We start from the raw sequence: 144,179 nt of genomic DNA, 5'->3' as shown, positions 1-144,179 counted from the left end.
TTCCTTCAAGCTCCAAGTCAAGAAGTCCCTGCCGCTTTCTCTTCCAATTTGTATCAGGTCTTTAACACAAAGGAATGTCTCAAGACACTTCACCAGGTAAAAATTCGGAAAACCGAAAATGTGATTGAAGCGAAGAGGTTGAGGATGATTTGAAAAGGTCAGAGCCGAGAGCTTCATGACACTGTCAACTCTGAATCAACGAGTTGTGTGTTCAAGTCCCGCTCCAGAAATTTGAACACAAAAACTTAAACTGACACTATAGAGCAGTACTGAGGCAGTGCCGCACTATCAGTGGTGCTGTATTGCATGAAGCTTTAAAATGAAGCCCTGCAAAAGGCAATATTTCAATGAAGAACCGGGAAATTCTCCTTCTATCCTGGCCAGTATTAACCCTTCAGTTAACATTGCCAAAACAGATAATCTAGTCGTGATCACATTGAAAATCGGTTATTGTGTTTGCTACATTACAACAGTCACAGTGATGGTACTTCATTGCTACACACACTGCTTTGGGACGGTCTGAGCTCCTGGAAAGCACTATGTAAATGCAAGTCTTCCATCATGCCATCTGCTAACCTGTTGGACAAGGGTACTAAGACTGTGAAATGGGTTTGAGGTTTGGCAATGATCTAACTGAATGACAGAGGGATTGAATGGCCTCCTCCTGTTCCTTTGACTGGGTGAATAGCCCACAGTGCCAACATTCACCAGGTACCTTTCTCCTCCACAGTTTATGGAGATTGTGATCAGAATGCGCCATTTCCTGGCAAACTGCTCATGAATGTCAATTGTATGCAAATATTCCAAAGAGAGGAGATTGCATTATATTTCAGTAGTTTGCCTTGTTTTTCAAGCTCTTCAAGATCCTCGTCCCTCCCCCATCTGCTATGTTTGTGCTCCGAGTCTTTGGCTTGGAATAAAGAATGTGTCAGACATGACTATGTCTATGTCCAAAGATGTGCGTGTTAGGTGATTGGCCATGCTAAATTGACCCTAGTGTCAGGGGGAAGAGCAGGGTAAATATGTAGGGTTACAGGAATAGGGCCTGGGTGGGATTGTGGTTGGTGCAGGCTCGATGGGCTGAATGGCCTCCTTCTGCACTATAGGGATTCTATGATGATGATGGTATCCAATGGGATGAATAGTGCATCTCTCAGGAGGACAATGCCAAGTAGGTTTTTCTTCATGGGGAGAGCTATAGCAGGAGGCTTGGCAATTTTGTTTCCAGCCAACACGTCAATAACGCACTGCCACAGATACTAAAGCATCTCTTCAAAGACTTGCTATGACTGGGGTTATACTGCAGGTGCCAATGCATGTGGCATGGCCCAAGGGTTGAAGCACTAATTAAAGTAAGGTTGTCAATCCTCTAGGATTATCCTGGAATCTCGAAGAATTAAAGATTGATCTTCAGGGCCGTGAACTAAGAAAAAAATATTAAATAAATGGTGTATTTGGTTGCCTGTTTACTTTCAACACTTCAATTTATTAATTATAAAAAAGAGGTTATATAATGTGCTGTTTGACTGGGGATCAGGCAAATGAAATCAGAAGATCATATGATGAAATCTCCAGGAACATGTTTAATCAGAGTTGGCAACCCTAGTTGGTGCACCGATTCATAAAATGTTACAGCACAGGAAGCCAGCAGCTCCTTGCACCCAATAAGGAGGAAAGGTTCTAAGAGAGGGATAAACCAAACAGGGCTAACCAAGGAAGTTGAGAGAATTAATTTGAAAGAAAAAGCATGTAAGGAGGCAAAAGTCAGTGATAGCCCCAAAGACTGGGATAAATTCAAAGTCTAGCAAAGAAGAACTAAAAAGATAATAGAGAGAGAGAAAATAAACTACGAGGGCAAACTAGCAAGGAATATAAAAACTGACAATAAGAGCTTCTTTAAATATATAAAAAGGAAGGTAGACATCAAAGTGAACATAAGCCCCTTAGAAAATGAATCTGGCAAGATAGTTACAGAAAGATAGAAAATAGAAGCAGGAGTAGGCCACTCCGCCTTTCAAACCTGCTCCACCATTCATTTTGATCATGGCTGATCTGAGTTATGGGGAACAAGGAAATGGCAGAGGAGTTAAACAGATATTTTGCATCAGGTTTTATGGTGGAAGATACTTTGAACATCCCACTAATACTAAAGAATACAGGGCAGGAATTAAGTACCAATAATGTCATTAAAGTATTATTAGACAAACTAATGGGGCTAAAGGCAGATAAATCTCCTGGTTCTGATGGCTTGAATCCTAGGATCGTAAAAGAAGTAGCTAAAGAATCAAAGAATAGAATTTCATAGAGTTCCTTACAGTGCAGAAGGAGGCAATTCGGCCCATCGAATCTGCACCGACCACAATCCCACCCCGGCCCTATCTCCATAACCCATGCATTTACCCTAGCTACAATCAATGCATCCACTATTTCTATTTGGGGTGGCACGGTGGCACAGAGGTTAGCACTGCTGCCTCGGAGCGCCAGGGACACTAACAGGCAATTTTAGCATGGCCAATTCACCTAACCCGCACTTGGACTTTGGGAGGAAACCGGAGCACCCGGAGAAAACCCGCGCAGACACGGGGAGAATGTGCAGACTCCACACAGACAGTGACCCAAGCTGGGAATCGAACCCGGGTCCCTGGCGCTCTGAGGCAGCAGTGCTAACCACTGTGCCACCGTGCCACCCCAAATAGAAATAGTGGATGCATTGATTGTAATTTTCCAAAAATCCTTGAATTCTGAAGAAGTACCAGAGAATTGGAAAACTGCCAATGTCACATCCCTATTCAAAAAAGGAGGGAGACAAAAAGCAGGTAACTATAGGCTTATTAGCTGAACATCTATTGTTGGAAATTATTAAGGAAGTAATAGCAGTACATTGGAAAATCATAATCTAATCAAACAGAGTCAGCATGTCTTCATGAAAGGGAAATCGTATCTGACTAATTTGTTAGAGTTTTTCATGAAGTCTCAACCAGAGTGGATAGAGGGAAACCAGTAGATATGTTGTAGTTGGACTTCCAGAAGGCATTCAACAAGTAACCTCGCAAAAGTTTAAGTCATAAGATAAGAGCTTGTGATGTTAGAGGTAATATATTACCATGGATAGAGAATTGGCTAATGGGCAGGAAACAGCGGGTGGATATAAGGGATTCTTTTTTAAGTTGGTGACCTGTAACCAATGGGGTTCCACAGGGATCAGTGCTGGGACCGCAACTGTTTACATCACATATTAATGACTTGGAGGAAGGGAGCGAATGTACTGTAGCTAAATTTAGATGGAAAGGCAAGTTGTGAGAGAGATACAAACAGTTTACAAAGAGATACTGATAGATCAAGTGAGTGGGCAAAAAGTTGGCAAATGGAGTACAATGTGGGAAAATGTGAAGTTGTTCATTTTGGAAGGGAGAACAGAGGAACATAGTGTTATTTAAATGCAGAAAAACTGCAGAAAGCTGTAATGCAAAGGGACTTGGGGGTACTTGTGCACAAAGCACAGAAAGCTAGCACACAGGTGCAGCAGGTAATCAGAAAGGCTAATGGAACGCTGGCCCTTATTTCAAGGGAGTTGGAGTATCAGAGTAGGGAAGTCTTGCTGCAACTGTACAAGGTACTGGTGAGACCACATCTGGAGTACTGTGAGCAGTTTTAGACCCATAATTTAGGAAAGATATTATTTAATTGGAGACAGTTCAGAGAAAGTTCATGAGGATAATCCCCGGTATGGAGGAATTGTCTTATGAGAAAATATTAAACAAGTCTAAAGATGTGCGGGTTAGGTGGATTGGCCATGCTAAATTGCCCCTTGTGTCCAAAGATGTGTAGGTTAGGGGGATTAGTGGGGTAAATACGTAGGGTTACAGGGATAGAGCCTAGGTGGAATGCTCTGTCGGAGAATTGGTGCAGATTTGATGGGCTGAATGTCCTCCTCCTACACTGTAGGGATTCTATGATTCTAAGTTGGGATTCTACTGATTGGAATTTACAAGAATGAGAGGTGATCTCATTGAAATATATAGGATTTTTAAAGGGCTTAACAGGGAAATGCTGAGACAATATTTCCCCTCATGGGAGAGTCTAGGACCAGAGGACATAGTCTCAGAATAAGTGGGTGCCAATTTAAGACTGAGATGTGGAGGAATTTCTTCTCTCAGAGGGTTGTGAGTCTTTGGAATTCCTTGCCACAGAGTGTTGTGGGGGCAGAGTCCTTGTGTATATTTAAGGCTGAGATAAATAGATTTTGATCAGTAAGAGAATCAAGAGTTACGGGGAAAGGGCAGGAAAGTGGATGTGAGAAATATCGGATCAGCCATGATCCATTTGAATGGCAGGGTAGCTCAAGGGGCCATTGGTGTACTCCTATTTCTATTTCTTATGGTCCTATGGTCTAAACAATCTCCATCCCTGATCACTATCTGGCAGTTTCTGCTGGAAGGACATATCAATCACTTGGAGACCTGTGCTCCTCCCGTCCGCCAGAATCACTCTACCATCAGCAAGGCATAGGGGAGTGAAGAAAGACTTGCATTTTCGCAGCACTTTTCACATGACGCCCCAAAACACTTTGTTGCTATTGTAACCCGGGGAACAGGACAGCCAATGTCAGAGGAATCATCATAGAATCCCTACCGTGCAGAAAGAGGCCATTGGGCCCACTGAGTCTGCACCAATCACAATCTCTCCTAGGTCCTATCCCCATAACCCCACTTATTTACCCTGCTAACCCCTGACACTAAGGGGCAATTTAGCATAGCCAATCAACCTAACCCGCACATCTCTGGACTATGGGAGGAAACCGGAGCACCCAAAGGAAACTCACGCAGACATGGGGAGAATGTGCAAATTCCGCACAGACAGTGACCCAAGCCAGGAATCGAACCCAGGCCCCTGGCACTGTGAAGCAGCAGTGCTAACCACTGTGCCACCGTGGCACCCCGATATGCGCACAACAAGTTCCCACAAACAACAATGTGGTAATGACTGGATCATCTGTTTTACTGATGTTGTTTGAGGGATAAATACTGACCAGGACACAAAGTCCTCCTAAAATTAGTGTCAGCCTGGAAGGACAATATCATTTTATTGGCAAGATGGCACCTCTGACAGTGCAGCACTCTAGAGTTTTGTGTTCAAATCTCTGGAGCGGGTCTTGAACCCACAAACCTCTGACTCTAAGGTGAGAGTGCTGCCCATTGAACCACAGCTGACACTGTCATTGTACCTTCCATTTGCTCATTATTAGTGATTCTGATGGGACAGGCGTAACTGGTGATTAAGGGAAATCTGGAAAATTGGTAAAGGGAATCAGGATCTGTGTGCACACAAACATCAAAGTAAATGGAGAGGAAAGCTTCCATTAAGTAGGTAATTGCTTTATTTGTCTAAAACAAACAGCAGTGTGAATCAGATGAGTGTAACCCCCAGCCCCACCTCCACTACCATCACTCTGGCCTCTAATTAAATTACCTGTTGACCTGGTTGAATGGCTGATGGCAGCGTTTAGATTCCTTTCCGCAGAGTGTCAGTGAGAATCTTTACTTGGCATTTGAGGAGCCTTCAAAGGACGAAGAGAACTGACCCCAAACCGACAGCTTTCCTGCTTTCATTAGTCAGCCTCCAGCAGCCTCTGATTCCAAGCATCACCAGAACCCAGGCACAGGCCATTCCTTTTTATTCACACAATATGAATGGTTTCCTGAGACATTTCGCTCCCTCTCTCACTCACATTACAATAATAAATCCAGTAAGGAATTCAGGAGAAACTTCTGGTTAGAATGTGGAACTCAGTCCAACATGGAGTAGTTGTGGCAAATAACATAGACGCAGTTAAGGGAAAGCTGGATAAATACATGAGGGAGAAAGGAATAGAAGGATGTGCTGATAGATGAAGAGGTGGGGGAAGAGGTTCGTGTGCATCCTGAACACCGGCAAAGAGATGGTGGACCAAATGGCCTTTTTCCTGTGTTGTAGGCTCCACACAAAGCTTTTTCCCTGAGTTTATTTATGTTTTTACTTTCCTTGTGTTCTTGCCTTTTTTAATCCAGGATTTTCTTTCCCTTCCCCTTGGTGGGTGGTTTCTTGTTGCTTTATCCTACAGCCAGACCATAGCTTCTGCTCCAGTTCGTGAGATACTAATAGTCTCGGCCCAGAGACATAAACCCTTTAAGTTGTGGGATTTACAGCTGGTGGTCCTTTGTAAAACCAGCAAATCCCAACAATTAAACTCTCTTCTTTCACCCTTCGGTAGTGATTCCCTTTCCAAAGACTTGAGCACACAATGCAGGCTGACGTTCTGAGCGCAGTGCTGAGGGAGTGGTGTCCTGTTGGATTGCCATTTTCTACAGGTGCTGCTGAAACAATGTTCTCTCTGCCCCTGCGAATGGAAATGAAAGATCCCATGACTCAAGGCAGTGCATTGACCAATATCTTTTCTTCAATCGACATATTTGAACCAGGTCCTCTGGTCATTATCACATCACTGTTTGTCCGTGTGCAAATTGGTTGTCTCATTTCCGACATAATAACTACATTTCAAACATACTCTTAAGTGCTCTGGGGCCAGGATAGGCACTATCAAAGTGTAACTTCTTTCTTTACCTTCCTCCTCATTCTGTCCCAATTCAGCAATGAAAATGCCAAAAATTTGGATTCAATGAAAAATATCTGGAAATAAGAATCTACTGCTGACCATGAAACTATTGGCAATGGTTGGAAAAACCCATCTGGTTCACTAATGTCCTTTAGGGAAGGAAATATGCCGTTCTTACCTGGTCTGACCTTCATGTGACCCGAGATCCACAGCAATGTGGTTGACTCCTAAATGTCCTTTGAAATGGCCTAACAAGCTGTTCAGTTCAAGGGCAATTGGGGATGGATAATAAATGCTGGCCCAACCAACATCGCCCACATGCCATGAATGAATAAATTTTTTAAAATACCAAAACATGGTTCTCGGAAGAGAACTGGATCCAATTCTCTGTCTCCCCAAACTCCACTTTATTGGGTTTTGGTGAGACACTTACTCCAAAGGGGTTGGGCCTGAGAAGGAAATAATTTACGGTTTTGACTTTAACTGAAACTGAAGAGGGGACTTCGGATCCAGAGTGTGTTCACTGAGATTCTTTAACAGCTTCACAAAAAGTCCCTTCAATGTGGTGAGCACTTTAGTGTGGAGTAATTGTGGATAGTAAATTCCTATCAATTAGTTGGGCCTCGCTGTGTACAACACTTAGATCAGAATATCAGAATTTGCCAGGCTTTGCAATCTGAGATCAATGTAAAATCATGGGACTGTGGGTTTAAACTTGCTTAGTCACCACCACTCCCCCCCCCCCGCCACCAACTCCTCTCCCCCCGCCCCCCCCCCCCCCCCCCCACCACCCCCAGATTCAGTGGAATGCACTGGAGATCTGTGGGGGAAAAAAGGTTGCATTCTTGCAGCACCTTTCATGGTCACACGATGATGTGCTTTACTTTGGAGTGTAATCGTTATTGTAACGGAGGTAACCCAGCAGCCAGTTGGTACACAGCAAGCTCCCACAAGCAGCAACCTATCAGTACCAGCTAATCTGTTTTTTGGGAGGAAATTCCGGAGTTTAGGCCTTAGACAGCTGAAGATGGAGCGAAGAAAATTAAGGATACCCAAGAGGCTAGAACTGGAGGAGCGCAGAGATTGCAGAGGGTTGTGAGGCTGGAGGAGATGGGGTTGTAGGGGAGGGTGGGGGAGGGGGTGTTATGGAGCAACACAGGGATTTGAAAACAAGGTGAAAAGGTTACAGTTGAGCCTTTGCCAGAACTGGAGCCCATGTAGATCAGTGAACACAGCGTATACTGATGTCTGAAGGGGATTTATTGCCAGTTTCACTCCAGCCAGCTATGTGTGTGCAGAAGGTGTAAATCCAGGATGTTACCAACCATACTGGAGAGGGCACAAGTTCGAACTATTGAAAGCAAATTTGGAACTAATATAGGGAGTCTTTTCTTTATGCAAACAGGGATCAATTTGTGGAGGGCATGGTGGCACATAGTTAGCACTGCTGCCTCACAGCACCAGGGACCTGGGTTCGATTCCCGGTTGGATCATTGTCTGTGTGGAGTTTGCGCGTTCTCCCTGTGTCTGCATGGGTTTCCTCCCACAGTCCAAAAGATGTGCTGGTTAGGTGGATTGGCCATGCTAAATTCTCCCTCAGTGTACCCAAACAGGTGCCAGAGTGTGGCGACTAGGGGATTTTCACAGTAACTTCATTGCAGTGTTAATGTAAGACTACAAGTAAATAATAAATAAATAATGAACTCCCAGATGGAGAAGTTCAGGAAAAGCCTAGAGTCTTTGAGATAGCGGTTGGAGTTAATGGGGGACGTTTTTGGCTAGTTGATGTGTGAAATGGTGTTTAATTGTGACTCAGCTCCTGAGCTGGAATTGGTTTGCTGCTACAATCTGTATAGAAATGTCGGATGTGAACAGATCATTCCATGGTTTAATAAGTGAAAGAAGAGGCTGCTATTTGCTGAGTTGATCATTTTCAGTGCACTGTGCTGCACTGTGCCACTTCACCGCTCTTCATGGTCACACAATACCCACTTTGTCTTTCAAAGCTATTAGATGATCTTTCGCGTTTAGAAAACCCCCAGGTGTTAAACAGAGAGTTACACTTTCAAACTGAACACACCGCGTTGTTTAAAAACACGGCAGCAATATGAAATCTCCTGTTGCGGTAGCTCGGAGATCAACTTCCAAAGTTGCAGAGTTTGACAACAGCTGCAACAAAATAAACGGGAACTGTTCTATTTAATTTAACCCTCAATTAACTTGATAACATCTCGCTGTTTGTTTACTCGCCAGAGAGATAGACAGATCGACCCTGCAGTCAGTGGGCAAAGCCCGGCTGAGATCCAGCCCCAGTCTGAATGGACACAAAAATAATCACAAACCGCACACACAAATAAAGAGCGATGTTGTCTACACTGACAGGACAGGTAAGCAGAAGGTGGCAGAAAAGATATGGGTGCGGGTAAACTTCACTCGGAAAAATCTTGCTGCGAACAGTTTATGTTATCCGAACTTTTCATAATATTTGTACCTCCAGCCGCGATCTGTTTCCCAGTATGTTATTAGATGTGATTCAAATGTGTAAGTCTATTCGGCGACTTTGCAAAATAATGGTTTAAAACATTTCATTCATCCGGTAAGAACATTTAGATGGAGAGCAGTTTAAGGTGGGATTGGATTTGAGTTAGATTCAGACAAGTCCAGCCAACACTGGACAGTCTCCCTACCGTGAACTCGCCTCTATGTTTATTCACGGGCCGCTTTCTCAAGTTGTCTGATTTTGGAATTGAAACGACAAATTTTAAATGGTTGAGGCATTGATAAAGAGAAACGGCTGACGGCATGGGATTTAAACATCGATTTCATTACAAATCGGATACGTTATAAATGGGATTCCGAATGTAAAATCGCAAATATTTGATACATTTCAGCCCGATACTTCAAAAACTGATATCACAAAGTTGATACTTAAGTAACCTAACATATTACAATCTGATACATTACAAACCGATACATTGCAATCATCTGATCAATTACAGTCTGATACATTGCAAGTTGATACATAATAGATTTGATTAATTACAATCTGATACATTACAATCTGATACACTGCAAGCTGATACATAATAGATTTGATTAATTACAATCTGATACATTACAATCTGATACATTGCAAGCTGATACATTATAGATCTGATTTATTACAATCTGATACGTCGCAAGCTGAGACATTACAAACTGATTCATTGTAGATCTGGTCCATTACAATCTGATACATTATAGATCTGATTAATTACAGTCTGGCACATTACAATTTGATACTTTATAAATCTGATCCATTACAATATGATTTATTACAACCTGATATTACAAATAACATGTTGCAGTCCGAGGGCACAGCCTTAGAGTAAAGGGACGACTCTTTAGAATCAAGATGAGGAGGAATTTCTTCAGCCAGAGGGTGAATTCATTGCCACAGAAGGCTGTGGAAGCCAAGTCATTGAGTGTATTTAAGACAGAAATAGGTTCTTGGTAAGGGGAAAAGGTGGGAGAATGGCGTTGAGAAACTTACCAGCCAAGATTGAATGCTGGAGCAGACTCGATGGGCTGAATGGCATAATTCTGCTCCTATACCTTATGGTCTTATAATTTGATATATCATCAATCTGGTGTATAATTATTCTGTTATTGAAAGTGCTCAGATAGCTGAGGTCAGGTGAGTAGTATTGTTGACTATAATTGTAGTCTATATCATGGGAAGATATGAAACCAGCCTCCTAAGCTCACAATACTCGGTCGTGCACTATAATTGCAGTCCAGTGTGACTCCACCTGGGAATCTCTTCCACTTAATTTGTAATCTTAAAATGTGCGGGTCAGGTGGATTGGCCATGCTAAATTGCCCCTAAGTGTCAGGGGGACTAGCTAGGGTAAATGCATTGGGTTATGGGGATAGGGCCTGGGTGGAATTGTGGTCGGTGCAGACTCGATGGGCCAAATGGCCTCCGCCTGCACTGTAGGATTCTATGGATTGTATAATCTTGTTTGGAGTTATCAGAATGAAGGTTTAAAATTGTTGAAACACTTGTTTCCTAGCATTAGAAAACTAACAATTATTCATCAGAGTGAATGCAGACACAGTTAAAATAAAAGCAAACTACTGCGGATGCTGGAATCTGAAACAAGAACAGAAAATGCTGGAAAATGTCAGCAGGTCTGACAGCATCTGTGGAGAGAGAATAGAGCCAACGTTTCGAGTCTAGATAACCTTTCATCGGGATAAAATAAAGCTACAAAGAAAGATTTGCATTTATATAGCACCTATCATAGAATCATAGAATCCCTTCAGTGCAGGCCATTAGACCCATCGACCACAATCCAACCCAGGCCCTATTTTTTCATGACTTTAGAAGGTTGCAAAGCACTTTCGAGCCAAATAGATATTTTGGAAGTGTAGTCATTCTTGTTTAATTCCTTCATGGGAAATCTAATTGCCCTTGCGAGGCCATGTCAGAGGGCAGTGTGTCTGGAGTCACATGTAGATCAGGCTGATTTCCTTCCCTAAAGGACATGAGATCGATGAGCTATCGCCAGAACCAGTTATGTTACACTTGGGAGAGGTTACAAACTATCTACCACAGGTACAGCAAATGAATTCAGCAGTAGGTCAATTCTGACGAAGGGTCATCCAGACTCCAAACATTGGCTCTGTTCTCTCTCCACAGATGCTGTCAGAGCTGCTGAGATTTTGCAGCATTTTGTGTTGTTGTTGTGGCCAATTCAGTTTATAGCATGGGAGGAATAGTGTGCAGTGCAGCATTTAGATTGACTCCGACAGCACGGACTGGGAGCTGGAAAGTGTGCTTACCTGCGGCAATCTCAGAGATAAAGCAGCTAATTCTTTGGGGATGATCTCAATGTTGTGGATTTGCTCAGGCGGGAGAAGCGGGTGTAACAAAGAGATGATGCTGACAGTGCTTCCACTGGAGAGCAACACTCCCTCTTCCCACCGTCAGGGAGAAAGAAGCAGTCACTGGGTCCAGGGACAGGGCCAGCTGTGTGGGTCAGTGCAAAGGCTCTGCAGATGAAGGCTTGAGATGTTGACAGAGAAACTGAACCCTTCCAACCTGCTCTGAGCTGATTGAAGAGTTTGCTTTGAAGTCTGCCAGAGGTGTTGAGTCTCAGGATGACGTGTTTCAGAGGGAGTTTTTTTTCTGAGTGAGTTTCAGGTGAGTTTCAATCCTGTTACCTCTCTCACGCACACACATACCTGTCCCAAGGTGAGATCCCCACTCCCTCCAGCATGTTCCGTCCTGGCCACCTAGTGCCTTCTATTCCCACAGGGATATTCTCCCAGCACACAGCACACCTTTGCCCCGCTTTCTCTGCACGGATCGGCTCGGCTCCGCTCTCTAATGTGCTCTTGCCTCCCACTCCTATCTTCAGCTACGAACTACTTCAGAACTACGTGCCGCCGGATCCCTGCAAACAGGCACTGATGCTGGCCACACAGGCGGCCGGGCTGAGCGGACTGTCCGAATACTCCGGTAAGAGAAAGAGAGAAGTGTGTGTGTGAGAGAATGTGTGAGAGTGTGAGTGAATGTGTGTGTGTGTGAGAGAGAGGATATGAGAGAATGTGTGAGAGTGAATGTGTCAGTGTATATGTGAGTGTGTGTGTGAGAGAATGTGCATGTGTGTGAGACAGGGTATGAGAGAATGTGTATGTGAGTGAATGAGTGTTTATGTGTGTGTGAGTGAATGAGTGTTTATGTGTGTGTGCGCATGTGTGTGTGCGAGTGAATGTGTGTGAGTGAATGAGTGTGTGTGTGAATGAATGACTGTGAGTGAGTGAATGAGTGTTTATGTGTGTGTGAGTGAATGTGTGAGTGAATGTGTGTGTGTGAGTGAGTGAATGAGTGTTTATGTGCGTGTGAGTGAATGTGTGTGTGTGAGTGAGTGAATGAGTGTTTATGTGTGTGTGAGAGAGAGAGGGTATGAGAGAACGTGTGTGTATGTGAATGAATAAATGTGTGTGTGTGTGAATGAGTGTGTGTGAGAGAGAGAGATGAGTGCATGGGTGTGTGTATGAGAGGGTATGAAAGAATGTTTGTGTGAGTGAATGAGTGTGTATGAGAGTGTGTATGTGTGTGTGGGAGTGTGTATGTGTGTGTGTGAGAGAGACAGAGGATATGAGAGAATGTGTGTGAGTGAATGTGTGTGTGACAGAGAGTGTGCATGTGTGAGTGGGAGAAGGAACATAGGGAGCACAGGAACAAGAACGTGCCATTCAGCCCCTCAAACCAGTCCCACCATGCAATGAGATCATGGCCGATTCTAACTGTATTCTAACTCCATTTACCTGTCTTGAGTCCATATACAATAATATCCTTGACTTCTGTCTGAGAGTGAGATAGAATATGAGAACATGTGAGGGTTTGAGAGAGAGCTGGAGAGAAAGGCAAACAGAGAGAATGTGTGTGGGAAAGAAGGTGATGAAATGTGAGAGAGGGACTATGAAAGAAGCAGATGGATAAAGAGATGACAAGTGGAAAAGGCAATGAGGAAAAAAAAAGGAGAGAGAATGCGAAAGGAGTTATAGCAATGTATCTGAAGCAAGTAAAAAGACATGAAGATTTCTCCACCATAACCCAGTTAACTGAGTGATTCAGTCGCAGTTTAGTGAATTTGGGAGACTATTTATGAAAGTTGGGACAAATGTTTAATGCTCCTCTGTATCACAATGTGAGCTCCTTACCGACACCGATTAGTTTGGCCTGTGTACAAATCCATTGGCAGAAAGTCTTTAATAAAGAAACTACAATGTAACAAGCGCTCAGTTAAATGCACTATCTTTCATTCAAATACAATCACAGGGGGAGATTGATCCCATTGCTTCCGATAAGCTTGCCTACGCATTTAAATCTTCAACAGTTACCTCGATACAATCACTTCATGGCATTCCTCTTTGACCTGGGTTAATTCATATTTACTTCTCTATCACCTGTTTTCTATTTTCTTCCTTGCTCCATATTTGTTTTACATTTTAATTCTTATTCCTCTGTGATAATATTTCAACTTAATTTACTCCAGTGCAGGTTGGATCTATTTTTTTATTAATCTGCATGTTTTATCTTTTTATATTTTGCTCTGTATGTTTTAAATTTGATTTCTTATCTGTGTGCTTTATTTAGTTTAGAATTGATTGCTCTGTGTGTTTTATCTATTTTAGATTTTATTTCTTATCTCTGTTCCATGTTTGGGAATGCGGTAATGTCTGTCTCACTAGTTTTAGAATCCATTTGTTGTTCTGCATATTACTTGTTCTGCATGTTTACTATCTTATTGCTGGAATGTATTTTTTGAGTTTATTGCTTGCGTCATGTGCTTTATAAGTTTGTGAATTTGTTTATTGCTCAGCGTGGTTTATCGTTTTTTATTTATTGTGGTGATTTTTATATTTCTTTGCTAATTCTGCATGATTTATTTGTTGATTTGATTTTGTGTTATATTTCATCATTTTACCCTTTACTTTACTTGATGCTGTTTCTTTTTTCCACATTATTATTTACACTGTGCATTTTATCACTTTTACATTTCCTTGGTTATTGTGTTTATCTGCGTATATTGTATCTTACACTGTACAATTTATCCATTTCATACTCTACTTCTTACCCATGCGTTATTATTGTCCTCAAATTCCTTGAATGCTCTCCAGCTGTTATCCTGTCTATGTTTTATTGTTATACCAGTTCAATGAAGATAAAATTCACATTGGAAGGCAGTGTAGTTGGTAGGGTGTTAAGGAATTGGAAGCCTGTTTGATATCCTGCCTCATTTTCTTTCCCATTGACTTCAATGGGAAGTAAAATTAGAACGGTTTTAGCCAGGCTATCTGTTCAATATTACATGTTCCGTGCTACCGCTCATATGGGTTTCCCCACCAACATGTTTTATATTGTATTACTTATTCTGTGTGAGTAAAGCACTTGTAAGAGTAATTTCTTGTTGTGTGTTTTATATATTTTTTTCATTCTGTTTTATATTCCATTTGTTTCCCCTTGTTTTTATTACACGTTCACAGAATACTTTGTGTTAAGTTATGCTTTGTCTGTTTACTATTTAATGATTTGCTCTATATATTTTCTTGATTTTATATATTCCCTATTTGCTCAGTTTGGTTTCTCTATTGTTTTATGGTATGCTCTGTATTTTATCTGTACTGCAGTTTATTTCTTTGCTCTGCTCATTTTATCTGCTGCATATTTTATTACCAACTCTATCCTTCACCCATTGTATATTGCATTTACTGCTCTATTATTTATTTGTTGTAAATTTTGTTTCTTGCTCTTTATATTTTGGTTGCTGTATTTTACATTATAAATAATTTTATATTCAATCTTCTGTGCAGAGTATTTTATCTGTGATATCTTTCATTTCTGACAGGGAGCATGTTATAAGTTTATCTTATTTCGGTAATGTGTTGATATCTGTTTAAATTTTGTCACACACAATGTTAATTTGTATTGCATTTTTTTCTCACTCTATTCATTTTGACTGCACATTTTATCTGTTGATAATATATTTTTTCCTCTACGTGCTTTACCTGTTGTGCTTTTCATTTCTTGCTTGGAATGCTTTATCTGTTGCCTATTTTATTAGTACTATCACCTTAATTCTATTTGTTTCCTGTAATCTCTGGTTTAAGGTATTTCCTACACTTATGTTTCTTCATCTGTTCTATCATCTATGTCATGCTTTGCAGGTTTTATCTGTTTTATAATTGACTTTATGCTCTGTTTTATCATTTTTGTAAGTTACACCTTGAACATTGTGTTTTATTGACTTTATTCTTCACTTCCTGATTTCTATATTGTATCTGTCATAGATTTTATTCCTCGTCCTGTTTGATTTATATTTTGTTGCATTCTATTTAGCTGTTTGGTATGCTGCATTGTTGTTGTATGCCTGTGTTTTATCAATTAAATTTTCCTTCTGAATCATAGAACCATAGAAAATTACAGCTCAGAAACAGGCCTTTTGGCCCTTCTTGTCTGTGCCTAGTCCCACTGACCTGCACTTGGACCATATCCCTCCACACCCCTCTCATCCATGAACCCGTCCAAGTTTTTCTTAAATGTTAAAAGTGACCCCGCATTTACCACTTTATCCGGCAGCTCATTCCACACTCCCACCACTCTCTGCGTGAAGAAGCCCCCCCTAATATTCCCTTTAAACTTTTCTCCTTTCACCCTTAACCCATGCCCTCTGGTTTTTTTCTCCCCTAGCCTCAGCGGAAAAAGCCTGCTTGCATTCACTCTATCTACACCCATCAAAATCTTATACACCTCTATCAAATCTCCCCTCAATCTTCTACGCTCCAGGGAATAAAGTCCCAACCTATTCAATCTCTCTCTGTAACTCAGCTTCTCAAGTCCCGGCAACATCCTTGTGAACCTTCTCTGCACTCTTTCAATCTTATTTACATCCTTCCTGTAACTAGGTGACCAAAACTGTACACAATACCCCAAATTCGGCCTCACCAATGCCTTATATAACCTTACCATAACACTCCAACTTTTATACTCGATACTCCGATTTATAAAGGCCAATGTACCAAAGGCACTCTTTACGACCCTATCCACCTGTGACGTCACTTTTAGGGAATTCTGTACCTGTATTCCCAGATCCCTCTGTTCAACTGCACTCTTCAGAGTCCTACCATTTATCCTGTAATCATTATGCTTTATAGCTTCTATACTGTTGTGACCTCTGCCGCTGTGGGCAGGTAATGTTTTTGTCCCCTGTTCATCTGATATATCTTAAAAACTAATGGACGGATTTCAGTGAAACTTGGCAGACAGTTAGGGTATGGACCAAGAAATAAGTCATTAGGTTTTGGCGAAGATGTGGATCAGGAGCTGGATCGAGATCCTAGATTTTTTTAAAGGATTCATTCACACTGGGAGATAGGGTTAAGTGACTTAAAAAAATAATATTGTGGGTTATTTTATATTGATTGTTGTGGATTTTCTCAGCTGCTGTGTCACAGCTGTCAAAATATGAGCAGAATTTTCAGAGCAGATTATTGAATGTGAATTGGTCTGAAGCCTCCTCGGTGAGGTGAAAGTTTGTAATAAAAAGGTTTCTTTTTTCAGTTTTATAGTTACAGAGCATCAACCAGACAGGGGGAAATCTAAAGAAGACTGATATTGTTGTAATAATGTTGAGTTAACACACTGTGATGGAGGTATGCGTTTTCTTGAGTGCTCTCATTTGTGGTTAATCCTTTTGCCTTGATCTGTGCGTTTCACTAGCGGTTTGCGCACTTTATTTGTTTTACATTTTATTTTTCTGTTTTAATACTCCAATTCGTGTCTGTGTGTTTCATTGTTTTACATTTTATTTGTGATATATGTTTTATTTGTTTATATCTCATGTGTGTTTTCTCTATTTTAAATGTTATTTCTCATAAGTGACTTGGTGCAGAATTTATCAACTTAGTCACTGCTTGAACAGGCGGAAGCACTTCTCGGCTGGGAACCCATCTGGTCGATGAGCGGGCTTTGCTGATGTTCTTTCACTGAAGCACACCTTTATCATCTGGGTTTCCCAATTAATCGGTCAGGCTGGGATAAGGGTGCCTAAATAATCCAATTAAACAAACTGGATTTAAGGAGATCCTGGCAGGGTTCACAATACCATCATTGAGTGAAACATGCGGAAAAAAGGAAACTGGTGGAGAATTGAGGCAAGACATGGGAAAGCTCAGCCCCAGTTCCCAGACTGGTCTCTGGAGGTTGAAATCAGTGATGACACAAAGGGATGGCCTCTTTCCTAAGGATGGGATGAGGAGGCTAGGTCTTCGCACCAAGCAACCTTGGCTGCAAGTATTAGAGGAGATGAACAGGAGAAATGTGGTGTGCAGGACTGGAAATGATTCATGACTAGATTACGTCTAGAAAAGTGAGTGCCCTACAAGTCTCAGTGGGAGCAGTCACTTTGCAAGTATTCTTCTGTACAGCACCCCTCTGACCAATACCTCTTGCTGTCACACACGTGACTTTCTCTCCAGCCGTCTCCCCCAGTCTCCCTCTCAACAGACAACACAATCTCACTCTTGACTTAATACCACCTCATAGTCACCCTCCTCAAGTGTTTCACCTCCATCCTCAGCAGAGTGTTCACTTCTTACACTCCTAACTCTCCGCTGTTTGTATTTGCAGAAGGAGAGATCCCACAATGCCATGGTGAGGCAGAGAGGCAGGGATGGATCTGCAGCCATCACCACTCTGACTGCAATGGAGGAGAAAGACCGAGGGCAGAACTTCACTGTGCCACTGGTGGGATCTTCTGTTCCCACCAAATGGTTCACCACGCGGTCCGGCACTGGCACTGCTACGGGCTGTTGCTGATGGAGAGATAGGGTGACCCAGAGACCTGGTGGCAGCATTAGACTTTTATGCGGGATTCTGACTTAGAGGTGTTTAGTCATAATCCCACAGATGGTAGCTTCGTACCATTGGCTCCTCAGCCAAGATGTGGAGATGCCAGCGTTGGACTGGGGTAAACACAGTAAGAAGTTTAACAACAGGTTTAAGTCCAACAGGTTTATTTGGTAGCAAAAGCCACACAAGCTTTCGGAGCTGCAAGCCCCTTCTTCAGGTGAGTGGGAATTCTGTTCACGAACAGAGCATATAAAGACACAAACTCAATTTACATGAATAATGGTTGGAATGTGAATACTTACAACTAATCAAGTCTTTAAGAAACAAAACAACATGAGTGGAGAGAGCATCAAGACAGGCTAAAAAGATGTGTATTGTCTCCAGACAAGACAGCCAGTGAAACTCTGTGGGGGTTACAAATAGTGGGACATGAACCCAATATCCCGGTTGAGGCCGTCCTCGTGTGTGCGGAACTTGGCTATCAGTTTCTGTTCAGCGACTCTGCGCCGTCGTGTGTCGCGAAGGCCGCCTTGGAGAACGCTTACCCGAATATCAGAGGCCGAATGCCCGTGACCGCTGAAGTGCTCCCCAACAGGAAGAGAACAGTCTTGCCTGGTGATTGTCGAGCGGTGTTCATTCATCCGTTGTCGCAGCGTCTGCATAGTTTCCCCAATGTACCATGCCCCGGGACATCCTTTCTTGCAGCGTATCAGGTAGACAACGTTGGCCGAGTTGCAAGAGTATGTACCGTGTACCTGGTGGATGGTGTTCTCACGTGAGATGATGGCATCTGTGTCGATGATCCGGCACGTCTTGCAGAGGTTGCTGTGGCAGGGTTGTGTGGTGTCATGGTCACTGTTCTCCTGAAGGCTGGGTAGTTTGCTGCGGACAATGGTCTGTTTGAGGTTGTGCGGTTGTTTGAAGGCAAGAAGTGGGGGCGTGGGGATAGCCTTGGCGAGATGTTCGTCTTCATCAATGACATGTTGAAGGCTCCGGAGGAGATGCCGTAGCTTCTCCGCTCCGGGAAAGTACTGGACAACGAAGGGTACTCTGTCCACTGTGTCCCGTGTTTGTCTTCTGAGGAGGTCGGTGCGGTTTTTCGCTGTGGCGCATTGGAACTGTTGATCAATGAGTCGAGCGCCATATCCTGTTCTTATGAGGGCATCTTTCAGCGTCTGGAGGTGTCTGTTGCGATCCTCCTCATCCGAGCAGATCCTGTGTATACGGAGGGCTTGTCCGTAGGGGATGGCTTCTTTAACGTGTTTAGGGTGGAAGCTGGAGAAGTGGAGCATCGTGAGGTTATCCGTGGGCTTGCGGTACAGTGAGGTGCTGAGGTGACCGTCCTTAATGGAGATGCGTGTGTCCAAGAATGCAACCGATTCCGGAGAGTAGTCTATGGTGAGTCTGATGGTGGGATGGAACTTGTTGATGTCATCATAGAGTTGTTTCAGTGATTGTTCACCATGAGTCCAAAGGAAGAAAATGTCATCGATATATCTAGTGTATAGCATCGGTTGAAGGTCCCGTGTTGTGAAGAAGTCTTGTTCGAACCTGTGCATGAAGATGTTGGCATATTGAGGTGCGAATTTGGTCCCCATGGCTGTTCCGTGTGTCTGGATGAAGAACTGGTTGTTGAAGATGAAGATATTGTGGTCCAGGATGAAGCGGATGAGATGTAAAATTGCATCTGGAAACTGGCAGTTGTTGGTGCTGAGCACTGAGGCCGTTGCAGCAATGCCATCGTCATGGGGGATGCTGGTGTAGAGTGCCGAGACATCCATTGTGATGAGGAGCGCTCCTGGTTCAACTGCTCCATGTGTGCCGAGTTTCTGTAGGAAGTCCGTCGTGTCGCGACAAAAGCTGGGGGTTCTTTGTACAATGGGTTTCAGGATGCCCTCGACATAGCCGGAGAGGTTCTCGCACAGGGTCCCATTGCCCGATACGATGGGACGGCCGGGTGTGTTTGCCTTGTGTATCTTCGGGAGGCAGTAGAGATCTCCAAGGCGGGGAGTACGTGGGATGAGAGCACGGAGGGTGTTCTGAAGGTCCGGATCAAAGGTCTTGATCAGAGTGTTGAGTTGACGGGTGTGTTCTTTGGTCGGATCTGCAGGTAACTGTCTGTAGTGTTCCTCGTTGTTTAGTTGTCGGTACACTTCTTTGCAGTAATCTGTTCTGTTCAGTATGACGATGGCCCCTCCTTTGTCTGCTGGTTTGATGACAATGTTGCGGTTGGTCTTGAGAGCGTGGATGGCGTTACGTTGTGCTTGGGTGATGTTCGGGGCTGTCTTGTGAGTGCGGCTGATGAATTTGGTGTTGACGCACCTCCTGACGGCTTGGGCATACATGTCAAGTCGAGGGCAGCGGCCTTCCGGAGGAGTCTTCTTTTCTTCCTTTGGACTCATGGTGAACAATCACTGAAACAACTCTATATGACATCAACAAGTTCCATCCCACCATCAGACTCACCATAGACTACTCTCCGGAATCGGTTGCATTCTTGGACACACGCATCTCCATTAAGGACGGTCACCTCAGCACCTCACTGTACCGCAAGCCCACGGATAACCTCACGATGCTCCACTTCTCCAGCTTCCACCCTAAACACGTTAAAGAAGCCATCCCCTACGGACAAGCCCTCCGTATACACAGGATCTGCTCGGATGAGGAGGATCGCAACAAACACCTCCAGACGCTGAAAGATGCTCTCATAAGAACAGGATATGGCGCTCGACTCATTAATCAACAGTTCCAACGCGCCACAGCGAAAAACCGCACCGACCTCCTCAGAAGACAAACACGGGACACAGTGGACAGAGTACCCTTCGTTGTCCAGTACTTCCCCGGAGCGGAGAAGCTACGGCATCTCCTCCGGAGCCTTCAACATGTCATTGATGAAGACGAACATCTCGCTAAGGCCATCCCCACACCCCCACTTCTTGCCTACAAACAACCGCACAACCTCAAACAGACCATTGTCCGCAGCAAACTACCCAGCCTTCAGGAGAACAGTGACCATGACACCACACAACCCTGCCACAGCAACCTCTGCAAGACGTGCCGGATCATCGACACAGATGCCATCATCTCACGTGAGAACACTATCCACCAGGTACACGGTACATACTCTTGCAACTCGGCCAACGTTGTTTACCTGATACGCTGCAAGAAAGGATGTCCCGAGGCATGGTACATTGGGGAAACTTGCGACAACGGATGAATGAACACCGCTCGACAATCACCAGGCAAGACTGTTCTCTTTCTGTTGGGGAGCACTTCAGCGGTCACGGGCATTCGGCCTCTGATATTCGGGTAAGCGTTCTCCAAGGCGGCCTTCGCGACACACGACGGCGCAGAGTCGCTGAGCAGAAACTGATAGCCAAGTTCCGCACACACGAGGACGGCCTCAACCGGGATATTGGGTTCATGTCCCACTATTTGTAACCCCCACAGAGTTTCACTGGCTGTCTTGTCTGGAGACAATACACATCTTTTTAGCCTGTCTTGATGCTCTCTCCACTCATGTTGTTTTGTTTCTTAAAGACTTGATTAGTTGTAAGTATTCGCATCCCAACCATTATTCATGTAAATTGAGTTTGTGTCTTTATATGCTCTATTTGTGAACAGAATTCCCACTCACCTGAAGAAGGGGCTTGCAGCTCCGAAAGCTTGTGTGGCTTTTGCTACCAAATAAACCTGTTGGACTTTAACCTGGTGTTGTTAAACTTCTTACTGTCCTCAGCCAAGCACATACACAGAGTGCCTGAACCTGCGGTTCCTCTCGTACTGAGCAGGATTATTATTGCAACAACACTAATGCAACTATAACATCACACTGCCCCTTGGCACTTAACTGTTACTCAAGTGGAATCATTTGCACCTCTGTGCCTTGGAAACCAATCTCCTCTATGTTCAGTACTATCACCTGCGGTTTAGCTGATGGTACCAATGAATATGAGTGAGAAGCACATGGGGTACTCAGTGAGGGATGGTACTCTGAGGATGCACTGAGTCCCACGCACCCTCCAATGGTGCAGATATCACAGCTCAGTGGCTTCAGCCTCTCAGGTAGATAGGTCAGCACAGTGTGAAGAGTGTATCACATGTGAGCTGGAACAGGTAGTGGAGACAGGATAGCAGCAGAGAATCCCCTTCAGGAGGTGCAGACTTCAAACACCGCTCAGTTAGACACAGATGCTGAGCCTTGGGAGTCATCCACTGAAAGGGTACTTGTGGAGCAGGAATGTGTGGGCTCTGTCAGCATTCCTGGAGATAATGTGCACCCTTGCACAAACAAACCAGCACCATCCATTTCTAACTTAGTGTCCTGATCTTTCCTGTACTTTTGCTGCTGACCATCTTCACTGAGAGAGTGAACAGCAGCATGAGGAACCAGGTGTGCAGATCATCCTATACGTCCTGTCTCACCCCACAGGCTCGCACACTCAGGCAGCCAGTTTACAGGACATGGCCTCGATGGCTGACGTGCTGCAAAATGCTCTTCTACCAGTGGTTAGCGGGGAAGAACCTGTGAGTCATGCTGGTTGGATGCAGAAGGGGGCCTGAAATGAGGTCCTTCTCCAGGTTCCCCCACTTCTCAGCCCTTACCCTCTCCCCTTCAGACAGAGTTGCACATGCTGCCTGATGCCTCGGTGACTCCGTTTGCCCCCCACACAGGGGCAGGTCGGGTAGCCTTGAGCAGGACTGTCACAGGACGGCACGGTAGCGCAGTGGTTAGCACTGCTGCTTCACAGCTCCAGGGTCCTGGGTTCAATTCCCGGCTCGGGTCACTGTCTGTGTGGAGTTTGCACATTCTCCTCGTGTCTGCGTGGGTTTCCTCCGGGTGCTCCGGTTTCCTCCCACAGTCCAAAGATGTGCAGGTTAGGTTGATTGGCCAGGTTAAAAATTGTCCCCGAGATGTGTAGTTAGAGGGATTAGCGGGTAAATATGTGGGGGTAGGGCCTGGGTGGGATTGTGGTCGGTGCAGACTCGATGGGCCGAATGGCCTCCTTCTGCACTGTCGGGTTTAAAAAAAAAGTTTCCAAAACTCACAGGATGTCTGCCATGGGCATCTCCGGGCAGGACAAGGGACCAGTGGGAATGTTTAGTGCTGGGGGTGGGGTCTCAGAATGTTCAGGGTTGCAGTTCCAAATCGTTTGTTTGTCATCTGAACTGTGTCTCTATGAAGCTGGTAGTTTTCTCTGGCAGCCACCTGATCCACATCATGCTGCTCTTCCTTCAGCTCCTCTATCTCTCTCTCTCTCTTCTTGTCAGTAGTTAATGAGGCTTCCTCCTTCTGTAGCTCCATTTCTCTCTGCTGTTTCATGGTGTGCAAGGTACAGCAGTTCACCATTATTCTCCACACCCTTGCTGATGCAATCTGTCCAGACACCTGAATCTCATTTCAGTGAGCCATTGGGTTACTCATTGATCATTCTTGTGGACCTGTCCTCAGCATCACTGATAGGTCTCCGAAAAGGGAAAGTAGAGTTGAAGCCATGATTGTTCTGAATGCGGAGCAGATTCAATGGGCCGAATGGTCTACTCCTGCTTCTAGTCTTTGTGTTCTCGTGTCACTAGCCAGGTCCTCAGAGGGTCACCCTTGACTCCAAGGAATCACCTGCTCTGTCTGTTTGGAGGTGCAAATACCTCTACTAGACTGGACTAACACAGGATGTAGGAGTGACTGCAGCTTACAATGGGCAGGAATGACCTGCATACTGAGGGAATGGAATCTGTTCTGGCTGATGAACATTCCAGGATGATCCGATGGTGCCTCCTTACTTGCCACATGCAATTCCCTGAACCTGTGGAAATCCAACCACTGCAGCAAAGGCAAGAGCACTCTGGGTAGGATTTTCCATCCCGCCCGCTCTGGGAATCATCGTGGGGGGGACGGAAAATTTGACGGACCAGCAAAAGGTCCATTACCTTCAGGTGGGAATTTCTGGCGGGCAGGTGGGAGCGGAAAGTCCCGCTGTCCGTGTCTGACAGGCCTCACCCGTGCCAGAATGCACATGTTGGGCAGCCCTGGCAAACATACCGTCTGTGAATTGGGAGATACACCTAAGCTCAGAACAGGCCTGAAAGTGGCCGGAAGCGACGAAATGTGATTTCCACTGGCACTACATGCCCACCTGGCCCTTCGAAAGGAGATCTTGCTCCAAGACAAAAAAAAGGACTTGCATTTATATAGTGCCTTTCACGACTACTGGATGCCCTGAAGTGCCTTACAACCATTGAAGGACTTTTTGAAATATAGTCACTGTTTTCAATGTCGGAAAGGCAACAGCCAGTTTGTGCACAGCATGATCCCACAAACATGACTGTGACAATGGCCACATAATCAGTTTTGGGGATGTTGATTGAGGGCTAAACATTGACCAGAACACCAGGGATAACTCTCTCTTGCTCTTCCTCAAAATAACAGCTTAGGAACTTTTACATCTGCCTGAGAGGGCAGACAGGACCTTAGTTAAACATGAAAGGCGGCACCTTTGACAGTGCAGCATTCCCTCAGCACTGGAGCGCCTTCCTTCATTTTCATGCTCAGGTTCTGGACTAGGACCTGAACCCACTTGAACCTAGTGACCCTGAGGCGAGACTGCTACCAAATAGGCCATGTCTTTTCTTAATGAGTTGCAGCCAGAGCCTCGGCCTCCTGACGCCGTTACTCAATCCTGTCGAGCAAGCTGTTCCTTCATCCAGACAATCCCTGTTTTGGGGGAATTCTCTTCTTTGAGCTGTAGTTCCAGGATCTGTGGAGTGGCAGTGTCTCTGGAGGATAGCCATTGCTGTCCCTGCCTCTGTTCCTGCTACAGCTGATATTGGCTTTGCCAATCCATCTGGTCAAAATAATGTCTGCATAAGTGCCTCCCAAACTCCTAGGAAGGCCAGGAGAGATGTGTTTACTCCAGGGTAAGTAAGGCCCAAGGTAAATCAAAGGACTTTCACAAAGTTATTCCTTTCCTGTAAACCAGGGAATTCAGGTTTTCAACACAAGTCCTGCCTTTTCTATAGGTGTGGCAGCATCTGTTGTGTTTCTCTGTGCTCGTTTTATAAATCATGTACATTGGTCATGTCCACCCTGGTGAGATTTACACAGTTCGGAATACCTACCCACTGGTTGCTAAAGCCATAACAGAAGGTCAAGTCGCCACTTAATTGTTATTTAAGATATTTAAATATCTGAGCTGACACCTTCATGAGAGATTCCCGTTAGCTCCTGCATGTGCCCCTGTTAAATGTGGAAGTGGGCAAGAACATGCCTACATGCCACCCATCACCCATACAGATCGAAGCCTGCACCCTCACCACCACATCCACCCCCACATCCACCCCCATCTCGCCCTGCACGCTCCTTGCCCCTACCCCTTTCTTTAGCAAATAAACTTCCAGCCTCGGTTTCTATTTTACTTTTTTTCCTGACTCTGTAAGTTTTGTAAAGTACAGGATGTTCTGAGTAGTTTGTGTGCTTTATTTATTTATCTCAATTTTTCATCTATTTAGAGATACTTTATGGCTTGTTCTATATGATGTGTTTTGTATTTATTTAGTCTGTTGAGTTTACTTTCTCCCTGTCCTTTTATTTTATTGGTTGTTTTGCATGATTTAGCTGTTCTTTTTGTTCTATCTGGTGTATTTTATATGCAATTCCTTTTTTTAAGCGTTCAAGATTATTTTCCTGTGTGCATTATCTCTTTTATATTTAATTTCTTGGTGTGAATGTTTGATCAGTTTTATAATTTATTGATGGCTGTGTGTTTAGCTGCTTTTTATTTTAATAGTTGTTTTTTTGTGTTTAATATTTTATTTCTCGCACTATGTTTGATCTGTTTTATATTTCATTACTGAGTGTGTATTTTTTAAATCTGTTCTACATTTTGTTTCTAGCTCTGTGTGTTTCCATTATTTTATGATTTATTTTTGGCATTGAGTTGCTCATGGCTTGTTGCGTTATTGTAATAAGCAAAATACTGCGGATGCTGGAATCTGAAGCAAGAACTGAGGCTGCCGGAAAAGCTCAGCAGGTCTGTCAGCATCTGTAAGGAGAGAAAGCAAAGTTGATGTTCCGAGTTCATCTGGCTCTTTGACAGAACTGAAGAGAGGGAGGATGTGTTAGATTTTAAAGTGCGGCTGTGAGAGATTATAACAAAATGTAGCAACTTCAAGAACAAAAGACAGATGGGCCTGGTGTGCTGGGAGGGTGCATCGAGGCAAAACATGTATGGGATATTTTTAACAAGGGCAGTTAGGAAGGCAAATGCAATGTTAGCATTCATGGCGAGAGGGCTAGAATAGAAGAGCAGGGATGTACTTCTGTGGTTGTACAAGGCTCTAGTCAGACCCCATTTGGAGTATTGTGAGCAGTTTTGGGCCCCATATCTAAGGAAGGGTGTGCTGGCCTTGGAAAGGGTCCAGAGGAGGTTCACAAGATTGATCCCTGGAATGAAGAGCTTGTGGTATGAGGAACGGCTGAGGACTCTGGGTCTGTACTTGTTGGAGTTTGGAAGGATGAGGGGAGATCTTATTGAAACTTACGGGATACTGCAAGGCCTGGATAGAGTGGACATGGAGAGGATGTTTCCACTAGTAGGAAAAGCTAGAACCACAGGGCACAACCTCAGACTAAAGGGACGATCCTTTAAAACAGAGATGGGGAGGAATTTCTTCAGCCAGAGAGTGGCGAATCTGTGGAACTCTTTGCCACAGAAGGCTGTGAAGGCCGGGTCATTGAGTGTCTTTAAGACAGAGATAGATAGGTTCCTGATTAATAAGGGGATCATGGGGAAAAGGCAGGAGAATGGGGATGAGAAAAATATCAGCTATAATTGAATGGCGGAGCAGACTCGATGGGCCAAGTGGCCTAATTCTGTCCTATGTCTTATGGTCTTATGGTTTAAGATGAAGGAGAAAGGTCACAGTGTAAAGTTGATGAACTCAATGTTGAGTCCTAAGGGCTGTAATGTTGTCCATTTGGAAGTTGAGATGCTGCTCCTCCAGCTTGCATTGGGCTTTACTGGAGCATTGCGGCAGGCCAAGGACAAACATGTGGGCATGAGAGCAAGGTGCTGAGTTGAAATGACAAGCTACAGGAAGGTTGGGGTCATGCTTGGGGGTTGAGCATAGATGTTCCTCAAAGCGGTCACCTAGTCTGTATTTAATCTTCCAATGTAGAGGAGATGCACTGGGAGCAGCAAAACAAGAGACCACATTGGAGGAAGTGCAAGTGAAATGCTGCTTACCCTGAGAGGACTGTTTGAGGTTTTGAATGGCGAGGAGGGCAGGAGGTAAAGGGGAAGGGGAAAGGTGCCATGGGAAGGGGATGGGGAGTTGGGTGTATTGGAGGACTGGACCAGGGTGTCATGGAGGGAGCGGACCCTGACAGAATGCTGGCAGGGTGGGAGGGGGTGAGGGAAAGATGTGATTCATGGTGGCATCATGCTGGAGTTAGCGGAAATGGCGGAGGATGATCCTTTGAATGCAGAGGCTGCTGGGGTGGAAAGTGAGGACAAGGGGGTCCCTATCCTGGTTTTGGGAGGTAGGGGAAGGGGTGACGGCAGAGGTGAGGAAATGGTTTGAACCTGGCTGAGTTAATCTCGGTTTAGGAAAGGCAGCCATGTGGGAAGTACCGCTCTGAAGTCTGTTTTACATTTCTTCCAATTTACTGTTTGGATGTATGATTAATTTCTCACTGGGGGAGTAATATGGGTTTGATGTCCTCGCTGTGTGTTACATATGTTTTTTAGTCTGGTTTATATTTTTCTTGCTGTCAGAGACCTTGTTTTCTTTTGCATGAATGTTTATTAGTCTCTAATTCCTGCTATTTCACTTACCTAATCCTAATTTACATCTAATCTAGGCTGACACTTTGGTACAGTAATGAAGGAGTGCTACATTGTCAAGCGTGCTATATTTAGCAGGACACGGTAAACTGTCCACCAGCCCAGGGAGATAAAGATCCCCCCGATACTATCTGAATAAATGTTGGTGTCTGGGTCACCCCCCCCCCCCCCCCCGCATCAACAGCACAGGGAATAAATTCACTTTGTTTTTCAGGCACCTTGTTGTATTTAAAGATTCTGCCATTGTTGATAGTGACTGTACTTCATAGGGGATTAATCGGTTGTAAAAGTGCTTTGGGTCAGCTGGAGGGTTTGGGCAGAAACATTTTTCCTTTTGTGATTTTTGCCATGAAGATGAGTCAAAGCCAGTGAAGCAGAGACGGGCACGGGCGAACTACAGCAGCTGGCAACTGGAGGAGCTGGAGAAAGCATTCGAGACAACTCAGTACCCAGACATCTTCATGAGAGAGGCCCTGGCACTTAGACTGGATCTGATTGAGGCCAGAGTACAGGTACAGCGTGTAACAACCTTCAAACCGAGTTTCAGGGAAAGTGCACGAGTGAATGTAGAACAGAGAAATGAACGGAAGTGCAGGAGCAAGAGCATTTAGTGAGGAGCCAGGAGACTGGCTTCAAACGAATGGAGAATATCATAAAGTGAGAGAGTGTAGGGGAGGGGTGGTGCCAGGGTGGGGCCGGGGGTGGGGGGGGGGCGGTGCCAGGGGGGTAGGGAGAGGGGGTGGTGGTGAGGGGGAGAGGAGACTGGGCGAAGGGAGAGTGGGTGAAGCGAGGGCGGGTGAAGGGGAATGAGGGAGCAGGCAGATGGGGAGGAGAATGTGGCTGAGGGACAGTGTGTTGGAGGAATAGGGAGAGTGCGGGGGAGGGAAGTGAGGGCAAGATAGAGGGAGCGAGCAGGTGGGTGGGAAGGAGAGTATGGGAGAGGGGAAGGGGAGAATGTGGGAGAGGAGAGGGGAGAGTGTGGGAGAGGGGAAGGGAGAGTGTGGGGGAGGGGAAGGGAGAGTGTGGGAGAGGGGAAGGGAGAGTGTGGGGGAGGGGAGAGTGTGGGGGAGGGGAAGGGAGAGTGTGGGGAGGGGAGTGGAGAGCGTGGGGGAGGGGAGGGGAGAGTGTGGGGGAGGGGAAGGGAGAGTGTGGGAGAGCGGAAGGGAGAGTGTGGGGGAGGGGAGGGGAGAGCGTGGGGGAGGGGAGTGGAGAGCGTGGGGGAGGGGAGTGGAGAGCGTGGGGGAGGGGAGTGGAGAGCGTGGGGGAGGGGAGTGGAGAGCGTGGGGGAGGGGAGTGGAGAGCGTGGGGGAGGGGAGGGGAGAGCGTGGGGGAGGGGAGGGTGTGGGGGAGGGGAGGGTGTGGGGGAGGGGAGGGTGTGGGGGAGGGGAGGGTGTGGGGGAGGGGAAGGGAGAATGTGGGAGAGGGGAAGGGAGAGTGTGGGGGAGGGGAAGGGAGAGTGTGGGGGAGGGGAGGGGAGAGTGTGGGGGAGGGGAAGGGAGAGTGTGGGGGAGGGGAGAGTGTGGGGGAGGGGAGGGGAGAGTGTGGGAGAGGGGAAGGGAGAGTGTGGGAGAGGGGAAGGGAGAGTGTGGGAGAGGGGAAGGGAGAGTGTGGGAGAGGGGAAGGGAGAGTGTGGGAGAAGGGAAGGGAGAGTGTGGGGGAGGGGAGAGCGTGGGGGAGGGGAAGGGAGAGTGTGGGGGACGGGGAGGGGAAAGTACAGAGGAGGAGACAGTGTGGGCGAGAGAAAGTTGGAGGGGGGAGAGTTGAGGCGAAGCGAGCTTTTAATGGAGAATCGGAAATATCTGAGGCTGGGCCGAGAGAAAGAATTACTTTTTGTGAAGAGATTGAAGTGTTTGATTTGTCTGTTTGTACTGTTAAATGTTTTGGAGGCTGTGGAGTTAATTAATATTACACCTTTCAGTTTACAATCCATACCTGGTGGAGTCTAACAGTCTTTAAATTATATTCTTATTCAATGTTATGACAATTTTTGAAAACATTTTTTCTGTCTTATTAAATTGGAATTTTTATAATCCACATTATCATTGAAATGAAGCTGTGATTTGAGAGGTTCCAATACAGCCCAGCACCCTGTCCCCCCCGAGCTCCACCCCACTCCAATCTGATTCTTCCCCCATTAAGCCCGCTCCCCCTTACACAACCCCCTCACACACACCCTCACACACCCCTACACACACTCTCCCCCCACACCCCTGCATCCCCACACACCCCTGCCCCCCCACACCCTACCCCCCCACCCTCACACACCCTCCCCCTCACACACCCACCCCACCACACTCTCCCCCACTCACACCGTCGCCCCCACAAACCCTTCCCCTCACACACCCTCCCCCCCACACCCTCCCCCTCACACACCATCCCCCACATACCCTCCCACCCTCACAAACCCCCTCCCCCCAACACCCTCCCACCCCATACCCTCCCCCTCACACACCCTCTCCTCACACACCCTCCCCCACACACACCCTCCAACTCCCACACATGCTCTCCCCACACCCACCCACTCATACCCTTCCTCCCCAGACCCACCCACTCACACCCTTCCCCCCCACACCCTCCCCCCCCACACCCTACCCCCACACACTCTCACCTCACACACCCTCCCCCTCGCACACCCTCCAACCCCCACACATGCTCCCCCCACACCCACCCACTCACACCCTTCCCCCCCCACATCCTCCCCCCACACAACCCTCTCCCCCCACACACTCTCTCCCGCATACACCCTCCCCCTCACACACCCTCTCCGTCACACGCCCTCCCCCTCACACACCCTCTCTCTCACACACCGTTCCCCTCACACACCCTCCACCTCACACACCAACCTCCTCACACACTCTCCCCCTCACACACTCTCCCCCTCACACACTCTCCCCCTCACACACTCTCCCCCTCATGCACCCTCTCCCTCACGCATTCTCCCCCTCACACACCCTCTCCCTCACGCATCCTCCCCCTCACACACCCTCTCCCTCACACACCAACCCCCTCATGCACCCTCTCCCTCACACACCAACCCCCTCACAACCCCTCCCCCACACCCTCCTCCTCACACACGCTCCCCCCTCACACACCCTCCCCTCACACACCCCCCCATAGCCCCTCCCCCCACACCCTTCTCTCGCACCCCCTCCTTCCCACACCCTCCCCCTCACACACCCTCCCCCTCACACACCCTCCCCCTCACACCCCCTCCCCGCCACACCCTCCCACACACCCTCTCTCATTCAGTCTGCCCCAATCTACCCCTCACACATTCGTCCCCCATTCACCCTGGTATTCCCCCCTCCTGAGCTCCAACCTAGTACTGTGTGACCTCCACCCCCAGCACACTCCCCCCTGCCCCCCAGGCCGGTCTCCTGTGATGTTGTAGCTTCAGTGGTTTAGGAATGAAATGGGCAGCTGTGACTGATCAGTATTGAATACCCGCTGATGTAACGGTAAACCGTGCGAATTCTGCTGTGACACAGTGATGCCCCTCAACCCTGTCCCTGCCCCGGACACACACCCATGGTTTAGTCTGGCATGTAGACACTGGGAAGAGCCAATAGCCAACAGGAGAGGCTTCTGAGACCAGAATTCCAGCAGCAACCAATCCTTCCAGAGAGAAGTAGAGAAGGGGGAGAAGCCTGTTCAAGGACAGTCATGTTTTAAATATGGGAGTGTCCCAAAGTAACAGAATAAGGAGAAACTTTCCTACTTAGCCTTTGATTACCAATGAAATATTTTTGAAGTATGTATGGTTGGGAAATGTGATTGCCAATTTGTGCACAGCAAGCTCCCACAATTAGCAGTGGGATAATGATTAGATCATGTGCTGGTTCGGGAATAAATATTTGAACAACTCCCCTGGTCTTCTTTGAAATAGTGTGGGATCTTTTGTGGGGAGCGACAGGGCCTTGGTCTCCGGTGACTGTGCAGCATTCCCTTGGCACTGCACTGAAGTACAAAATAGAAAGGGTGCTTTACCTCTCTGCCCGGCTTAACAATAAAGCAATTGACTGAGGGATTTATTCCACAGGTTTGGTTCCAGAATCGCAGAGCTAAGATGAGGAGACAATTGAAAACCCAGGGCAGACCCGTGGAGAAGAGCAGGGAGGTCAGCAGCTCTCCCGAGGAAGAGAAATGTGACCATTCGGCGCTCCAACCCCACAGCCACAAGACAGAGAAAGGCAGCTACCCCTGGTCAGGATCGCAAGTTGACCAGGGGGAGGTGCTGCTCGCTGCTCCTTTTCGGACAGTGGTTCGCAGGATCAAAGACAATTCCAACCTCAGTCCGAGCCCAGAGGAGATTCGCAGCTGCAGCATTGCCACACTCCGAGCGAAGGCCAGGGAACACGAGGCTGAGATACACAGTGGGGCTGTGAAACCACTCCCTGATTCTCGCTGCTCTTCCCCAGAGCAACTGGGAGCTACTGACAAGGCCATTTAATATAGTCTGTATAGCAGAGTGAGCACACTGTACGATACTGAGCTCCTTTATCACACACAGCTAGGTTACAAATGGAGCGATTCACGACCCACAGTAACAGGGGGAGAGAGAGATTGTGTAACTGAGGGACCAATTGAAACAGAGGCACAGAGAATGTTTAACACACAGGGACTGTATAACACAAATGGTAACACACACAGACTGTATAACACACAGAGAGACTGTAACACACAGAGACTGTATAACACACAGAGAGACTGTAACACACAGAGATTGTAACATACAGAGACTGTATAACACAGAGATTGTAACACACAGACTGTATAACACAGATGGCAACACACCGAGAGACTGTATAACACAGAGAGACTGTGACACACAGAGATTGTAACATACAAAGACTGTATAACACAGAGAGATTGTAACACACAGAGACTGTATAACACAGAGAGATTGTAACATACAGAGACTGAAACACACAGAGACTGTAACACACAGAGATTGTAACACATAGATTGTAACACACAGAGATTGTAATGCACAGAGATTGTAATGCACAAAGACTGTATAACATAGAGAGATTTTAACACACAGAGACTGTATAACACAGAGAGATTGTAACACATTGTAATTGTTTAATACACAGAAAGACTGTGCATCAGAGAGACTGTAACACACAACACACAGTGTCAGAGACAGACTATAATACGGAGACTAATATACACACGGTCACACAGAGACAGACTAAATAGACTGCCACAGAGAGACTATAATACATAGACTGTAATACACACATTGACACATGTAGACAGACTAATGCAGACTGTCACATGCAGACAAAATATAATTGACTGTAATATACACATTGTCACAGAGAGACAGACTAACACAGACTGTTACAGACAGACTATAATACAGAGACTGTAATATACACACTGTCACACAGACAGACTAACACAGACTGTCACAGACAGACTAATACAAAGACTGTAATATGCACACTGTCACACAGAGAGACTAACACAGAACTGTCACATACAGGTAGACTATAATACAAAGACTATAAGACACAGGTAAACTGAATAACAGGGATGGTAACAGACAATGTAACAGTTGAAGTGTTAAATGTTACATGGAAAGGTTTGTAACAGTATAAGTAATTTTACTGAAAGGAGGATTATTATATCCATGGAGCATAGAGACAGCAGGGGTATCTGATCCTGAGCAGCTCACAGGCCTTAGTAAATCAGGATGTTTGCAGCAAAACTTCACGAATAAACAACTAAAAATGTCCACTGAGCAGAAGCTGGGGAGAGAGCAAAGTGTTAAAGAGCTGTAGCAGTTTACAGCCCGGGGCTGAGCTGATGAGCTGTGGCTAAGGGTGCGATTTGCTTTAAAGGACTGCACACATCAGGAACTCAGGGGAAAAGCATGCTTCATGATCCAGTCTAAGGGTGGATGACTGGACTCGTACAGAATAAGTGGAATTAGATATTGAGTAACAGGGTGAAAACACTGCAAAATAGTCCGTATTCCACAAGGATTAAAGTTTAGTGACTTATTAAAGTCCTCACAGAACTCCCCATTCAGTCAGTCAGTACATGGGGTGATTCTCAGCCACCCAGCACAGGACACTGATTGCTGGTTTGAGCTTGGATACCTTCTCGCTCTGCGTCAGAACGTTCTTGGGTTCAAGTTTCACCCCAGAGATTCTGGCTGGCACTCCCAATGTAGTACTGAGAGAGTGCTACATTGTCAGAGCTGCCATCTTTCAAATGAGTTGTTCAGCCAAGGCTCCCTCAAGTTGATGTGTAAGATCCCACAGCGCTATTTTGAAGAAGAATTGAGGAGTTTTTCCTGAGGCAACACCTACCCCTCAGCCAGTGCTGCTGGAACTGATTATCTACTCATTATCACATCACTTTTTGTGGGATCTTGCTGTATGCAAAATGGCTGCGGCAGTTTCCTGCTTTACAACAGTGACTACCCTTCCAACTAGTCTGTCATTGACTGTGAAGCGCTTGAGGCCGTCCTGAGGGCTTTAAAGGTGCTATATAAATGCAGGTATTTTTTCTTCTTTAAACTAATTAACCTCAACTGGACAAGCAGCAGGCTGCACCTTAACCAGTGACCCTACTCACCACCCCCTCACTCTCCTTGAGCAGATGAATGATTGGTAAGTGTAGGTTTAGGTTTGACTGCGATGCCTCCCATGGACAAATAGCCAGCTAATGGGCTGGGGTGCATAGGCAAAGAATATGTACTTGAGTGAGGTGCAGGAGGGCTAAAAGCCCTCTGGAAGTGGATCTGGGAAAGGATTAGGAGAGATTGGGGGAAGACCTGTCACTTTTCACAATGAGTTGCAAGCCAAGTTATTCTGTACAATGTATAATAAATTGTAATGTATTTTCCATTTAATCTTTTTGTTTTTGTGCTCCAATGGATTAGTAGGAGTTGCCAACCTTCAGGATTGGCCTGGAATCTCCAGGGGTCGACTCAAACACAGGAGAGAAATCATAGGAGCATGAAGCAAAATTGCGTGTGGTTTATTATTTTCTTTGATGATTTTTATGTATTAATTACAATGCCGGAGTTGAAGGGTTTTGACTGCGATCAATAATCATCCAATTGAGTCATGAGGAAGCTACTTGCTTTCCAATTGCCTGTGAGGAGGTGCCCAATGGCGGGTGTTTGGGGGATGAGGCAGTGGGAGTGATGGAGAGAGGGGCTCAGTTATTACTGGTGTTCGTGAGATTTAAATCATTCACTGGCACAGGGCAATGTCAAATACATGAAAGATCGCATGTCACCACCCAGTGAAAAGCTTCGTATGTTTTATGACATTAAATGATGTAGGACATACAGCACAGAAACAGGCCATTCAGCCCGACCATACCATGCTGGTAATTATGCTGCACTCGAACCTCCGCCCATCCTTTCTCATCTATATTCTCACCACTCCCTGGGTGAAAAAGTTCCTTCTGAATTCCCCATTGGATTTCTAGGGGACTATCTTTTATTGATAGTTATGCTCTTCCCCACAAGCGGAAACATTCTTGCCGTTTAAACCTGAAGATGAAAGGATTAATCTGAAGATGACAATGATGGAGAGATGCTGAAGGTGTAGACCGGGGAACTGTACGACGCGGTGATAAAGGTTCTGTTACATCTCTGACAGTGTGGGTGTGGGTTAGTCTGTGGAAAGCCCAGCCCGGTAGGCTGCTTCTGGTGTCACCATGGGAGCCAAGTTTCACTCAAAGTCAGGAGGTCATTGCACTGCCTTGATTCAGAAAGATTTCTACATGAAAAAGAAAATAAGATCAGTGGCAGCTAACAGTAAATGCTACCAAGAGGTAATGACAATGCTAAACTAGCTCTGCCAGTCTTTTCTCTGAGTGTGTCAAAGTGATTGGGTGCCAGTCTAAACACTGCAAATGTACAGAGTTCGGGCACATCCACCACCTATCACATGCTTGTCTGACATTGATTCTGGGGCAAAAACAGAAAATGCTGGAAAATCTCAGCAGGTCTGGCAGCATCTGTGGAGAGAGAATAGAGCCAACGCTTCGAGCAGGATGACCCTTCGTCAGAGCCAATGGGGATCTGGACATTTATTGCCCATTCCCAGTTGTCCTGAATGTGGTGCTGGGTCTTCCTGAGCAGTTAGTCTGGCAGTGTGGCTCGCTTGACAACTCTGAAGGGAAGTTGGTGCTGGAGTCACAGATCAGCCCAGAGTGGGTAAGGTAGGCAGAATGTCTGTCTAAACAGTGACTATGCAACAGCTATGGGGGCTAAAATTGTGACATGATTAATATTCATTTGTAGAGAGGATTTAATCATCCAGCACTGAAAGTATGTAGATGTGAAACTTGTTTACCCGGGTATAAATGGAGATGACAGAGTTGTGTTAACAGCTGTGTGAAATTTATGCTTCAACATATCTCAGTGCCTGCCTTGAGTTTCATTCAATTTGAGGGAACAGCACCACCTGGTGGACCAAGGTCTCCAGCAGTCCCTTTAATATAATCATTTCATCAAACTCAAATTACATAGGAACAGGAAGGGGCCATTCACATTTTGTGACTCTTCTATCATTCAATCAGCCCAGGGTTAATCTGTACCTCAACTCCATTTACAAACACTTACCTAATAAAAACTATTACTTCAAAGGTATTTCGCTGGGACGTTCCAAGGTTGTGAAAGGCGTTAGATAAATGTAAGTTCTATCTTCTTTCTTCAAGAGGGTTGCTATTGTTTAAAAGGGGTGGCACGGTGGCACAGTGGTTAGCATTGCTGCCTCACAGCGCCAGGGACCCAGGTTCAATTCCAGCCTTGGGTCACTGTCTGTGTGGGGTCTGCATGTTCTTGTGTCTGTGTGGGTTTCCTCCAGGTGCTTGGTTTCCTCCCACAGTCCAAAGATGTGTAGGTTAGGTGGATTGGCCATGCTAAATTGCCCCTTAGTGTCAGGGGGATTTGCTAGGGTAAATACATGGGGTGATGGGGATAGGGCCTGGGTGGGATTGCTGTCCGTACAGACTCAATGGGCTGAATGGCCTCTTCCTGCACTGTAGGGATTCTATGATGCTTCTATGATTAATCTTGGTCTTGTTGCCTTCAAGTGGCACCCAGTATCCTTTTGGGGGCAGGGATTCCTTTGTGTGGAAAAGTGGTTCTTGATTTCACGCCTTAACAACGAGGCTCTAATTTTGAAGTTGTGACTCCTTGTTTTAAATTCTATCAGAGGAAGTAGCTTCTCTGTACGAACTCCATCAAATCCTTTTGTCATTTAAACTTTTTTCATCAGATTAAACTTCAATCTTCCAAAATGCAGTGAGCATAAACCAATATTATGCAACCTGTCCTCATAGAATCAAAAAATCATGAAAGTTTACGGCACAGAAAGAGGCCATTCTGCCCATCATGTCTGGGCCGGCTGAAAAACGAGCCACCCACAGTTTAATCCCACTTTCCAGCATTTGGTCTCCCGGTTACGGCACATGAGGTACAGATCCAGACACCTTTTAAAATGAGTTGAGGGTTTGTGTCTCTGCTCCCCATTCAGGCAGTGAGTTCCAGACCCTCACAACCTTCTGGATGAGAAATATTTCCTCACCTCCCCTCTAATCCTTCTGCCAATCACTTTAAATCTATGTCCTTGAGTCACTAACCTCTCTGCTGAAGTAAATAGGCCCTTCCTATCCAATCTATCCAACCCCCTCACAATTTTGAAGATCTCAATTAAATCTCCCGGTTCGGTGCATTGACCCGAATAGGTGCCGGACTGTGGCGACTAGGGGAATTTCACAGTAACTTCATTGCAGTGTTAATGTAAGCCTTACTTGTGACTAATAAATAAACTTTAACTTTAATTTAAATTTCCCCTTAGCCTCCTCTGTTCCAAGGAGAACAACCTCAGCCTATCCAATCTTTCAATTTTCCAGTCCTGGTATCATCCTCGTAAACCTCCTCTGCACCCTTCTCTAATGCAATTCCATCCTTTCTTTAATGAGGGGACCAGAACCTCACGCAGTTATGGCCTAACTGATATTTTATACAGTTCCAGCATAACCTCCCTGCTCTTATATGCTATTCCTTACCGAATAAATAAAATAATTCATCTGTCTTAGACACCTTTTCGACCTGTCCTGCTACCTTCAGGGATCTGTGGACATTTACTCCAAGGTCCCTCACTCCCTCTACACCCCACAAAATTAAATAAATTATAGTCCTATATTCAGTTATTGATTTGACTACAAAACACAAATTAGTATTTATATAATTCAAGCAAGGTTGCAAGGCAGCATTTTGCTATTAAATGCCATATTTATAGATCACCTCAATTTACTGAAACATCATAAACACGTCGGAGAATCCATTCTTTTAGAGCTATGCAGCCGAATTGATTAATTTTCTGTGCCAGCCACGTCAGCTGTAACACAATTGTTAGAACTGTCACCACCTAATCCGATAGGTTGATGCCAATGGGAACAATTTCTCTATTATGTCCACACCCCTCATGATTTTGAACACCTCTATCAAATCTCTTCTCAACTTTCTCTTCTCTAAGGAGAACAGCCCCAGGTTCTCTGATCTATCCTTGTATCTGAAGGCCCTCATCCCGAGAATCATTCCTGTAAATCTTTTCTGCACCGGTGCCCAGAATTGGACACAGCTGCTCAGGCTGAACCAATGTTTTGCAAAGGTTCATACTATCCTCTTTGCTTTTGTACTCTCTGCCTCTCTTTATAAAGCTCAGGATTCACTGTGCTTTTTGATCCCTTCCTGAACCTGATCTGCTACCTTTATCGATTTGTGTACATATTCCCCCATGTTACTCTTCTCCTGTACCCACTTTAGAATTGTGCTTTTTATTCTCTATTGCCTCGCCTTGGTCTTCTGACCAAAATGTATCACCTCACACCCCTCTGCATCTGTTACTCCACCAACCTTTACATGTCTTTTTGAAGTCTATTACCGCCCTGCTCGCAGTTAACAATACTGCCAAAGTTTTTATCATCTGTGAGTGTTTAAATTGTGCTCTGCAAACCCAAGTCTAGTATGCTAATGTTTATCAAGAAAAACAGTGTCCCGATACTGACCGCTGACCAAGACCACGATATGCCTTCCTCTTGTCCGAAAAACAGCTGTTTGCCATGACTCAGTGTTTCCTGTCACTCAGCTAACCCCATATCCAAGCTGTTAATGTCCCTTTTATTCCATTGGCTTTGATTTTGCTGACACTATCATGTGGCACTTTATTGAATGCCTTTTGGCAATGTATGGATACCTCATCAACCACATTGCCCACATCAACCCTCCCTGTTACCCTGCCAAAAAACTCAATTGAGTCGGTTAAGCACAATTAGTCTTCCATTGACTTTCATTAATTAATCCACACTTGTCCTGGTGACTGCTAATTTTGTCTTGGATTATCATTACTAAAAGCTTTCTCGGCCCCGAGGTTTAACTGACTGGAGAAGAGGGAGGGTGGGAGGGGCAGTGAGATAGGAGGGGGAGGGATGGAGGATGGAGGGTGGGAGTGGAGGGGGAGGTGGGACAGGAGAGGGAGGGGAGGGGAGGAGGGACTGGAGGGGGATGGAGGGAGAGGTGGGTTAGAAGGGGGAGGGAGTGTGGGAGAGGGAGGTAGGACAGGAGTGGCAGGGTGGGAGGGGGAGGGAGTATGGGGGGAGGTGGGATAAGAGGGGGAGGGAGGGTGGGGAGGAGGAGGTGGGATGGGGAAGGAGGGAGGGGGAGGTGAGATAGGAGGGGAGGGATGGGGAGGGGGAGGTGGGACAGGAGGGGGAGGGGGAGGGAGGGATGTTGCAATGTTTATTTAATGGATGATGACAAATCTTTAACCTGAGGACCAATGCCTCTACATCATAAAGAACAGTGACAGCTAGTGCATGTGGGCAGTTTTGAAATTGCTGCATATCTCACTTGGATTGTGGGACAGAGTGCAAAATAATGACCAGCTTTTAGAAATGGAACTTTGCGTAACATGTGGTGATGTGTGAGTGCAGGAGAGGGGCTTGGGGCTGAGGGGTAGTTTTGGGGGCAGCACAGTAGAGGGAGATTTATTCTGCATTGAACCAATTGGCTTTGATGTGGTATTAAGGTGTAATAAATTATCACATCGGGGAAATGCCAGAACTCCAGCATTCTACTCCTTTCAAGCAAAATTCCATCCCTCAAAAAAATATAAACAAGGAAAAATATGATTAGAAAATGTGAAAGGAAACACTGTCCAACGTCTCCATGTCAACCCAAGCTGCAGGGGGTCAAAGTTCACAAGGTTTTCTGACGTTTTCCAATTGCCATCAGTTACATTCAGATCACTTATTTCCATTCTCAACAACATCCAGAGCTGGGCTGAGAGGTGGCAAATGGAGTTTAATGCGGAAAAGTGTGAAGTGATTCACTTTGGAAGGAGTAACAGGAATACAGAGTACTGGGCTAATGGTAAGATACTTGGTAGTGTGGATGAACAGAGGGATCTGGGTGTCCATGTGCATAGATCCCTGAAAGTTGGCACCCAGGTTGATAGGGTTGTTAAGAAGGTGTACGGTGTGTTAGCTTTTATTGGTAGAGGGATTGAGTTTCGGAGCCAGGAGGTCATGTTGCAACTGCACAAAACTCTGGTGCGGCCGCACTTGGAGTATTGCGTACAGGTCTGGTCGCCGCATTATAGGAAGGATGTGGAAGTGTTGGAAAGGGTGCAGAGGAGATTTACCAGGATGTTGCCTGGTATGGTGGGAAAATCGTATGAGGAAAGGCTGAGGGTCTTGAGGTTGTTTTCGTTAGAGAGAAGGTTAAGAGGTGACTTAATAGAGGCATACAAGATGATCAGAGGATTAGATAGGGTGGATAGTGAGAGCCTTTTTCCTCGGATGGTGATGGCTAACACTAGGGGACATAGCTTTAAATTGAGGGGTGATAGATATAGGACAGATGTTAGAGGGAGGTTCTTTACGCAGAGAGTAGTAAGGGCGTGGAATGCCCTGCCTGCAGCAGTAGTGGACTCGTCAACATTAAGAGCATTCAAATGGTTATTGGATAAACATATGGATGATATTGGAATAGTGTAGGTTAGATGGGCTTTAGATTGGTTTCACTGGTCGGCGCAACATCGAGGGCCGAAGGGCCTGTACTGCGCTGTAATGTTCTATGTTCTATATCCTGAACACAGATAAATAACCACACACATCTGCATGATTTTACATGTGATTCTTACACAGGTAGATTACAGAAAGGACAATGTCCAACATGCTGATTTGTATCAACATTTCACCAGGAATTGCTTCTATCACACTCTGCAAAATCTGCTCATCTCAGCACAGGTGTGGGAGAGGCTTATTCCCGAGTGTGGGAGGGGCTTATTTCCAGGTGTGGGAGGGATTTATTCCCAGGTGTGGGCGGGGTTTATTCCCAGGTGTGGGAGGGGTTTATTACCGAGTGTGGGAGGGGTTTATTCCCAGATGTGGGAGGGTGTTACTCCCAGGTGTTGGAAGGGTTTATTCCCACTGTGGGAGGTGTTTTTTCCCAGATGTGGGAGGGTTTTATTCCCAGGTGTGGGAGCGGTTTATTCCCAGGTGTGGGAGGAGTTTATTCCCAGGTGTGGGAGGGGTTTATCCCCAGGTGTGGGAGGGGTTTATTCCCAGGTGTGGGAGTGGTTTATTCCCAGGTGTGGGAGGAGTTTATTCCCAGGTGTGGGAGGAGTTTATTCCCAGGTGTGGGCGGGGTTTATTCCCAGATGTGGGATGGTTTTACTCCCAGGTGTGGGAGGGATTTATTCCCAGGTGTGGGACGGTTTATTCCCAGTGTGGGAGGGGTTTATTCCCAATGTGGGAGGGATTTATTCCCAGGTGTGGGAAGGGTTTATTCCTAGGTTTTTTATTCCAAGGTGAGGAAGGAGTTTATATCCAGGTGTGGGAGGGTTTTATTCCCAGATGTGGGAGGGGTTTATTCCCAGGTGTGGGAGGGGTTTATTCCCAGGTGTGGGAGTGGTTTATTCCCAGGTGTGGGCGGGGTTTATTCCCAGGTGTGGGAGGGGTTTATTCCCGCATGTGGGAGGGGTTTATTCCCGCATGTGGGAGGGGTTTATTCCCAGATGTGGGAGAGTTTTACTCCCAGGTGTGGGAGGGATTTATTCCCAGGTGTGGGACGGTTTTATTCCCAGTGTGGGAGGGGTTTATTCCCAATGTGGGAGGGATTTATTCCCAGGTGTGGGAAGTGTTTATTCCTAGGTTTTTTATTCCAAGGTGAGGAAGGAGTTTATTCCCAGGTGTGGGAGGGTTTATTCCCAGATGTGGGAGGCGTTTATTCCCAGATGTGGGAGGGGTTTATTCCCAGGTGTGGGAGGGGTTTATTCCCAGGTGTGGGAGGGGTTTATTCCCAGGTGTGGGAGTGGTTTATTCCCCGGTGTGAGAGCGGTTTATTCCCAGGTGTGGGAGGAGTTTATTCCCAGGTGTGGGACGAGTTTATCCCCAGGTGTGGGAGTGGTTTATTCCCAGGTGTGGGAGTGGTTTATTCCCAGGTGTGGGAGGAGTCTATTCCCAGGTGTGGGAGGAGTTTATTCCCAGGTGTGGGCGGGGTTTATTCCCAGGTGTGGGAGGGGTTTATTCCCGCATGTGGGAGGGGTTTATTCCCAGGTGTGGGAGGGTTTTGTTCCCAGATGTGGGAGGGGTTTATTCCCAGGTGTGGGAGGGATTTGTTCCCAGATGTGGGAGGGCTTTATTCCCAGGTGTGGGAGGAGTTTATTCCCAGGTGTGGGAGGAGTTTATTCCCAGGTGTGGGAGGAGTTTATCCCCAGGTGTGGGAGTGGTTTATTCCCAGGTGTGGGAGTGGTTTATTCCTAGGTGTGGGAGGAGTTTATTCCCAGGTGTGGGAGGAGTTTATTCCCAGGTGTGGGCGGGGTTTATTCCCAGGTGTGGGAGGGGTTTATTCCCAGGTGTGGGAGGGGTTTATTCCCAGGTGTGGGAGGGGTTTATTCCCAGGTGTGGGAGGGGTTTATTTCCAGGTGTGGGAGGAGTTTATTCCCAGGTGTGGGAGGAGTTTATTCCCAGGTGTGGGAGGAGTTTATTCCCAGGTGTGGGAGTGGTTTATTCCCAGGTGTGGGAGTGGTTTATTCCTAGGTGTGGGAGGAGCCTATTCCCAGGTGTGGGAGGAGTTTATCCCCAGGTGTGGGAGTGGTTTATTCCCAGGTGTGGGAGTGGTTTATTCCTAGGTGTGGGAGGAGTCTATTCCCAGGTGTGGGAGGAGTTTATCCCCAGGTGTGGGAGTGGTTTATTCCCAGGTGTGGGAGTGGTTTATTCCTAGGTGTGGGAGGAGTCTATTCCCAGGTGTGGGAGGAGTTTATCCCCAGGTGTGGGAGTGGTTTATTCCCAGGTGTGGGAGTGGTTTATTCCTAGGTGTGGGAGGAGTCTATTCCCAGGTGTGCGAGGAGTTTATTCCCAGGTGTGGGAGTGGTTTATTCCCAGGTGTGGGAGTGGTTTATTCCTAGGTGTGGGAGGAGTCTATTCCCAGGTGTGGGAGGAGTTTATCCCCAGGTGTGGGAGTGGTTTATTCCCAGGTGTGGGAGTGGTTTATTCCTAGGTGTGGGAGGAGTCTATTCCCAGGTGTGGGAGGAGTTTATTCCCAGGTGTGGGCGGGGTTTATTCCTAGGTGTGGGAGGAGTCTATTCCCAGGTGTGGGGGGAGTTTATTCCCAGGTGTGGAATGGGATTATTCCCCGGTGTGGGAGGGGTTTATTGCCAGGTGTGGGAGGGGTTTATTCCCAGATGTGGGAGGGGTTTATTCCCCGGTGGCAGGGGATTATTCCCAGGTGTGGGAGGGATTTATTCCCAGGTGTGGGAGTGGTTTATTCCCAGGTGTGGGAGGGGTTTATTCCCCGTTGTGGGAGGGATTTATTCCCAGGGGTGGGAGGGGATTATTCCCAGGGGTGGGAGGGGATTATCCCTAGGTATGGGAGGGATTTATTCCCAGGTGTGGAAGGGGTTTATTCCCAGGTGTGGGAGGGGTTTATTCTCAGGTGTGGGTGGGGTTTATTCCGATTGTGGGAGGGGCTTACTCCCAGGCGTGGTAGCAGTTTATCCCCAGGTGTGGGAGGGGTTTATTCCCAGGTGTGGGAGGGGTTTATTCCCAGGTGTGGGAGGGGTTTATTCCCAGGGTGTGGGAGGCGTTTATTCCCAGGCGTGGGAGGGGTTTATTCCCAGGGTTGGGAGGGGACTATTCCCAGTGTGGGAGGGGTTTATTCCTAGTGTTGGGAGGGGATTATTCCCAGTGTGGGAGGGGTTTTTCCCAGTGTGGGAGGGGTATATTCCCAGGGGTGGGAGGGGATTATTCCCAGTGTGGGAGGGGTTTATTCCCAGTGTGGGAGGGGTTTATTCCCAGGTGTGGGAGGAGTCTATTCCCAGGTGTGGGAGGAGTTTATCCCCCAGTGTGAGAGGGGCTTATTCCCAGGTGTGGGAGGGGTTTATTCCCAGGGGTGGGAGGAGTTTATTCCCAGGTGTGGGAGGAGTTTATTCCCAGGGGTGGGAGGAGTTTATTCCCAGGTTTGGGAGGGGTTTATTCCCAGGTGTGGGAGGGGTTTATTCCCAGTGTGGGAGGGGTTTATTCCCAGGGCTCGGAGGGGATTTGGAAAGTGCTAATTTTTTTGTTTTGAACTCAGGCCATTTCCAAGTGGAAAGCCCCAGTGTTCGGCAGCCAGTGGCAGCTGTCAGGAGCTGTGTGTGACTCTGGGTTCTCTGCCTGTCTGTGTGTCAGGCTATCTGTGTGTAAGTCTGTCTGTGTGTCTGTCTGTCAGTGTGTCAGCTGTCTGTGTATCAGTCTGTCTGTATTTCATAGTGACTCCCAGTCAGTTTCCTGCCTCATTTCTCCCGGGGGAGATCCGGGCAGACTGCTTCTCTCTCTCTGTCTGTATATACATCTCTTTTATCATCTGCTTTCCCAAACTCTGCTCCTGGAACTTCTCTCAAAGTGTTTCTGTTCTTTCCCGCTTCTCCCGCGGATCTGCTCTCCAGCTTTTTAAAAATGGCTCTGTAAACTTTTGAGTTCTGTATGTGCTTCATGCAACTTCTTCTCTCCCTGCCTCTCGATCTCCTTAACCTACTCTTATCTATCTTTTCTCCTCACCTCCCTCTCTATACTTTCTCTTTCACTTTTCTTCCCTCTTATTTCCCCCTCTCCTCTCTGTCCCCTTGTCCCGGATTTCCTGGTAGCCGGCTTCTTTCTGTCTTGTGCTCAGTGGAGTGGCCATGGCCGCGATCAAAGCGCTGCAGCAATGGTGTAAGAAGCAGTGTGAGGGATATGGAAATGTGGAGATCACCAACATGACGACTTCGTGGCGGGATGGACTCGCTTTCTGTGCGGTCTTGCATCGCTTCAGACCCGACCTCATGTAAGCCAGAGATTCACAGCGAATTACTCTCTTCCCCAAATGAGGAAGGAGCAATTTATGTTTCTCCCTGTATGTGTGTGTGTGTGTGTTTGTTAGAGGGGGAGGGCAAACAGCACCAACTTCAATGCCCCCAGACAGAATGGACTAATGCCCTCAGGCCGGGGCTGAACCGCACTCGAACCCCCTCGTTTGCTACCCAATAACCCGACTTAAACCGTTCTGCGGTCCGCTGCAAAAATGGGAAAAATGCATCTTGAGTTTTGATGACATTTTACTCTTGGCACTGGGAACAGGGATGAAATTCCCCAGGCATCAGTACTTTGGGAATGGGGACAAGGATGTACCATCTGCATGTTTGAACAGCTGGGGAGGGGATCTGATCTCCAAGGCAGGGCTAGCAGGAGGAATTCCCAGTTTAGTGTGTGCAGAGCTGGCCAGTTTGTGAGATGCCTTGTCTAATGTGGAGTTTTGATGATAACTAGCTCAGACTGGGCGGCTGTGTGTCCATATACACGTGTGTGTATATATAGCCCTCTCCTGCTACTGTTCCCGGTCTGATGTCTGAGTTTTAGCGCCGCTTTCACAGGCTCCAGCTGTTTCTGATGGAAGATTTCTTTACAAGGGCTGATGTTTGCGCCAGTGGTGTTGCTAATGGTGAACAGCTGCAGGGGAGCAGGAAGCTATTCCGGAGAGGATCTGGGCTGGGAATTCCTGATATTGAGCAATTTCAGTAATATCTGTAAAATTAGCAATTACAATGCGGCATTCCTTCGCCAATCATCAAATTCCGGTCTTCCTGCTCGGACTCTTCCAGATGTGGCGGCACCAAATGAGTTACTCAGCCTGAGTGTCAGATCGTATCTAAACAGATGTGGCAGCTGTAACTTCACACAGCAAGATTCCACAAAGAGCAGGGACGCAACTGGAGTTTTTGGTGGTGGGGATTAGGAACCAGCCCGTGAGAGCTGGAGACGGAGGGGGATGGGGGGGGGGGGGGATTTTGGGATGGGATGTTGGGGATGGAGTGATTCTGGGATGGGATGTTGGGGATTGGGACTGATTTTGGGATGGGGTGTTGGGAACAGGGAGTGATTTTAGGATGGGGTGTTGGGGATGGAGTGATTTTTTTATGGGGTGTTGGGAATGGGAGCTGATTTTAGGAGGTGGTGTTGGGGATGGGAAGTGATTTTGGGATGGGATGTTGGGGATGGAGTGATTTTGCGATGGGGTGTTGGGAACAGGGAGTGATTTCGGGATGGGATGTTGGGGATGGAGTGATTTTGGGATGGGGTGTTGGGAATGGGGAGTGATTTGGGGATAAGGTGTTGGGGATGGGTGTGATTTTGGCTTGGGGTGTTGGGGATGGGGAGTGATTCTTGGACGGGATGTTGGGGATTGGGACTGATTTTGGGATGGGGTGTTGGAGATGGAGTGATTTTGGGATGGGGTGTTGGGAATGGGGAGTGATTTGGGGATGGGGTGTTGGGAATGGAGTGATTTGGGGACGGGGAGTGAATTTGGGATGAGGTGTTGGGAATGGAGTGATTTTGGGATGGGGTGCTGGGGATGGGGAATGATTTTGGGATGGGCTGTTGGGAAAGGGCAGTGTTTTTGGGATGGGCTGTTGGAGATGGTGTGATTTTGGGTTGGGGTGTTGGGGATGGAGTGATCTTTTTTGGGGTGTTGGGGATGGAGTGATTTTTTGATGGGGTGTTGGGGATGGGAGTGATTTTGGGATGGGGTGTTGGGAATGGGGAGTGATTTTGGGATGGGGTGTTGGGGATGGAGTGATTTTGGGATGGGGAATTGGGGATAGAGTGATTTTGGGTTGGGGTGTTGTGAATGGAATGATTTTTGGATGGGGTGTTGGAGATGGGGAGTACATTTGGGATGGTATTTGGGCATGGAGTGATTTTGGATGGGGGCAGTTGGGGATGGGGAGTGATTTTGGGATGGGGTGTTGGGGATGGGGAGTGATTCTTGGATGGGATGTTGGGGATTGGGACTGATTTTGGGATGGGGTGTTGGAGATGGAGTGATTTTGGGATGGGGTATTGGGGATGGAGTGATTTTGGGATGGGATGTTGGGAAAGGGGAGTGATCTTGGGATGGGGCATTGGAGATGGGGAGTGATTTTGGGATGGGGTGTTGGGGATGGGAACTGATTTTGGGATTGGGTGTTGCGGATGGATTGATTTTGGTCTGGTGTGTTGGGAATGGGGAGTGATTTTGGGATCGGGTGTTTAGTTGGGGAGTGATTTTGGGATGGGATGTTGGGGATGGAGTGATTTTGGGCTGGGGTGTTGGGGATGGGGAGTGATTTTGGAATGGGGTGTTGGGGAATTGGGTGATTTGGAATGGGGTGTTGGGGATGGAGTGATTTTGGGATGGGGTGTTGGGGATGGAGTGATTTTGGGATGGGATGTTGGGAAAGGGGAGCGAGCTTGGGATGGGGAGTGATTTTGGGATGGGGTGTTGGAGATGGGAACTGATTTTGGGATGTGGTGTTGCGGATGGGGTGATTTTGGTATGGTGTGTTGGGAATGGGGAGTGATTTTGGGATCGGGTGTTTAGTTGGGGAGTGATTTTGAGATGGGGTGTTGCGGATGGAGTGATTTTGGGATGCGGTGTTGGGAATGGAGTGATTTTGGGATGGGGTGTTGGGAATGGGGAGTGATTTTGGGATGGGGTGTTGGGGATGGGGAGTGATTTTGGGATGGGGTGTTGGGGAAGGAGGTGAGTTTGGGATGGGGTGTTGGGGATGGGGAGTGATTTTGGAATGGGGTGTTGGGGATAGAGTGATTTTGGGATGAGGTGTTGGGAATGGGGAGTATTTTTGGGATGGGGTGTTGGGGGTGGAGTGATTTTGGGATTCGGTGTTGGGAATGGGGAGTGAATTTGGGATGGGGTGTTGGGGAGTGATTTTGGGATGGGTTGTTGAGAATGGAGAGTGATTTTGGGATGGGGTGTTGGGAATGGAGTGATTGGGGGATGGGGTGAATTTGGCATGGGATATTGGGGATGGAATGATTTTGGTATGGGATGTTGGGAATGGCGAGCGATCTTGGGATGGGGTGTTTAGATGGGGAGTGATTTTGGGATGGTGTGTTGGGGATGGGGGTGATTTTGGGATGGGGTGTTGGGGATGGAGTGATTTTGGGATGAGATCTTGGGGATGGAGTGCTTTTGGGATGGGGTGTTGGGGATGGCGAGTGATTTTGGGATGGGGTGTTGGGGATGGCGAGTGATTTTGGGATAGGGTGATGGGGATGGAGTGATTTGGGGATGGGATGTTGGAGATGGGGAGTAATTTTGGGATGGGGTATTGGGAATGGGTAGTGATCTTGGGATGGGGGTGTTGGTGATGGAGAGTGATTTTGGGATGGGGTGTTGGGGGTGGGAACTGATTTTGGGATGGGGCGTTGCGGATGGAGTGATTTTGGTATGGCGTATTTGGAATGGGAAGTGATTTTGGGATCGGGTGTTTAGATGGGGAGTGATTTTGGGATGGCGTGATGGGGGGTGATATTGGGATGGGGTGTTGGGGATGGATAAATTTTGGGAAGGGATGTTGGGGATTGAGTGATTTTGGGATGGGGTGTTAGGGATGGAGTGATTTTGGGATGGGGTGTTGGGAATGGGGAGTGCTTTTGGGATAGGGTGTTGGGAATGGAGAGCGATTTTGGGGTGGGTTGTTGGGGATGGGGAGTGATTTCGGGATGGGGTGTGGGGAACGGGAGTGGATTTGGGATCGGGTGTTGGGGATGGAGTGATTTTGGGATGGGGTGTTGGGAATGGAGAGTGATTTTCGGATGGGTTTTTGGGAATGGAGTGATTTTGGGATGAGGTGTTGGGGATGGGGAGTGATTTTGGGATGGGGTGTTTTAGATGGAGTGAATTTGTAATGGGGTGTTGGGAATGGGCATTGATTTTGTAATGGGCTGTTGGGGATGCAGTGATTTTTTGATGGCGTGTAGAGAATGGAGAGTGATTTTAGGATGGAGTGCTGGGAATGGGGAGTGATTATGGGATGGGGTGTTGGGAATGGCCAGTGATTTGGGGGTAAGGTGTTGGGGATGGGGAATGATTTTGGGATGGGATGTTGGGGATAGGGAGCGAATTGGGGATGGGGTGTTGTTGATGGAGTGATTTTGGGATGGAGTGTGGGGGATGGGGAATCATTTTGGAATGGGATGTTGGGGATGGGAATGATTTTGTGATGGGGTGTTGGGGATGGGGAGTGATTTTGTGATGGGGTGTTGGGGATGGAGTGATTTTGGGATGGGGTGTTGGGAATGGAGTGATTTTGGGATGGGGTGTTGGGAATAGGGGGTGTTGATTTTGGGATGGGGTGTTGAGAATGCGGTGTGGTTTTGGATGGGGTGTTGGAGAAGGAGATTGATTTTAGGATGGGGCGTTGGGGATGGAGTGATTTTGGGATGGAGTGTTCGGGATGGGGAATGATTTTGGGATGGGATGTTGGGGATGGAGTGATTTTGCAATGGGGTGTTGGGGAAGGGGCGTGATTTTGGGATGGGGTGTTGGGGATGGAGTGATTTTGGGATGGGGTGTTGGGAATGGAGTGATTTTCGGATGTGGTGTTGGGAATAGGTAGTGATCTTGGGATGGGATTGTGGGAATGGGCAGTGATTTTGGGATGGGATGTTGGAGATGGTGTGATTTTGGGATGGGGTGTTGGGAATGGGCTTTGATTTGGGGATAAGGTGTTGGGGATGAGGGGTGATTTTGGAATGGGGTGTTGGGGATGGGGAGTGATTTTGTGATGGGGTGTTGGGAATGGAATGATTTTGGGATGGGGTGTTGAGAATGGGGAGTGATTTTGGAATGCAGTATTGGGGATGGGGAATGATTTTTGGATGAGATGTCGGGGATGGGGAGTGATTTTGGGATTTGTTGTTGGGGATGGAGTGATTTTGGGACGGGGTGTTTGGAATGGGCAGTGATTTGGGGATAAGGTGTTGGGGATGGGCGGTGATTTTGGGATGGGGTGATGGGGATGGAGTGATTTTTTGATGGGGCGTTGAGAATGGAGAGTGATTTTGGGATGGGATGTTGGGAATAGGGAGTGATTTTGGGATGGGGTGTTGGGGATGGGGCGTGATTTTGGGATGGGGTTTAGGGATGGAGTGATTTTGGGATAGGGTATTGGGAATAGGGAGTGATTTTGGGATGGGGCATTGGGGATGGGGAGTGATTTTGGGATGGAGTGTTGGGGAAGGAGTGATTTTGGGATGGGATGTTGGGGATGGAGTGATTTTGGGATGGGGACTGATTTTGGGATGGGGACTGATTTTGGGATGGGATGTTGTGGATAGGGAGTGATTTTGTGATGTGGTGTTGAGGATGGGGAGTGATTTTTGATGGGACGTTGGGAATGGGGAGCAATTTTGTGATTGTGTGTTCGGGATCTGGAATGATTTTGGGATGGGGTGTTGGGAATGTGGAGTGATTTTGGGTTGGGGTGTTGGAGATGGAGTGATTTTGGGATGGGGTGTTGGGGATGGGAGGTGATATTGGGAAGGGGTGTTGGGGATGGTGAGGTATTTTGCGATATGGTATTGGGGATGGAGAGTCTTTGGGACAATGTGTAGGAGGTAGTCGTGATTAACAGGCCAGTGAGAACCTGTAATTGTCTTCAGCTTTGATGAGGGTTTGGCAGCGAGTAGGTGAAGGATTGAGGTCAGGAAACCTGGTGGTAGGAGTTTCTCTGAGTCTGGGGCAGGAAATAATTAACAATGTTTTACTCTGTTTTCAAGCCGCAACAGAAAGTGATCAGTATGGAGAGGTGGGAGGGATTGAATACTGGAGTTGGGGAAATAGAGTTGAGGGGGCTGGTTGGAGTGTCTGATCACAGGAATTGGCAGTGCACCCAAGTTAGATCCAGCAGGTGAGGTGAAAAGGCTCTGACCCCCTGGCCCTGCAGACCCTTGCTTTCCTTTAGCTGCAGGGGTTCCTCCAGCCTGGTGTTCTGGCCAGTTTCAATTTAATTTGAAATCAGGGGACAAATGAGGGTACCAACCTCAGGGGAATATTGAAATTGCCGAACTCACCCGCTGCGGGGCAACCCACCTGTGTTAAAACTTAAAGTGGCGGGTTGGTCTTGTGTTTGAGTCAAATTGCAAATTTCTAACACTTTATTCTCCCAAACAACCCTGTTTGAGGAGGTTAAAATTCCCTCCTTAATTTTGAAATGATACTGGACAAATCTTGGTGGGCGAAAGCTTTACCTGTTTAATTCCTTCTACTTTAGTGCAAGTGTTAATATGTTTATTTTAAAGGAATTAATACCTCTGATTAAATTAGCTGCTAATCCAATTGCACTCCAACACATTCAGCAATTGCGCTCTAAGAATTGCCTCAAGTCAGTGTGGGACCCACACCCCTTCTCCTTCTGCAGCTTGTGTTCTGCTTTGTTAAGGGGCCCTTGTCTTTATTACTTCTCAGTGGTACAGTGTACTGAAATAAATTGCAATGAGTCTGTCATGGGATGGGATGGGTTCTGATTGAGCCAATGTACTGCTATTGTGGTTGAATGTCACAGTGCTGACTAAAAATGGGAGCGTTTTTTTTAATAGTCAATGTTTTTTAGGATGTTTATGCAGCATCAGGAGTGGCTGGACCTGGGTCTAATCTCAAATCAACAGTTTCCAGTGTTGCAAAGTGGTGTCCAGTGAGCGCAGGATTGGCTACTCAAACATGTGCCCATGCCCCCAATCTCCATTGCCAAATGGAACATCAGGAGCTGCCAATGGACCAGAGGAACACAAGAACACAAGAGATAGGAACAGAAGTTTACCACATGGCCCATTGAGCCAGTTGCTTCATTCAGTACAATCATGGCTGATTCTGGGCTTCAGCACCTTCCCACCTACTCCCCATATTCCATGGTTCCCTGAGAGATCAAAGTCTGTCTACCCCAGCCTTACATGTATTTAATAATGGAGCAGCCTATAGGCTAGAGAATTCCAAAGATTCACAACCCTTTGAATGAAGAAATTTCTCTTCATCTCAGTCCTAAATAATTGACTATCCTGAGTGTGTGTCCCGTGTTCCAGGTTCGCCGACCAGTAGAAACAATCTCTCAGTGTCTACCCTGTCAAGCCCCTTCAGCACCTTGTATGTTTCAATCAGATCAGCCCTCATTCTTCTGAACTTCAGAGAATATAGACCCGACTTACTCAGCCTCTCATCACAGACAACTCTCTCATTCTAGGGACCAGTCTAGTGAACCTTCACTGTTGCACCTCCAATGAAAGTATATCCCCTTCCTTAAATATGGAGACCAAAACTGCACACAATACTCCAGGTGTTGTCTCACCAAAATCTGCGCAATTATAGCAAGACTTGCTTATTCTTGTACTCTAATCCCCTTGCAATAAAGGGTGACACGGTAGCACAGTGGTTAGCACTGCCACTTCACAGCGCCAGGGACCCGGGTTCGATTCCTGGCTTGGGTTGCTATCTGTGTGGAGTTTGCATGTTCTCCCCGTGTCTGCGTGGGTTTCTTCCGGGTGCTCTGATTTCCTCCCACATTCTGAAAGACGTGCTGGTTAGGTGCATTGACCCGAACAGGCACCGGACTGTGGCGACTAGGGGAATTTCACAGTAACTGTAGCCTGGAATCCACTTGTGATCTTTCACCCATTGAGATGCTGCTATTCCAGACTGTTACAGACCTCCATGTGAAATGAATGGGAAATGAGCGAGCAGCAAGGGAATAAATCCAATGGCTGTGATTGGCCGAGGAGAAGAATAGAGAGCCAATCACTGGACTTGGAGGGGAATAGAGGGCCAATCTCTGGACTTGGAGGGGAATAGAGGGCCAATCACTGGACTTGGAGGGGAATAAAGGGCCAATCACTGGACTTGGAGGGGAATAGAGGGCCAATCACTGGACTTGGAGGGGAATAGAGGGCCAATCTCTGGATTTGGAGGGGAAAAGAGGACCAATCACTGGACTTGGAGGGGAATAGAGGGCCAATCATTGGACTTGGGGGGGAATAGAGGGCCAATCACTGGACTTGGAGGGGAGACACACCCATGTCCAACCCACTGAGAGAAAAAGAACAAAATAAGTTTCTTAGAACAGCTAGTTAGTACAGACAGCACTGAGGAGAGTGCCAAGGACATGATGTCATAGAAATCATAGAAACCCTACAGTGCAGAAGGAGGCCATTCGGCCCATCGAGTTTGCACCGACCACAATCCCACCCGGCCCTACCCCCATATCCTTACATATTTACCCACTAATCCCTCTAACCCATGCATCTCAGGACTCTAAGGGGCAATTTTTAAGCATGGCCAATCAACCTAACCCGCACATCTTTGGACTGTGGGAGGAAACAGGAGCACCCGGAGGAAACCCACGCAGACACGAGGAGAATGTGCAAACTCCACACAGACAGTGACCCAAGCCGGGAATCGAACCCAGGTCCCTGGAGCTGTGAAGCAGCAGTGCTAACCACTGTGCTACTGTGCCGCCCAGAATGTGCAAACTCCACACAGACAGTGACCCAAGCCGGGAATCGAACCCAGGTCCCTGGAGCTGTGAAGCAGCAGTGCTAACCACTGTGCTACCGTGCCGCCAATGTGTGATTGTAATACAGAGTCTCATTGATTCAGATGGTATCCCACATTTTAAACATTTACTATAGCACGAGAAACACTTCAGAAATAAGATTGTTGCAGTACTCTCAGCTAAAACTTTGATGCCAGCAACATAACTCGCACCAAGTTCCCTTCACCCTTTACCCTTGTGCCTGTTGATCTACAAAGGTTCCTGATCCAGCAATACCTGTCCAGCTGATCCTGTGAAACATTAAAATATCTGATTGGATCACTGCCAAAGACACTAAAACTAATGTCGTTGCCTGTGTCCCTATCTATTTATGTCTTCTTCCCTTAAAGCCTTTCTTTCTGCTTCCCCCCCCCTCTCTCTCTGCCTCTCTCCCCCCTCTGTGTCTCTGTTTTACTCTATCTCCCTTGCTGTCTCTCTCTCCCTGTGCCCCTCTCTCCCTTTGCCTTCTCTCCCTCTGCCCCTCTCTCCTTCTCCTCCTCTATCCTTCTCCCTATGTCCCTCTCTCCCTCTCCCTTCTCTCCCTTTCTCTCTGCCCCTCTCTTTCCTCTCTCTGCTTCAGCCCATGTCACTCTACTTGTGTTAGTGTGTGTGTCTTTCTCTCTCTCTCTCCCTCCCTCCGTCTGTACATCAAACCTGGAATCTTTAATGGATGATTAGGAGTTACAAACTGGACAGACAATCTGTGTGATAAATGTAAAGACTGATTCACTGTTGTAACCGGTCCACTAATTAAACACTGAACCACGTTTGCCAAGGGAACTAAAGTCTTGAAGCAAGATTTCATTCCTGCTGTGATATTGATGACACAAATCCAGATCAGTTTCTTAAACACTGGAGTGAAGTTGAATGGTTTGCTTGTTTTGGGATCCAGTGATCCGTGCTGCCGGTCTCCTCCCGCCATTGCTCACTGCAAGTGAACTTAACTGAAGTGTTTTTCAATGGCTGAGTTTGCTGAAGCTCCAACTTCAGAGGGTGCACTCCCCACACATGTAGTTGCAGTGCCTCTGTGATGTCCCAGGTAGCTACCTGCATCAAAGATGGCGTACTCCCCACACATGTAGGGACTTTGTCGTTTGACGAAGTCCCACACAAGAGATTATCGTGCAAGATTAAAGCGCATGGGATTGAGGGAAGTGTATTGAGATGGATAGAAAACTGGTTGGCAGAGAGGAAACAAAGAGTAGGAATTAATGGGTGCTTTTCAAATTGGCAGGCAGTAACTAGTGGGGTGCCACAGGGATCAGTGCTGGGACCCCAGCTATTCACAATATATATTAATGATTTGGATGAGGGAACAAAAAGTAATATCTCAAAGTTTGCAGATGATACCAAGTTGGGAAGGTGAATTGTGATGTGGATGCAGAGATCCTTCAGAATGAGCTGGATAGGTTGGGCGAGTGGGCAAATCAATGGCAGATGCAGTATAATTTGGATAAATGTGAGGTTATTCACTTTGGAAGCAAAAACAAGAAGGCAGATTACTATCTGAATGGCTGTAAATTGGGAGAGGGGAGTGTGCAGAGGGACTTGGGTGTCCTTGTGCACCAGTCGCTGAAGGTAAGCATGCAGGTGCAGCAGGCGGTAAAGAAGGCAAATGGCATTTTGGCCTTCATTGCAAGAGGTTTCGAGTACAGGAGCAGGGATGTGTTGTTGCAATTGTACAGGGCCTTGGTGAGACCACACCTAGAGTATTGTGTGCAGTTTTGGTCTCCTTTTCTGAGGAAGGATGTTCTTGCTCTCGAGGGAGTGCAGCGAAAGTTTACCAGTCTGATTCCAGGGATGGCAGGACTGATGTATGAGGAGAGATTGACTCGGTTAGGATTGTTTTAGCTGGAGTTCAGATGAATGAGGGGGAATCTCATAGAGACTTATAAAATTTAAACAGGTCTAGACAGGGTAGATGCAGGGAGGATATTCCTGATGATGGTGACCCCAGATGGTGACATCTCACTCACTCAACTCACACATACTATTACTCACATAAGAATTAGATGCAGGTGAGGGAAAAAAAATTAAAATTGATGTTAGTCTCTCTTTCGTGGCAGGCCTGTAGTCTATTAGATGAGTTGACGCTTTAGTCAAAGTGAAGGTTTTTTAAAGCAGAGGATTCTTACTAAGCTGCAAGGTTTCTTGTAGTATGATGAGTTTGACTGCTTGAGAGTTTGTGACAGCCAGTGTCATTGTATCTGAATGACTCATTCAATTTGAAATGACCCTTTTGACTTAGTTTCATAAAAAGTCAACATCAGTCTGGAAAGTTCATTTTGTTCCTTCTCGTGACAAGGAAGTGTTTCAGCTCATGAGAGGAGTCAGATGATCCTCAAGTGGCCATCCTTTTGTAGCCTTCTGTGTGTTTATTAAATATATGGCCTGGGATTCTCCCCCAAAAATTCTAAGTGCTGAATTCACATAAAAACTGGAGTAAATCCCGCTGAATTTTTCAGCGAGATTTTCAAAATAAATCTCCCACACTGTGCATCACAGAGAGCCTGAGCGTGAATCACGATGAAAATCCGGGGGTGGAGCTATTCCCGCTGGAGAGGCCGGCAGCACAGCACTGAGTGGGCCACTGTGCATGTGCCAACCTGTCAGCGCCGGGATTGGCACGTGCACTGTAGCCACACTGCCCACCCCCTGATCGCTGGCCTCAGGGATGTGTCTGGCACAGCCCTGACCAACCCGCCCCCTGGCCTCGATTTCCCTGACCACCCCTCCCACCCACCCCGGGCAGGCTGACCACCGCGTTCCCCCTCTCCCCCTGCACCCCGGTGGCTAGCCCATTCAGCCCTGCCCTCCCCCTGTCACCAATCCCAAGTACAGAGTGGGAGCAGGACCCCTCATCCCCGCCAATCGCCCCATCTGGCCCTGCTCCCGTGGCATTGCCCGAATCCTGGTGGGAAGTGCCAAGGTGCCCCTTGGGCATTGCCACTTTGCCTCTTGGGCAGTGCCAGGGGGCCAGGATGGCACTGCCAGAGAGCACTCCCCCTTATCCCCGACCTCCTGAGGGACCTCCATGGCTTCCCTTCAGTCCAGTGGGGTCGGGCTGCCAGCTCCCTATAGAGCTGACGGCTCGACCTCGCTGGAATGAAGGGTTAGTGGGGAGCTGTTATAGACCTTGCTGGAGTGAACCACTCCTGGCCAGTGGCGGGGTTGGGGGGGGGGGGGGGGAATAGGGGGCCCAGAGACTTCAGTCCCGGGTCTGCTAATCATATTAAAGTGTAGATTTAAATATTTTAATCAGCTCCACGCCACTAACGACGCTGGAAATCCAGTGGCCGGGAACATGCGACGGCCCTGCTATATGGCCTCTGCTGATGTTTCCCGGCCCGTGGCGCTGCCAGAACAGTGCAGCGGGTGGGGGAATCGCCCCCATGAAGTCTTGACTGAAAGCTCATGGTATTCTGGGACATGTCACTAGTCATAACTGAGCTTCATTCTAGCATCTTGAAGTCATCAGTAATGAGTAGCTAAGGTCAGCCCCAAGATGGCTTGAAATAAAAGCTGAAAATGCTGGAAAATCTCAGCAGGTCTGACAGCATGTGTGGGGAGAGAATAGTGCCAACGTTTCGAGTCTAGATGACCGCACCTTCCCCCCCCCCCCCCATATCCCTTGATCCCTTTAGCCCCAAGAGGTATAGAAACACTTCCTGCAACGAGTCGTGGAAATCTCGAGCTTTTATCTCCTTTATAAAGCTGTTGGACAAGGTCGCAGAACCAAACTGAAAAGATAGGGTTCTGATATCAATCAGCCAGGATCAATGGCAGAACAAGTCAGAGGAGTTGACTATCTTCCTCCTGTTTCCCCACTGCAGTGACAGGCTGACCCTGCTATGAAAGGTAGTTCATTGCTGTCTCAGACTTTCTTTCGGGTTTGACCATTATAAGCCACTCCAGGAAAGCGGTAATATGATTTTATAAATGGGCAGAAGCTCGTGAAAAGGAACACTACACCCATTTAATTCCGCACCCCCCCCTCCCCGCCCCCCCGCAGCGTTTGGTTTTGAAACACACAGATGGAGATAGATTGCACTGAGCTACCATTCATCCTGTGTGAAATCTGTGGGCAGTAATTAAAATTCCTCATTCCCCACATTCCCTGAACTTGCATAGTTCTGTCCTGTGGGGAATGTCCTTTTGTAAAAGGAAAGGGACTTCTGAGGACTGATGTTTACCAGGATTCCTATTACAGTTTGGTTAATTGCTGCCTGAAAGATTGTCAGTAAAACACAGGCGACCCAGAAAGAAGGAAGTTGTATTTGTACAGTGCTTTTTACCCTCTCATAATATCCCAACATAGCTTCACAACCAGTGCCGTACTTTATTGAAGTGTAGTCGCTGTTTATAATGTAGGGAATGCGGCAGTCAGTTTGCACAGAGCAAGATCCCACTAATGTTAATGTTTTGCTATTGTGATGCTGGCCAGGACCCCAGGGGAGAACCTCCCTGCTGTTCTATGAAAGGCAGCTCTGAACTGCAAAGGATCATTGCAAAATGTGTTTAATGCACACTTCCCGCAGAGTTAGTTAGAGCCTGGAGTTGCTACAGTAACTCTGGCCAGGGTTGTTTGACTGTTATGTCCTGTTGTGTAGTTTTTAAAATAGGTTTTTTGTTTTTAGTCATTGTGTGCCCCCGGCATTTTATATTAACCACCCTCTCCTCATGTCCTTCCTACAACATTCAGCCGAGATGTAAATCCAGTAACACCATATAGCCACACCTAATTTATGTTAAAATATTCTTTTCCAAACATGGGAGAGTTAAAGACCTTTGGTGACTAATATTTGCATTGCTTTTTTACACCTTTGGTTAATGATTAATGGAAACATTTAACTGATTAGCTGGTTTCAATAAATAATCTAATGTGATAGCATTTCTTTTCCTTTCTCCCCTTTCTTTTCAAGTATTTGCTTTTCAAGTATTGATCTGAGGTATAGCTGTCTATTCCAATTTTGAACAATGCTTGGAATCGTCAGAAGTAACATTTGCGCTACGCAAGTGCCAGGCAATGACCGTCTCCAACAAGAGGGGATGTGGCCATCGCCCTTTGACATTACCATCACTGAATCCCCCACTATCAACATCCTGGGGGTTACCATTGACCAGAAACTGAACTGGACTAGCCATATAAATACTGTGGCTACCAGAGCAGGTTAAAGGCTGGGAACCCTGTGGTGATTAACTCACCTGCTGAGTCCCCAAAGTCTGTACACCATTTACAAGGCACAAGTCAGGAGTGTGATGGAATACTCTCCGCTGGCCTGGATGAGTGCAGCTCCAAGAACACTCAAGAAGCTCAACACCATTCAGTACAAAGCAGCAGGTCCAGCTGCTACTCCTTCCACTAATATTCACTCCCTCCATCACCAGCGAACAGTGGCAGCCGTGTGTGCCATCTACAAGATACACTGCAGGAAGTCACCAAGGTTCCTTAGGCAGCACCTTCCAAACCATGATCACTCTAGCTAGAAGGGCAAGATCAGTAGGTACCTGGGAACACCACCACCCTTGGAGGTTCCCCTCCAAGCCACTTGCTCTCCTGACTTGGAAATATACCGGCGTTCCTTCACTGTCACTGGGTCAAATCTTGGAATTCCCTCCCTAACAGCACTGTGGATGCACCTACACCTCAGGGACTGCAGTGGTTCAAGAAGGCAGCTCACCACCACCTTCTGAAGGACAACAAGGGATGAGCAATAAATGCGAACCTAGCTAACAACGCCCACATCCTGTAAATTAATTTTTAAAAATCAGTGTTTGATATGAAAATTGACCCTTATCACATGCCTTCCTCCTCTAACTCCCCTGTCTAACCATTAGCTGCTCGACACCTCCATCCTCATGGATCCCTCTTTACCCCCAATGAATGCAAAGCAACCCCATTGGATGATTAGTGGTTGTCAGTCTTATACTCTATATTCTAAAGTGGAAATAAATTGTAACAGTGCCCTGGAGATTAGTCCTTAACTCTTGGAGACTCAAGTTTACAACCCAAGGCGACATCGCTTGGTGTTGAAGCACCCCCCTGCAGTGTTGTGCTGTGCTGTCACTTCAGGTTCTGCCCTCCAGTCTTGGAGTGGGGTTTTAATTCACTTCTGACTTGAAAGGCCAGCCAAGTTGGCGCAACCGCCTGCCCCCTCACCGGGTACTGACCACTAACAACTGAGGCATGGCAAGGCTGGTGGAATGCGTCCGGGGCCCCCGATTCTGATTGCTATTCAGTGGCTATTGCTGGAAGGTGTATCAATGAATATTGCGAGAGAGATGATCTGCTTCTGATCCTAGAAAAACCTTGCTGAATTGTACAAGCTGGTGAGTAAATAATGCCCACTGCTCACATGGTAAAATATTGATGGATCATGGTCAACTTCTGGAATGAAACACGGTGAAGGAAGAGATGAAGTGTTCCTGTGAGTGGCCCCATTGCTTGCCTCTCAATAACTGAGAGCGGAAACTCCTAATTGTGATTATATGCATCTGGAGTTGTCAATCACAAAGCAACCTTTAGCCTTATTGTGGCTAAAAACAATGAACTTACTATAAATGGCCACCTGCGATGCGTCATGGATTGAGATGATATTTCCTGCCATTGAATGCTGTCAATGGTACAGTCTCACTTTAATGTTAGTTCCATAGTTTGCTTTGGGGTGGCTCATTAATTCTGTTATTCCATTGCTTTAAACACTCACTGAATGTGAATGTGGTTTATAGCTCTCTATCTGATCTCATGATCCATTTTGCAGTGACCTTTGACCTGTGCCCGTTTCAGTGCCACTACATGGCAGTAGGAAGAAGGACATGAGGCTGGCATGGATTAATGCATCTTGCCCCTTAACCCTTTCCCTGGCTCCTTTCCACCCCCAGGGTTTCAGTAAAGTGTAATGACTGGTGTGTGAAATTTTCACTAATAGGGTCCCACTTGAGTGTGGAAAGCATCCACCAAGACAATTACTCATTCTGACCTTCCACATATGGTGTGGTTGTGGCTGGAGGCAGTATCATTAAGAACATGTGGACATTTCCAGGTGATGAATTAAGGATATCACACCATGTGTATTGGCTGAAGTGTGTTTATTCTTAAAGAGAGAACTTGCATTTATACCGAGTCCATCAGGACCCTGGAATATCCCAGAATGCTTCACAGCCACTTCATTACCTTTTGTAATGTTATCACTCACCGTTTGAGCCATGCCTGACACCAATATCCCACTGGGATCACTGCCTTTTTGTGGGAGAGTCGCTTCCCGTTTGGTGCATGTGTCTCCTGTCCCACAAATACTTCTGATATCTGAGTGGGGAGCAGAAAGGAGAGGAGCCTCCAACACTTTGTGCTGTTCGCCTGCTGAGTGCCTGTGTGCTGAGTGGAGTGGCAGTGGAATTACACTGGTGGGCACATAGTGAGTGCCTGGTGATGCATTGTGTCTATAATACATGTTCAGACATCCTGTAATAGGATCATCTGTTTCACTTGTTGTGTGTGTCACAGGGGGAAGCGGTGGCCTAGTGATATTAGCACTAGACTATTAATCCAGAAACTCAGCTAATATTCTTGAGGCCCGGGTTCGAATCCCGCCATGGTAGATGGTGGAATTTGAATTCAATAAAAAATATCTAGAATTAAGAATCTACTGATGACCATGAAACCATTGTCGATTGTCGGAAAAACCCATCTGATTCACTAATGTCCTTTAGGGAAGGAAATCCTTAACTGGGTCTGAGCTACATGTGACTCCAGAGCCACAGCAATGTAGTTAACTCTCAACTGCCCTCGGGCAACTAGGGATGGGCAATAGATGCTGGCCAACCAGCATTAATAAAAAAAAGGTTCTAAGTGTGAATTTTCGGATAATTGAAAAATCGTCTGCTCATACATCCATTATCAACTTCTAGGGTGGAATTTTCCAGCTGCGCTCGCCCCAAAACCAGAAATTCTTGCCTGAGGTCAATGGACCTTCGCATGGTCCGCTCCCCACCACCCCTCACCGCACCACCCCCTCCCCACCTCCCCCGCCCCCCCGCCCCCCGCCTCCCCGCTCCCCAGCTTGCTACGATTCCCATGGCGGGCGGGACGGGAAAATTCTGCCCCTAATTTCAAAACTGTCCCCGTTACCTATCATCCCTCTGCTCTTTGACTTACACTGTCTCCCACTCCAACAACGCCTCTAATTTAGAATTCTTCATTGTGTTTTCAAATCCCTTGGTGGGCTCAATCTCTGTAATCTCCTTCAGTCTTACTTCCAACCCTCCGAGATCTCGGCATTCCTCCAATTCTGGCCATTTGAGAAGACGGTTTTCATTATTCTGCTATGGGCAGCTGTGCCTTCAGCCATGTAGGCCTGAAACTTTGGAATTCCTTTTCAACTTCTTTGTATCCTTGTAAAACCTCCCTATTTGAGCTGTTGGAATCTGTCCCAACATCTCCTTAGTTTTTAAAACTAATTTTTATTTGCTGGAAAGGATCCATCCCTAATTGCCCTTGAGAAGGTGGTGGTGAGCTGCCTTCTTGAATTGTGTACACAGTAGGAGTTTTAACAACACCAGGTTAAAGTCCAACAGGTTTATTTGGTAGCAAATACCAAATAAGTTTATTTGCTACCAAATAAACCTGTTGGACTTTAACCTGGTGTTGTTAAAACTCTTACTGTGCTCACCGCAGTCCAACGCCGGCATCTCCACTTCTTGAATTGTAGCAGTTCGTCTGGTGTAGGTACAGCCACAGTGTGGTCAGGGATGGAGCTCAAGATTTTGACATGGTGACAGTGTAGAAATGGTGATATAGTTCCAAGTCAGGATAGTGAGTGACTTGGGATTGGGGGCTGTGGAGTTGTAGGTGGTGGTGTTCCCATGCATCTGCTGCCTTTGTCTTTCTAGGTGTTAGAGATTGTACGTTTGCAAGGTGCTGTCAGAAAAGCGTTGGTGAGTTGCTGCAGTGCATCTTGTAGATGGGACACATTGCCGCCAATGTGTTTTAGTGGTGGAGGGAGTGAATGTTGAAGGTGCTGGATGGGCTGCCAATCAAGCAGGATGCTTTGTCTTGGATGGTTTTGAGCTTCCTGTGTGTTGTTAGAGCTGCACTCATTCCATCACACTCCTGACTTGTGCCTTGTAGATTGTATACGGGCTTTGGTGAGTCAGAGGGTGAGGTACTCACTGAAGAATTCCCTTCCTCAGAATTGCTCTTGTGGCCACTGTTTTTATAAGGCTGGCCCAGTTCAGTTTCTAGTCAATGGTAACTCCCAGGATGTTGATGGTGGGGGAACTTGGTGGTGGCAATGCTGTTGAATGCAAAGGGAAGATGGTCATTACCTGGCACTTGTGTTGCATTAATTTCACTTGCCCACTTATCAGCTCAAGCTTAAATGTTGTCCAGGTTTTTCTGCGTGCGGGCACAGACTGCTTCAGTGTTTTAGGTGATGTGAATGGTGCTGAACATTGTGCAATCATCAGTGAACATCCCCGCTTCTGACCTTATATTAGAGGAAGGATCACTCGTTTATGGGAGTGGGTTTCACTGGAAAGGGCAGCAATTATTACTCATTCCTAAATGCCCTTGAGAAGGTGGCAGTGATGAGCTGCCTTTCTGAATACCACTGAGTGGCTTGCTAGACCATTTCAGAGAGCGGTTAAGAGTCACCCACATTGCTGTGTGTTTGAAATCACATGTAGGCCAGATTGGGTATGGGTGGCAGATTTCCTTCCCTAACAGACATCAGTAAACACAATGTTTTCGTAGTTATCGTTAATCCACTATCTTTTTATTCTCGATTTTGTTCAATGAATTGAATTTTAAATTCCTCATACGAACATATGAACATACGAATTAGAAGCAGGAGTAGGCCACTCGGCCCATCGAGCCTGCTCTGACATTCAATACGACCAAGGCTAGTCTAGTTGTAACTTCAACTCCACATTTCTGTCTACCCCCGATAATCTTTCACCCCCTTGCTTATCCAGAATCGGTCTAGCTCGGCCTTAGAAATATTTCAAGACTCTGCTCCCACTGTCTTTTGGGGAAGAGAATTCCTAAGAATCACAACTCTGAGAGAAAACAAATTCTCCTCATCTCAGTCTTAAATGGATGTCCTTTGTTTTTAAGTGACCCCTAGTTCTAGATTCTCCCACAAGAGGAAACATCCTCTCCACATCCACCCTGTCAAGGCCCCTCAGGATCTGATGTGTTTTAATAAAGCCAACTCTTAACTCTTCTGAATTCCAGTGGATACAAGCCTCGCCTGTCTAACCTTTCCTTCCAAGACAACCCATCCATTCCAGGGATTAGTCTAGTAACTTCTCTGAACTCCTTCCACTGCATTTACGCCCTTCCTTAGGTAAGGAGACCAGCCCTGTACACAATACTCCAGCTGTGGTCTCACCAATGCCCTGTGTAACTGAAGCATAACCTCCCTACTTTTGTATTCAATTCCCCTTGCGATAACTTTCTATTAGCTTTTCGGATTACTTGCTGTACCTGCCTACCTGCATTTTGCGATTCAGTGGCTATGGTGAGATTTTGAATTAATATCTCGAGGTTATTAGTTTGGGCCTCTGGATTACTAGGCCAGTAATGTTACCACTTAGCTAGAGTACCCCCCATGATGGGGATTTGTAATTAGTTCCTGTGAGGGGACATGTTGATGGCTGTATACAAATGCAAGTTGTTGTTGTTTATTTTTTTTTGTTTCACTTACAGACCTTTTGATTCCCTTAAGAAAGAAAATGTCTATGAGAATAATAACTTGGTAAGTAGTGCTGCTTGTTAAATTTTCTGTTGTGGGTAGTTTTGTGTTGGGCACGGGCTGTCTGGGTGATTGATATCTGTGAAGTATATGGGGGAATGGAATGTTTCTCCACACAGTTTCTACCCTGGGCTGTGGGTTCAGATCCCAGCAATAATCTGAACAGCTAATTTAGGCTGAGGCTATGGTGCAAGAGGTGCCATCTTCCCAGTGTAATAATAAGCCAAGGGTTTGTTTGCTGTTTGTGGGGGATGGGAAGTGTCCCCATACCCCCTGTGGCTGGTTTAATGGCAGGTGGCTGGGGGTTGGGGGATGGGTGGGGCAGCTGGGTGGGGGGACTGGGGGAATGGGTGGGGCAGCTGGGTGGGAGGACTGGGGGGGTGGGTGGGGGGTGGTCTTAACCTTGCGGCAGGAAACAAAAACTTGTTTTCAGGCCAGTATAAAATGGCGACGGGATATTCTGCACCTGCCTGTCATGACGGATTGCAATTCCCACTGGCATGAGATTGATTTGCATGCCGCTAATGGGATGCAAATGAAGGCCTGAGCGGAATTGACCACCGCCCCCCCCCACCCCCCCGCCGCACCCGATTGTCCGGGATGTCAGTGGGAAATTATGTCCGTCCAGAACACGCCTGGACTAATGTGGCGATACATATCAGCACTTAGCTGAAGGAGGACTGGTGCTGCCTCCAGAGTTCAGGATGGAGGCTTCCAGCAATGATGGCCCCTGGAACATGCAGCATCTTTCAAGTGGGGCTTCCAGCTTCAATGTCATTGCAAAGGTCCATCTTCCAACCTTTGAGTGTTCCTGGAGGTCCACCTTCAATCTATAATGGTGGGTCAGCTATATCCAAACACCTTTTAAAAATGGTGCCAGATATGATGGCGAAGCACCAGCCTGCCTCCCTCTCTCCCCGCCTCCCCCCTCCCACCCCCCCCCCCCCCCGCCCCCGCCACCCCCCCCCCCCCCCCCCCCCCCCCTCCCTCCAACTCCACATGTGAACCATTGCAAAACCCACCAATGTATATTCAATGAGGCCGGGGTCATGTGAACCTTCCCCATCCCTGCCCCCGTACCCCGCCACAGGGCTCAGTCCCTGAACAGGAAATTCCACTCCTGGTGTCAAATACCGGAAGAAGAGAAATGAGGTCTTCTGGTTTCCTGGCCAACATTCTTCCCTCAAATCATTTCACCAAAAACGGATCTGCTGGTCATTCAAATCATCTGTTGCTTGTGGGACCTCAGACATGCCAACTCTCCCGAATTGTTGCAAAAGACTCAACCTCTCTGTCAAATTTAGCCTGGCTTGTGATCTTGTGAGAAGGCTGTGAAATCTGGGAATGTTTTTTGTGAAGCGGTGTAAATTGGGTCGTTGACTGTCTCTCTGCCGATTGGGGATTATGATGTGGAGATGCCAGCGTTGGACTGGGGTAAACACAGTAAGAAGTCTCACAACACCAGGTTAAAGTCCAACAGGTTTATTTGGTAGCAAACGCCACTAGCTTTCGGAGCGCTGCTCGTAAGTGGGAGTTCTGTTCACAAACAGGGCATGTAAAGACACAAACTCAATTTACAAAATAATGGTTGGAATGCGAGTCTTTACAGGTAAAGACATATGAGGATGGCCTCAACCAGAATCTTGAGTTCATGTCACACTCTCTGTAACCCCCACAACTTGCCTGGGCTTGCAAAATCTCACTAACTGTCCTGGCTGGAGACAATACACATCTCTTTAACCTGTGCTTAACCCTCTCTCCACTCACATTGTCTGTACTTTTAAGACTTGATTACCTGTAAAGACTCGCATTCCAACCAATATTTTGTAAACTGAGTTTGTGAACAGAACTCCCACTTACCTGACGAAGGAGCAGCGCTCCGAAAGCTAGTGGCTTTTGCTACCAATGTTGGACTTTAACCTGGTGTTGTGAGGCTTCTTACTGTGTTTACCCCAGTCCAACGCCGGCATCTCCACATCATGATTGGGGATTAGGCAGCTTTGCTAGACCCTGAAGCTGTTGCTAGTTATTGTTTCGAAAGAGGTAACTGTCCTGTGGGGAAAGGCTGCTCCAATACAGAACAACCCTCACTCCGCACCCCTCACCCACTCTGCCCCTCCCCCAATGAACACCCCCACTCCGCACCCCTCACCCAAACACCCTGTCCCCTATACAGCACCCCCAATCCGCACCCCTCGCCCAAACACCCTGCCCACCCAACACCCCCACTCCGCACACCTCACCCACTCTGCCCCTCCCCCAATCAACACCCCCACTCCGCACCCCTCACCCAAACACCCTGCCCACCCAACACCCCCACTCCGCACCCCTCACCCAAACACCCTGCCCACCCAACACCCCCACTGCACATCCCTCACCCAAACACCCTGTCCCCTATTCAGCACCCCCACTCTGCACCCCTCACCCAAACACCCTGTCCCCTATACAGCATCCCCACTCCGCACCCCTCACCCAAACACCCTGTCCCCTATACAGCACCCCCACTGCACATCCCTCACCCAAACACCCTGTCCCCTATACAGCACCCCCACTCCGCACCCCTCACCCAAACACCCTGTCCCCTATACAGCACCCCCACTCCGCACCCCTCACCCAAACACCCTGTCCCCTATACAGCACCCCCACTCCGCACCCCTCACCCAAACACCCTGTCCCCTATTCAGCACCCCCACTCTGCACCCCTCACCCAAACACCCTGTCCCCTATACAGCACCCCCACTCCGCACCCCTCACCCAAACACCCTGTCCCCTATACAGCACCCCCACTGCACATCCCTCACCCAAACACCCTGTCCCCTATACAGCACCCCCACTCCGCACCCCTCACCCAAACACCCTGTCCCCTATACAGCACCCCCACTGCACATCCCTCACCCAAACACCCTGTCCCCTATACAGCACCCCCACTCCGCACCCCTCACCCAAACACCCTGTCCCCTATACAGCACCCCCACTCCGCACCCCTCACCCAAACACCCTGTCCCCTATACAGCACCCCCACTCCGCACCCCTCACCCCAACACCCTGTCCCCTATACAGCACCCCCACTGCACATCCCTCACCCAAACACCCTGTCCCCTATACAGCACCCCCACTCCGCACCCCTCAACCAAACACCCTGTCCCCTATACAGCACCCCCACTCCGCACCCCTCACCCAAACATTCTGTCCTCTATACAGAACCCCCACTCTGCACCCCTCACCCAAACACCCTGCTTTCCCCCTGCAATACTCCCACTCCACACACCCAAACACCCTGCCCCCCCCATGCAGCACCCTCACTCTGCACCCCTCACCCAAACTCCCTGCCCCCCCCATGCAATATCCTCACTCCGCATCCCTCATCCAAACACCCTGCACCCCCATGCAGCATCCCACCAGCCCATGCATGCCCCTCCAATGCTAACCCTCCTCCATGCAACTCCCTGCACACCCCCTAAACACCCCACCACCCCAAAGACACTGCCCGCTATGCAACAGCCCCCAAATAACACCCCCCACAGAACACCCCCTCACGCAACACACTCCCAAACACCCCCTTCACACAACAACCCCTCACACAAGACCCCCTCACGCAACACACCCCTAAACAACACCCCCCTCACACAACACCATCTCACGCTAGACCTTCCCATGCAACACACCCCCAACACAAACCCCCCCTCCACTCAACACCTCCCCCATGAAACACCCATCACTGACACTGCACCCTGGCATTGTCCAGGCAGTTTTGAAATAAAGCATTTTGAGAAACTGATTAGTTTTTATTGAGGACGCTATTCTGTTAGTGATTAAATAAGCCACTAATGAAACTTATTACTGTCAACTATATTGGTTGATGTTTGGAAAAAGATTGCAACTCATGATTTTACACCAAATCCCCATTTTCAGGAATTTGCTTCTTAATTCATGAGGTATTGGGTTTGGCAAGTCTGGGATCTTCCTGTGCATGTGTAAAAATGTATATTTTAAAATTGATTCTTGGGACGTGGGTGTTTCCGACAATACCGGCATTGATAGCCCATCCCCACCTGTGCTGAGAAGGTGCTGGGGAGTTATTTTGAACGGTTGGCAATGTTTCGGCTGCAGCTGAATGTTGTTGGCGTGGGACTGGAGCCACATCAGTCTCAATAAGGATGGCAACTTTAATTCCATGAAGGAACCCATACATTGGGTTAAAAATGTTGGGAAATGGGCTCCTGCATATGTGACTTCAGAAAAGATTGGTGAGGTGGTGAGGACAGCTGCGATGATTATAAGATCAAAGTTCAGTTGTTTTGCGAAGGGCACACCCAAGCTTTGTCCCTGTTCCTGGTGAGTAGGGTTGCCAACATTGAGTCGATGTTCTGGACATATTGCTGGAGCTTTCATCACATGACCTCCTGCCTCCATACCCCCGTCCATTCAGCCTTTTGTTCCCATTGCCAGAAAGAAAGTGAATGAAACATAATTTTTAAATGCTTCTATGATTTTTCTCCGGCTTAGTGCAGTATCTACAGGATTAATGTTTAATTCCTGGTGGCTCCAGGAAGCTGGCAACTCTAGGCACGAGTAACACTCCAGCCTCTGCTTTTGATTTAAAATGTCAAGTAAATGATGTATATATCTTTCTCTCATCTCATATGTTCCTGTGAATCACGTGCATTGCAGAATATTAATTGTTAATTAATTGAATATTGATGCTGATGCGATGCCCGCGTTGATCCTCTCCTGTCAGGCCGTTCATTATTTGACTTCTTTTATTTTTCTTGCTGTAAAATTCCTGAAACAAGCGCTCTACTTTGGAGCTTTGTTTGAACAAAGAACAAAGAACAATACAGCACAGGAACAGGCCCTTCGGCCCTCCAAGCCCGCACCGCTCCCTGGTCCAAACTAGACCATTCTTTTGTATCCCTCCATTCCCACTCCGTTCATGTGGCTATCTGGATAAGTCTTAAACGTTCCCAGTGTGTCCACCTCCACCACCTTGCCCAGCAGCGCATTCCAGGCCCCCACCACCCTCTGTGTAAAATATGTCCTTCTGACATCCGTGTTAAACCTCCCCCCCTCACCTTGAACCTATGACCCCTCATGAACATCACCACCGACCTGGGAAAAAGCTTCCCACCGTTCACCCTATCTATGCCTTTCATAATTTTATACACCTCTATTAGGTCACCCCTCATCCTCCGTCTTTCCAGTGAGAACAACCCCAGTTTACCCAATCTCTCCTCATAACTAAGCTCTTCCATACCAGGCAACATCCTGGTAAACCTCCTCTGCACTCTCTCGAAAGCCTCCACATCCTTCTGGTAGTGTGGCGACCAGAACTGGGCGCAGTATTCCAAATGCGGCCGAACCAATGTTCTATACAACTGCAACATCAGACCCCAACTTTTATACTCTATGCCCCGTCCTATAAAGGCAAGCATGCCTTTTTTCAGATAAAGCTCGGCACAACATCGTGGGCCGAAGGGCCTGTTCTGTGCTGTACTGTTCTATGTTCTAATAATGCCATATGCCTTATTCACTACCTTCTCCACCTGTGACATCACCTTCAAGGATCTGTGGACTTGCACACCCAGGTCCCTCTGCGTATCTACACCCTTTATGGTTCTGCCATTTATCGTATAGCTCCCCCTACGTTAGTTCTACCAAAATGCATCACTTCACATTTATCTGGATTGAACTCCATCTGCCATTTCTTTGCCCAAATTTCCAGCCTACCTATATCCTTCTGTAGCCTCTGACAATGTTCCTCACTATCTGCAAGTCCAGCCATTTTCGTGTTGGCCGCAAACTTACTGATCACCCCAGTTACACCTTCTTCCAGATCGTTTATATAAATCACAAACAGCAGAGGTCCCAATACAGAGCCCTGCGGAACACCACTAGTCACAGGCATCCAGCCGGAAAAAGACCCTTCCACTACCACCCTCTGTCTTCTGTGACCAAGCCAGTTCTCCACTCATCTAGCCACCTCCCCCTTTATCCCATGAGATCCAACCTTTTGCACCAACCTACCTTGAGGGACTTTGTCAAACGCTTTACTAAAGTCCATAGAGATGACATCAGCAAGGAAGCCCCAGAAGGGCAGATGAAATGAATCAAGGACACCATTAAAACTTTCTTGAAAAAGTGCAACATTCCCACCGACACTTGGGAATCCCTGGTACAAGACTGGCCAAAGTGGAGGACGAGAATCTGGGAGGGTTCTGAACACTCGAGTTTCATCACCAAGAGCAAGCTGAAGCCTCTCAGTTGTAGTGTGGAAGCAAGTCAGCCTCAATTTTTTGGGAGGCACGGTGGCACAGTGGTTAGCACTGCTGCCTCACAGTGCCAGGGACCCGGGTTCAATTCCAGCCTTGGGTCACTGTCTGTGTGGAGTCTGCACGTTCTCCCCGTGTCTGCGTGGGTTTCCTCCGGGTGCTCCGGTTTTCTCCCACAGTCCAAAAGATGTGTAGGTTAGGTGGATTGGCCATGCTAAATTGCCCCTTAGTGTCCAAAGATGTGTAGATTAAGTAGATTATCAGGGTAAATACATGGGCTATGGGGATAGGGCACATGGGGTGGGCCTGGATAAGATGTTCTGCTGGACAGTCAGTGGAGTCTCGATGGGCTGACTGGCCTCTTTCTGCACTGTAGGGATTCTATGATTCTAAGAATGCGAGGACTGGCTACAAAGAATAACTCAATGGGAGAGCAGCCCTAAGGGGCTGAACAGCCTTGACTGCCAACAGCTATGTGGATTTATGGTGAGGCTTATGTGCTGGGTTCAAAGGTCACCTTAGAAGAAAAACATCTGCATTTCTGCAGCAACCTTAACAGCCTCAGGATGTCCCAAAATGCTTTTGATGTTCGTTACTACTGTAACGTAGGAAGAGTGGCAGCCATTTTGTACAAAGTTAACTCCCGTAAACAGAAATGCGACAATGACCAGATAATCTATTTTATTGAGATTGAATGAGGAGTAAATATGGAGCTGGACACTGGGTGTGGGGGGGGGACTCCCCTGCTTTTCTTCAAAGTAATCCCATGGGATCTTTTATGTCCAAGTGAGAGGGTGAAAGGGGCATTGGTTTAACTTCTCCTCTGACAGACACCTTGTCCAACAGCGCCGTGCTGTCTCGATTACTTCACTGGAGTGTCAGCTGAGAGCTTTGTGCTCAAGTCCCTGGAGTGGGACCTGGACCTTTCGACTCAGGCAAGAGTGCTGGCCATGCCCGGCTGAGCGGGTAGCAGGCTCGCTGCACCCGTGTGCAAGATGTACTTGGGAAATTTGTGGATGGTGCTTATTGTGTACCAGGGTGTTGGAGCAGAATTATAATCTTTGTGCGTGGAAACCTGTTTGTCAGACACTCTGCCTGATTGCGAAATTGTGCTTGAACTTTGCTTTCAATCTCTTTTACGTTTTTATTAATGTGAGTTATCGAGCAAGCAAATGAAAAGCAGCTGTTTGGTATATCTCCTGATCCTATTCGGATTGGATCGTGCTGCAGTCCTTGCAGTCACCTAAATCACAGGAAGGATGTCACTGCCCTTGGCCCCAGCACTGAGGATGATTCCAGGCAGCAGGAATTTGAACTACGGGGGGAAAAGAAAATCAGTGGATTCCTAATATGGAAAAAAAAAACCATGGTGCTTTCCGCTGCTCTAAGTCAGCTTTCTGAAAAATATTCGGAAAAATAACATAAATCAATGCCAGTGGTTTGCTCTGGTAAGGGTTCAAATGGTAGGGATCACAGGTCGTCAGTAGAGAGTATTTAGGAGAGTCAGGGGAGACCTGAATCCAAATTATATAGAAAGAGTGATCGGGGATGGCCTTGGAAACAAACATTTTTAATGTTTATTTATTAGTGTCACAAGTAGGCTTACATTTACACTGCAATGAAGTTACTGTGAAAATCCCCTAGTCGCCACACTCTGGCGCTTGTTCGGGTACACTGAGGGAGAATTTAGCATGGCCAGGGCACCTAACCAGCACGTCTTTCGGACTGTGGGAGGAAACCGGAGCACCCGGAGGAAACCCACACAGACATGGGAAGAATGTGCAGACTCCGCACAGACGGTGACTCAAACAGGGAATCGAACCCGGGTCCCTGGCGCTGTGAGGAAGCAGGGCTAACCACTGTGACACCGTGCCACCCAAGTGGGTTCAAGAAGAACATCATAACATCTTACAGCACAGAAGCTGGTGATTCAGCTCATTTACGATATAGCTATCAATTAGACCCACTCCTCTGGTCCTTCCCAATAATCCTGCATACTTTAGTTGCCTTTTTGCAGAGAAATGGGATTGAAATGCGTGAGTTAAAACATAGGGCCAGATTTTCCTAGATCCAGAAGTCCTGCCCCCATTTCTGACAAATCCAACTTCTGCCAGTCAGTAAAGGAGGCAAGGTGTGATTCACACAGCTGGTGAGCCTAACCTCAGCAGGGTCATTTGAACTTTGTGCTAAGTTGAATAGATAGTGTTATATTGCAAGGACTTTAACCCACAGTATGAGAATCACAAATTGATGGAATAGATGTAGGACAGATAAGGTCTGTACAAGTGTCAGGATATGAACCTTTTTTCAATCCCCCACTCTTTAAACTCGGGGGAAAAAAGGCTTAAGCTATCAGAGTTTTAATAAACCCTCTACTGGACTGCTCTGATTGACAGACCACCTGGATTAGGTTAGAAGTTAAAAAATGATCTACTTATGCAGTTTCAATCCTTGTTGGCATTTCCTCAAGACGTATTTTCATGGATATTTGGCCAGGTTTCAAAAGATTCAATTTTCTCAGTAGGGAGTTCTGAGTTCTCATCTTAAAGAGGCTATTAAAGGATTAGCTATCTTTGATGTAGAATCTGCGTAGAAATGTGCTTATTTTTAGAAGAGATTACCCTCTTCAGGAGATTTGAAAGCTTTGAATGTGTTTCTTGAATGGGCGATCCTTCATTATTAAGTGTGTATGAGTGAGAGTTGCTTTAGGAGTTAGAAGTTTTTTTCATCAATACATGACCTCTAAGCTCTGCCTATTTTGGGTGCTGGTTGAGTGGTTATGGAGGGAAATGAGGGATGATGAGCTGGCATGGAGGTAGCATGTGGGTTTGAGGGTACATGGAGGCTGGGTAGGACAAGAGTTGGCATGGAGAAGAGTGGGGGGGGGGGGTGGGATATGAGGTGGCATGAGAGTATGATGGTTAGGGGCATGTGTTGGCATGGAGGTGGTATGGGGTGCTATGAGGGGGGGGGGGCGGTGGGAGTGAGGGGGTGAGTGTTTAGGTATAAAGAGTTTAACAGAATATGAAACAACTGGAATAAAGTTCCAGAGAACCAAAGCCTCCTTGACAATTGCCCGCTCTGTGGTCACCCAGGATCTGTTCTCAGGGTCAGTGGGCCTTACTTGATTTTGTCCCCCCCTCCCCCAGAACAAAAATTGGATCTGGAGGGGCCCTTTAAACTGAAACAGGTCTGAGTCTGGCAATTTTCCAACTCAAGCTACCCACCTCAGCAGTGAAAATATGCCCCTTATTTTTAAATAAACTTATTGGGCCAGTCCCCTCTCCCTGCTCCTCAATGTCTCATACTGTGTCCTCCTGAGTAAGTTCAGTCTTAGGACAGCCCCAGTTCAATACACTTTGTGTTCTGCATGTTGATCCATTGTTGACCTGATGCTGTGGCCTGGTGGGTAACCGGCTCATCTCGGAATCAGAGAGTTATGAATTCAAGTTCCTTTCCCAAGAGTTAGGCACATATCCAAGTTAGCATTTCCAGAGGGAATGCTGCACTGCTGAACCTGCTTCTTTGGGATAAGACATTAGACTAAGGTCACATCTGCCCTTTCAAGTGCAAGTCAAAGATCCCAAGGTGCAATTTTGAAGTGAGTTCTCCCTGGTGTCCTGCCCATTATTGATCTTTCAGCCAACACTTAGAACAGAAGGTTTGGTTCTTTATTACATTGCAGTCGACCCTCAGTAAGAGTGTAACAGAGAGCAAAGGAACTCTCTGCTTCTTTCAAATTCTGTAACTGGTTATTGCACAGTGAAACAAAAGAACAGAAATTGGCCACTCAGCTGCATGAATCTGGTTTGCCATTCAATTAGATCATGCTGATTTTAACTCTCGGTTTGATAGCCTCTGTTTAACAAAAATCGACTAATCTGAACTTCTGGAATCGATTCTCAGCTGCCAAAGGTTTCTGGGGGAGATAGTTCCAGATTTCCACCATATTCTGTGTGAAGAGGTGACTCCCTGACACATCACCCTCTGAGGATCAAAGGTCTAATTTGGGTTTCTTGCAGCCAATCACCACATCAGTTTAAAGATGTTGGTCATCGTTCTTTGAAGACCCTTTTCTTCACTGGGTCCTCTGGCCAGGGTTAGTGGACTCTGCAGCAGTCAACACGGTGGGTTTTGATGATGCTGTCACATTGAATGCCACCCGTTACAGTACAAAGAAGTTGCCTGCGTATCTCTAATATCTTCAATGACCCTAAGCTGATGATTGAAGTGAGCCTGTAAATGGGGAGGTCAGAGCCTGTGTGAAACTGAAAGCAAATCTCCTAACTGACTTTGAACAATGAACATGTTTTGACCTGATCTTGTCAGATTTTGAGATATAGGCGGGGAATTGCACAACAGATGGAAAATTGTGCAAGTTCAGGGCATGACCTTGAAGTTCCACATTCCCTCTCGTTTGTTCCTTCTCAAGCACACACAGCTTGGGGGACAGTGGCTGAAGGAGGATGGGACCCGCCTTGTCAAAGCTACAGTGAGGATGAGGAATGATAACACACTGGAGAATTCCTTTTGTGACTTGTGGTTTCATAGAATTGATTGATCAGCACAGAAACAGGCCATTCAGCCCAACCGGTCCATGCTGAGATAGGCTCCTTCCACCCTACTCAACCCTATGAGCACAACTTCCTGCCCCCTGAACCCTCATGCTTAAGCGAAAATAATGGATCTGTTTGGAAATCTGACTCTCGGAGGATACACTCCTGTTGGAAAAAAATGTTGCCTGAATCTTCCCTGGTCTTTTGAGGGTGACGTGTTTAGCTGAGTCCTGCTTTAATTGAACCTGGAGCCCAGAGGAAGACTGTTTATCCAATTCCTTCACATTTTCCTTAAAGGCTTGTATCTAGATCCCCACGCCCAGAGAGCGAAGTCCCAGGGGCAGGCCATCTATCCTTACCGCTCAGGTCTCAAGGTTTTGCCTTAATAGCATGACGTCAATCTAGAATGAAGAGTTGTTACAGATTGGGCACAACCATTGAGTCACCTGATGAAGGGGCAGCGCTCCAAAAGCTCGTGCTACCAAATAAACCTGTTGGACTTTAACCTGGTGTTATGAGACTTTTTACTGTGCTTACCCCAGTCCAACGCCGGCATCTCCACACCATTGTATTATAGTTAGGGCATTCTGAGTAAGTGACCGCTTTCATGCTGCAGGTTTGGCCAAAAGGTCATGTGTTTTTATGTAGTCAATCAACTGGATAATTGGGTGGAGGCCCAGAGCCCTGAGGTTTGCTCCAAGGACACACAATATCCGTAAGCACCCTGTATGACACTAGCAATTGTGTAAAGTTAAAAGGATTTGTATTGTGAAGTGCACAGACTTGCTCCCAAGTAAGCACTACAATCGGAGAGGAAGATAGGCCTTAGCTTGTGTTTCACATGTCTGAACACAATCGCTCACTGGCAGACATCAGCTCGACAATTCCTGGCACGCAGCAGCTTATTCTCTCTGCTCCAGACAACATCATTGATATTCTTACTATTCACCCTTGTCTCTTTATTGTACAAGCCTGACTTTGTCCAGGTGATGCAAGAGTGTTTCGGAAATTCAAACAGGCGTGCCCCATGTTTTAATGAATCTTATCCCCAGATGCTTACCATACTATCAGTCCCTCCTCTCACTGGAAACCCACTCAGTTACTTAACAAGCGCATTTAGCTTGTCTGCTCTCCCTGCCCTAGAACCAAACAAAATCAAACACAGGGAACCTCATAGGTTACAGAGTACAAAAGGAAAGAGATTGTGGTGTATAAAATGCTGGTATAGCCTCAACCGAAAGTATTGCATCCAATTCTGGGCGCCACATTTTAGGATGGATGTGAATTTTTTTAGAGAGGGTGCAGAAAAGATGATTAGGAGAATGGCCCCCGGGATGAGTGAGTTCAGTTACTTGGATAGATGGCAAAGCTGGGGCTGTTCTGGTGATGAAGTGGAAATGGTCGAGAGCTTCAAGCTTCTAGGTGTCCAGATCGCCAACAACATGCCCTGGTCCCTCCAACAGCCCACCAATGCCCTGTTTTCTCAGGAGGCTAAGGAAATTCAGCATGTCAGCTATGACTCTCACCAATTTTTACAGATGCACCATAGAAAGCATTCTTTCCAGATATATCACAGCTTGGTATGGCTCCTGCTCTGCCCAAGACCGCAAGAAACTACAAAGGATTGTGAACATAACCCAGTCCATCACGCAAACCAGCCTCCCATTCATTGACTCTGTCTACACTTCCCGCTGCCTCAGAAAAGCACTCAGCATAATCAAGGCCCTCACGCACCCCGGACATTCTCTTTTCCACCTTCTTTCATCGGAAAAAGATACAAAAGTCTGAGATCACGTACCAATCGACTCAAAAACAGCTTCTTCCCTGCTGATATCACACTTTGGAATGGACCTACCTTGCATTAAGTTGATCTTTCTCTGCACCCTAGCTATGACTGTAACACTACATTCTGCACGCTCTCCTTTCCTCCTCCCCTATGTACTCTATGATTGGTATGCTTTGTTTGTTTAGCGTGCAAGAAACAATACTTTTCACTGTATCCCAATATATGTGACAATAATAAACCAAATCAAATCAAATCTCCTTCGAGAAGAGAAGGTAGCGAGGAGATTTGATGGAGGGGTTTGATATCTGAGCGGAGCAGATGGAGAGAAACTGTTCCCATTGGCAGAGCAGTTGAGAACCAGAGGACACCAATTTAAGATGGATGGGAAAAGAACAACACTGACATTAGGAAAAACTTACTTCTGTGGCGAGTGATTGGAATCTGAATGTGGAGGGGACAGAGTCAGCGTCCAGAAGGGAAAAAACAGTTTGGACCTGTCTTCTCATTTCCCACTTTTTACTGGTGTTCCATGTAAAGGTAGACAAGACCAGTTTGGACCAGTATTCCTACTTCCCAGTTTTTACTGTTTTTTTGCTTCTGGGTGGTGGATTTCAAAAGGGAATAACCACCTGAAGAGGAAAGAAAATGCAGGAAAGTTCAGGGAAAAAGCAGGGGAGTGGGACCAGCTGAGTAGCTCTTACAGAGAGCTAGCACAGATATGGTGGATTGAATGACCTTCTTCTGCACTGTCACCATGCTGTAGGTGACACAAATTCAGTCACCTCATACATTGTGAAATACAGTTTCTAATGTTCCAAAAGCAAATGTAGCTCTTTATAGATTAATTAAAAAGACATTTAAAAAAAAACTTTTTGATAAGTTGTCATTTGTTAGATTGGACTGCATGCTGGGAGTAAATCAAATTTGATTGGTAAATAATAAGTTTTTATATTTTCGTAAATATTTCTTAATAAATGTAAGCAGTAATGTATGATTGGCAAATGGAGAATTCTAACATCATTATAAAAAGGCCCTGGATAATCACAATATTAATTAAACTGTGTATACAATTTTGTTATTAATTTTTTTGTGTAAGAGAGGTGACAACTACTGAGTTCATCGCTGTAGAGTCTGGAGACCCTTCTCTGTTCACTGTATGTCAGTGCAAAGGGAACACCTGCACTTCTGGTAGAGGTTTGAAATGAGATGTGTAAATCAATTACGTTCTGTATTTCTATTTTTAAATGACTCACTCGGATTTAGAAATGAAATTGCAGACTGTAATCGTTGGTGATCCTTTGCCCTCAGCGTCGTTAGTTAAAATATAATGGGGGCACATAAATTGCTCTGTGTAAATATCACTTGTTTTTGGCCAATAAATCTTTGACTGCAATGCTTCGGTGACTCGATTGGTGAGTATATTGCTGGCTGGGGAAACTACAAAGCAGCAAGGAGTCAGGTCAGATCCCGCGTCCTGTGTTAGCTGATCATCAGCTGGGGTGACTGTGCACTTGGGAGAAATTCACTGAATAGTGTGTGCATTTGGAAATGTGCGCGGTGGAGTCATTACGGTATAGAAGGAGGCCATTTGGCCCATTTGGCCGGCTCTCTGTAGATCAAACTAATTAGTCCCATTCCCCCGCTCTATCCCTGTTGCCCTGCAAGTTTATTTCCCTTGCGTGTCCTACTTCTATTTGAAATCATTCACTAGCTCCACTTCCTGTATCACTGTGGGGCAGTGAGCTGCAACTCGCTACATAAAAATAATTCTTCCTCACATCTCCCCTGCATCTCTTCTCTGTAAGTATGTGTTCCCAGTTCCTAGTACTATCAGCTAATGAGAGCAGCTTTTCTTTGTCCACCTTATCTAAATCTGTCATCATCTTGTACACCTCTGTCAAATCTCCCAACCTCCTTTGCTCCAAGGAAAACAATCCCAGCTTCTCTGAACTAACCTTGTAGTTAAAATCCCTCATCCCAGCAACCATCCTGGGACATCTCCTCTCGAGGACCCCCTCTTCTTTCCTGAAGAGTGTTGATCAGAACTGGTCACAGTATTTAAGTTGTGGCCTAACCAGAGGTTTAGACAAGGTCAGCATGATTTCCAGGATTTTATACTCGATACTTTCATTTATGAAGCCCAAGATCCCATATGCTTCTCTAACTGTCCCTCAACATGTTCTGCCATCTTCAAAGAGTTTTGTATATGAACCCCCAGGTCACCTTTCGAACAGTGTCATTAAGTCCATATTGCTTTTCCCTTTCCCTTCTGCCAATATGTATCCGCTCACACATCTTTGTATTAAATTCCATCTCTCAGTCTGTCCATTCTGCTGATTTATCCACACCCCATTTCAGCTGAGTGAGATCATCCTCCCTGCCTGCCGTACCTCCAAGTGTGGAATCATTGGCAATTTATGAAATTTGACTCTGAATTCCAATATCCGAGTCATTTATATACAATATGGAAACGGCAGTGGTCCTTGTACTGACCCTTGGGGAACACCACTGACTCCCATCCTCCAGTCTGAAAAACCATTTAATAACACTCACTGTTTTCTGTTCTTATGCCAATTCTTTATTCAAGCTGACACTGACCCTCCCGTTCCCCAAGCCTGAATTTTCTTAATCAGCCTTTTATGTTGTACTTCGTCAAACACATTTTAAAAATTCCTCAAGACAACATCCATTTATTTTCCTTTAACTTTCTCTGTAACTTCACTGTAAAGTTCAATTAGATCAGCCAAATACAATCAACCTTTCACAAATCTGTGCTCACTCTCCTCAGTTAACCCAAACATCTCCAAAATCCTGTCAGTTTTCTTTTCCCCTATTATTGTTTCTAATTAATGTTTGGGGGGTGGGTTAGCTCTGGTGCTTCACAGCGCCAGGGACCCGGGTTCGATTCCCGGCCTGGATCACTGTCTGTGCGGAGTGTGCATGTTCTCCCCGTGTCTGCATGGGTCTCCTCTGGATGTTCCGGTTTCCTCCCACAGTCTGAAAGACGTGCTAGTTAGGTGCATTGGCCATGCTAAATTCTCCCTCAGTGTACTCAAGCAGGCACCGGAGTGTGGCGATTGGGGGATTTTCACAGTAGCTTCATTGCAGTGTTAATGTGAGCCTACTTGTGTCACTAATAAATAACATTTAAACTAAATTATAAACAGATCAGTCAACAGCTGGATAGTGAAGAGAGCTGAGTGGATCATGCCATCAGAATGGGAGCAATCTTTTTCCATCTTCTTTAGTGGGAAATTTCTCTTCCATCTCCACCTTCCTTACCCTTTTGCAAAATTCAATTGAAGGGTCGATGTGAGAGAACTCTGCCGGAGGCACGGATGAGTCATTGAAACTAAGAGATCCTCCATTGGCCAAGCTAAGGATGCTTGGCCTTAGCTACAGCGCATATTGACCAGCGGACCATGTGGGTGAATGGATATAAATGTGCTGGGCTGGAGGTTGGGGCTCCGCTGAAGGCAATAGTGGGAATGAACAAGGCCCAAGAATACCAGCACCAGTGGCATGCCAGTTTCTCAATGCAGTTCCCAGAACCAGCTGATTGGGCAGAGGCGGGTTTAGAGGTGGCATAGCCATCCCCATGTCCAAACAGCGGGCTACTAATTAGGCTCATTTAGAGCCTTGTTAGGGCCAATTAAGAGGAGGCTGGCTGGTATTTTCCAGTCAGCTTCCAGTCTCCCAGCTCTGACAAGAGCTGATTTGGGTGCCAGGAGGTGGGCACCTAGCAGCAGGCTGAGGGGCGAGAAGTCCGGGCAAGGCAAGAGGCCCTCTCTACCTGCCACAGTCTGCCCTGTACAAGGCTTCCTTCCAACTTCCCCACGCACTACTTGTCCCCTGAGGTTCCCCGCTCCCCACACAACAGTGCTGACCCTGGCCGGGAATCGACCCTGTGTCCCTGGCGCTGTGAGGCAGCAGTGCTAATCACTGTGCCATCTGATCTGCTGTGCATTTTCTATTCATCTCCCTGAATTAGCTATGTCGGCAATTGGAGATCAATGTGTCTGAAGCCATCCTTACCGATGGAATGAATCCCTCAGCTTCAAGTTTTCTTGAGCTATGAAATGAGGTTGGAAGTTTGAACATTGTTAACCTGTGGACGCTGGTGTTGCTTTAATGTACTTGAGGAATATTTCTCTTCAATAGCCCGTATTTGCTTCCATTTATAGCACATTTCTGACCTCCACTGACAAAATAACTTGCATTTCAAAGGCCTGATTCATCACCCGCGGGATCCCCTAAAGTATTTTGCAGCCAGGGAAATGTTTTTGAAGCTTAGTCACTGTTGTAATGTTAGAGTCACAACAGCTAATTTGTACACAGCAAGATCCAACAACCTCAATGAGAGAATGAACAGGGAGATTGTATTGGTTGAGTGACAAATATTGGCTGGGACAACAGGGAGAACATACCTGCTCTCCTTTGATGTAGTGCCAGGGGGCCTTCAATGCCTTCCTGAGAGAACGGTTTCGGTTTAAAAAGACTCATCTGAAAAGCAGCACCTCCGACAGTGCAGCACTGCCTCAGTCCTGCACTGGAACCTCAGTCTAGGTTTCTGGTGCTCATGGGCAAGATTTTCCTGTAAACTTTGGGATTTGGATGTCAGGGCCAAATGGGGGTCTGATGACCACCCTTTTCAGGAGTTATATTGGAGGGGGGGGGACTGTATTCCTGGGGACAGCCGCCTAATTGGCTGCTTGCCAGTGGGTTCCCAATGCTGCTAGCAAAATCTAGCCCCCCCCCACTTCCCCCCAGCAACCCTGGGGAAATTCGGTCCTAACTCTGAAGTTTCTGGTTGCGAGATGAGAGTGCTGTCCACTGAGACACAGCTAAGAGCTGTAATCCTTGTAAGAAACCTAGAATTATAGAATCCCTGCAGTGCAGAAGGAGGCCATTCGGCCCATTGAGTCTGCACCGACTCTTTATGATTTTGTGAGAATGACTCATCTGATCTCATCTTTCTCTCCCACTTCATCTCACTTGCGTTTCTTATTTGGATTTAAATTCTCGGGTGTTTGCTGGACACCGTTTTTACAGTTTTTCCTGCTGCCTTTAATAAAAATATTCTTGGGGGGGGGGCAAACTGCTTTGGACATTCCTGTCAGACTGGGAGTCAGTCTTTGCAAAACCTGTCACCTGAACTCTTGCTGTTGCTTTCAGGCATTCCGAGTGGCGGAGGAGGAGTTGGGAATTCCAGCGCTGCTGGACGCGGAGGACATGGTGGCGTTGAAAGTCCCGGACAGACTGAGCATCCTGACCTACGTCTCGCAGTATTATAACTACTTCACAGGCCGTTCACCAAGTGAGTAACCTCCTGTGGGCCAATCCTGCTGGTGTGATCTATCCAAACTGCTTACACCCCCAGCTTGGGGCTGACCCCTGAACCCCCCTTCTGTCCCCAGGATGCTAGTTGCATTTCTAAGGGTGGGATTTTTAAACAACCCTTTCTGACAGGCAGGAAAGGAGTGAGAAAGCAGTTTACATGCTCTCCATTCCACTCCCAATCTTCACTGCTTCACATTGGCTTCCCTGTCCTGCAACACCCCGATTTGAAAAACCTTCTCCTTGCTTTTAACTTTCCCATGGCTTTGCCCCTCCCAACCTCTGTAACTGCTCCATCCCGACAACCCTCCAGAGCTTTTCTAATGCCGGTATCCTCAACATCTCTGATTTTAGTTGCTTCGCCATTGGCGGTTATTCTTCTAACCGACCGGGTCCCAAACTCTGAAATCCATCCCTGTACCTCTCTGTCTCTCCCTCTCTCTCTCTCTCGCTCTCTCTCTCTCTCTCTCTATCGCTCTCTCTCTCTCCTCCTCCTTTAAGACGTTCATCAAAAGCTACCTTCATTATGTCTTGTGGTTTCCAGAACTCCAAAAGAAATCACACATTTGACATGGATTCTGGAGCTTTTGGTTTGTATAGTTTGTCACATTGCTTCCTCTGTGGCTGAATGCTACAATGTGAGTTTGTTACACACACCCATAGTGCCTGATGTGGCCTTATGGATATACTTGTTCATGTAAACAATATACACCCCACATCATTTTGGAATGATATAACAACCTCTTTGACTAACCTTTTCATCACCTGCCCACAATGTGACTCAGTGTCAATGTTTACTTAACCAGGGTTCTGTGCAGCACCTTGGTGTTAAAGGTGCTATATAAATGCAAGCTGTTGTTCCCCAATTTTAATTCTGCTGACTCTGGTGAGAATCCCATGACAGCCTCATTAATCAATGCACATTAGGCTTATGTTACACGGGTGGCATCTCAGGACATTCTGACCTGTTCCTGAGTGAGGCACTCATTTAGCCACTCTGAATTCAGCATGAATAAACTTTCTCCCTGCTGGGCACTGGGCCCCGCCGGGCCTGGCAAGCAAAGTCTGGACTCTGTCACCCTCGATGCCCAGCTTCCCTCCCCAGCCCTGCAAAATCCAGGCCGTCCTTCCCCCTTTCTTCCCCGGTGGCCAGATTTGACTTGTTGTTGGGGGCCTTCTCAGTGCTGGTGCCCTACCCAATATTGGCCTTTTTCCCATCCTGGCCTTCGCCTTGCCACTAGGCTGGAAAGCTGCTGCTTTCACTGAGCAACTGACCAGCGCCATTCACATTGGGCCTCGTGGTTAGGATCTGCCAGCATCACACCACCAAAAGCTTTTGCAGGGGAGTTAATATTGGACAGTGTATAGCAAGAGTTTAGACCAATCTGGCTCTGTTGTTTTGTTTGATTCCAACTTTGCTGATGTGAGTAGCTTTAACTGAAGGGTGAAACACCGTACCCCCTCTGCCAACCATCTATCTGGACATTCTCTCCTTTCCTCCCTCCACACGCCATAAACTTTCTCCCTTTCGTTTCAAAGATGCTGACCACCTCGGCACCTCGTTCTTGAGTGATTGTTCATGTGTTGGGATGGACGGTGGGGGATGAATTGCAAACAAGAGCTTCTTAATACCTTGTCAAAATTTCCTCATGCCTTTCCGTACTGGCGTCCAACTTGCTTTCTCAAGAAGAGAATGGTCGCCTGAAAAAAGCAGACTCAACTCATCAAACAGAAGGACCTGCATTTACATAGCACCTTTAAACCGCAGGGACATCCCAAAATGTTTTTACAACCAATGAAGTGCTTTTTTTGAAAAGTAATGTTCATTGGCCGCTGCGTTTTCTACATTACAATTTGAGTGAAGCAAGTTTCCACAATCAACAAGGTGCTAATGAGCAGGCAATCTGTTTTTTAGTGGTGTCGATTGAGGGATAAATATTAGCCAGGAAGCCAAGGAGAACTCCCCTGCTCTCCTTCAATGTTGACATGGTACCTTTCAGATGCCCAGGTTCTCTTACACCCACCATATCAGAAGGGGGGAGGGGTGTTTCAGGCAGATCCTCGGCCACCTGTTTATTCTTGCGCTGTCATTTTAATAACACTATTCTATTTTGAAGGCATCTGTAAAATCCAGAGGCGTTTCTCCCCTGATGTCATGAGATGTTAATCCTGCCCGATGTCGTGGGTGACTGGCTTTCGATTTCATTTTTCTGTTAGCTTTAAATTGAATATGAAGACATTCTAATTCTGGCACGATCTTATGGTCTGTCGCCCTAGGGTGAGGTGGGGTGGGGGAGGGGAAATGGGGAGGCTCCCTGCTGTGTAACTATGGCAACAGATGACCTCATTGAGATATATTGCATGCTAGGACCTGTCTGGCTCAAACTTCCCAAAAGTTTCACTAAGAAAGGAGCTGTGTTTTTTTAATGTTTGTAATAGGCTGTGGTGTTTGATGCAGCCAGTATTTGCATGGATTAGAATTGTTTAGTTTTTAGGGGTGCCAACCAGGCTGCCCCTAATGTGCCTTCAATTTATGCGGCCCTTTTGTTGCACTGTGTGGTCCCTTTAAGATTGCCGCATGATCACACATCTTAAAGGGACCGCTTTGCATACAGCCCCTTTGTTCCCTGATGTGCGATAGGTTCTGGATTATTGCATGGCTGTGTTGGCACCCGCAGTGTTAGTTACCAACCCCAGGAATCGGAGATTAATCCTCAGAACAGAGCTGCAGGAGAAAGTTTATTGGGGAACTAAATAGACTTGTGCAACTTTTCATTCTCTCTGAAATCTTCATTTATTGGTATAAAAAATATTGACAATTGGGGAAGGAGGTTACTGCCCTAACTGTTAAAGATTAATTCAGTTGGGAAATGAAGAGTCCATTTACTTTCTACATGGCCACGGGAAGGCAGCGTATCTGGAGGATGGACAATGTGTGGAGTGTGTGTGATGGTGATTGGGGGGGGGGGGGGGGGGGGGAAGAAGAGGGGGTTGGGGGGGGTGTTGCGGATTGTGGTTGGAGGTCATGTGATGAAACCAGCAGGAATACCTCAACCAGAGTTGGCACCCCAGTAGTTTTCCTCCCTGTGTCCGATAGTAGGAAGGCAGCGGGGCTAAGAGTGTGTGTGGGCTTGGATAGGGATCCGGAGGGTTCAGCATTCAATCAACTTGAAAAGCTTTCCTCAATCAGAATGGTCAATGGCTGCACATTAAGCTGTTAGCAGCCCGCCTCATAATTCATGCTTGGGATGTGAGCATCAGTGGCACTTATTGCCCCTCTCCAGCTGCCCTTGAGAAGGTGGTGGTGGTGAACCGTCTTCTTGAACCACTGCAGTCGATGTGGTGAAAGTATTCCTGACGTTAAGTCGGGAGTTCCAGGATTCTGACCCAGTGACAATAAAGGACTGGCGTTGAAAATGGTTAATCATCTTGTGTGACCCTAGATAATCGGGGAGTGCAGTAATGAAGGGCATCACAGCCATGTTCATGTAGCAGCCACACAACATGTTTCTCAGAGATCACTGACAAACAACTTACCTCAAAGTAGCTCAATCTTTGCTCTTTCACTTTAAGACCCCCATCCAACATTGCAGGGAAGGTGCCACACTGCGCTGAACATGTTTCTCCAGCATGTAAGGACATGTCTCCCTGGTACCTTAGCTGTTGGCATGTGGAAACCAGTTTCATGATTAGCGTGAGTAAGAATTGGGATTGAATAGTGAGATCACGCCACAGTGAGGAAGGGGTGGATGGACTGCTGTCCACTAGTATCTTGTTGCTCTTTTTCAAACACATCTGTGTTTACAAACCTCTGCCAGAACATTGCAGAGAGTCTACAGACTAGAAACAGGCTGTCGGCCTAACTGGTCCACGGCTGGTGTTTATGCTCCACATAAACTTTCTCCCAAACCCTCTTCATCTAACCCCCATCACTTCTGCAAAAAGAATGTAAGTTGATTTTTAATTGTTTATGGAATGTGGAGAATTTGGCAAAGTCGCATTTATTCCCCACTCTGAGAATTTGGGATTTCTTCCGGTTATTGGTGCTTGAAGAAAGAAAGATTCACATTTTTATCACACGTTTTACAATCTCAGAATGTCTCAATGTGCCTTCTGGCCAGTGATGTACTTTTGAAGTGTAGTCACTGTCGTAATGTAGGAAGAATATAGCTGTCAGGTTGTATACAACAGCTCCCATGGCTAGAATCTGTTGTTTAATGAGATTGGATGAGGAATAAATAATGGCCAAAACATTATGGACAATTGCCTTACTCCCCTTCAAAATAGTGCTTCCCCTTCACAACGGACAATGAGGCCTCAGTTTAACATTTGAGTCAAAAGACAGCACCCTCAGCTGTCCCCCACTCCCTCAGTGTTCCAGTGCAGCACTGGGACAGCAGGAAGACATTCCACCCCTGCACTCTGCACTGACAGCCTAGATCTTGAGGCCAACTCTGGGACTGGAACCAGCTGATTTTTAATGTCCTATTTTCTGATGCTAAATGCTTGTTGTATCTATTTGAACTCCCAGATTCTGTGCCTAGCATCTCAATCTAACAATAACTATCTATCCAGCCATTGAGGTACTGACATTTTGAAAGAGTTTGCATTTGGTGTTTCCTGATCTCTCCAAGTGTTCAGCTGCACCAAGTGTGACGACACTATGCCTTTAAGAAATGCATTTTAGTCGTGGTTCTGTGCAGGATGTTTTTAGCAGTCCCTTCCATTTCACTGGTGCTGCTGGGTCTATAACCGGCATCCTGTATTGTTACTGCAGCAGCCTAATTGTTCCCAAATGCTAGAATGTTTGTTGTAATCTGGACTAATGCTATTCTGCTGTTCTTAGTGTTCTCCTGGGAATTTACAGAAGGATTTGATTAGATTGATCGATAGGTAAGGTCATATGATTGGGTGGAGCTAGGCTTACATAGAGAATTCAAGATTAGTTGCTGTTTGGAAGCTGCAGAGAGAGGTATCCCTTTCCATCTCTGAAGCCTGGACTGAAGACTGGAAGCTGCCACAGACTAGGTTTACTTCCCTGAGGTTCTGCTGTTTGAGGATATATCCTTCTCTGGAAACTGCTGTCTGGATCTTTGTCCAGAGGTGTTAAAATACTGGAAAACCAGTACCCATGTAAGCATCAGTGCTTTCTGTGTTAACTGGTTCGAAAGAAGGGATTCATGCCTGTGGGGGATATTGCTAAATTGGAACAATAGAGATAGCTCGCAGTTAAGAATTATACTTTATTTATTTTATTTATTATTAGTGTCACAAGTAGACTTACATTAACACTGCAGTGAAGTTACAGTGCAAATCCCCTAACAGCCACACTCAGTGTCTGTCCAGATACACTAAGAGAGAATTCAGCTTGCCCATGCACCTAACCAGCACATCTTTACTGTGGGAGGAAACTGGAGCACACAGAGGAAACCCACGCAGACACGGGGAGAATGTGCACACTCCACATGGACAGTGACCCAAGTCGGAAATTGAACCTGGGTACTTGGTGCTGTGAGGTTGGAGTGCTAACCACTGTGCTACCATTTGTCATGTTTAAGTATTTTAATTGGTAAAAGGTTATGCTTATTCTTTTTGTTATATCCTAAAGGGGCGGCACGGTAGCACAATGGTTAACACTGTTGCTTCACAGAGCCAGGGATACGGGTTTGATTCCTGGCTTGGGTGACTGTCTGTGTGGAGTTTGCACATTTTCCCCGTGTCTGCGTGGGTTTCCTCCGGTTGCTCTGGTTTCCTCCCACATTCTGAAATATGTGCTGGTTAGGTGCACTGACCTGAACAGGCGCCGGACTGTGGCGACTAGGGGAATTTCACAGTGATTTCATTGCAGTGTTAATGTAAGCCTTACTTGTGACTAATAAATAAACTTATAAATAATAAATAAATAAGTTGTATTCTTAAATAAAGTTTGTTTTGATAAAAGCTTCCTAATGAGTCATTTGAATCATACCTGGAGTGAAACACCTCATGCTCACCATAATGTCAAAATCAAATGTAAAAGTTAGTGTCTCGGCTGACTTCACAAAGTACCTTGGAGTTTCTGATCTGGTCCCGAAAACAAGTATTAATGGAGTGAGATTTGTTGATGGGAGGGAGGGATTACCTGGTTGGGGCTTCGCTAATCGAGGGTTCCAATCCACACTGTATATTGTGGATCATGGAAAACATGTGAAGAGCTACCTGTAACTCACCTGGTATAAAGTCCCACCCTTCCTGTGAGGGAGACCATTAGTTTTGTATTTGAGATTGTGTTCTCAGAGGCAGCTTTCTGTTTTGCAGTTGGCGGTATGGCTCACATCAAGAGGCCGGCCCCTGATTCGAACGACCAGCCAGTGCAGAAGAAGTCCACTCCTGAGACCAAACCCAAAGTGCCCAAGGATACGCTGACCCCCAATGCTCCGCCGACCTCTAGGGTGGCACCAGCGGTGAGTTGTGGTTTCTGTCACATGATTAAACTTGTAGCTGGAAACATTTTTCACCCAGTAAAAACAGAAAATATTGGAAACGCTCGACAGATCTGATCGCGTCGGTAGAAACAGAAAGAGAGTAAACACTCCCAGCTTGATGATCTTTCGCCAGAATTGGGAAAGGTTCGCGGTGTGGTTTCCCGCGGAGGAGACAGCTCACCATTGGCAACTAGCGGGATCTTCCAGTCCCGCTCATGTCTTGCATTGTTCGCCTGTCCTGTGGCCGGAGAATCTGCTGCGGGAGGTCGCCCGAGGCGGGACCGGAAAATCTCGCTGGAGGGAAAAGCCGGAAAATCGCGCCCTAGACTGTGAAGCAAGTACAGAGACACAGAGAGGGGAAGGGGAGGAAAGATGGAAAGGGAAGGCCTATGTCTGCTCAGAGACTCTGCCATTCCCTTTTCTTCTTGTGTTCTCTGCCTGATGATGCTCCTCGATTATTTGCCAAGCAGCAGTGAAGTGCCCTGGTTTTGACCCTGGGGAAGGGTAAAGGGGCAGACAGGCCCTGAATCTGATCAGTCGCAATGAGGAAATTGAACCCCAAGCTGTTGGCATTAATGTGATCGCACGTCAGCTGTCTCTCCAACCGAGCTATTGAGCCCCCATCCTAATCCCCTTACACCTCCTCAAGAGCCATCTTCTGTTTTTGCACTTATCCCATGACCATCTCCTTTTGCTTTGCATCATTATTCCTCCTGCCACGCTCTCCTGCTTTCCACTCAATTACATTCCCTCAATCTTGTGGGAACGTTTAACTCACACTCTGACTTGCTACATTCCAGTTATGAGGTATGCCACCTGACAGATTCAGAGTGAACATTGCGTCTTGGCATTGCAGAAAGTTGGCACTTCAATCAGGGGAGACATCTTGTGACCCACTCTCGGTTAATGTAGGAATAAAAGCGAAATCATTGTCGTGTTCTTTTCTCTCTAGAACAAGGTTCCCCTTGCTGATGCTGCTAATCGGTCCAATAAGTCGGGGACTTTGTCCAGCTGCTGCACCATCTGTAAAAAGCCAGTTCTGTTGGTTCAGCGATACTTAGTAGACGGGAAACTTTATCACAGAAGCTGTTTCAGGTGAGATATGGGCCCAGATATCTTGCTTTTAGCTTCGGCATCAAGGCCGTATCTCTCTCTAAATTTCTACTTCTCTACCTCACCATCCTCCTTTGAGACACTCCTTAAAAGCGACCTCTTTGACCAAACGCATCAATATCACTTTATGCAGCTCAATGTCAGATTTTGCTTGATAATTTTGTGGACAGAGAGAGAGAGAGACAGCGAGACCCAGAGAGAGTTATAAAGGCACAGACTCGGGGAGAGATAGTGAGACTGGAGCGGACTCAGTGAGACAGACTTGGAGAGAGAGACAGACTGGGGGAAAGAGAGAGGCTGGGGATGGAGAGAGAAACTGGGGGAGAGAGAGAGACAGCGGGAGGGGGGTGGGCGCGGGGGAGAGTTGGGGGACGGGGTGGGCGCGGGGGAGAGTTGGGGGAGGGGGTGGGCGCGGGAGAGAGTTGGGGGAGGGGGTGGGCACAGGGGAGAGTTGGGGTGGGGGGGGGAGACGAGGAGAGAGAGAGAGAGAGACCGGAGTAGAGAGAAAGAGGGAGAGAGAAACTGGGGGTGTTGGGCGGGGGGGGGGGGGGGGGGGGGGGGGGGGGGGCGAAGAGAGAGGCCCGGGAGGGGGGGGTGGAAGAGAGAGAGAGAGAGAGATCCCAGGGGGAGGGAGAGCGACCTGTGGGAAGAGAGAGAGAGAGAGTGGGGTAGAGAGAGAGAGAGAGAGATCCGGGGATGGGATGGGGGAGAGAGAGAGACCGGGGAAGAAAGAGAGAGAGAGACCGAGTGAGAGAGACCCGAGGGGTATGGGGGAGAGATAGAGACCTGGGAGGGAGGGAGAGAGAGACAGAGAGAGCCCTGGGGGAGAGGTCTCCCATTGCTTCAGCTTGAGCTCAGGATTGCCAAGCTTGAGGTGCAGCCGGAGTCACTGCAGAGCATCAGGTAGAATGAGAGTTTTCTGGATCATACATTGCAGAAAGTGACAACCTTTCAGGCAGTGGCAATTAGGTACGGTAGGTGGGTGGCCATACGGAAGAGTAGGAAGAGGCAAGGAGTGTAGGAAGGAGTGTGTGCCACTCTCAAACAGGTACTCAGTATTGGAGACTGCTCGAAATGATGCTGGGCTGAAGGAGCATAGCCCATATCATGGCACCAATGGACATGGGAGTGCACAGGAGGGAACAGTAAAGTGTAGAAATGCAGTTATTATCAGAGATTCCATAGTCAGGAGGATAGTCAGAAGGACAGACAAGCATTTCTGTAACTGTTATCATGAGTGTGAGACCTGCATGGTGTAGTGCCTTGCTGGTGTCAGATAAATCACAAAGAGGCTGCGGAATATTGTACAAGGGAAGGCAGTGAGCCATAAGTTGTGGTTCTCATTATTACCAATGACAAAGAGGGCAAGGCATTGATGTCATAGAATCATAAAATCCCTACAGTGCAGAGGGTGGCCATTCGGCCCATCGAACCTGCACCTACAATAAACCCACCCCGGCCCTATCCCTGTAGCCCCAAGTATTTACCCCACTAGTCCCCTTGACACTAAGAGACAAGTTAGCATGGCCAATCAACCTAACCCGCACATGTTTGGTGCATGGGAGGAAACCGGAGCACCCGGAGGAAACCCACGCAGACACGGGGAGAATGTGCAAATTCCACACAGACAGTTACCCGGAATTGAACCTGGGTCCCTGGGGCAGCAGTGCTAACCACTGTGCCACTGTGCCACAGGAGTAAGGTAGAAAGTTATAAAGTAGAACCTATTCTGCCTTGCGCTGGCAGAATAGAAAGAGGAAGATGGTGAGAATCTTGTGGCTTGGTGTAAGAGGGAAGGCTTCATATTCTGACACTGGGGATAGGCCTGGGGCAGGAGGCACTTATTCAAATCGGACAGGTACAGCTCCCTCGGATCTGCATCAATTTCCTTGCAGAATGGTTCACTAGTGTGTTGGAGAGGATTTAAATTAAATTGACAAGGGAATGGGCACCAGCATATAGAAGTAGAAAAGAGAAATAAGATGCATTCAGTGAGAGTTTGGACAGTGTTAGAGGAGGAGGTGGTACCAGATTAGATAGTAGCAGACTAAGAAGGATGACAGGGAATGCAATGACAGGATCACAATGTGTGTATGTAAATATAGAAGGTGTGGAGAATAAGGTTAGTGAACCAAAAGCACCAAATGGGAATATGGAGATTATAGAAACATGCCTTGACAATGATGTGAACTGGGCACTGAATATACAAGGATATAAAGTATTCAGAAGAGATAGAGAAGGGAAAAAGGGAGTTAGGGTAGCAATAATGTTTCAACAAGACATTACAGTGTTAGAAAGAGAGGATACACCTGAGGGGGCAAATACAGTCCATTTGGTTAGAGTTCAGAAGCAAAAAAGGAAAAATCACTCTATTCGGGATATTCTACAGGCCTCCTGTTAGAATCCAGGTCGGAAACTCCAAGGTATTTTGTGAAGTCAGCCTAGACCATAAGTTTGCAATTTGAATTTGGCTAGGGTAAGCATAAGATATTTCACTCCAGATATGATTCAAATGACCCACTAGGGAGCTTTTATCAAACAAAGTTTATTTAAGAATACAGTTAACTCATAGAAAGAAAATTAGCAATCACTTTTACCAATTACAAACAAGGAAAAAAAAACACAACCAATGATATTGTATAAGCCTTAACAACTAAAGGCACTATTCCAACACAACAAACCGCCTTATAAACATACACCCGTCTCAGGTTTAGCACAGAAAATAAGAATGCTTACGTCATGCTGGAACTTGCAGCTCTGCAATACCTGCTGTGAATTAATCCTGTGGTTGGAGAATTGAAACTCTCGCTTCTCCATTCTGGAAATCCCAACACGTCGAGGTAGAGACAGAACTACTGCTGGCCCCTAGCTAGCAGACCACCAATAGCAAAGTTTTCACTCCAGCAAAGTAAAAAAGACTGATTCCAACTAGCCAGCCGAATTTCCAATACCAGGGAAAGGCACACAGGGTCACTGCTTTTCAGTCTGGAGTCCAGCACCTCCTAACTAGCCAGCAGCCAAAACTGAAAGTAAAAGAACTCTTGGGAGAGAAAAATACAGTCCCACCTGACCTGTCAATCATTCTCCCCACAACAATTCAAGTAGGGTCGTAAACTCCCAGAGAGTGCATTAGGCCCAGATTAAAAATAAACAAAAACCCATTTAAACGGTAATAAATTGACCTCAAATCAGGCAGCTCGGTGCCAATAGTAAAAACAAAAAAAAACAGGCTTGCTTACAAACTGCAGAGAACATGATTCAAATACATTCCTTAAAGGCACAGTAGTGTCACACTCCAAATAATGAGCTAGAGAGAAATAGAGATACAAATCATGTTGGGATATCACAGAGATATGCAAGAACTATAGAGTAGTGACATTGGGGGAATTTAATTACAATCCCAAGTATTGATTGGGATAATGTCAGAGCAAAGGTGAAGGAGGTGGTGTTCAGGGAACGTGTCCAGGAGAACCCCCCTTGATCAGTACGTTAATGTGCCATTGGAAAGTTGGCATTGCTGGATCTGGGACTGGGAAATGAGGTCGATCAAGTGTCTGTGGGGAATTTGGGTCAAAGTGGCCATCATTCCTTAGGGTTTCGATTCGTAATGGAGAAGAGGAAGGAACACTTATAAATTGGAAGGCAGCTAATTTCACTGTGTTGAGAAGAATAAAGTGGAATCACAGTCTGACAGGATAAAATGTAATTTATCAATGGGTGATCTTTAAGGAGGAGACACTTCAGGTACAGGCTAGCTCCTTTCCAACAAGGGTGAAAAGTAGGTGAGCCACAAACAGAGCTCCTTGATGACGGGGGAGTCGGGCAGTATGATGAAACAAAAGTGGAGGAAGTATGATGCATGTCAGGTGAATTCTTCACATGAAAGCCAAGTCAGATACAATAGGTTGAGAGGGAAGGTGAAGAGGATAATAAGACTGTCAAAGAGAGAATACGAGAATAGAATGCCAGTCAACATAAAAGGCAATCCAAACATTTTCTGTGAGCATGTAAATAGTAAGCATGTAGTGAGTCCTACTGGGAACAAACAGAGCAATAAATGCTAAGAGGGATTCTAAATATCATGGCTGATATTGGATCTACCTGTGTAATAGGTGAGCCTCCTCAATGGCTCGATCTGCTTAGACAATTGGAAATGTTCAATTACAGTGTGACATGTTTACCGAGACCCTTTGTGGTGATTGTCCCTTTAAGGGCAACATAGCAGTGGAGGGTCACCAGGCTAGAGGGACCAATTGGGACTGAGAGTGGGTAATCACTCCAGGGGGTGGAGTCCTCTCTTAGGCAGAAGACATCCAGCAGACATGTAGAAAACATGTAGGGACAACTGGTAGGCTGCCCCAAGGCAGCCGGGGGCTGCCGGCCTCTGTACAGTTTTCGTTGTTAATAAATAGCTTTTGTGTGCCTGACCAAGTCTGTGGGTGTTCATCATTACACCCTTTCAATTATTAATATGGGTTGACAGATTTACAGAGAACTTGACAGGAATTGCATTTGGATCTAAAAATTGAATGGTACTAATAGGAAGAAAAGGTTTGCATTTCTATAGCGCCCCTCACATCCTCCAGTTAGCCCAAGGCACTTTGCAGCAAATTAAGTGCTGTCACTGTTTCATAGGAAATGCAGCATATAAATTTGAACACAGCAAGATCCCACAAAATAACAATCCAATAATGTTCAGTTAGCCTGTTAATTTGTGCTGTTGCTTATGAGAGTGGGAGAACTTACCAACTCAACATTTATTGCCATGACTATATGAGGGGGAAGATGGAGCCACAGTTTAATGTCTCATCTGAATGTCTCCTCTCTGCCATGGAGCACTCCCTTTCTGATGTATTTGCCCCAAGTTTGTACGTAAGCTCCTGGGGTGGGGTTTGAAACATAACCTTCTGACCTTGAATGATGATGCTACCACTAAGCCAAAGCTTGTCATTTTTCCTAACGTCATTGAGTTAAACAATGTTCTTACATCTTTGGAAGATGAGCTCTGATCTGCCCAGTGTGAGGTAACTCAGTGCTAATGGGATGGTGGCTCTAATGAAATAATGCTACACTGATGTGGTGGGGTTCTTGTTGCTGAGACACATTGGGGTAGAGTCAATTGATTGTGCATCTCTTTAGGACCATGAGTAGACCATTCAGTTCTTTGAGCCCATTCTACTCTTCAGTTAATTTATTGCTATATTTTAACCTCATCTAATGGCCTTGGTTCCACATATTTTAATATTCTTAACAAAAATCTATCAACCTCAGTTTGGAAATTTTCAATTAACTCCTCAAATTCAACAGCGTTTTGAGGGAAATTTCCAGATTTGCATTGGAAGAAATCTATCCTGAAATCACCCCTAAATGGCCCAGATCTAATTTCCAGGTTATGCCCCTTTGTTCGGGACTCCCCCCATCCACCAGAGGAAATACTTTCTCTCGATCGACCTTATTGACTCCTTTAATTGAGATGAGGAGGAATTTCTTCAGCCAGAGGGTGGTAAATCTATGGAATTCATTGCCGCAGAAGGCTGTGGAGACCAGGTCATCGAGTGTATTTAAGACAGAGATAGATAGGTTCCTGATTGGTAAGGGGATCAAAGGTTACAGGGAAAAGGTGGAAGAATGGGGTTGAGAAACTTATCGGTCCTGATTGAATGGCGGAGCAGAAGCGTTGGGCTGAATGGCCTAATTCTACTCCTATATCTTATAGTCTTAATCGCCTTAATTAGGTTGCCCAAGGAAATACCAACCCAGTCTGTCCATCTAGAAATGTGATGGCTGGGATTACTTGATGTGTGTCCAAAAGTAGCAAATATTCCCTGCACAGAATGTGAACGGTCTGTTCGAGCTGGCTGTTAATTGTCAGCCTGTGATTTGAGTCAAAGACCGGGCCTGTCCTGCATTCGGCAGTCTGGGAATTTCCAAAAGGCTGGAGTGTGTGAAGTGTGGAAGAGTGAATCCAGTCAGTTTGGAGCAGATCCAGGTGAACTATCAGGCTAGTGGAGAACGGGTTCTAAGAAAGGGATGGTTTTGGAGAACGCAGTGATCAGCATTCTTTCTTCTGGCATCTCAGGGAGAAACTTCAAGATGGAGGAGAGTGTTGCCTTGACAACTGTTAGGTTACAGATGGGCAGGAAGGCCGAACTACTTGGAGAACAATATAATCCCAGCAGTTGGCATCTTCAACAGGGTTGCCAACTGTGATTAAATGTATCCCTGGAGGTTACATCAAATGACTTGCCCTCATGTTCCAGCTATTTATTGATCAACACATCTGTCCTCATGATGTACATCCTTCCAATAGGATGATGCTTGACTGAAAGTCAAACAGCCTTTACACCCCATTTTCAATATTTTTATATCTTGTAAATGGTCAAAGATCATTTTTTAAAAATTATCTTTCAATGTCCCTATGATTTTTCCCCAGGAATGCACATGGCAGTGTGTTGGAGAATGATCTCCCATTCCTGCACCCTCCGGGCCAATCCTGGAAGGTTGGTGACTCTAAACCTTCAGTAGTTTCAGCTGATTGAAGCAATGTGTTACTGAGTCACACAGTCTGGGGGGAAATGGGGGGGGAATTCTGATCCCTGAGGGAGGTCAGCATTGAGGGAGCGCTGCACTGTCAGAGAGTCTGTACTGAGGGAGTGCTGCACTGTCAGAGAGTCTGTACTGAGGGAGTGCTGCACTGTCAGAGAGTCTGTACTGAGGGAGTGCTGCACTGTCAGAGAGTCTGTACTGAGGGAGTGCTGCACTGTCAGAGAGTCTGTACTGAGGGAGTGCTGCACTGTCAGAGAGTCTGTACTGAGGGAGTGCTGCACTGTCAGAGAGTCTGTACTAAGAGAGTGCTGCATTGTCAGAGAATCAGTACTGAGGGAGTGCTGCACTGTCAGAGGGACCATACTGATGGAGTGCTGCCTTATCTGAGGATCAGTAATGAATGAGGCAGTATTGTCAGATGGGGTAGTACTGAATGAATGCTGTGTTGTCAATGGTCCCATAAGATGTTAAACCATCTATCATCTCAGGTGGACATTAAAGATCCAAAGTTTGATTTTGAACTGAGCACTGGATTTATCCCTCAGCGAACCTCACTGCTATGTGTAAATTGTTGCTGTGATCCCTACATTTCACCAGTCCTTTGTTAGCTCTGCTAAATCAGCTCAACTTTACCGAGGAAATGATGTTGGGGAATTTGATCAGGTTCCTTCCTCCTCGGGTGCAATCGTATCAGCCGTTCACGCCACTCTCCCCCTGCAGCGAGGTTGGAGAATTTGGCGCTCAGCCAAACCTCCGTTCACTGCAGCGGGCTGGGAAAATCCCGCCGGTGTGAACGGCCGTAACATTCTGGCCATAATCTTTATTCTTGTTTCCCTGAGAGTTGGTAAGTGTAGCAAATTTGGGATGAACAGGTTCCAGAACTATCCACCATTGGCTCTCATGTGTGGGTGTATTGTAGACTAATTGCTGGGGTTTGGTTGCTATTGCTTGCATCATGTGATTATTAGGATGTAGAAGGTGACCTTGCTCTCTTTGTGTCTCACCATTGGTTGGGAGGAGGGAAATTAGATAGAGTGCCTCCAATCAAACACTCCCTTTCATTGGTGACTATGTAGAGCTAATTAAATACTACCCTTATAGTGTAGGTCAAACTTTATAACTATGAATTCTACTCCTTTGTCACATTGTTTTCTGTATCTCACTTCATCCTTCCACAGGTGCAAGCAGTGCTCCAATACCCTCATGGCTGGTGCGTACAAGACCGGGCCTGTGTCTGGAACTTTCATCTGCATGAACCACCAACCCAAGGCTGGTGAGAATAACAGCAGCGACATCATCCCAAAGTCACATTGGCTCAGTGCCAAACCCAACGATCCAGCCCCAACCGTCCACAAGCCGGTGCTCAGCCATGTGACAGGCCCCGCTGCCGTGACGACCACCCCTAAACAGGCCAAGGCCGCTCCGACAGACATCAAACCTGAGAGCAGTCAGACAGAGAGAATGCAGACTGCAAAGCAACGGTTCATGAGCTCAGGGACCCCTAATGTAGGACTGCCAGTGAGCTCACCCCATTCTCAGGATCCTATGCAAAAGCAGCACAGTCCAATGGAGACAACAACACAGAGGCCTTGGACACCTGGAGGTCAAGAGCACACCAAGGTGTTGAAGAGTCCAACCTCTACCACCAGGCCCAGTTCTGACGCGGACAAAGATAAGGCACGCTCAGTCCTCCAGAAGAATTTGCCCTTAGACAACAATATCAACAAAGGTGGTACCTCAGGTTTCCAGTTTAATGCCAATAAGCCTTCAGGGTCACAGGCCACCAGCCACCAGACCACCAAGGCCATAACGCTGGACATTAGCAACCAGAAAAATGCTCAATCAGGAACTAAACAATCTGCAACCCCAGAGCAAAGGGCTGATCCCAGCCATACGCAGGCCCAAGTCTCCAAATGGAGGCCAGTATCTATGTGGGAGCAGTCATCCCGTCCTGTGGTCACAAAAGGGACTGCCAACTCTGAGGCAGTTTTAACGCCATTGACGGATAGAAGCCCTCGTTCTTCATTGACCCGGGCTTCCAGCATGAATGAAGCAACAGGGCGTGGATTGACTTTGACCCAGCAGACAAACAATAAAGGTTGGTCTACATCTGATTGCTTGAACTAGCGCACAAACTTACAGGCCTGAAATTTCCAGCCCCTCCCTGCTGCGGGTTTCCTCGGGGTGGGGCCGGTGAACCATTGAAATCTCTCTTCACATCGACAGGACTGGAAGATCCGCCAGTGTGAAGGGCTGGAAAATTCTGGTCTCAGTGTCTGCTCCTATTCCACATCTCACCATCTAGTGTCTGGCAATCAAACCCTTCAGAAATAGACTTTTGCTTGTTCTTAACTTGAGCCACATAAGCTAGGATGCAGTTGGACAGGGCACTGAGGGAGTGCTGCATAGTAAGAAGTTTAACAACACCAGGTTAAAGTCCAACAGGTTTATTTGGTAGCAAAAGCCACTAGCTTTCGGAACGGGCTGTCCCTTCGTCAGGGCATTTCTCCACTCCACCTGACGAAGGGACAGCCTGTTCCGAAAGCTAGTGGCATTTGCTACCAAATAAACCTGTTGGACTTTAACCTGGTGTTGTTAAACTTCTTACTGTGTTTACCCCAGTCCAACGCCGGCATCATGAGTGCTGCATTGTCAGAGCTGCCCTCTTTCACATGAAATATTGAACTGATATCCCAGTCTGAATCTGTGCTCTCACTGGTGGTGAGCTTGGAGGTGGGAATGATGGTGTGTGGGAACCCCACTGATTTCCTACCTCAGCCTGTATTATGTTCTGGGCGGGATGGCCCATAGCCAAGAAAGGTCCTTGAGTGGCTGATTAGTGACCACTTAAAGGCCTCATCCTGCTGTCACTGTATTAACCCAGGCGAGCCTGTCGCCATGCAGTGCGTACGGCAGATAAAAGTGTGCGGCCAGCTTGTTATCTCCTGGGGGGAGGGGTAGGGGTGTCCCTCCATCAAAGGCACTCAGTGCCTGATTGGGGAACTAGACATTGGCGAGGATTGGCCTTACTGAGAGCCACCTGCCATCCTTCACTGCCGAACCCCCGCCCTGCACCCCTCCCCCTGCCACCTCCAATCTGCAAAAACTCCCCCCCACCTCCACATTATTTACCCCTGGCCTGGGTCTCTCTGTGATCCTAGGACTCCAATGCCTGTCCTTCCATCAGCCGCCACGGCCGCTCCAGTGGCGCTGCTGGGCACAAGAGATGCCAACCTCTGATTGGGTGGCAGCTCTCGGTTGACAAGACCACAGCTCTGGGGCCTCAATTCCAGGACAAGGCCTGCCGCTGGCCTCGCCACTGCCTGATTGGCTTGTGGCTTGGCGGGCCTTCCTGGAAAGAGGCAGGGTGGACCTCTCGCTGGCTCTCCAGCCTGCAGGCGAGACCCTTAATGCCTTAAATAGATTCCACCCTCATCTGCCTATTCAGGTTGATGAATAATAACTTCTATGTATACAGTGCCTTTACCATAATGAAACATCCTCAAAGAAGAGCAGTGGCAGGCGGGATGGGGCAGGGGGTGGGTGGAGGTGTGGGGGGTGGAGGTGGGGGGGGGGGGGGGGGTTGGTGGCTACTCCCATGTCTCCTGGACACCAGCCACCCCTCAACTCATACCCCGGTAAACAGATGATTCTGTGATTACTCTCAGTGTGTCTGTGGCACTTTGCTGTGAGGTGCCAGTTGCCAGATTATTCCACATCACAGTGATTACATTGGGAAGTATTTAATTGGATGTCCTGGGGACGTAAAGACACATTCTTCAGTTATATGGGGTGATTAGAGAAAGCTGGGATTATTCTCCTAAAAGCAGGGAAGGTTAATGGGGGATTGAATGAAGTTGTTTAAAGTGATGACGGGTTTTGATAGAGTTAATAAGGTGAAGTTGCTTCTACTGGCAGGTGGGTCGGTAACAAGAGGACACGGTTTTGAGATAAACGGCAAATGAACCAAAGGGAGGATGCGGATAATTTAATTTCACAATGTGAATTATTGTGATGTAGAGTGCGCTGCCTGAAAGGGCGGTGGAAGTAGATTCAGTCATAATTTTCCAGAGGGAATTGAGGAGGGAGAGGGGAAGGAGGGAGAAGGGAGAGGGGAGGGAGGGAGGGAGAGGGGAGGGAGGGAGAGGGGAGGGAGGGAGTGGGGAGGGAGGGAGTGGGGAAGGAGGGAGTGGGGAAGGAGGGAGTGGGGAAGGAGGGAGTGGGGAAGGAGGGAGAGGGGAGGGAGGGAGGGAGAGATGAGGGAGGGAGAGGGGAAGGAGGGAGTGGGGAGGGAGGGAATGTGCCGGCGATGTGGAAATAGAAGTCGGAAGTGGGGGTGAGATGTGTGACTCACTCGATAGCTCTTTCAGACAACAGGCACAGGCTTGATGGGCCGACTGGCCTCCTGCTGTTCTGTAAGATCCTACATAAAGGCAGCTTTACATCTCCGGCTTCTCAACCACTTGCAACTCTTGTGAATGAAACAATGTTTACAATACGTTTAATGATCAGATCATGTTTGTCTTTGCTCCACGCTTTGTTGCCTAAGCTATCGGAGAGGGTGATTGGCAGGTTCAGTCTGCTGTTGGGCATTACTGATGATCCAATGAGTGATGAGGCATTGCGGGTTGCCAGGCTGCATGTGCATTGGGTTTAAGATGAGCTGGTCTTGGTGAGGCAGGGCTGGGGCACACCTTCCTACAGGTTCCTCCCAAGCGTGTTGGGCCTTGCTCAGCCTGATTATCTAATCAAGCTCCACAGCTTTGACTCTGCCTTTGGCCTGGGGCCTAACTGATGCCATTTCTCCAGAGGGATGACTCAGGTCTCAGCAAACACTCCGCTGGCACCTTTTAACCCTTCACTGGCACATGCTTCTTCAGTGTTTCCCCCCCGTCCTTTACCTAACAAGGTCGCAAATTTGTAAACAAATGCTCGGTAAACATAACCAATGATTTAACTCCTTTCCAAAAGGGGGGCTGGTGAGGTTTTCTCCTTGGGTGGAATTTTCCGGCCTTGCTATCAGTGGGAATCATGGCGGGCAAGGGCACTAAATTTGACGTGACGGAAAAAGTTTGGCATTGGCGGGAAATTAATTTGAACTTTTGTCCTCCAGACTTTGATTGAAGGTGAAAAACAGGTCGACGTTCCCACTGCTCTGTGTCAGGAACCATATTTACATTCATGAATGCTCATTGAAAGACTAACTCATTGGAATTATGTGGCCCCTCCAATTTAATGTCCCACCAGTTGATAATTAGAATGGTCCCTTTCACAACTATATATAAACGTCACATACCTGCTGAGCTTCAGTTCACCTGCAACTAGTAGAGACACGATGGGCTGAAGGGCTTCACTCTGTGCTGTAAAACTCTATAACATGGAGGTCAAGAGAAGCTTTCATTGTCACTCTGAGATATCAGGCGCCTGTAGTACAAGCGACACCAAGACCGGGCACAGGAGGACAGAGAAGTGTGTAAGGGGGAGACAGAGGCAGGACTGAGGGGGTGGGGGGGGGGGTTGTGGAACACTGGAGGGGGGAGGGGGCAGAGGTAGGATTAGGGGGTGGTCAAGGAACAGGGAGTCTTAGTGAAAGTCTGTCCTGGTAAGATTGCCGAAGGAGGAGTCTGAGACTCTCCAGGGCTGAGGCCACGCTGTACTACCTGACATTAATTATATCGTTTGATAGGTGTGCCCAATCTGTTTCAAGAAAAGCGCCAATGGGCACAATTGAAGGGCAAATATGGCTGAGAATGGCCAAGAGAAAAAAATCCCATCCCCCCCTCCCGTCACCAGAATGTAAGTTGGCTGTGTACAGGACAGGGTTGTCAACCATCCAGAATGTCCCCGTACCCTGGAAACTGCAACCCTGGAGTATAAAATGTAGGGCCATAAAAAACAAAAAATTTCTTGGAACACTTTGAATTATTAGTTTTACTGGAGATGGGGGAGATGTTTAATTTACAATCAGGGATCACTCAGCTGGGGATGTTATGAGGAGTCTATTGGACAGGAAGGAGTTCACTGCAAAGACAAACATATGGGTGACCAGTAGTGGGCCTGTGGGGAGGGGGCAGTTAAAATACTCACCATGTTAAATATTCAGAGAATTGGCCTGGTTTTAGTTTATCATTCCATAGAATGTCTGATCTTTGTCTCATATTTTATGACACTTGGCTGCTCTTTAAATGACTTCCATAGTTGTCTGGTCGTTTGGAAACCTCTTTGTGATCCAGTAAGGTTTGTAACTTTGTAATACCTGCTCTATGCCTGACTGTAATGATTTGGATCTGAAAGATTTACCTGCAGTGACTAGCTCTTTCCTGCGGTGATATGTGTGTGTTTGTGCACACACACACACAACGCTGCCAATCTAGATAACTCCACACACTGCTGGACTTTGTAAATCACTGCAAAATGGGGAACTAGAGAAAGCTGTGCCTTCCTGCCCTGCCTCACACAACCTCCGAACATTCCAGTCCACTCTACAGCCCATGAAGTACTTTTGAAGTCACTGTTATGATGTAGGAAATGTGGTGGACAATTTGCAAGCCGCAAGCTCCCACAAACCGCAGTGTAGTTTTTTTTTATTAATTGGATGTGGGCGTTTATTGCCCATCCCTAAACACTTGCTAGACATTTAAGAGTCAACATTGCTGTGGATCTGGAGTCACATGTAAGGACAACTTCCCGAAAGGCATCCTAAAGAGAAATCAGAAATATTTTAATGATCATTAGCAGACCTGAATTGATTTTATTACTTGCTGTAGTGGGATTTGAATCCAGGTCCCCAGGGCATTGCCCTGGGTTCCTCGTGTATTGGCAATACCACTACACCACGGCACCTCCCACTAATGACCAGATAATTGATTTTAGTGATGTTACCAGTGTTAAGAGATAAACAGTGACTCAGCCTCCCCTGCACTTCTTTGAGTTCCCCTGTTATGGGATCTCTTACTGCCACCCGAGGGGCAGGCAATGCCTCTGCGACACTGCAGCATTCCCTCGGTACTGCAGTGGAATTCAGCCTAGAGTTGGTGCTCACCTTGCTGGGTTGGGACTTGAAACCACAACTTTCTCACTCAGAGCAGAGAGCTGCCAACTGAGCCAGAGCTGACACTTAAAGTGGAGTTTAATGCCCCCCTCCATGGTGAGTTTGGTGGCAGAGGGGGCATTTAAACAGGCCGGAGGGTGGCAGGTTTCCTGCCACTGCTCTTATTAAGCCTGTAGAGGGAAGGCCTGTGGATGGATTCCCTCCCCTTCCCCCACTCACCCCCACCAGCTGCCAATTAATTAGTTGCTCTTCAGTGGGCAATTAATGAGCACGTAAGGGCCTGGCACTGCTGCTGTTCACCCAGCGGTGGGCAGTGGACCTGCCGTATGAGGCCAGCGAAAGCAAATCCTTGCCTGTTTGCTTGCAGGCCTCCGAGACAGAGAGGGTGTGGGGAATCAGTCGTCCAAATGCACTTGATCGAGGGACTTGGGAAAGTGGGGACTCTTTGAGAGCCACCTTCCCTGCCCTTGCTGCCAAACCCACAACTCCCTCTTTGTTGTGACGGCCCCCCGCTTTGTCCATGATTCACCTATGGCTGCGTCCATGGTGATCCTCAGCCCTGGGTGGGTGTAGTGCCACTAGCAGCCTTCCCAGTGTCTCTGCTGATCAACGATGAGCTTCCAGCCTTCGATTGGCTGGTAAATCACAGCTGTCTTATCCCAAGGAAGGCCTGGCTCTACCCAGGTTGCCACCTAATTTGGGTGGACCTTTCCGGAAAAAAGTGACAGTGGGCAGTCATTGGTTCTCCAGCCAGCAGGTGAGACTTCACCACCTCCATTAAATACTGTTCTTTGAATGAGAGACACCTAACTCTAGGATGCAGTTGGACTCATCAGGCTATATGGATTAGGAAGGTGCTATGTTCAAACCATGGTGTCTGCCACGTTACTTAGTATCACCTAGGTGGAGTGGGATGGAAATGGTGGATAACCATGTTCCTTGGTGCTTCTAGGCTAGGGAGGGATTAAATGGCCAAGATTCCCATTCCAATCTTTATCCACTGATGCTTGCGGGAACTGGGATGTGGAAAAACTGGATTAAGACCAGATGGGAAGAGCTGTGATGAGCTCGAGTCATCAATTAATTGTCTGGCACTTAGATGTGGAGAATGGCCATTTGGGTGAGGTTCTGGAAACTCGGGGCTGCTGCTGCTTCTCTAGCTCCTCCCCAGTGGAACTGGATCCTTATCTGCTGGAACAAGATCAATGAGGTTGGGCTCTTCGAGTATGAGCTCCTTGATTGAGGTCATAGTTGCCTGCCCAATCAGGGAGCTCATACTCCAAGAGCCCAACCTCGTGGGTCTTGTTGAACTCATTACACAAACGATGGGCCAAATAAGGATAGATCCAAGTATTATCTAAATGGTGAAAAGGATCAGGGTTGGCCTGTGTTCACAGATCACTAAATACAGTGTTAGATACAAAAATAAATAGTCAAAATGACAAATGTGAGGCTAGTTTTTATAATTAAACTATGAAGGGATGGGGTTTTGTTACAAATATACAAGACACTGGTTAGACTATGTCAGGTGTATTATGTACAGTTCTGGGCACCACATTTTAAAAAGGATAAATGGGCTTTGAGAGGAGTGCAGGTTCACCAAAATGTCACATGGCCTTCAAGGATCTCATTATGGGGAGACTATCTTTCAAGGGGAGGCAGTGGTGTAGTGGTATTGTCATTGAACCAGTAATCCAGGATAATGCTCTGGGGATGTGGGTTCAAATCCCACCATGGTGGGTGGTGGAATTTAAATTCATTAAAAATCTGTCAGTGAAATAGTTGTTTAAAACAAAAGTTCACTTTGGAAGGAAATCTGTTGTCCTTACCTGGTCTGGCCTACATGTGACTCCCAACCCACAGCTCTTAACTGCCCTCTGAAATGGCCCAGCAAGTCACTCAGTTCAAGGCCAATTGGGGATGGGCAACAAATGCTGACCTTGCCAACTACACCCAAATCCCATGAAAGAATAAAGATGACTTTATGTAATTTAAATTTGTGTTTCCTGGAATTTGTTTTCTTTATGATTTTGAAAGAATTAGCAGGGTAGATAAAAAGCGACTTGCACTGGTGGAGAAGGAGACTAGAACAAAGAGTTGTCGGCTTAAAATCAGAGCCAGAAAAGTTACAAAACATTTCTTTGTGCAAAAGTGTGGAACTCTCCCACACAAAGTAATACCCGCTAACTCAATTAATAACTTTAAATCTGGGAGAGAGATTTTTTGCAAGGCAAGGAAATAAAAGAATAGGGTGCAGGGCCGGCGGATAAAGTTAAGGTACAGGTTTGAAGCCATGATTGCATTGATTGGTGGAAGGGGCTTGAGGGGCTGAGTGGCCTGCTCCTGCTGCTCTGTCCTAGAACAGGAAGAGAGGAAGTTGTATGAACATTGAGGAGGAAAGAAGTCCGTGTACAAACATTGGAGATGCTCATATTCTGGTGTTTGAGATGATGCCTGTGATGGACAGAAGGTCATGATGTGGAGATGCCGGCGTTGGACTGGGGTAAACACAGTAAGAAGTTTAACAACACCAGGTTAAAGTCCAACAGGTTTATTTGGTAACAAATGCCACAAGCTTTGGAGCGCTGCCCGTTTGTCAGGTGGAGTGGAGATCTCCACTCCACCTGACGAAGGGGCAGCGCTCCAAAAGCTAGTGGCATTTGCAACCAAATAAACCTGTTGGACTTTAACCTGGTGTTGTTAAACTTCTTACTATGGACATAAGGTCACATACTCTGATTACATGAATAAAAATAAACTGGGAAGAGTGGAAATCTGAATTAAATACAAAAAATGTTGGAAAAACTCATCGGTTAGGCAGCTTCTGTGGAGAAAGAAACAGCGTCAACGTATATGGACTTGGAAGGTTAACTCTGTCTCACTCTCTCCACAATTGCTGTCAGACCTACAGGAACTTGCTTTATTTCAACTTTTGTGTGTTGTTTTGTATTTCACAAGACACTGCCAGAAAATATTCTGGCAGCAAACAACAGGAACAATTTTCTAAAGATTGGCTTGAAGATTAATGAAAATCTACGTGGTGCAAGATTGTGGCAGCGTATATCTGATGCGTGTATGTGCAGGTACAGAGGGCCACTGGCGCAGACTAGTCTGGGAATGAGTGACTGGAAGACAATGATCCGATTTCAGATTTTGGATTGTGTTCCAAGAATCCTGGCATTGAGATTGTGAAGAGGTTGAGATTGTGATTTTGAAGTGACACCATTTTCTGAGAGTGCAGAGGGCTGGGGCCAGCGTGGACTTTGACTCACTTGAGGCTCAAAAGAAATATCCAAGCTTTTGTGGCAGAAAAAATGCGATGAGGCTGAACACACTTGCGAAGTTTTGAGGAAAGATTCGATTGTTCTCTTGAAAAGTGATGGAAGAGTTGGGGGCCTTTACTTCGTTATTTAAGGCACAAAGTGGAAGAGGAAAAGTTATTCCAACATGATTTGAAATTATACCATAAATATAATCCAAGGTGATATTATCACCTCCAAATTCCTCCTCAAAGCACTCACCATCCTGACTTGGATGTATATTGGCCATCCCATCATCGTCACTGGACCTCCCTCCCTAAGAGCACTGCAGGGAATACCTTCATTACATAGAAACATAGAAGATAGGAGTAGGAGGAGACCATTTGGCCCTTCGAGCCTGCCCCACCGTTCATTACGATCATGGCTGTTCGTCCAATTCAATAGCCTGATCCTGCTTTCTCCCTTTGATCCCATTCGCCTCAAGTGCTATATCTAGCCGCCTCTTGAATACATTACATTGACGGCAGCGTGTCAAGCAGAAAGCCCATCACCTCGCGCTGGATGAGTAACGATATTTTAATCAGAGTGTGAGCAAGGCAATTCATGTGTGTATTCCGAAAATGAAACCAATGACTGCATAAAGCCAGAATCAGCATTGTGTGGAATCTTGCTGATATGCTGCTATTATTATGAACTTTAACTGGATAACATTTTTATGGTATATATATATTTAATTTTCAATGTTGATTGCAATCTTATCTGTTTCAGTGTGCCTTTAATTTATTGATCTCACGGCCATTTGAGAGATATAATGCCTTGTGTGCAACTGTATCAAAGTTTAAACCTAAATCAAACCAAGGGCAACTGGGGATGGGCAATTAAGTGCTAACCTTCCCAGTCAAAAGTTAAAAAAAAGTAAAGTTTATTTATTAGTCACGAGTCATGCTTGCATTAGCTCTGCAATGAAGTTACTGTGAAAATCCACTAGTTGCCACACTCCGGCGCCTGTTCAGGTCAATGAATCTAACCAGCATGTCCTTCAGACTGTGGGAGGAAACCGGAGCACCCGGAGGAAACCCACGCAGACATTGGGAGAATGTGCAAGCCAGGAATTGAACCCAGCTCCCTGGTGCTGTGAGGCAGCAGTGCTAACCACTGTGCCACCGTGCCGTAGTCATATTCAAGAATGAATAAAAGAGAAGTGCAGAAACTGGTTACAGGCTAATTCAGGATTGATGCCAATACATAATTCTGCAAAGAGTGATTAATAGGTAAGAATGGTCCTTTTGGAACTGGGAGGGGGCGGGAAGCGGAGAATTCCAATTTAAGGATGAGTCATGTGGGTGTTTTGAATGCTTCATCACCGTGCAGAGGAAGTTTATGTTTCTGCAATATGGTATCTGAGAAATGGGCTAAGAAAAACTGGACCAAAACAAATTGGGAGGGGAACAACTTTGGCTGTTCTGTGGAGTGTTGAAAACTATTTTGGGATGGCAGTATGATGGGCAAATCTTGATGAAATGTTTGAGACTGCCACGTTTTTGAGTGCAGTGATTCCAAAGCAAAGTGGGTGTGTGGATAATAGTCAACCCTGTGGACCATTGGTTAAAACCATGTTATTTCTTGTTCTTCCTCCAGGGAATTTTTCCTACAGTCCGCAGATCATCACCAGGCAAGAGGCGGATGAATCTCCCTCCGACTGGAGGTCAAAATTGAAACCAGTTCAGAAGCATCACAGGTGAGTGTGCATCGCAGCCCCAAGTGATAACTGAGACTCACTGGTCCTCACAGCACTGTGGCGAGGTGTCCTCCATGTACTTCACAACCACTGTCCTGGGTGCAGCCCAAATGGGGAACCCTTTCAAACAACTGCGGTGAGAATGAAGACTGTAAAAATATCATCTAATCTCCAAGGCTTGGCTCGGGTTGAGAAACTGGACTGGACTGTGCCTGTTTTACAGATGCTTAAAGTTCCCATATGACAGATGGTGTGTTTTGTGTGTGTGTGTGTGTGTGATACGTCCTCATTCTGCACTGAAAGTGACCTGCCCACCATATTGTTTACAGGCGTGACCCGTAGGCTTCCAGCGAGTGTGCCTGAAATAGGCATTGGTGAATGCTTTGCACATTTAAATAAGCAGCCTCATATCTGCTTGAGAGCTCTTTGCAAACTTGGATTGGGAGTGGCCTTGGCTTGTTTTCCACACACGACGGTCAGTATTTTAGGCATCTGGGAACCAAGCCAAAATAAGGGCGGCACAATGGTTAGCACAGCTCACAGCACCAGGGACCCAGGTTCGATTACGGCCTCAGGTGACTTTGTGGAGTTTGTGCATTCTCCTCAAAGAACAAAGAACAAAGAACAACACAGCACAGGAACAGGCCCTTCGGCCCTCCAAGCCCGCGCCGCTCCCCGGTCCAGGATTGAATCCTGAATCCAGGATCCCCGCCCAATTTTCCAGCCTATCTACATCCTAATATCCTATCCACCGAGCTGTCCCTCACAGCTACGATGCTTTGTTCATCACAACCTATCAACTCACCCCCACCCCCCCATTCCAGACCATGTGATCTCCAGGGAGAGGCGAAAACCCAGAGTGAAAACCCCAGGGCCAATATGGGGGAAAAAAAATCTGGGAAATTCCTCTCCGACCCCCTGAGGCGATCGAAACGAGTCCAGGAGATCACACTGGCCCTGATCAGAAAATGCTTCCCAACCCTATTCATTTCCACTTCTGCTTTACGAACACCATCTGAATTCCCTGCCCCTGAGACAGGTTCCCAACTATCCGCAGTCTCGCTCTGTACTGGCACCAGCAAGATGATCATAGAATGAAGCCTTGAAACGAGAAACAAAGAACAATTAGCCCGCGCCGCTCCCTAGTCCAAACTAGACCACTCTTTTGTATCCCTCCATTCCCACTCCGTTCATATAGCTGCCTAGATAAGTCTTAAACGTTCCCAGTGTGTCCGCCTCCACCACCTTGCCCGGCAACACATTCCAGGCCCCCACGACCCTCTGTGTAAAATATGTCCTTCTGATATCTGTGTTAAACCTCCCCCCCTTCACCTTGAACCTATGACCCCTTGTGAACGTCACCACCGACCCGGGGAAAAGCTTCCCACCGTTCACCCTATCTATGCCTTTCATAATTTTATACACCTCTATTAAGTCTCCCCTCATCCTCTGTCTTTCCAAGGAGAACAACCCCAGTTTCCCCAATCTCTCCTCATAACCAAGCCCCTCCATACCAGGCAACATCCTGGTAAACCTCCTCTGTACTCTCTCCAAAGCCTCCACATCCTTCTGGTAGTGTGGCGACCAGAACTGGACGCAGTATTCCAAATGCGGCCGAACCAACGTTCTATACATCTGCAACATCAGACCCCAACTTTTATACTCTATGCCCCGTCCTATAAAGGCAAGCATGCCATATGCCTTCTTCACCACCTTCTCCACCTGTGACGTCACCTTCAAAGATCTGTGGACTTGCACACCCAGGTCCCTCTGCGTCTCTAAACCCTTTATGGTTCTTCCATTTATCGTGTAGCTCCTCCCTACATTATTCCCACCAAAATGCATCACTTCGCATTTATCAGGATTGAACTCCATCTGCCATTTCTTTGCCCAAATTTCCAGCCTATCTATATCCTTCTGTAGCCTCTGACAATGTTCCTCACTATCCTCGTGTCTGCTTGGGTTCCCTCCGGGTCCTCCGGTTTCCTCCCACAGTCCAAAGATGTGCAGGTTAGGTGGATTGGCCATGCTAAATTAGTGTCCAAGATGTGTAGGTTAGCAGCATTAGCCATAGTTAATGTGCAGGTTTATGGATATAGGGCGGAGTGAAGGTCCTAGATAAGGTGTTCTTTCAGAGAGTCGGTGCAGACTTGACGGGCTGAATGGCCTCCTTCTGCACAGTAGGGTTTCTGTGATAATCAGCTTTTAAAGGGTCCACTGGAAGCACTAATTAACAATATTGTGGAACCAAGAGAAGAGCTTCTTCTTCACAATAAAATTAGCTTCAAAAAATAACATTGCATAAGTGTATAAACCTCTATAAAGTGCCTTGGGATGGTTATGTTCTGAAGGTGCTATTTAATGCAAACTTGATATGCTGTAGGGGCTCTTTTTCTCTAAGAAAGGGAAGGTTGGGATAAAAGTCTTTAAGATCATGAAGGAGTTTTATAAAAATGTTTCCATTTGTGAGCAAACCCAAGAGTTGTAAATATAAGATAGTCCCAAATAAATTGAATATGGAATTCAGGGGAAACCTCCTCACCCAGAGAATGGTTAAAATGTGGAGTTCACTACCACGTGGAGTAGATGAGACAAATAACATAAATGTATTTAAGTGGAAGCTAGATGAGGAAGGACATGATGGAGAAAGGAACAGAAGCTTGTGCTGGTCGAGTTCAATGTTTTCTCACCGGGCTTGGCTGCAATGTCTCTGCAATTGAATGGTTTGCAGACATTTACCATCTCGGCTTACACCATAAGACTGGCTGCTTGGGTGAGACATTAGAGGCTCAACAAAGCTATTTTAAAGCAACATGAATTTTCCTTGTTAAGGAGGGAAGATGATGAAAGCAAATGTTTCTGATGCAAGAGCAATGTCCCATCCAGTCACTCTATAATTGCTCCTTCTAAGTTCTTGCTGCCTCCCTTTGGTCTGAAGTGGAAATACAGTTATAAGGTTTGCGAATGTTTGATTGGTCCAGTAATGCCTCTATTTTGACATTTTCATCTTTGTTTGCAGATCCCTCCATAGTCTCCCCCCCCTCTATACCTGTAACCACCTCCAGCCCTGCGAGATATCTGCACTCCTCCAACTTTGGCCTCATGTCTTTTCCCCATTTCATTCCAACAATTGTGTCTGTGCCTTCAGTCTGAAACTCTGGAAATTTCTCATGAAGCCTCTGTATATCTTGCCGCCTTCAGGATGTTCTGCAATACCTATTAAGGGTGGCACGGTGGCGCATTGGTTAGCACTGCTGCGTCACAGCTCTAGGGACCTGGGTTCGATTCCCGGTTTGGGTCACTGTCTGTCTGGAGTTTGCACGTTCTCCCCATGTCTGCGTGGGTTTCCTCCGGGTGCTCTGGTTTCCTCCCACACTTCAAAGATGTGCGGGTTAGGTGGATTGGCCATGCTAAATTACCACTTAGCGTCAAGGGGACTAGCAGGGTGAATATGTGGGGTTATGGGGATAGGGCCTGGGTGGGGTTGTGGTCGGTGCAGACTTGACGGGTCGAATGGCCTCGTTCTGCACGGTAGGGATTCTATGATTCCTCATCTGTCTACATAACCACCTTATTGAGCTCACATTTTGCTTTACAATGTGTTCTTGTAAAGCACCTCGGGATATTTTGTTACATTTAACACTGTTGCAGAAAGCAAGTTATTTTTCTTATTTAGCCTTGTTGTGCAATTGAACTGCTGCAGATGATGGTCAGCCAGGTCACAGATACCGCTCAGTGGAGAATAGCCCAAGGGCTGCCTGGGGGGCTGTTGGTAAAATCTGAATGTTGATCATTCTGGTTTCCTCATGCCCACTGGGGTGAATCTGGACTTTGTGTGAGAATGTACAATGGGTAATAGTGAGTCTGCACCCCTTGATTTCAATGGAAATAATGGTGGGGAGAGATATGAAGCTTCTAATGTTCCTCTTATCATGAGAGTAGAATGCAGGAAAATGGGATTAGAAAGGGCACCTGGGTGTCTTTGTGTTGGCATGGACAAGACGGGCCGAATAGCCCCTTCTGTGCTGTATCATTTCTATGGTTCTAATGGGTTATTGCAGGTAGGCGAGTAAGGGTGTTTTCCAATCATAGCAGCTGGCTCTTGGGGGCTGGATCACTGTGCTGTGACCTAATTAGGATTGGATTTATCTTGTCAACCAGGGCATTCTAGAAAAGTTACAACCCAATCTTTACTGCTTGGGAAAGGAATCTATTACCCCACAGGTATGTAACCCCTTAAATCAGACAGGGATCTGGACCCACCCAGAATCATCAAAACCAATACTTTCTATTGAACTTTTTATCTCTGTATCCTACTAACTCCAATCTTGTTGGTCAACTTGACCTTAGTTAGTAGTAATCTCACTTCTGAATCATGGAATCACAGGAGGAGGAGGCCATTTGGCCCATCATGCCTGTGCCAGCTCTTTGAAATAGTTCCACAACTTTGCTCTTCCACCATTGCCCTGCAATCTTTCCTTTTCTTTAACCTTTCATGGGATGTGGGTGTTGCTGACAAGGCCAGTATTTTTTACTCATCCTTAATTTTTAATTTTTTAAATTCTATCCCTAAAGTTACAAAGCCAGTGCTCAGAATGGACCGGGCAAACCCAAATCCATTCCTTGCTTGCTCCAAAAACCGAATTCAAAATCCAACTGGATCCAATTCATGGTCCCCGCAAGGGAGACAAACAAGATCCAAGCTGACAAGATGAGGCATTGCACCCCATCTTAGGCTTGATCAGATTCATGATCTTAGCCAAAAGGCTGACAAGCGCACCCTAGTTGCCCTTGAACTGAGTAGTTTGATAGGCCCTTTCGGAGAGCAGTTAAGAACTAACCACATTGCTGTGGCTCTGGAGTCACATGTAGGCCAGACCAGGTAAGGACGGCAGTTTTCCTTCCCTAAAGAACATTAGTGAACCACATGGGCTTTTACATTAATCGATGATAGTTGTCATGGTCACCATTACTGAGACTAGCTTTATATTCCAGATTTATTAATTAAATTTAATTTCCTCCAGCTGGTGTGGTGGGATTTGAACCCATATCCTCCAGAGCATTGGCCTGGACCTCTGGATTAGCACTATGCCACCATCTTCCGTTTGTGGTCATATATCCAAGTACATGGATTCAGCAGCATGTGGGTTCAATGCCTGTTCTAGCAAATCCTTAGGTTGACATTTCACTGCAGTACTGAGAAAGTGCTGCACTGTTGGAGCTGTCACCTTTTGGCTGAGACGCTAAACCTGGAGCTCAGGTGGATGTTCTATAATTCGATCCAACACATACAATCCAACACAACATTTCACCCCCAGCCTACATCACTATCAGTTTTCACCTCGATGTGGATTACAGTTGTGTGTGACAATATTGTTTGGCTGGACTGTCCCACAGAAGAACTTCAAACGTTTTTACAGAAATGTTTCATAAAATCATAGAAGCCCTACAGTGCAGAAGAGGCCATTCAGCCCTTCAAGTCTGCACCGACTCTCTGACAGAGTAATTTTTTTTAACCCAGACCCACTCCCCGCCCTATCGTCATAACCCCACACATTTCCCATGGCTAATCCATCTAATCTACACATCTTGGGACATACAGGGCAATTTAGCATGGCCAATCCACCTAACCTGCACATCTTTGGACTGTGGGAGGAAACTGCAGCACCCGGAGGAAACCCATGCAGACATGGGGAGAATGTGCAAACTCCACACAGTCACCCGAGGCTGGTATTGAACCCGGGTCCCTGGCGTTGTGACGCAATAGTACTAACCACTGTGCCACTGTGCCAACCCAGGCAGAATTCCCATTAAATTCAATTGGTGAAGAACTTATTTCTGATTTAATTCTGAAGGAAATCTCTCAGGCCTGAATCCTGATAGCCTTGCCTTTTGCAATGTTTTTAAAATTTCCTATGTGGTGTTAGGAAGACTGCCTTTATTTTTAAATCTCACTCTCCAATCAGTTCGTCAGGAGATAGATTGTCCTGAGTGGTTTGAGTTTCATCATTTCCCTTTGAAGTCTCATTTTATATATATATATAAAAAATTATATATATGTAAGTATATTTATTTATACCATGTCACTTTTCCTTCACTGTCGCTGGATCAAAATCCTGGAGCTCCCTCCCTAACAGCACTGTGGGTGTACCTACACCCCAGGGACTGCAACGATTCAAGAAGGCAACTCACCACCACCTTCTCATGGGCAATTAGGGATGGGCAATAAATGCTGGACAGCCAGCGACCCCTACATCCCATGAATGAATTTTCAAAAAAACCTGAATGATTCCTTCCCCCCTTTTTCACTTCATTTCAGTCTCCCTCTCATAATTGTGTTGGAGCAAAGTGACTTTGGGTTTGATGTTGATATGAAAGTGGCAGCAAACATCGAGAATTGTTGAGCTCTGAGCTTTGGGAATCCCTTTTAGGAGCCACTTTGTACTGGCTTCAGTTGACTTCCACACTGTTGAGAGCATTATGAGGCTTTGTGGATTTAATATTCAGAAACAAATTTAAAGATGGCATTTTATGACCAGTTTTAGAAACTCAATAGATTAATATGTGTCATGGGCGACAATTTGAACTTTACCATTTATTAGTTTCAGAAATTAAAGTCATCATTAAAGGCATTAACCACATTGTTATCATTCTGTTATATTGTACAGTCATTCCTTTACCATTTATTAGATCCAGAAATTAACAGTGACTACCGTATAACGGAATAATAACAATGCCGTTAATGTCTTTAATGATGGCTTTAATTCCTGCAGCTAAAAACTGGTAACAGTGTAATTATGTGGCACAAATGATGTTGTAAATGTGTTTCATGTTGAATAAATCTAATAAAAATAAAGACGCCTGAACCCCCCTGATCTCAGAGGCAGAATTAGATTGTTAATGTGAGACTGACGGCAGCCTTCCATCTCGAAAGATGATGGTCTTCGATGTGAGATGGCCTGGGCTTAGTGGGTGCCAGTCTATAAGGTGAGGTGGGCAATTACTCAGGGAGGAAGAATTCAATTCAAGGTTCAATGAAGAGTGCAGGAGGACATACCAGGAGCAGCAGCAGGCACACCTACAATTGAGGTGTCAAGCTGGTGAGGCCACAACACAGGATGAATTGCATGCCAAACAGCGGAAGCATCATGTGATATTCAGAAATGAGCGATCCCACAGTCAACAGATCAGATCCAAGCTCTGCAATCCTGCTACACCCAGTTGTGAATGTTAGAGGACAGTTAAACAACTGACTGGAGGAGGCAGCTCCACAAACATCCCCAACTGCAATGGTGCAACAGTCCAGCACATCAGCGCAAAAGATAAGGCAGAAGCATTTGTAACTATCTTCAGTCAGAGATGGTGAGTAGATGATCCATCTCGGCCTCCTCTGGAGTCCCCAGCATCCAGATGCCAGTCTTCAGCCAATTCGATTCACTTCAGGTGAAACAGTTGGAGGCACTGGATACTGTAAAGGCAATGGGCCCTGACAACATTCCGGCAATACTACTGAAGATTTGTGTGCCAAAACTAGGCGCGCCCCTAGTCAAGCTGTTTCAGTACAGTTACATGTAGGACATCTCCCTGTTAGGCATGAGGGACCTGCAGAGCCACGTCGGGATCAATGGCACCCTTCATCATTGGAAATGCCACTAACCAGACAAAGCCATGTGTTCAGTCCTCTTGTTTCTGTCTGCTAAGTGAAAGGATCATGAATCCCAGCAGACTGGATCTCTGTCAGCTTCCTGATATGGTGATTTATAGTGAACTGTGACATGGTAACAATGTCACCTGCTCTCACCTGGAAGTATTTGCTGGCATAGAAATGAAGGCCCATGGTGGTGTTCATGGCCTGTGGCAGCACTGTCCTGGCCCTGCTCTGCCGCTATTCATTAGGTTGTTGGAGGTGACACACTTCAGTAACCGTCCCCTTTGTGAATTATGGCCACTTCAGATGCTGTTTCTGGCCTCTTGAATACCTGTGGTGGGTAGGACCTTGTACTGAGAGCCCCCCTCCTCCTTGCTCTGTACACAGCTTTCCCTCGGTGCTGCTATGCTCTGTGTCACTGTTATGTTGCACCCAAGAGCTGCAACTATAGCTCCATTAGTGATAGCGGGCGTTATCCTGACAGGCCTTCCGAGTCTTCTGACCTCCTTATAAAAGTCAGGCAATGCTCCATTATGAATCCCAAAATGTTTCCAAATTCCTCCAATATCAGTCACCAGAGCACTTTCACTCTCTGTGCAGTACATAAATAAAACCAAAACACCTCATTGGAAGTCGCATCATGCTCCCTATAGAGAGTGTTAGTTTGGGGAGGAGGATCCTCTCATGCCGCTGAGCCCTTCTTTAACTGGCTCTGATGAAGAGAGGGCAGTAACAGGGCATGCTGAGCCCAAAATGGCAGCTGGCATTTGCCAAGTCCTCTGTCCTTGTTCGTGGCTGGGATTCTCCGGTGCCGCCGATGGAGTTTTGGCTGGAATGCCACATTCTCAGTTCTCATTTGCAGCGGAGCGGGCAAGGATGAGATCGGAGAACCCTGCCCTGTTTCACATCATAATCCCTCTACACTGCCAGCTGCTGGTGCATGCATTGCATGCCCATTTCAGACTGCACCGAGCTTCAGGTGCCTGTAACAACTGGAACGTTTTCGGCTCCTGTAGTACTGACATCACTGAAGCTGCAGCCCCTCTGACCTTCCACCTCTCTCCTGGCCCCAGAGGGGGAGCATGTCACTTTAACCCTTCGCGATATGGTGTACCTCACAAAGAGTGGAATGTCCTTTAGAGATAGGTATAAGATTATAATACACTTTCAATAAAAAGAAATTGATCAATGTGAATCGTATATTTGAATTTCTTTGTTGTGCTCCCTGTAAAAGAAAAGTGAGAAGTGGCGGGGAGGCCATGGGCCGGGGGACCGGGGGGGATGGGGTGGTTGGTGATGGGGATTGGTTTCTGTTGATGACACCGGGGCAACCCAGTATAATCCTTGTTAAATGTTTTGATGAAGACATGCTCCCAAAGAGTGCAATTTGAATCCAACCTTTAGGGAATGAATGAGAAGCTATCATCTCAATCAGTAGATGGATTAGTTTTCTGTTATAACATTGGCAAAGTATACCTGACAGCCATGTACCTGATTTATCTCCTGCATTTGTGGTGTTTAATGCTTTAATCTTCCCTTTACTTTAACACTAAGCCATTGAGTCTGGTCCTTAGAAAAGGTTGATGCCTCACTGTTCTCCTGACAGCAGTCAGATTATACCAGCCACTGAAGGAGCTTGCTCGCTCGGTTACAATTTCCAGCTTGAAATCTGGAAGGTATCCAGAGTTATTTTAATCCCAGACATACATATATTGTATCACACAGCATAGAAGTAGGCCATTCAGCCCTTTATGTCTGTGATAGCTCTTTGAAAGAGCAATACAATTCGTCTCACTCCCATGCCCTTTCCCTTGCAATCTTTTCCTCTTCATTTCCATTTTGAAGGTTACCATTGAAATAGCTTCTACCACCCATCCAGGCAGTGCATTCCAGACTGGATGCATAACTCGATGCATAAAAAGCATGTACATGTGAAAGACAGAGAAAGACTCGCTGGCGAGCCTGTCCAGAGAGATGGCTGTACACCCACCTGACTATGTAAATAACTGACTCAATAGTTGGAACGCACAAGTTGCTCTGGCTCACTGATATAATTACTGACCACCCACAATCCACAGAATGGAGGAGAGTTCCACAGCTCAAAGAAACCCACAGTCCATTGGAAGCAAACATAATCATGTCTAACAGAGCATTGCTGCATTTTGCTAAACAATTCATATGAACATATTAAGGATGGAGAGTAAAGGTTGTTTGATTGACAGTCATTATTAATCTAACTGGGTCAGTTTTGTTTTGGCATTGCCAGCACTGACCTGGATTCAATCTCTAGAGTAAGGCTCCAACCCTCAATATTCAGGCAAAAGTGAGCCACGTGTTCTCACCAATTTGGACAGGACCCAAATGGATTGCTGCAACTGGATGATTCCTATATCTGAAGGGATGGTTGAGTAGCACAGATAATGTCAAACGCTAGGGCATTCCACATCCCAGGGGGGAAGCTTGAAATACCTGCTTTCAACTGTATTTTGCAATTTGGTATAATGTGAGGAAAAATGTGAAGACCATTCTCCAGACATTTTTTGTGATGATTTTAATCAAAATAAGTGTTTATTAAACAATAAAATACACAAGACAGCCAACTAAAAAATACACTTAACTACTTTAATCCCTATACACAGTATCTTTAAATTTACCCAGTGCTAAGTCCCTCTATATTCCTAACCTCAGAGCTAAACCTCCCCAAACAACATCCCATAGGTTTTAAAACTATAAGCAAAATCCAGCAATAGTTACCACACCAGGCACTTGTATCTGTCAGGGTAGCTTAGGATAGAGACAATGGGCTTCTCAAACAGGCTTTCTCTGGGCACAGCTTGTTGGGAGTGAACGCAGCTTCTTGCTGTGGGCTGCAGTGTCACAAACAGCACAGTATTGCTCGGCTAACCAGCATATCAAAATCTGAGTTCCACCAACCCAGTCAACTACAATTTCCATGTTAAAATAACTTGTTTTCCTTTAAACATACTAGAACCGATTCCCAATCGCTGGATTCTGTTTTCCCCCCACTTTTAAAAGATTTTCTGGCACATCTTCTAAATTGGTGGTTTAACCTCCAATCATTCACTTAATGCTGTTGGGTAACTTGTCCATATTGAAATGGAATGATTCTGTGTAAAGTACAGTTTCAGTTTGAGCAGTGAACACTGATGCACTGTTTGAATTCCAATCCAAACTATGGCTCAAATTACTGCTTCAGTTACATCAGAAAGGAAAGTTCGGCCACCTTCTTCTCAGCATACATTTTTGTCCGAGTAGATTTCTTAGAATCTTAGAAATCTTAGAATCTTAGAAACCCTACAGTACAGAAAGAGGCCATTTGGCCCATCGAGTCTGCACCGACCACAATCCCACTCAGGCCCTACCCCCATATCCCTACATATTTACCCACTAATCCCTCTAACCTACGCATCCCAGGACACTAAGGGCAATTTTAGCATGGCCAATCAACCTAACCCGCACATCTTTGGACTGTGGGAGGAAACCGGAGCACCCGGAGGAAACCCCCGCAGACACGGGGAGAATGTGCAAACTCCACACAGACATTTTGCTAAGCCAGGTCTCTGAACATTCTTGCTGACCCTTTAAGATCAACCTAGAGTCTCCATGAATTGAGGATTAATCTCCTTGAAACTGAATAAGTCATAAAAATGTGTTTTTTTAAAGAATACTAATTATAGAAATATTAGAGACTGGGGAAAGAAGCTATTTTACTGACAGTCACATTTAATCCAAATGAGGAAGACCGAGTCTGATTGTGTGGGAAGGCAATGGCGCCTTTGGGATGAACCAATGGTGGATGTGTGGGGGTGGGATGGTTCGAGCAGAAGGTCATGTGATGAAAGCTCCAGGAGGACACCAACAAGAGTTGGCAACATCTGTTTCCCAAGGCATTCATGCACCCAGGACACCAATACCTGCTCCATTATAATAAGAGTCACCGCTCCTGGACTTTCTGTGAGAAAATGGTCTAAATAATCAATACCAGGTAAATTTCTGAGGTCATTTTGAAGGTTATTGTAGTTGCTTGTAAATGACTAGCTCCAGGCCAGAAGAACACAGCGTCACAGGCTGATTTTGCTTTTGTTCAGCTTATGTGGAATTCAGGTAGTGGAAACCTGGAATTCTCTTCCCCAGAAGAGAGGGGTCATATGATAAATTTCAAAGTGAGAGGGATGAATTTTTCTAAGGCAAGGCCACTAAGGGTTATGGAACCAGATTAAGATGCAGGTCAGCCATAGTCTGATCGAATGGTGAAGCTGGTTTGAGGGGCTGGATGGCTTCCCCTGCCCCAATATTCCTGTAGCAAAATGCTACACTTTGAGGTATGATGTCTGCAGTGTGCGCTAGGTGTATGTGAGATATTTAGCATGAACATAACAACCTAAAATTGAAAATTGAATATTTTCTGTTTTCAGTTTTGGATCCTCGGATGTCAAACCAGTACTCAGTTCATCCATTAATGTGGACATTACAAAACCAGGTGTATCCGGCAACACAGCAAACACTCCTACACCCAAGACAGCTGGAGGCAGCAATTGGACCTCAAGTGCAACCAAATGGAGCACCAGCACAGGCAGCGGGAAACATGTAGAGATTACTTTCTCTCTCCAAAATCCAGGTAGTGCAACAACTTCCACATCCCTTGCCTCCCCTGCAAAAGAGGTATCCGGTACAGAGGCCAAACCCTTCCACTCCACACAGCAGAAGAAAGTGCTCAAGCCAGATGCGGAACTGCTGGCGGGAGTCAAGAATGGCTTGCAACCTCCAAGTCCAATGGACCAGAACCCTGACAGAATGTCTCCCTTTGCAAAGGAGAAGAGGATCCCTCAAGCTCCTGGGAGCAGCCCTCACCCTGCTTTAGACAGGATCACCGAGGAGTTGCCAGGGAGGCCGAGCTGGGTGCAAGGCAAGTTAAGCACCGTGACAGGTCAGTATGTTCCTGCAAACAGAATTCTGCTGCCAGCAACCCCACCTTAGTTAATTCTCTCTGCTTTCTCACAGTGATAAGGTACATTTCATTACGCAATGAGTACAAATTATAACAGAAAGTCAATTTGATAATGGAGCTAATCTGCACAGGAAAATTGCAATATTTTGGTAATATTTCTTAAAGCAAAATGCCTACACCTTTGATCTTCAACAAGAGAATCATTGGGGAAGCTATTTATTAACAAATCTAATTTTCATACTTGAATTCCTCTTTTAATGAATGCAGTTCAGATTTTGCAGGGTATGCCTAGTGTTTATTTTGTAATTAAGCAATGATAATTAGGCTACGTATTTAACTCACAGCAATGCAATGTCACAGGATTAGAGGAAAAATTAGTGGACCTGATTGCATTTGCATTGTTACTCTTGTTGAATGAAGATCAAGTCAATTACTGAGGAAACCTCAGAACCAGTAAAAAGGATCAGGCAACAACAACACTGCATTTACAGAGCACTTTAATGCTGTAAAACGTCTCAAGGCATTTCAGAGGTGCAGTTGTCAAACAAAATTTGACAGCAAGCCACAAGAGGAGGTACTGGAACAAATGAGGAAGCACTTAAGGAGTTGCTTGCAGGAGGAAAGAAAGCAGACTGTTTTCCGGATGCAATTCCAGATGTTAGGGCCCAGGAGGTTGAAGGCATGGCCGCCAATGGTGGGTGATTAAAATTAGGGAGATGCATAAAGCCGTACTTGGAGGGGACGTAGAAACCTTGGAAGATTGAAAGACTAGACGAGATGACAGAAATAGAGAGGGGGTGAAGCCAAAGAGGGATTTGGAAGAAAGAATGATATTTTAAAGGTTTGTCAACCCATGCTGCGCCATTCTTGCAGGGTTCATAGGAACAGGGAGAGGCAATTCAGCCAGTCAGTTATCACTTTGCAATTAATTAAATCTGTATCTTTTCTGTATCACCAACCTTGGCTCCAATATCTCAATGTATCCTTGCTAAGTTTGAGGTGAGATTGCTTGCCTTTAACATCAAGGCAGCATTTGACCAAGTGCGGCATTAAGGAACCTTAGAAAAATTGAACTCAATGAGCATCAGGAGGAAAGTTCTCCACTGGTTGGATTCATACCTAGCAAAGGAAGATGATTGTAGCTGATGGAATGGTGGAATGGTTACATCACAGAAGGTGACAATTCGTTCATGTCCGTGCTGGTTTACTGTGAGAACGTCTCGGCAAATTCCATTTCACCGCCTTTTCCCCACTGCCCTGCACTTCTTTTCTCTTCATATAATTATCCAATCCTGTTTTGAAAGCATTGGTTGAATCTGCCATCACTACACTCTTAGGCAGTTATAGTCCAGATCTTAAACACTTGCTGCGTAAAAATAAATCCTTTATCTCATATATCAGCTCAGTTCTGGAACATCACTACAGGAGTATTGGAAGTGTTGGCTGGCTTAAAAGTGGACAAATCTCCAGGTCTGGATGAATTGTATCCCAGGCCACTATGGGAGGCAAGCGAGGAGATTGCAGGGGCTCTGAGCCAAATTTTTAATTCCTCTCTGGCCACAGGGGAGATGCCAGCGAGCTGAAGAACAGCTAATGTGGTTCCGCTATTTAAGAAGGGTTGTAGAGTTAAACCAGTGAGTCTCACGTCAGTGGTAGGGAAACTATTGGAGAAGATTCTGAAGGAGAGAATCTATCTCCAATTGGAGAGGCAAGGTTTGATCAGGGTTAGTCAGCATGACTTTGTCAGAAGAAGGTCATGCTTAACAAATTTGATTGAAATTTTTGAGGAGGTGACCAGGTGTGTGGATGAGGGTAGTGCAGTTGATGTAGTCGATATGGATTTCAGCAAAGCATGACAAGGTCCCACATGGGAGACTTAATAAAGAAGGCAAATGCACCTGGGATACAAGGTAATTTGAGGAGGTTGATTCAAAATTGGTTCAGTTGCAGGAAACAGAGGGTGATAACAGAAGGCTGTTTTAGTGACTGGAAGCCAATGTCTGGTTGCATACCACAGGGATCTGAGCTGGGTCCCCTCTTATTTGTCATTTATATAAATGACATAGATGACTGTGGGGTGTAGGATCAGTCACGAGGGGACATAGGTTCATGGTGAGGGGCAGGAGGTTTAGGGGGGATGTGAGGAAAAACATTTTTACTCAGAGGGTGGAGACGGTCTGGAATGTGCTGCCTGGAAGGGTAGTAGAAGCGGGTTGCCTCACATCCTTTAATAAGTACCTGGATGAGCACTTGGCACGTCATGACATTCAAGGATATGGGCCAAGTGCTGGTAGATGTGATTAGGTGGGTAGGTCAGCTATTTCTTGGTGCAGACTCAATGGGCCGAAGGGCCTCTTCTGCCCTGTGTGTTTCTGTGTCTTCCTCAGGGTAGTGTGCTAGGCCCAACCATCTTCATCTGCTTAATCATTGACCATCCTTCCATGACCTTCTTGGCTGCCACCGCCACTCCCCCAATCATTATCCTGGGAGTTACCATTAACTTGACGAGCCGTATAAATACTGTGGCTCCAGGATCAGGTCAGAGGCTCGGAATCTCACCTCCTGACTCCCCAAAACCTATCCACCAACTACAGGTTACAAATTAGGAATGTGACAGAATACTTTCCACTTGCTTGGATCAATGCAGCTCCAACAGCACTCAAGAACCTTAACATCATCCAGAACAAAGCAACCTGTTAGATTGGCATCCGTTCTCTACCTTCAACATTCACTCCCTCCACCCCCAACGCAGAGTATGTACCATTTGCAAGATGCACCGCATCAATTCATCAAGGCTCTTTCAACAGCACATCCCAAACCCGTAACCCCCATCACCTAGAAGGACAAGGGCATCAGATGCATGGGAATACCAGCACCAGCAAGTTCCTCTCCAAGTCACACACCATCATGACCTGGAATTATATCGCCATTCCTTCATTGTCACTGGCACAACATCCCGGAACACCCTCACCTGTAGTATTATAGATGTACCTGCACCATGTGGACTGCAGCAGCTCAAGCAGGTGGTTCGCCATTACATCCGAAAGATAATTAAGGATGGGAAATAAATACTGGCATTGTCAGCAATGCCCACATCCCAAGAACAAATTAAAAATAAAAGCAAATGTACATCAATCTTGGTTTTGAAATTATCAATTGACTCTAGTTCCAACTCTTGGGGAGAAGAATATTGAGATTTGCACTCCCCTTAAACTGAAGAATTAATTCCTGACTTAATCCCTGAATGTTCTAGCTCTGATATAAAGTTATGTGCATTTGGCTCTGGATTCCCTTTGCAGAGGAAAGTATTTCTCTATCTACCCTATCAATTTCTTCAGTCATCTTAAACATCTCATTTAGATCACCTCAATTGTCTATACTCAAGAGCTTCCTCATGCAACCTGCCTTCAGAATCACACCCTCAGTATCATCCTGGTGAGTCTGTGCTGCACCCACTCCAAGTTCAGTGTATCCTCCCTGAGGCACTGTGCCCAGACTGAAAGCAATACTCCAGAAATGGGCTCTAGCTGGAGCTTTCTATAACAGCAACACGATCACCATCAATCTGTATTTCAACACCCCAGGGGATTTGCATGATGTGATTGGATAGTTATTTGATGGGACATTTTCTGATTACAAAAGTTGTAATCTGTTGTTACGTTATTTTTACAGCAAAAACGGCAAGAGCAAAGTTCTTTGAAGATGATCTTGATCCAGGGGATTCCAAGCAAAGCCAAGGTCACCGTGACACTACAACTCCCTCTGAGAAGGTGAGAGTGAGTGAACAGGGAGGAGGAAAAGTCAGACGCCACTAACCTGAATAATATAGAAGAATGAAGTGAAAGGCATACTGGTGTGTGTGTGTGTGTGTGTGTGCGTGTGTGTGTGTGTGACTGTTTGCGTGTGTGTGCGTGTCTGTTTGTATGTGTGAGTGTGTGTCTGTTTGTGTGTCTGTGTGTGTGTGAGTGTTTGAGTGTGTGTGTCGGTTTGTATGTGTGTGTGTGTATGTGAGTGTTTGAGTGTGTGTGTCGGTTTGTGTGTGTGTGTGTTTGGTCAGTGCCATGTGCTCCCATTGCTTGGTCAGCTTTAACGCAGCCTTTGTGTAGTGTGTGTATTCACAGGTTGGATAACATCATTATGCTGTGTTCTTACCAAACCCCCACTGAGGTAGCTTCAGGGAGACTGTGTGAGGTCTTTATTTTTTGAGCTGGACCTGAGAGTGAGTTGGGTGGGAAACGGTGGTCCTGCTGGGAGATAGTTTGCTGCAATGTTTTTCATTCGCTGACCTTGCTCTGATTCACACTGAAGAGAGAAACAGGCCATTTCATTTAAACCCTACATTTCATGTTGCAGACCACCTCCAGTAAGCGAATATCAGAGGAAGACATTCAGAGAGAATTGCGAGATATTGGGAAGCAGCTGGACACACTGGAACAGAAAGGAGTGGACCTGGAACCACAGCTCCGGAGTTGCGAGGGAGGTGTGTTGGTTGGGAGGGGAGAGGGTGGGGGGGGGGGGGGGGAGCTGGGCTCTCACCTTTGACCAAGATTGGAAACTGAGATTGATTAGATTTGGTTGTGGAAGATAATTAAGGGTTAAAAGTTAGATCAACAGTGATCAAGTTGAATGAGGCATTAAATGAATACGTTGTATCTGTCTTCACTGGGGAAGGCACAAAAAATATTCTGGAAATAATGGGGAATCGAAGGTCTGGTGGAAATGAAGAACTTAAGGAAATTATCATGAGTAGAAGTCTTATTGTAACTGTGTAGGGCTTTGTTGAGAACACACGTAGACTCTTGTGTACAGTTGTAGTCTCCTGACCTAAGGAAGGATATACTAGTCTGGAAAATTCACCAGACTGATTCCTGGGATGAGGAATTGTCCTACGAGGAGTGATTGTGCAGACTCGGCCGATATTCCTGGAATTTAGAAGAAGGTGAGGTGAGCTCTGTGGAACATATAATTTTGTAAAAGAGCTCAGTGGGGGGGATGCTGGGAAGATGTTTCACTGGGCTGCAATCTCGGAATAAGGGTCACCGTCTCACCACAAGGATTCAGCAAATTAGGACTGAGATGAGGAGAAATTTCTTCACCTAAAGGGTTGTGGATCTTTGCAAATCTTTACCTCAGAGAGCAGTGGATGATCATCAATGATTACGTCCAAGATGGAGATGGATAGAGTTTAGGATACTAAGGGAGTTAAAGGACATGGAGGTCAAGTTGAGGCACATGATCAGCCATGAACATATTGAATGGCAGGTCTGGCTTGAGGAGCCGTTCCTATAGAACATGGGAACAGCAGGCCAGAGGGAGAGAGTTGTCATTGAGATCTGAGGATTAATATTTGGAAATCTGAAAATTAAATTGTAGGAAACATGAGGGTCACCACGTCAAAAAACACCAACTTTGGAAAATGAGACAATTTGGCCCTGATTGAAATTTGTATTGTCCCTCCACACCCTCAGCTTTGAGGGGACAAAATAAGCTTTATGAGCAGGCCCTCTGATCACCCTGCTCCAGAAATTACAGTGGGACACCCACAGGACAGCGGCCTGGAGTTTTTCTTAAATATGGAAATTAGACCCCTGTGTCTGGAGAGTGAGGCAAAGTACAGATGAGTTCCTTCTTCATTAGGCAGGACATGCTGAGAGAGGATCGTGGGCCAAAGAGACACAGGATTGGATGTTTTTAATCTTTTGGTTGGGGGGGGGGGGGTGGTGGTGGAAAGGTTTCCTTAGAGCCTCACAAGAAACCTTGTGCCTCTTTGACTCTGACCTTTCCCCTTCTCTGATTTTAATCACCCCCCCCCCCCCCGCCAACCCTGCAACTACTATAGCTCACCTAACTCTGGGGACCTCTCTAGTGAATCCAGCTACCACCTGAATTCCCAGTATCATCCTGTGAAGGTCCCAGTGGCTCCTTTGTTTGGGAGTCTAGAATTAGGGGGTCATGATATCAGGATAAGACGGCAGCTATCAGGAACTGAGAAGAGAAATTTCTCCACTGGGAGAATTGTGAATCTTTGGAATTCATTACCCACGAGATGGATGCTTAGCTGATGAGTACATTCAGGGCAGTACTCAATTCTGGGCACTCTGGGAATCTTGAGATATGGGGATAGGGTGGGAAGGTGGAGTTAAGATTGAAGATCTGTCATGGTTTTATTGAGACGTCTAGCAGACTGGAGGAGCTGAAAGTCACATTGCTGCTTCTAATTCCTATCTTGCTACATTTCTGGCACCTTGGGGCAGGCTTGCTGGACCGGTTGACATTTTCCTACTGATCAATTTGTTGTGATGGTTTCTAACATGTCCTGTGTGGACTGCAGTGTCTGAACAGCGGCCAACCCAGTCTAAGACGCAGGAGCAGAGAATGAACAATGCTCTTGGTGAGCTGACCACTGTGTGGTTGATGGCTGCTGCTGTTTATCAATTCAGCTCTGTTTTGGAAATTCTGGATTCTTCTTTTCTTTTATTGAAAACAAATAGATGAAAGGGAAGACGAGTTGATGGTGGAGTGGTTCAAACTGATCCATGAGAAACAGTTGCTGATGAGACGGGAATCGGAGCTCGTTTACATGTGAGTAGAAAGTGAGCGGGGGTGGGGAGGTGGTGGGGGGGGGGGACGGGGGACGAAGGCATAACTACAGCTCATTTCAATACGTTGCATTGTAACTGGCACCCTGCCCTTCCAACACCCCCCTCTCTCCCTCCCTCCCTGCCCACCCCCAAACCTCCTTCCTCCCTCCCCAAACCTCCATCCCCTTTCTCCCTCCCTCAGTGTGAACAGTTTGACTGGATCCGTCTCAGCATTGATTCTGCCCACCTTCCCCAAGGTAAATTTCCAGTGGACACGCGCCTAAAGCTTTTGATCTTTCCTCATAACCTCCACTTCTCAGAGCAGCTATTGGTTAGTGCAAACCCTGTACTTTTTATTGACAGATCGAAGCAGCAGGCTTTGGAGGAGCGTCAGTGTCAGATTGACCAGGAATTACGAGCATTGATGGAAAAATCCGGTAAGTGTGGAAACTGTTGAGAAGAAGGTTCTGTCTGAATCAGAATGTCCATAAAGACCACTCTTCTCCTTGGCTTCCTACATGCTTCCATTGAAACTCCAAGCCAGCTTAAGGATCAGCACCTTTGGACACTTTGCAGTCTTCCAGACTCAATGCCAGCTGGGGTTTTCCAGCTCCCCACCCTGGGGAAACCCGTGGTAGAGGCAGCGAGCTATTGGCCGCCGGCAGAATCTTTCTGTCCCACCGAAGTCGATGATAATTTTCATGGCTCACTGGCCATGCCACCAGGGAACCAGCTGCAAGGGCACAAAACTTGGCGGGTCCGGAACATCCTCCCAGCAGGAAGGGCCGGAAAATTCCACCCATTGAATTCAACCATTTCAGTTCATCACCACTTCTTGTTTTCAGTTAACCCTCCACTGGTCATGGTTTTATTGCTGCCATTCACACCTTCTCTAGACACACCTTTTGTTTCTTTACTTGTCCCGTTACCTTTCCCTTTGACCTGGGATCTCTGTCCAGAGCTGAATGTTCAGTGACTATGAACAGTGGAAACTGTCCCTGACGGGAACTGCTCCAACCTGATTAACCTGCCCAACACATCTGGAGGCCCACTGACCCAGCCTGACCAGATCAAAGGGGTTTGGCCATTGTCAGAGAAAGGCAACTTATTGGTCTGGGGGAAGCTTCTGAAGGAAATCAGTTCCCGAGGGAGTTGCTTCTTTAAACGTTCCTCCTGTTTGCCTGTCATCCTGCTCAACTCACTTACACTTTGTAAGAAACATTACTGGCGATTCAGACCCACCAGTGGTCTTAATGCAGGTGATGTTTCTTAATCACAGTTTAGTAAAAAACAAAAAAACTGCTCCCAGGAAATGAGATAAAAACCCATCAATAATCAGATACAGCCACTTACATTTAACACAAGGAAACCTCCCAAAGCCCTTCACTGATGTGTTATCAAAGATAATTTGACACTGAGCCCCAAAAGGAGACATTTGGACAGGGTGTTCAAAAGCTTTGTGTGTTTGTACATTGTGATGTGTTGCCATTGCAGAGGACCAGAAATCTGACAGAGATCGGGCTCGTGAGCAGGAGTTAATAGAAGAGTTACTGAGAACAGTGGAGGACAGGAATGACATTATCGACACATTGGATGAGGACAGAGTGAGGTATGAGATAACCACTAAAACTGCATCACCCAGGTTAGCGAATATGTGTTCACGTTTATGTGGAGACACTGTTGGCTGGAGTAGGATTCCAGGAAATGTCTGACTTTTCCCTTAGTGCCAGGATCAACAAGAGCATCAGGAATAAGGTCAGTAGGTTCTGTTGCTTTGTGAGTGATCCCAACTCCATCCATCCGTCACGCCCCTCAACCTATTCTGCCTCCAGCTATATCCAGCAGTGTCTTGACCTTACTCAGATTAATTACTTCAACAACCTTCTGTATTAACTTATGCCATAACTCTTATTACCTATCTGGTTGGAAAACTTCCAACTTGCTGATTTTTATCTTTTGAATTTGTGTTTCAATCCTTCACCACTGCGAACAATTGGGATTGAATTTTCCAAACCCTCTCATAATCAGGTTAACTTCCACAGCGAGCAAGTAGAAGACAACAGTTGATAGGTTTAGCTGAAGAGCAAGCATTGGTGTGAGGGGCCAAATGGTCTCCACCTTTGCTGTAATGTCAGTGATTAAAGCTTACCATGAAGTATTTCTTCCACTGCTCCCTCCCCACTAATGGTCCTTGAATTATCTGAATTGCCTGTGTGTTAATACGCAGGTAAGGTCTACATGGACCTTACTGGATTCTAGGATAAAGCTCCCTTTGACCCTCCTCGCAATGAGACTTGATCACTTGGTGCCAATCTTGGGCACATTTGAACTCATGGCCGGGAAGAACAATGCCCGATTGACTTTATTCAGTGTCTTCAGACAAATTATCAAGGGGAGATTTTCACCTCATGAATCTTGAGTTGGATGGCAAATTGAAGGTGAGAGGATTTAGATGCCAATGACTGAACCACACGGGCTTAAACTTTAACTTAAGATTTGGTTTTGTCGAACTGTATGAACGTTAACTAAACTGTTCACGGTGCAGCATTTTATACTGAACTCCATTGTCCAATATAACGAACAGAGGAGTAGTTAAATGTGTGCCATCTGTCACCCAGTCTCTGCCATATGGACGAATGCCACCTTGGCAATTTATCGTACTGCCACTCACTGCTGCCTGGAAATGCACAGCTGATTTTAAAGACCAACTCCCTTGCGAAATAAACTCAGCGAGTGCCCCCTTTATATAATGTGGCGGCTGCATCGTATTGCCTGTGCTGCCCATCTGCCCGCTCCCCCTCCATCCTTCTCGCACCGGTTTCTTGCTGACGTCAGGTTGTCTGGAGGGTGCAGCGCCAAGCAAATTAAGAGCCTGCCTCTCTAACAACAGCAACTTGCATTAATCTAGCACCTTCAACAGAGTAAAATGCTGCAAGGTGCTTCACAGGAGGGTATTTAGACTCAAATTGACACCCGGTCACATACGGAGATATCAAGGTTGGGTGACCAAATTCTTGGTCAAAGGGATCGGCTTTAAGGGAGGAAGAAAGAGGCAGAGAAGTTTCGGGAGGAAATTCCAGAATTTAGGGCTATGACATTTGAAAGCACGATGACCAAAGGTGGAGTGATACAATTGGGGATGTCCACGCACAAGAACAAGGGGTGAGAAGTGGAGGAGTGGGGGGGTCTTGAGGGGCTGTAGGAGATTACAGAGATACCAAGCCAGGGAGACATTTGAACACCCCGATGAGAATTTTTAAATAAAGGTGCTGCTGGAGTGGGGGCCAATGTAAATCAAAAAGTCCAGGAGTGATGATGAACAGGATTGGTGTGTATGATGATGTGTGGCTTCTAGCATGAGTAGGTGGGTCACACTGCAAGAGGTTTGTTTCTCAGTGTAATTCTTGGCAAAATCAGGATTGTTTAGCAAGTGTTGTCCGATGGCGGAATCAGATCTAATGTTGGATTCTATGCTTTGCATTTTGCAAGCACTGGCTGGTTGGATATGGTCTGTACTTTGCCTGTTGTAAGAGCTGAAGGAATGTGCTCTTTGATACAGTCCGTCAGTCGTTACGGCGTACAGTCCACGTACCTGGCATCACTCTGACACTGAAATTCATATACCGCATTACTCATTTGTGCGGCAGGCAGAACATCATTTGCCACATATATTCCTTTGTAGACAGAAGGGGCATGTCCACGCGTTGTGCCTTTTCCAACTAAACAAAAGCTTGGAAGCAGCCATTTCCTTGTTCATTCCCCATGGCAATGCCTTGGCTAATTAGAGTCGATCCACCTGGTTTGAATTTGAACAAAAACTTGGCAATTAACTGTGCTCTACTGCATTCTCCATGACAATACCTCTACCAATCAGAGTTGACGTGCCAACCAATCAGCACTCTCTTCTCAAGCAGTATAAATTATTGTTCTCTTTCCTGTTGGTTTATCTTGCAAGCTGTGTCCTGATGAGTGCAAGACAAAAAGCTTCGACAGTGCGTCTCTTTTTTCAGCAATATGCAAGTTCTGTACTACCATACAACTAGATTACTGTCAGCTTGCTGTAGAAATTGTGAACCATTTGTTATTTTCTTTTTATGAGGAATCTGTAAAAAATACTGATGCATATATTCCTTTGTAGACATTACTGTTATCTATTTGCTTGTGCATATTCAATACATTTGTTTGCCAGTTGAAGCCTAAAATGAGGTCTGTTAAGAGGACACAGTTAAAGTAACTGCAAAAGAATCAGGGGTGACATGAAGATTTATTTTATTCTTCACTCAGTGAGCTCTTGTGCATGGTGGCACAGTGGTTAGCACTGCAGCCTCACAGAGCCAGGGACCCGGGTTTGATTCCTGTGTGGAGTTTGCACCTTCTCCCTGTGCCTGCGTGGGTTTCCTCTGGGTGCTCCGGTTTCCTCCCGCAGTCTAAAGATGTGAAGGTTAGGTGGGTTGGCCATGCTAAATTGCCCCTTGGTATCCAAAGTTTAGGGGGATTCGCAGGGTAAATATGTGGGGTTACGTAGATAGGGCCTGGGTAAGATGCCCTGTTGGAGAGTCGGTGCAGATTTGATGGGGCGAATGGCCTCTTTCTGCAGTATAGGGAATCTATAAAATGTACAGTTCAAAGGGGTAGTGCAGACAGATTTTCTAACTTTCAAACAGGAATGTTGTGTATGTTTGCAGGGGAAAGGTTTACAGGGCTAAAGGAAAGAACAGAGAAGTGGGACTATTGGATGTTTCTTCCATGGCCTCTTTCTGTGCTGTGTGAGTGTGTGGAAAGGATCCAGTGATGGCACGTGTTAAACCTTGCAACCAAATGGAATGAAACAAGGGCTCTCCAATCATTATCCTGGGTTAGCTCTCAAATTTAACGGGAGCGAAGATACTCTCAAGGATTCCAAGACTGACTTGAGAATAGTCAAAAAATCGAAGGTCAGTAAGGGGGCTCCAGATTGTCACTTTCCATAGCAGAGGGACAAGTTCTAACGGGACTAAAAGTTCTGTTAAAGTTCAAGTCCTCTGAGAAGACCATCTTAGTGAAAGCTGGATTAGTCCTGCCTTCTATAAGCCTTCCAATGACTTTGGTACTTAGCCAACAAAAGGAGGAACAGAACATTACTGAATTCCATCTCTGACAACAGCACACTGCTATGAAGCGAGTTACATGGAGTGGTGTGCTGAGGGCCAAGGCTGATCCAGAGCTGAGCTTCTCATGGACCCCATTCCGTGTTATGAATACTGTGCGTGCCAAACATGTTGGGGACAAGTTGAAGACTGAGGTCTGGATTTTCGCCAGGATGGAAAGCCTCCCTGTCCTTGGTGAAAATGGTGGACTAGCCCAGAAATCACAAGTCCCGTTCCCCGAACACTTCCCATTTACATGGGGGTGGGAATGGGACCGGTTCACGTTTTGTGCCTGCATGAATCACGGAGGCAGCTGACTACTTAATTCATTGGTTGCCTTCACCCAAGTTGGATTGTGGGGTCACCCTGGTCCTAAAATAGTCCTGTTCCTGACCCCAGTGACCTAAATCAGGCAGCCATTTTTAAACAGCGAGTCCATGGAGCTGGGAATTGTTCTGATTTTGTGACGCAACTTGCGAATAAAAATCTACACCCTGTGATTCAGAAAAGGGCAACTTGAGAGAATTCTCCAAGGCTGATTGTATTATCCAATGGATAAGGACACAAGGCCACACATGGACTGCCTGTAAAGTAACATCAGCAAGTGTTAAGGACAGGCCTTCTGATCCCACCCTTTGGGCTTAGGGAGTTAGAGAAATGCCTTAAGTGAGATATGTAGACTACCAGTCCAGTCCCTGTCCAGTATGTGTGCACATATCTGTGTCTGCAGAGATACCTGTATCTCTGTGTGGGCGCCAGCCTGTGAGGTTCTCTGTGCATATGTGGGTGTTTGTCCGTATGTGTGTGTGTCTGTCTGTCTGTGTGTGCCCGCCTGTGTGTGGGCATCTATCTGTGTGTGTACTCCTGTCTGTGTGTGGGCGTCTGTCTGTGTGTACTCCTGTCTGTGTGTGTGTACTCCTGTCTGTGTGTGGGCTCCTGCTGGTGTGGATGCTCCTGTCTGTGTGTGTGTACTCCTGTCTGTGTGTGCATGCCTGTCTGAGTGTCTGTGCACACGTGTCTGTGCACACGTGTCTGCACGCATTTATTTATGTGTGCTGTGAGGAATGGATAGGATAGCGCTGAGTGGAGTCCAGGTACCTCCTTACAGGATGGTGGTGGGCAGAATCTATGTGAGAGGCTGCAATCAACAGCATTGCTGAGCGGTCAGTGAGGGTGTGTCGAGAGGGCATTGGCACCTGAAGCGTGTCTATTGAGTGTGGAGAGAATGTGTTGAGTTGGGGAAAGTAACTTTCTGACACATTCTCTCTTTATAGAGAAAAGGAAGAGGATCTGATGATGGAAGCCATGATTAACAGGAGGGGTAAGGAATAAAAACTTTTTAATAAAACTTGTGTCTTATTAAAATGAAATTTCTAAGTTTGATCACTCTTCCTCCTTATTCCTTCTTCCCCTCTTTTCATATAACTTCTCCCCCCCCCCCTTCCTCCCTTCCCTCTTACTTTTTTTAAACCCCTCCTTGCCTCTTGAAACCCTTTGGTTTTTCCATCCCCTTCTCTCTTTCCCCTCTCTCCTTCTCTTATTCTCCTCCATCCCTCTCTCTGTGCCTCTTTTCTCTTTGACAGACGTCAGCAAGGAGACAGAAGCGGACTTGAAAAAGAAGAACAAATTTAGTCCACTCAAGTTCCTGAAGGGACTTGGTGCCAAACCAAAGGGAAAGGAATAGTGCGTTGGCGTCTTCAGAAATGACATGTACCCGTGACTCATTTATCAGTGCCCAGCTGCTATTGACTGAAGCTGCTACTGTCACAAGCCAGTTGTAATCAAAAGTAACTCTCTCTCAAAAGCTTGTGTGGTGTCAGCCTTGTTCTCTAAATAAAGGAGGCTTTTTGTTCTGGGCCTTGTGCAGCTGGATATTTTCCTGTTGCTATGGAGCTCTGTGGCATGAAAGAACCAATGGAAACAAAATCCACTACTTTGCTGATTTGCTTCATAAGACTTTGTAACATCACGAGGCACCTACCATGCCCAAACCCCAAAGGTCTGAGTCATAGAGGTGCGGTTGTGTTATTCAATGATGTCTGAAACAACAACTTGCCTTTATATAGCACCTGTGGCATCGTAAAACTTTCCATGGTGCTTCACAGGAACATTAGCAAACAAAAATTGACATTGAGGCTCGAAAGGAAATGTCAGACCAGGCCATCAAAACATTGGTCAAAGTGATAGGTTTTAAGGAGAAGAGAGAGGTGGCGACGTTTAGGGAGTGAATTCCAGAACTTAGAGCCAAGGCTGCTGAAAGCACGACTGCCCATCGTGGAGCGAAGGAAGTCAAGAGTGTGTACAACACTGGAAAGTTTTCCCGATTGAAGGAGACCTACTTTAATGTTCAGACCACCTCAATATTCCATCTCTTTCTAAAGAGTTGGCAAGAACCACTAAGTTTGTAAGAATGAATGGATCAGTAATGTAACTAAATGAATGGGGTCTGTGTTTCCTCGGTTGAAGCCACACTTTCACTGCTTTCTCCCACATTCTCCACTCCAAATCACATGTAGCACACACTCTAGCCTGTCAAGGGGACAGAATTGAGATGTAGCTATGACACCTGGCTTTGGCAATCTTTAATTGCCAACTAAGTGTAGCCATCCTTTCATTTCCCCATCCCACTGCGCACCCCCGCCCCCCCCCCCTCCCCCGCTTCCCCACCCACCCATATTGCCTTTCCTAGTCTTTCTTCCTTTCGGGATGTGTCTAATTTCTGCTCTGTATATTCCCGTGATGAGATTTACAGTCAGACAAACCATTGCCCTGCACTTTGTTTTTTTCGGAAGGGGGTGGGGTGGGATGTGGGGCTCATTTGAGATTAGGGTTCTCTGCTCGAAGGTCCCTATTTGAAAAGTGGTTCATTCCCTTTGGTCGTGTTCTGCTAGCAGAGACTTCTTGTGGGACTTCTGAAAGGCGGAGCTATGTAGAAATATCATTGTGATGATGAGATGTGATTTCCTCATACTAGTAGTTTTGCACCCATTGTGTTGGTACAAATTAGTCGGGTATCTTATGAATTGCTCTGAAGATCTCTTCAGGCTGCCTGTACAGAAGGGGACTTTGGATCCAGTTGATAAATTATTTTGGATGAATTGTTGGAATTTCACTGATTCTGTTTAGATTTCTTTGTATCTTAAACCTCTCCTTGCATCATTTCCTGCACCATTTGTCATGTAATGTAGGAAGCATAGAAAGCTCCCACAAACAACGCTGAAAGAAACAATCAGATCATCTGTTTTAGAGATGTTGGTTGAAGGATAACTATTGGCACAGGGGGAGATCTCCACTGCCCTTTCTTTAAAATAGTGCATCTTTTACATCTACTTGAGAAGACAAATCGTATCTCTGACAGTGCTTCATTCGAGTATAATTCGACATAAATTTGACACTGGGCCAAAGAGCGAGGACAGGGCAGCCACGGGTTAGGTTGCAAACAAGGAGTGAGGCAGGAAGCTTTCGGGGGGTGGGAGTTCCAAAACTCAGAGTCCGGAAACACCGGTGATTGGGCAAAGGGAGTGGGGTTGAACAAGAGACTTAAGATAGAGAAACACAGAGAACTCAGAGGTTTGGAGGAAGTTACAGAGATAAGGAAGGTTGAGAACCGTCGCAACCCCCCCAATTGCTTACCCCTCTGTGGTGTCCCAAAACTAAAAGAGTTGGATAGATGTGGGTGGGTGCGCGGTGGCCAGAGCAGGAGGAGCTGTGGAATGGAGTGGGGAAGGGACGAAGGTATTGCTGACAAACTGACCAATAATGGCATTTGCTACCAAATAAACCTGTTGGACTTTAACCTGGTGTTGTTAAAACTCTTACTGTGTTTACCCCAGTCCAACACCGGCATCTCCACATCAAAACTGACCAATAGCCAGCTACCTCCAGAGAGCATTAGCAGTGACCATCACTGGAATCTGGGGGCACAATCTTCCCGGCCGTTCACGCCACGCTCCCACTGCGCCAAAGTCGGAGAATTTGGCGCCCAGTCAAATCTCCATTCTCTGCATCGGGATAGGAAAATCCCGCCGGCGTGAACGGCGGTAAGATTCTGGTCTGGGTTTCTCTTTTGGGTCAGTACAAATGTAATAGGTGATACGGCTGGATCAAGTCCCCTTGGAACTGATTATCCTGGGGGCCTGGCCTGTGTTTTGGTCGATGCTTAGCACCTACCTTGTGATGGGTAAGAACACTAAAGCAGTGAGACATTGTGACATATTAAATATAATAGACTTCATTATTGAAAAAAAAGCATGTGCTTCATGAACCTATTCTGCTGGAAATAAAGATAATTTCAAATCTGTGGCACGACTTTCATTTTAAAAAGAATTGGTGCTTTTTAAACATTTGTCTGTGTGTGCAGACGTTTGTTTAAAGTGGATAGATTTATTTTTTAACTGTAATACTCTTGCTATCACTGAAACATTGGCTATTTCTGTCGCAATGTTATTTACACTTGAGTCCAATCCAAGTTCCAGGCTGTCTCCATATTCACAAAATGTGGCATTTGCGAGGAATTTAGCCCCATGCTCACAGACACTGTATCATTTTCCCTCCCAGACTTTCCCTCTGCATTTCACTGAACCAATACAGCAGCAACTTTTGTTTACTTGCCTCGGAGCCAACTCAGAGTCCCATAAAACAAATCTATTTGGGAGTTAGGTTTCAGTCAGTCTCCAGTCTATTATATATTATGTTAAAACAAATTCTCTCGGGTTATATTTCAGGCACCTTGTGGGATTTAGGTGAGATTGTTAAGCCACTATTTCAGGAGGACATTATGAGCCAGTAACACACACACACACACGTCCGGAGTGAATGTAAACTGTATTGAGAAGAAAAAGCAGACGTGATTCCAGTCACTCTCTCTGTAAGGAGCAGCTTTGATGCATCAACAGCAAGAATTTGTGTAAGAAAGGCCAAACTTGTTCTAAAGTGCCTCCCTGCCCGAGATCTAAACTCAGGCTGCATTTTAAGGGAGTGTGTGTGTGTGAGGGGGCGGGGGGATGGGTGTTTGTGGAGCAGGGAGGTGGTGTGTGTGTGTGGGGGGGGGGGGGGGAGGGTGGGATGTGTGTGGGGAAGGGGGTGGGGTGTTTATGGGGATGTGGGGGGGGGGGGGGAGGGTGGGATGTGTGTGGGGAAGGGGGTGGGGTGTTTATGGGGATGTGGGGGGTGGGGGGTGGGGTGTATGTGTGTGTGTGTGGCAGGGGAGATAAGGTGTGTGCGGGAGGGGAGGGGTGGGGGAAAGGATGGAGGGGATGCATCCAGCTTGATCCTGGAAGACAAGTTGGTCCCAAATTTTAGAAAAATTAATCTACAACAACACCATGGGGGAGGGGGGGGGGCAGCCAAAATAATCGGAGGGTCAGAGTACCCCCCTTGCGTCAGTGTACCCCCAGGGGGCAGAGTACTCCCAGTGGATCAGTGTACCCCCCAGGGGTCAGTGTACCCCCCAGGGGTCAGTGCACCCCCCCGTGGGTCAGTGTACTCCCCATGGGCCAGAGTAACCCCCAGTGGGTCACATTACCCCCAGAGGGTCAGTGCACTGCAGTGGGCAAGAGTACCCCCAGAGGGCCAGAGTACCCCCAGAGGGCCAGAGTACCCCCAGAGCATCAGAGTACCCCCAGAGCATCAGAGTACCCCCCCGAGGATCAGAGTAGCCCCAGAGGGTCAGACTATCCCCAGTGGGTCAGATTACCCCCAGTGAGTCAGTGTGCTCCCAGTGGGTCAGATTACCCTCAGAGGGTCAGCGCACTGCAGTGGGCCAGATTACCCCCAGAGGGTCAGTGTACTGCAGTGGGTCAGTGCACTGCAGTGGGTCAGTGTAACCCCAGTGGGTCAGTGTACTGCAGTGGGTCAGTGTATCCCCAGTGGGTCAGTGCACTGCAGTGGGTCAGTGTAACCCCAGTGGGTCAGTGTACTGCAGTGGGTCAGTGTATCCCCAGTGGGTCAGTGTACCGCAGTGGGTCAGTGTATCCCCAGTGGGTCAGTGTACCGCAGTGGGTCAGTGAACCCCCAGTGGGTCAGTGTATCCCCAGTGGGTCAGTGTACCCCCAGTGGGTCAGTGTACCGCAGTGGGTCAGTGTACCCCCAGTGTGTTAGTATACCGTAGTGAGTCAGTGTACCGCAGTGGGTCAGTGTACCCCAGTGGGTCAGTGTACCACAGTGGGTCAGTGTACCGCAGTGGGTTAGTGTACCGCAGTGGGTTTGTGTACCCCTAGTGGGTCAGTGTACCCCCAGTGGGTCAGTGTACTGCAGTGGACCAGTGTCCTGCGGTGAGTCAGTGTACCGCAGTGGGTCAGTGTACCCCCAGTGGGTTAGTATACCGTAGTGGGTAAGTGTATTGCAGTGGGTCAGTGAACCCCCAGTGTGTTAGTATACCGTAGTGGGTCAGTTTACTGCAGTGGGTCAGTGTACCCCCAGTGGGCTAGTGTACTGCAGTGGGTCAGTGTACCCTCAGTGGGTCAGTGCACTGCAGTGGTTCAGTGTACCGCAGTGGGTCAGTGTACCCCCAGTGGGTCAGTGTACCCCCAGTGGGTCAGTGTACCCCTAGTGGGTCAGTGTACCCCCAGTGGGTCAGTGTACCTCCAGTGGGTCAGTGTACCACAGTGGGTTAGTGTACCGCAGTGGGTCAGTGCACCGCAGTGGGTCAGTGTACCCCCAGTGTGTTAGTATACCGTAGTGAGTCAGTGTACCGCAGTGGGTCAGTGTACCCCAGTGGGTCAGTGTACCACAGTGGGTCAGTGTACCGCAGTGGGTTAGTGTACCGCAGTGGGTTTGTGTACCCCTAGTGGGTCAGTGTACCCCCAGTGGGTCAGTGTACTGCAGTGGACCAGTGTCCTGCGGTGAGTCAGTGTACCGCAGTGGGTCAGTGTACCCCCAGTGGGTTAGTATACCGTAGTGGGTAAGTGTATTGCAGTGGGTCAGTGAACCCCCAGTGTGTTAGTATACCGTAGTGGGTCAGTTTACTGCAGTGGGTCAGTGTACCCCCAGTGGGCTAGTGTACTGCAGTGGGTCAGTGTACCCTCAGTGGGTCAGTGCACTGCAGTGGTTCAGTGTACCGCAGTGGGTCAGTGTACCCCCAGTGGGTCAGTGTACCCCCAGTGGGTCAGTGTACCCCTAGTGGGTCAGTGTACCCCCAGTGGGTCAGTGTACCTCCAGTGGGTCAGTGTACCACAGTGGGTTAGTGTACCGCAGTGGGTCAGTGCACTGCAGTGGGTCAGTGTACCCTCAGTGGGTCAGTGCACTGCAGTGGGTCAGTGTCCTGCAGTGGGTCAGTGTACCCCCAGTGGGTCAGTGTACCCCCAGTGGGTCAGTGTACCCCCAGTGGGTTAGTATACCGCAGTGGGTCAGTGTACCCCCAGTGGGTTAGTGTACCCCCAGTGGGTTAGTGTACCCCCAGTGGGTCAGTGTACCCCCAGTGGGTCAGTGTACCCCCAGTGGGTCAGTGTACCCCCAGTGGGTTAGTGTACCACAGTGGGTCAGTGTACCCCCAGTGGATCAGTGTACCCCCAGTGGATCAGTGTACCCCCAGTGGGTTAGTGTACCCCCAGTGGGTCAGTGTACCCCCAGTGGGTCAGTGTACCGCAGTGGATCAGTGTCCTGCTGTGGGTCAGTGTACTGCAGTGGGTTAGTGTACCACAGTGGGCCAGTGTACCCCCAGTGGGTCAGTGTACTGCAGTGGATCAGTGTCCTGCAGTGGATCAATGTCCTGCTGTGGGTCAGTGTACTGCAGTGGGTCAGTGTACTGCAGTGGGTCAGTGTACCGCAGTGGGTCAGTGTACCCCCAGTGGGTCAGTGTACTGCAGTGGGTCAGTGTACCGCAGTGGGTCAGTGTACCCCCAGTGGGTCAGTGTTCTGCAGTGGGTCAGTGTACCGCAGTGGGTCAGTGTACCCCCAGTGGGTTCGTGTACCCCCAGTGGGTCAATGTACCACAGTGGGTCAGTGCACTGCAGTGGGTCAGTGTACCCCCAGTGGGTCAGTGTACCCCCAGTGGGTCAGTGTACCCCCAGTGGGTCAGTGTACCGCAGTGGTTCAGATTACCCCCAGTGGGGCGGAGGACCCTCCTCAAGAGTTTTTTGACCAGCCCAGCAGCGCCAGTAATTCATAGTGGCCGTTGCTGGAACTGCAAGGACATTAGTTCTTTTGGGACGTCAGTTAATTCAGTACGTGTTGAAGTTTCATCACTGTCGTGATGTAGAAGAGGCAGCAGCCAATTTGCACAAAGCAAGATCCCACTAACAGAAATGTGATAATGACCAGGTAAATCTGTTTAAAAATTGTGGGATAAATATTGGCCAGGACACCAGGTAAAATATTCCATTCTTCAGAATAGTTCTGTGGAGTCTCTCACCCCTATCAGAGAAGGAAGACTTGGTATAGATCTCACCTGAGAAAGACAGAACCTCCCATTGTGCAGCACTCTCTCCGTGCTGAACTGGGCTGGATTAAAATGTTTGAGTCTCTCTGGAGAGTCTCAAACCAAAATCCTTTGATTCCGAGGTATGAGTGTGATTGATTCAGCCTGAACTGACACTGTTAAAAGTGCTCATTTTAATCCCTCTGTAATCTAAATGTTGCTGCTCTGTAAGAAACATTAGGACTGGTCACACTGCACAATGCTGGGATTCCTGACAGTTTGCCTCTGTCTGCCTGCTGTTTATGTTGTTAACTCGGGCTGGACATACTAATAAACCAAAGTGTAGAGAGAAGATAAAAGACTGACAATATTTTAGTGTTTCTATAATGGGCAGCACAGTGGTTGGCGCTGCTGCCTCACAGCGCCAGGGACCCGGGTTCAATTTCCGACTTGGGTGAATGTGTGGCGTTTGCACGTTCCCCCCATGTCTGTGTGGGTTTCATCCGGTGCTCCGGTTTCCTCCCACACCCCAAAGATGTGCAGGTTAGGGGAATTAGTGGGATAAATGTGTGAGGTTCTGGGTTAGGACAGGTGTGGGCCTGGGAAGCTCTGTCAGAGAAAGAGTAAGGAAGAACTCGATGGGTTGAATGGCTTCTTTCTGCAGTGTAGGGATTCTATGATTATTCTTTCAACAATATTCCAGAGATTAATTTTTATTTCCTGGCCCTACCAGGACAATCTTGGAGAGTTGACAACCTTACAAATTAAGATTTCCTCATTTGACTCTCCCTCTCTCTCCGCCACCCCCTTCCTCTCTCCTTCCCCTTCTCCCTTATCCCTTCTGCCACACACGGTCCTCTTCCTACCCCTTCTCTACTATCACCATTATACATCACCCTGTCGCCCCCTCTGTTCTCCATATCCCTCCCTCCCCTCTTCCTCTCCCCTCCTTGCCTCTGCCCCCTCCCTCCCACCCTCCTCCTCTCCTTTCCATCTCCCTCAATCCCTGTCTCCTGTCTTCCCCCAGCATCTCCTCCTTCCATCTTCCCAACTCCCCTTCGACCCCCTCCCCCTCCCCACCTCTCCCCATATCTCCCCTCCCCCCCACCTTCTCTCCACCTCTCTCTCCCCTCTCCCCTGCCACCTCCCTCTCCACCCCTTCTTCCCTCCTTGCCTCTGCTCCCTCCCTCCTCTTTTCCTTTCCATCCCCCTCAGCCCCCACCTCCTGTCTTCCCCTGGCATCCCCCCCTTCCCCTCTTCCCAACACCCTTCCCCTCCTCTCCCCTCCCTTATACCCCCTCGCCCCTCCTTTCCCCCTCCTCTCCTCATCCCCTTCTCCCTCCCTCGCCCCTTCCCCTCCCCACCTCTCCCCATATCTCCCCTCTCCCTCTACCTTCTCTCCACCTCTCTCTCCCCTCCCCTGCACCCCCTCTCCCCTCCCTCTCCTCACTTATCCCTCTCCTCACCTATCCCCCTTTAAGTGCCTCACCTCACCCCTCTTCCCACCTGCCCCTCCCCCACTCCACTCCCTTCCCCCTACTCTCCCCCCTCACCCTTCTACCCCCGCCTCCTCACCCCATACCCTCCGCCCTCTTGCTCACTCCCTCTATCTCCTCACTCCCCCTTCTCCTCACTTCCCTTCCCCTCCTCTCCCTTTCCCTCTTCCCCTCCTCTCTCTTCCCCCCATCCCTCCTTACTCCCTTCCCTTCTCATCCCCTGCCCACCCACTCCTCCCATCTCCTCCCCCTCCTCCCTCTCAACAGCCCTAATCCCCCCGCCACCTCCCCATATTCCCTCCTCCCCTCCCCACACCGCCCCCTCCTCCAACCTCCTCCTCCCCCCAACTCCTCCCCCTCTCCCTTTACTCGCCTTCCCTCTTCTTCCCCTCCCTCCTCGCACTTCCCCCACCCCCATCTTCCCCCTCATCCCTCTACCACTCTCCCCATCATATCCCCTCCGATTTTTACATAAGAACATAAGAAATAGGAGCAGGAGTAGGCCATCTAGCCCCCCGAGCCTGCCCCGCCATTCAATAAGATCATGGCTGATCTGATAGTGGTTTAGTTCCACTTACCCGCCCGCTCCCCATAACCCTTAATTCCCTTATTGATCAGAAATCTATCTACCTGTGACTTAAACATATTTAACGAGGTAGCCTCCACTGCTTCAATGGGCAGAGAATTCCAGAGATTCACTACCCTCTGAGAGAAGAAGTTCCTCCTCAACTCTGTCCTAAACTGACTCCCCCTTATTTTGAGGCTGTGTCCTCTAGTTCTTGTTTCCTTTCTAAGTGGAAACAATTTCTCTGCCTCTACCCTATCCAGCCCCTTCATTATCTTATATGTCTCTATAAGATCCCCCCTCAGCCTTCTAAACTCCAACGAGTACAGGCCCAATCTACTCAATCTCTTCTCATAAGCTACACCCCCTCATCTCCGGAATCAACCTGGTGAACCTTCTCTGTACTCCCTCCAAGGTCAATACATCCTTCCGCAAATAAGGGGATCAAAATTGCACACAGTACTCTAGTTGCGGCCTCACCAGTACCTTGTACAGTTGCAGCAAGACCTCCCTGCTTTTATATTCTATCCCCTTCGTGATAAAGGCCAACATTCCATTTGCCTTCTTGATCACCTGCTGCACCTGCAAACTGAGTTTTTGCGATTCATGCACAAGGACCCCCAGGTCCCTCTGCACAGTAGCATGTTGTAATTTTTCACCATTAAAATAATAGTCCATTTTACTATTATTCCTTCCAAAGTGGATAACCTCACACTTGTCAACGTTATACTCCATCTGCCAGATCCTCACCCACTCACTTAGCCTATCCAAATCTCTCTGCAGACTTTCCGCATCCTCCAC

At 46.9% G+C, this 144,179-nt stretch overlaps 1 protein-coding gene across 2 annotated transcripts; it reads left to right on the top strand.

Annotated features, from left to right (window-relative positions):
• Window positions 1-44,406: 44,406 nt before the first annotated feature.
• On the top strand, window positions 44,407-137,261 carry micall2a (mical-like 2a). Of its 2 annotated transcripts, none has more exons than XM_078240201.1 (15): window positions 44,407-45,185; window positions 64,472-64,520; window positions 82,304-82,445; window positions 88,763-88,908; window positions 89,882-90,024; window positions 97,767-98,686; window positions 108,538-108,637; window positions 120,722-121,212; window positions 124,927-125,024; window positions 125,608-125,734; window positions 127,746-127,836; window positions 128,199-128,272; window positions 129,330-129,444; window positions 134,236-134,282; window positions 134,545-137,261. In XM_078240201.1, the coding sequence occupies exons 1-15, from the start codon at window positions 45,043-45,045 to the stop codon at window positions 134,643-134,645; spliced, it is 2,787 nt and encodes a 928-aa protein (XP_078096327.1). In that variant the 5' UTR covers window positions 44,407-45,042; the 3' UTR covers window positions 134,646-137,261. The 2 variants fall into 2 exon arrangements, with proteins under 2 accessions (XP_078096327.1, XP_078096326.1); XM_078240200.1 differs by having other exon boundaries at window positions 44,590-45,185; window positions 120,722-121,233.
• Window positions 137,262-144,179: the final 6,918 nt, after the last annotated feature.

Source organism: Mustelus asterias, chromosome 23 (assembly GCF_964213995.1).
Source record: "Mustelus asterias chromosome 23, sMusAst1.hap1.1, whole genome shotgun sequence".
Taxonomy (NCBI): domain Eukaryota; kingdom Metazoa; phylum Chordata; class Chondrichthyes; order Carcharhiniformes; family Triakidae; genus Mustelus; species Mustelus asterias.
The sequence above is the reverse complement of the archived record's forward strand: the minus strand, read 5'-3'. Positions and strand labels throughout refer to the sequence as shown.

Coding starts and splice junctions, on each gene's coding strand:
- micall2a (XM_078240200.1), top strand. CDS start 45,043: ATGGCCGCGATCAAAGCGCTGCAGCAATGGTGTAAGAAGCAGTGTGAG. Junction 88,909..89,881: donor CCTCTAGGGTGGCACCAGCG/GTGAGTTGTGGT, acceptor TTTTCTCTCTAG/AACAAGGTTCCCCTTGCTGA. Junction 90,025..97,766: donor TATCACAGAAGCTGTTTCAG/GTGAGATATGGG, acceptor ATCCTTCCACAG/GTGCAAGCAGTGCTCCAATA.